At 38.6% G+C, this 142,727-nt stretch overlaps 10 protein-coding genes and 3 long non-coding RNA genes across 26 annotated transcripts in view; 7 read left to right on the forward strand and 6 right to left on the reverse strand.

Moving 5' to 3' along the window:
• Window positions 1-8,715: 8,715 nt before the first annotated feature.
• On the reverse strand, window positions 8,716-13,312 carry asmt2 (acetylserotonin O-methyltransferase 2). Its single transcript, XM_056393592.1, has 9 exons — window positions 13,272-13,312; window positions 13,069-13,159; window positions 11,931-12,105; window positions 11,507-11,636; window positions 11,153-11,221; window positions 10,948-11,066; window positions 10,494-10,631; window positions 10,178-10,300; window positions 8,716-9,496 (listed from the first exon to the last, which is right to left on the reverse strand). The coding sequence occupies exons 2-9, from the start codon at window positions 13,147-13,149 to the stop codon at window positions 9,285-9,287; spliced, it is 1,047 nt and encodes a 348-aa protein (XP_056249567.1). The 5' UTR covers window positions 13,150-13,159; window positions 13,272-13,312; the 3' UTR covers window positions 8,716-9,284.
• On the forward strand, window positions 11,581-14,068 carry LOC130180179 (uncharacterized). The gene is made up of 2 exons (XR_008829368.1): window positions 11,581-11,717; window positions 11,959-14,068. It is a non-coding gene; the product is annotated as an uncharacterized LOC130180179 (long non-coding RNA).
• A 670-nt stretch (window positions 14,069-14,738) lies between these two features.
• On the reverse strand, window positions 14,739-23,581 carry pgrmc2 (progesterone receptor membrane component 2). The gene is made up of 3 exons (XM_056393593.1): window positions 23,189-23,581; window positions 19,703-19,858; window positions 14,739-16,527 (listed from the first exon to the last, which is right to left on the reverse strand). Exons 1-3 carry the CDS (start codon window positions 23,529-23,531, stop codon window positions 16,430-16,432), a joined length of 597 nt encoding a protein of 198 aa, XP_056249568.1. The 5' UTR covers window positions 23,532-23,581; the 3' UTR covers window positions 14,739-16,429.
• Window positions 23,582-24,787: 1,206 nt separating this feature from the next.
• Window positions 24,788-54,932, reverse strand: larp1b (La ribonucleoprotein 1B). Of its 8 annotated transcripts, none has more exons than XM_056392828.1 (20): window positions 54,150-54,932; window positions 51,812-51,873; window positions 49,041-49,097; window positions 47,764-47,995; window positions 45,711-45,884; window positions 44,525-44,650; window positions 43,974-44,142; window positions 40,931-41,075; window positions 40,294-40,471; window positions 39,112-39,287; window positions 38,430-38,504; window positions 36,928-37,287; window positions 33,228-33,342; window positions 32,737-32,906; window positions 31,626-31,732; window positions 30,630-30,790; window positions 30,289-30,433; window positions 28,736-28,845; window positions 27,574-27,701; window positions 24,788-26,307 (listed from the first exon to the last, which is right to left on the reverse strand). In XM_056392828.1, exons 1-20 carry the CDS (start codon window positions 54,508-54,510, stop codon window positions 26,029-26,031), a joined length of 3,330 nt encoding a protein of 1,109 aa, XP_056248803.1. In that variant the 5' UTR covers window positions 54,511-54,932; the 3' UTR covers window positions 24,788-26,028. The 8 variants fall into 8 exon arrangements, with proteins under 8 accessions (XP_056248803.1, XP_056248805.1, XP_056248804.1 ...); XM_056392830.1 differs by having other exon boundaries at window positions 47,770-47,995; window positions 54,150-54,931; XM_056392829.1 differs by having other exon boundaries at window positions 33,228-33,339; window positions 54,150-54,931.
• LOC130179791 (uncharacterized) lies at window positions 54,491-57,038 on the forward strand. The gene is made up of 4 exons (XR_008829326.1): window positions 54,491-54,628; window positions 56,234-56,426; window positions 56,574-56,609; window positions 56,904-57,038. It is a non-coding gene; the product is annotated as an uncharacterized LOC130179791 (long non-coding RNA).
• si:dkey-177p2.18 (phospholipase B1, membrane-associated) lies at window positions 56,278-67,424 on the reverse strand. 2 transcript variants are annotated; one of them, XM_056392837.1, is made up of 16 exons: window positions 66,587-67,424; window positions 64,351-64,388; window positions 62,562-62,652; window positions 61,930-61,988; window positions 61,213-61,280; window positions 60,651-60,694; window positions 60,263-60,383; window positions 59,889-59,940; window positions 59,691-59,771; window positions 59,104-59,169; window positions 57,995-58,086; window positions 57,547-57,628; window positions 57,082-57,183; window positions 56,889-56,984; window positions 56,509-56,580; window positions 56,278-56,416 (listed from the first exon to the last, which is right to left on the reverse strand). In XM_056392837.1, the coding sequence occupies exons 1-16, from the start codon at window positions 66,597-66,599 to the stop codon at window positions 56,300-56,302; spliced, it is 1,194 nt and encodes a 397-aa protein (XP_056248812.1). In that variant the 5' UTR covers window positions 66,600-67,424; the 3' UTR covers window positions 56,278-56,299. The 2 variants fall into 2 exon arrangements, with proteins under 2 accessions (XP_056248812.1, XP_056248813.1); XM_056392838.1 differs by having other exon boundaries at window positions 66,552-67,424.
• Window positions 65,709-70,092, forward strand: LOC130179790 (dr1-associated corepressor). 2 transcript variants are annotated; one of them, XM_056392842.1, is made up of 6 exons: window positions 65,709-65,929; window positions 66,661-66,733; window positions 67,432-67,525; window positions 68,123-68,220; window positions 68,703-68,802; window positions 69,333-70,092. In XM_056392842.1, the coding sequence occupies exons 1-6, from the start codon at window positions 65,888-65,890 to the stop codon at window positions 69,361-69,363; spliced, it is 438 nt and encodes a 145-aa protein (XP_056248817.1). In that variant the 5' UTR covers window positions 65,709-65,887; the 3' UTR covers window positions 69,364-70,092. The 2 variants fall into 2 exon arrangements, with proteins under 2 accessions (XP_056248817.1, XP_056248815.1); XM_056392840.1 differs by having other exon boundaries at window positions 65,717-65,929; window positions 68,123-68,239.
• A 68-nt stretch (window positions 70,093-70,160) lies between these two features.
• Window positions 70,161-76,198, reverse strand: LOC130179789 (activator of 90 kDa heat shock protein ATPase homolog 1-like). Its single transcript, XM_056392839.1, has 9 exons — window positions 75,980-76,198; window positions 74,140-74,330; window positions 73,731-73,813; window positions 73,516-73,633; window positions 72,605-72,696; window positions 72,337-72,465; window positions 72,087-72,188; window positions 71,874-71,925; window positions 70,161-71,228 (listed from the first exon to the last, which is right to left on the reverse strand). The coding sequence occupies exons 1-9, from the start codon at window positions 76,057-76,059 to the stop codon at window positions 71,056-71,058; spliced, it is 1,020 nt and encodes a 339-aa protein (XP_056248814.1). The 5' UTR covers window positions 76,060-76,198; the 3' UTR covers window positions 70,161-71,055.
• Window positions 76,199-80,290: 4,092 nt separating this feature from the next.
• On the forward strand, window positions 80,291-94,033 carry cdca4 (cell division cycle associated 4). 5 transcript variants are annotated; one of them, XM_056393214.1, is made up of 3 exons: window positions 80,291-80,425; window positions 90,906-91,043; window positions 91,397-94,033. In XM_056393214.1, the coding sequence occupies exon 3, from the start codon at window positions 91,406-91,408 to the stop codon at window positions 92,324-92,326; it is 921 nt and encodes a 306-aa protein (XP_056249189.1). In that variant the 5' UTR covers window positions 80,291-80,425; window positions 90,906-91,043; window positions 91,397-91,405; the 3' UTR covers window positions 92,327-94,033. The 5 variants fall into 5 exon arrangements, with proteins under 5 accessions (XP_056249189.1, XP_056249188.1, XP_056249187.1 ...); XM_056393212.1 differs by lacking the exon at window positions 80,291-80,425 and adding an exon at window positions 86,668-87,226; XM_056393215.1 differs by lacking the exon at window positions 80,291-80,425 and adding an exon at window positions 87,455-87,744.
• Window positions 94,034-99,148: 5,115 nt separating this feature from the next.
• si:dkey-177p2.6 (uncharacterized protein LOC568712 homolog) lies at window positions 99,149-104,214 on the forward strand. The gene is made up of 2 exons (XM_056394375.1): window positions 99,149-99,336; window positions 100,560-104,214. Exons 1-2 carry the CDS (start codon window positions 99,317-99,319, stop codon window positions 101,356-101,358), a joined length of 819 nt encoding a protein of 272 aa, XP_056250350.1. The 5' UTR covers window positions 99,149-99,316; the 3' UTR covers window positions 101,359-104,214.
• A 5,617-nt stretch (window positions 104,215-109,831) lies between these two features.
• On the reverse strand, window positions 109,832-139,518 carry LOC130180395 (uncharacterized). Its single transcript, XR_008829398.1, has 4 exons — window positions 139,451-139,518; window positions 123,490-123,580; window positions 115,515-115,637; window positions 109,832-109,908 (listed from the first exon to the last, which is right to left on the reverse strand). It is a non-coding gene; the product is annotated as an uncharacterized LOC130180395 (long non-coding RNA).
• LOC130180394 (neuroblast differentiation-associated protein AHNAK-like) lies at window positions 114,636-140,261 on the forward strand. The gene is made up of 7 exons (XM_056393898.1): window positions 114,636-115,296; window positions 122,588-122,637; window positions 123,505-123,609; window positions 124,754-124,867; window positions 124,991-125,144; window positions 125,559-125,719; window positions 125,809-140,261. The coding sequence occupies exons 1-7, from the start codon at window positions 115,239-115,241 to the stop codon at window positions 139,300-139,302; spliced, it is 14,136 nt and encodes a 4,711-aa protein (XP_056249873.1). The 5' UTR covers window positions 114,636-115,238; the 3' UTR covers window positions 139,303-140,261.
• Window positions 140,262-142,378: 2,117 nt separating this feature from the next.
• LOC130179895 (protein LBH-like) overlaps window positions 142,379-142,727 on the forward strand; it is an 8,033-nt gene continuing 7,684 nt past the window's right edge. The window contains exon 1 of the mRNA XM_056393028.1: window positions 142,379-142,568. The gene's annotated coding sequence lies outside the window, so the exon portion shown is untranslated. The remainder of the gene's footprint in view (window positions 142,569-142,727) is intronic.

Here is a 142,727-nt window from a genome sequence, read left to right on the forward strand (position 1 = left end):
TCCAATAAGAGTTTACTAGACCAAAAAAATCTGCCTGTTTTAAGAAACTCAATTTTATTCATGATATTAATATTTTCGAAATTATTTATTTAGTTCAAAGAGATTGTCATTCACAGATTCTCAAAGAGACAGTCATCTAATTTTCATATTCTTAAACATCTCACAAGAGAAGTTCAAATTACAGCAGTTTTTACCCTGTTTGTCTTAAATTAAATTTTGATTGTATAATTTAAAAAAGTGATTTTCCATTATTTTTTAATGTAATATTTACGTTACTTATATGATTTTAACCTGTGAAAATAAACAAAACAAAGTAGTTGTCCTGTAGTGCCCTGAGATATTTCTTCAATTATTGATTTCAGTATTAATCAGCCATGAGACAAAATGGTGTTATAAAGGGTTTAATCATTTAAAGGAAAGCTTAGAAAGAATCTGTATAGTAAGAAAATTCAACCCAAGAAAATATTGTATTTACTTCATTGAGATTTCACCACAAATTCAGTCTGACAGGCTCTGGAAACGTCATAGTATACTAAGGCATAAAAATGTCAAATAATAATAAGGCACAAAAATGTCAAAGCATGACATAGTATATTGAGACATCAAATGTCATAAAAATGTCATAGTATAGTAAGGCATAAAAACGTCAAAAATGTCTTAGTAGAGGAAGGCATAAAAAGACATAAAAAGGACACAGTGTAGTAAGGCATAAATAGTCATAAAAAACATCACGGTATAATAAAGCATAAAAATGTCAAAATATGTCAAAGAATAGTAAGGCGTAACATGTCATGAAAACAACATAAAAAAGAGTAAGGCATAGAAAGTCATAAATAGTATACTGAATCATGAAAAGTCATAAAAACAACATCGTATAGTAAAGCATAAAAAGTCATAAAAACGTCATAATATAGTAAAGAATGAAAACGACACACTATAGTAAGGAATAAAAAGTCATAAAAACGACATAGTATAGTAAGGCATAAAAACATCATAGTATAGTAAGGCATAAAAACAACACACTATAGTAAGGCATAAAAATGTCAAAAAAAGGTCATAGTATAGTAAAGCATAAAAAGTCATAAAAACGTTATAATATAGTAAGGAATGAAAATGACACACTATAGTAAGGCATAAAAAGTCATAGTATAGTAAGTCATAAAAACAATGTATAGTGAGGCATTAAAATGTCACAGTTGGGCATAAAAAAGTCATAGTCATGGTTTCCCTTTAGGACTCTTTGTGTTTGGACTTTTGTATTATGTTTGGACTTTTTTAATTAGTTTGGTTATTGTCATTTCATGTTTTATTTTGAAGTAGCTTTCTTTGTGTGTCTGTTGTTGTTTTTACTTCCTGTCTTTGTCCAGTTTCCGTCCAAGTTGATTGTCTGCCCCACCCTAATGTGTTTCACCTGAGTTCTATTGCCCTTGCCTCCCTTTTGTATAAAAGTCTATGTCTTCCCCTTTGACCTTGTCAATCCATCTGTTGTCTTCACATGGATTCCTCTGGATGTTCCCCATTTGATCTTAAGCTTTTTCTCTAAGTAATTGGATTTTCTATTTGTTTTTGTACCTGGATGGTTTATTTGGGATTTGTGTTCTTTTTGTAAGTTTCCATTTTTGTTATTTAATAAAATGTCTTTCACTTTGAATTGTTTGCATTTTGGGTCAGTTCTTCATGCAAACGTATAGTAAGACATGAAATTTCATAAAAATGTCAAAGTATAGTGAGGTATAAAAACTTTAAAGAATGTCATAGTGTAGTAAGGCATCAACTGTCATAAAAACATCATATTAAAGTAAGGCATCAAATCTCATCAAGAGACAGTATATTAAGGCATAAAAAGTAATTGAAATGTCACAGTATAGTAAGGCATAAAAACGTAAAAAAAAATGTCAGTATATTAAGGCATAAAATGTCATATAAATGTCATAGTAAAGTAAGGCATAAAAAGGTCATCGTAACTCATAATACATCATAACAACATCATAGTATAACAAGGCATAAAAACTGAAAAAAATGTCAGTATAGTAAGGCATAAAAAGTCATAAAAGCATTCATAGTATAGTAAGACATAAAAAGTCAAAAACGTCATAGTATACTAAGGCATAAAAAGTCAAATAGACGTCACACAAAATAATATAATTAGGCATAAAAATGACGAAAAACTTCAAAGTATACTTTGGTAGATAAATGCCAAAAACGTCATAGTATAGTATTACATAAGTCATAGTATAGTTAGGCATAAAAAAGTCATGAAAAAGTCATAGTATAGTAAGGCATAAAGATACCAAAAAACGTTATAGTATAGTATTGCATAAAAAAGTCATAGTACAGTAAGGCATAAAAAGTCATACTAAAGTAAGGCTTAAAATGTCATAAAAAAATCATAGTTTTGTAAGGCATAAAAAGTATTAAAAAAGTAATAGTATTGTAAGGCATAAAAAGTCATACTAAAGTAAGGCATAAAAAGTCATGAAAAAAGTCATAGTATAGTAAGGCATAAAAAGTCATAGAATGTCATAGTATTGTAAGGCATACAAAGTCATAAAAAAGTCATAGTATAATAAGGCATAAAAAGTCATAAGTAAGTCATAGTATACTAAGGCATAAAAAGTCATATAGATGTCATTGTATGGCAAGGCACAAGACATAATAATATAATTAGGCATAAAAATGCCAAAAAACGTAAAAGTATACTATGGTAGATAAATGCCAAAAAACGTCATAGTATAGTATGGCATAAATGTCAAAAATACGTCATAGTATATTAAGGCATAAAAGGTCATAAAAACGTCATAGTATGGTCCGGCATCATACAAGATAGTATAGTAAGGCATAAAGGTGCCAAAAAACATCTAATTATAGTAAGGCATAAAGATGCCAAAAAATATCATAGAATAGTATTACATAAAAAGTCTTAGAATAGTGAGGTATTAAAAAGTCATGAAAAAGTCATAGTATAGTAAGGCATAAAGATGCCAAAAAATGTCTAAGTATAGTATGGCAAAAAAATGCCAAAAAAAGGTCATAAATTATAAGGCAAAAAAAGTCATGAAAAAGTCATAGTATTGTAAGGCATAAAAAGTCATAAAAAAGTCATAGTATATTAAGGCATAAAAAGTCATGAAAAAATAATAGTATTGTAAGGCATAAAAAGTCATACTAAAGTAAGGCATAAAAAGTAATGAAAAAGTCATAGTATAGTATTACATAAAAAGTCATAGTATAGTGAGGCATAAAAAAGTCATGAAAAAGTCATAGTATAGTAAGGCATTAAGATGCCAAGAAATATCATAGTATAGTATTACATAAAAAGTCATAGTATAGTGAGGCATAAAAAAGTCATGAAAAAGTCATAGTATAGTAAGGCATTAAGATGCCAAGAAATATCATAGTATAGTGTTACATAAAGAGTCATAGTATAGTGAGGCATAAAAAAGTTATGAAAAAGTCATAGTATAGTAAGGCATAAAAATGCCAAAAAATGTCATAGTATAGTATTGCATAAAAAAGTAATAGTACAGTTAGGCATAAAAAATCATAGTATAGTAAGGCATAAAAAGTCATGAAAAAGTAATAGTATAGTAAGGCATAAAAAGTCATAAAAAAGTCATAGTATAGTAAGAAATAAAAAGTCATGAAAAAGTCATACTATAATAAGGCATAAAAAGTCATATTATAGTAAGGCATGAAAAGTCATGAAAAAGTCATAGTATAGTAAGGCATAAAAAGTCATACTAAAGTAAGGCATAAAAAGTCATAAATAAATCATAGTATAGTAAGGCATAAAAAGTCATGAAAAAGTCATAGTATGATAAGGCATAAAAAGTCATAGTATAGTAAGGCATGAAAAGTCATAAAAAAGTCATAGTATGAAAAGTCATGAAAAAGTCATAGTATAGTAAGGCATAAAAAGTAATAGTATTGTAAGTCATAAAAAGTCATACTAAAGTAAGGCATAAAAAGTCATAAATAAATCATAGTATAGTAAGGCATAAAAAATCATGAAAACGTCACAGTATGATAAGGCATAAAAAGTCATAGTATAGTAAGGCATGAAAAGTCATAAAAAAAGTCATAGTATGAAAAGTCATAAAAAAGTCATACTATAATAAGGCATAAAAAGTCATAGTATAGTAAGGCATAAAAAGTCATGAAAAAAAGTCATACTATAATAAGGCATAAAAAGTCATAGTATAATAAGGCATAAAAAGTCATAGTATAATAAGGCATAAAAAGTCATGAAAAAGTCATAGTATAGTAAGGCATAAAAAGTCATGAAAAAGTCATACTAAAGTAAGGCATAAAAGGTCATATTATAGTAAGGCATGAAAAGTCATGAAAAAGTCATAATATAGTAAGGCATAAAAAGTCATACTAAAGTAAGGCATAAAAAGTCATAAATAAATCATAGTATAGTAAGGCATAAAAAGTCATGAAAAAGTAACAGTATAGTAAGGCATAAAAAGTCATGAAAAAGTCACACTAAAGTAAGGCATAAAAAGTCATAGTATAATAAGGCATGAAAAGTCATAAAAAAGTCATAGTATGAAAAGTCATAAAAAAGTCATACTATAATAAGGCATAAAAAGTCATGAAAAAGACATAGTATGATATGGCATAAAAAGTCATAAAAAAGTCATAGAATAGTAAGACATAAAAGGTCATAATATAGCAAGGCATAAAAAGTCATGAAAAAGTCATAGTATGATAAGGCATAAAAAGTCATAGTCTAGTAAGGCATGAAAAGTCATAAAAAAGTCATAGTATGAAAAGTCATAAAAAAGACATACTATAATAAGGCATAAAAAGTCATAAAAAAGTCATAGTATAGTAAGGCATAAAAGTTCATAGTATAGTAAGGCATAAAAAGTCATGAAAAAAAGTCATAGTATTGTAAGGCATAAAAAGTCATAAAAAAGTCATGAAAAAGTCATAACATAGTAAGGCATAAAAGGTCATATTATAGTAAGGCATAAAAAGTCGTACAAAGTCATGAAAAAGTCATAGTATTTTAAGGTATAAAAAGTCATAAAAAATCATAGTATAGTTAGGCGTAAAAAGTCATAGTATAGTAAGGTATAAAAGGTCATACTTTAGTAACGCATAAGAAGTTATGAAAAAGTCATACACTAATAAGGCATGAAAAGTCATGAAAAAGTCATAGTATAATAAGGCATAAAAATGAATAAAAAGGTCATAGTATAGTAAGGCATAAAAAGTCATAGTATTGTAAGGCATAAAAAGTCACGAGAAAGTCATTGTATTGTAAGGCATACAAAGTCATGAAAAAGTCATAGTAAGGCATAAAAAGTCATGCAAAAGTCATAGTATAGTAAGGCATAAAAAGTCATAGTATAGTAAGGCATGAAACCTCATAGTATTGTACATCATAAAAAGTCATAATAATGTAAGGCATAAAAAGTCATAAAAAAAGTCATCGTATAGTAAGGCATAAAATGTCATAAAAAAGGCATAGTATAGTAAGGCATAAAAAGTCATAGTATTGCAAGGCATAATAAGTCATAAAAAAAGTCATAGTATTGTAAGGTATAAAAAGTCATAATATTGTACAGCATAAAAGGTCATAAAAACATCATAGTATGTCAAGGCATCAAATAAGATAGTATAGTAAGGCATAAAAATGCCAAAAAACGTCATCGTATAGTATGGCATAAAGGGTCAAAAAAACATCATAGTATGTTAAGGCATAAAAGGTCATAAAAACGTCATAGTATGGTCAGGCATCAAACAAGATAGTATAGTATGGCATAAAAGGTCAAAAAAACATCATAGTATATTAAGGCATAAAAGGTCATAAAAACGTCATAGTATGTCACGGCATCAAATAAGATAGTATAGTAAGGTATAACAATGCCAAAAAACATCTAAGTATAGTATGGCATAAAAATGCCAAAAAACGTCATAGTATAGTCTGGCATAAAAGGTCAAAAAACATCAGAGTATATTAAGGCATAAAAGGTCATAAAAACGTCATAGTATGGCAAGGCATGAGATGACATAATATAATCAGGTATAAAAATGCCAAAAAACGTCATAGTATGTCAAGGCCTCAGATAAGATAGTATAGTAAGGTATAAAAATGCCAAAAAACATCTTAGTGTAGTATGGCATAAAAATGCCAAAAAACGTCATAGTATAGTAAGGCATAAAAAGTTAACTGTGATTTATGATTTGTCAAATGAAATTTAACTCGTACTTGATATATCCACCTTTTCATGTTTACTTCTGTTAGCAACCTGACTGCTAGCCTACAGAAGACATAAACTACAGTTTGCTTGGTAGTTAACGCTTGCTAACATGGCTAAATAACATCAGTTGACATTCTTCTGGTGATGTTAGGTTAGCACTGTGATATTCTCACATTACGTGAGCCCTCAGATAGTCCCTTTCCCTTTCAGTCAAGCAAATCCTAGCATGCCTTAATCGATTGTCTTTGAGATGTAGCCTCTTGGAGGGCACATGGGAATGATCTGATATGAATTTACTCCAAACATAGTGCAACCATCTCCCTCAAATATTGGTAGGGACAATTCTGTCCTCCCAAAATATTGGTAGGGACATGTCTCTACCGTATATATGCAAACCTAGGCCCTTGATTTCCACTAAAATTAAATTTCCGTGGGTCTGAACAATGTTTAGCTGTACAGCATGAATACAAAATGGTTGCGGCTGGAGTGGTTCAGTGTGAATGGGTTAGAGTAAATGTTTTTTATATATTCACAAATGAAATAAAATGACAACTGGCTGACTGAAAAAAGGCTACTTTAAGTACATGTTTACAAGTACAAGTTTACATGATAATGAAAACATTAACAAGAGACTGCTGCGTTGACAGACTCCACCACACTATGGTTGTTTACACATGCATAGCTTTTAATAGGAACAAAAAACTGAACCATTTACAGTGAATAAACATCATGTGTCTCTGTTATTCCATCTGAAGGATGCATGCTGTCAACATGTTTAGTGGAAACACAAGAAGACAAAAAAACAAGCCATGTGTTTCTATTGCACACTTTGATATTTTGCATTCACACCTCATAACACATGCAAATCACAAAAATGTATAATCTCCTCATTTTAAAAAGAGAAACTCTCACTGTTCCTCTCACACTGTTATTTACTGTGTAATTACTTTAGCAGCTATTTGGTGCTGAGATGATCTAAACTGATTTATGGTGTAAACCCTTCATTTTTTTTTTTACACTGAAACAATTTGTCCAATCACACTTGCTGCTGTTCCGAGTACTGCAACATCACCACGGGGGAAAAAAAAGGAAATACACAAACAGCATAATAAACACGGACAAGATCCAGTTTTAAATAGTAGTAAATAGATTTTTCCTTCAAACAGCCCTCACACTGTGACAGGGAGAGAAAAAAGAAAGAAAATAGAATTTTTTACACAAGCAAAGGATAGACAGAGGTAAACGTGAAGGGTCTGCTGAGAGAGGCACACAACACCACAACACAGAAAACATCTTCACTTTTCTTTCTTTTTTTTTTTTTACCAATCTTTGCCTCCTCTCTTCACTTTCTGACATGACAAAAGAATGAAAAATAAATCAACACATACAAACTGAATTTGCTTCTCTGGCTGTGAAATCCAAAAACAGACACGCAAAGACCATTAATATCCACCTGTAAATCCATGAGATGGACCAACAGACAGAAATGATTTGTACTTTTTTACCCTTCTTGTATTCATTTGTCATTCATGGATAATTATACACACATTATGCAGAACTATGAACCAGTGTTATAATGCTTACGATATGGATGACATGATGCTGGTGTTTCTTTTGATGTTATTAACTTTAAAAAGATTTAAAAGTAATAATAATAATATTCAGTTATCCAAAAAGAAAAATGCACAGACATAATGGTTTGCAAAGGGACAACACTGTTTATCTCAGTATCTCAGGACAGTCACAGTCCTACTGATGATTTGGACAATGTTATTAGATGGAAGATGGATTCATTAGATGGAAATGTTGAAGTTTAATTATGTATTTACGGGCTTCTTGGCATTTATTTTGAATATTATAAAACAAGTGAAAATCAAATGAATTGAGGATTATAAATATAACATTTCTCATAAAAAATATAGAAAATAGTCTTTTTTCCAAGACTATGTTTATATGATATTGATCAAATATGCTTCAAATGCTATCCCAAATCTGTCAATAATTGGTTAATATTTTTTAGAATGCACCTCCATGACACTTGAGAAATATCAGAACTATGATCTCATACGATACCCTGTTTGATTCAGGCATATGTGATATATTTTTGTGACCCTTTTCTATGTGCAAGTCACTTAAAAACAGTACAAATAAAAACATGTATCTTTTGCTTCACAACCGTTGTTAAAAACATCAGGCCAGCCTGAAAACCATCACCTGCATTTGCAACATGGTTCTTTAAAAAAAAAATTAATATCAGCTTCACAAAACCAGATCAGTGCATTTATCAAAAGATATCTGAACCTACAGCATATTGACTGTCTATGGGAAACCTTTAAAGGGATAGTTTGACATTTTGTGAAATAAACATTCCCTTTCTTACTGATTTACATGAGAAGATTTATACCACTCCCATAGTTGTCTGTTCAATATTAGGCCAGCAGCCAGTTAGCTTAGCATAAATACACAAAAGTAGAAAAACAGGCCCCAATAAAACCACAACTTAATGGTTTTACACTTTATTGTAAACAAACCATGTTAATTAGTGAGATTTACAAGTGCTGGTATAAGGATTTTTACAGTTTGATAGAGGCAGTCTAGCTTATGCTAAGCTAAGCTAACCGGCTGCTGGTAATAGTGACATATTAACTGTATAAATATGAGCGTGGTATCAATCTTCTCACACTCAGTAAGACAACGAATAAGCGCAGTTACCAAAATGTCAAACATTTACTTTAGTATCAGTTGATTTTGATTGTATCTAAATCAGCACTTTGCTCTGATTCTTTAATATGTTTGCAGTATTACTTACAGAGGCAGGTATTCAGTACAAATATTATCCATCAGCTACCTCAGTCCAGAAAATGTTTGTATTAGTACAAACCATGAAAACAAGTCACGAGGGTTGACCACAACATATAACAGGGATCCATGTGCACAACAGTTCCGGGGCTTTTAGTTTCGTTTTCTTATCCTCAACTTTTCAAAGCCTTGAAATGTTCAAGGTAAGTGTTCTTTACTTTCCCAGACTTTTAAGGATTGTTTCACTTGACTGACACTCTGAGTCTGAGCTCATCTGATGGCCAGGATGGCATCGTAGGACTTTCCAGTCCGACACACCTGAACGTTTTGGAAGCCGGTCTTCTTCAGCATGTGGGTGTACTCAGATGGCGGACGCTCCCGGCCCTCCGCCTGCACCAGCATGTTGAGGGAGAAGATCTGAGCCATGACGGGCCCTCGTCTGTTCTCAAACAGCATGGCCTCCACCAGCAGGACGCCACCACCTGGAGGCCCAGGAGGACAGTGAGAATTAAAAAGCACAGAACACAATAATTCAAAAGCATCAGCTGTGCATATTTTTATGTTACATTCCCTTCAACCAGTAAAAATTTGAAAAACAAAACCTTAATCCATAATCCTCCATAGTCTCCTCTATTCTGCAGGTACAAAATATATTAACATATACCTGCAGAATATGCTTTTAATGCATGTAACAGCTAACAGATTAAATCCTGCTAACAAGAGATGCAGGTAACGACTGAGTGTAAATGCAATGTGGATAAAAAATATACCAGGATACAATTTTAATGTATGGCAGGTAAGAAAAACGTCATAGTATGTCACGGCATCAAATAAGATAGTATAGTAAGGCATCAATATGCCAAAAAACGTCATAGTATAGTAAGGTATAAAAATGCCAGAAAACATCTTAGTATAGTATGGCATAAAAATGCCAAAAAACGTCACAGTATAGTATGGCATAAAGGGTCAAAAAAACATCATAGTATATTAAGGCATAAAAGGTCATAGAAACGTCCTAGTTTGTCAAGGCGTCAAATAAGATAGTATAGTAAGGCATAAAAATGCCAAAAAACAATGGGACCACAGATTTAACAGTTAAATACAAACACAAAAACACACAAAGCTCCTAAAGATGCCCTGTGGAGTAATTTACATAAACTCACCTGGTCTGCAGGTGTTGTAGATCTTCTTCAGCAGAGTCAGGCACTTCTCTTCAGGCCAGTCATGAATGATTCTGGCCAGAACGTACAAGTCAGCAGCAGGGATGTCACCACTGAAGAAATCTCCTACACACATTGACAGAAAGCATGTGAAAGCGTATAATCAGGTGCCAGTTTATTAGGTACACCTACAGTCCTACACTCATGAAGTTTGTCCTACAGTGAAGCAGAGGTTCAAAGTTCATTATTGATCGGTGGCAACAGTCGACAGTATTGCAGTCAACTCTTGATGTGGTGAGCGAGGACGTATGGAGCTCACCAGTCTGAAACACAATGGCATCGTTCTCCTGAGAGAAATGTTTCTGAGTCGATTCCACGACCTGCGGGAGGTCAAACACTGTGACGGAGGAGGAGGGATACGCCTTCACCATCTCTCGAGCCAGAGCACCAGTGCAACCTGGGAAGTATTCAGACAGAATAATGTCAGAGCATGAACAACAGATATTCACTTTGTTTAGTGTGAAATCAAAATGTTTTTGATTTTCTCAGTTTTTGTGTCTGTGAAAAATGTTAACGTTTGTTATTTCTTTACGATCAATCACACGTCATTATATAGTTTACATCTGTTAATAAATCATATAATATGTTTTCACTTACAGGGAGTTTAATTATCAGTATTTAATGGAGTAAATCTAATTGTTTATCACAAATTTGTATCTTGTATCTATATCTATTATGCTGCTATTATGCACTGAGTGCTACCAGCCTCTTACCTCCAAGATCTACAATCGTCTGGAAGCACGAGAGGTTGAACGCTGTCACGATGTCGTGTCCGTCAAGAACCCACGAGGAGTTCATGAGACCCATGAATTTCAGCATCTCCTCCTCCGATCTGTGTGGTAGATTTTATCTATCAAACGCACAATCTCACAAACTCAACTACTAATGAAATTAGATAATAACAAACTCAGCACCAACCTGTAAATAGCCTGGAAAACATCCTCTGGTGGAAGGCCAAAGGTCTTTTCATTCTGATTCCTCCCCTCCCTGCGAGGCGGAAAATTACTGTTTGAACTCATGAAAATGAGCATTCACATATTCTGTGGAGTTTGCTTTAGTTCTGCAAACATTTCCTTGAGGCAGAGCAGCTCTACAGGCTATTAACTATCTTAGATAACTTTAATGCATTTTCCTCTTTTTCACAGCTTCAGTCTAAAAATCAATTAGCCATAAAAACCTCACTTCTTCTTCTGTTACTGAGGTTTAACTAAGCTTTGTAAAATGCAAAAAATCCGCTCTCTATTCAGCTGTTTTCCATTTGAACCCACAAACCTGACGGCGTCCACCATGTTATTCCACAGAGGGTAGATGGTCTGGGATTGGTAGATGATCATGTCGTGAAGAGACTTGGCGCTGCCTTTGGCCAGGTAAAGGTTCGCCACGTCAGTGCTGCTGTAGAAAGCTGTTTCAACAAAAGACATTCACAGGGAAAGACCTAACATCAAACTGAAAGCTCCAGAACACCTACTAAATGGACACTGAGGTGAGATTATTTTGGTGAATGCTGTTTCCAAAGTCAAGAATGAAATTAAACTGAATTTAAGCTGAAAAAATTGATGTAATATTTGGATGTCCACATAATTTGCGCAGGTGTCCACATACATTTGGCCATGTAGTTTATATTGCTACATTGATACACAGTTAATGTAGAAGTTCAGACCTGTCTGCAAGAAATCATCCACTCCTCATCCCTCACCTGTCCCATCTGTGGTCTCCACCTCCAGGATCTCGATGCCCACCAGGGCGTCCAGCAGCCTCTCCATCCCGTCCACACTGGTGCCCAGCTCCCGGGCCACATGCTGCGCACTCAGAGGCTCCTGGGACTTGAGCAGGAGGTCAAACACTCCCAGCTCACAGGCTGAAAATATCACCTTGAGGGACGGACATACAGTATTGTCACATCAGCACCTCGGCTCTGGTAGATAGGATCTTTAGCCATGCGAGCAGTGTGTAAAAGCAGACCTGGCATGCACAGATTACCTGAAAGTTTAAACACATAAGTCTGTAGCTGCTTTTTAAATGACTCCACAGAAATCACCAAACCATAGAGGTGCAGGTAGAGCTATAACACAGCTTAGGTGCTGCGGCCTCTAAAGCTTCATCACCACAATTCTTTAAATGCAGCGGGACAGATAGTAGATTTGACTTGACCTGAGAGAGCGAGCTGATGAGTGAAGGTGGAGTAGATCAGTTAAATATGCAATGGGGGCTGACGGTGCAGTAATCTGTACGTAAGAGTGAGTATGGATTCTGTACGTAACAGGGAGTCAGTGAAGTGAGTATGGGTGTAATGAGAGACCATCTGTATGACGGATTAAGAAGTCTAGCAACACTGTGCTTAAATGCTGCATCACAAAGCTGCTGGCACGTCTGTACACTCTAATAATGTAGAACTGAAGGATGCTCTATAGATAAAGAGACACTGATTGCTTCAATTAATGATTAATTGAAAGAAAAAAAATCCCATTCCCTCATTGATATCAATGGGGTGGACAAAATAATAGAAACACCTGCAATGCAATTCAACAGCATCAGACATTTCATCCCTCCATAGTGACCACATGAAGCAGGACTGCTGTATTAGACTGCATTAGTTTTAAGTAGGTGTACCTAATAATCTGACAGCTTATTCACCCCAGCTTATTCTGAGCTTTTCACAACACAATTCACAAAAGATTAATACATCTCTTAATTACAGCTTGTAACCTCTGTTTAAATGGTGCTTTATCAAAAATGTGTAAGTAGCAGCCCCAGATGCATTACTGCAGACTGACTGACTCTTAACTATAATGAGTATATTTAGAAGAAAAAAAGAAATAGCTCTTAAATGTTACCTTGGAGACCCTGAAGCCGTTGAAATACTCCAGAAGTTTGAATGGGTAGTCCAGCTCACTCTGGGACAGATGTTCTGCCATTGCTGCACTCCTGATGTGAGACACAAACCAAAACAGAGCCGTCCTTCCTGGAGGAATTCACACAACTTTATTGTTTCTTTGAATTTGGACAAACCTCGTATGTCTTCTGTATCATCACTCACCCGATGCTGTCGCCTGGAAAGCAGCCAAGATGGTGGTCGAAAGCCGGGGAGAGACGGATGATTTTTTTGAGGGGGGGTGGGGGGGGGGGGTGCCGGGAGGTGGTGGGGGGGGGGCGGTGTAAATTCGGTGAGTTTTGGTTTTAGCCGAAAACAGCAGCCAAGATGTCGGGGGTGTGTTGAGGAGCCGCTGTCCGAGTGAAATGGTCGTCGGATCATCAACGGACAACACCACACCCCTGCTCCGGGAGGTGATGCCAGACGAAGCCGCTTTGGCTTTGAAAGGTCGATAAGCAACAAACAGAGACGAGTTTGACTTCGACACACACTCACGCGGACACTGAGAGAGGGAGCCGTCAGCGTGCAGTTCCAGGATCAACCAGAGCGTCAACGGGGGCGCTGTTGAGCTGTCGTCAATGTCAGGAAGGTTTATTTTTAGACCGTGGTGACCACAGCGGTGACCCGCAGAACTTCATCATGTCTGCACCCTGGTCTGCACATGGATGAACGTAAATGTAGCTCTCGTGTCTGTGAATGATGCCGTGGCTAATAAAAAAGATAAATCATTTTACATACATAGATACATCTTCCTCAAAATAACCCATGTGTTAATGTTAATATGCCGTTTTTAAAATGGACAACAAATTAATAATAAAGATACATTTTTATTTGTCAGAAAATAAATAAATGGGTGATGAATGTATAAATAATCTACAATTTTCTGCTTTTATATATTTTCTTATTCACTTGCAGATGTAATTATTTCCTAATTTATTGAATAAATGTTATTTATTATTTTTTTTATTTGTTTTTTTTTTCTTATCCATTTCTGTATCAATTGTATTGTATTTATACGTCCCTGCATATTTCTTGAAAATCTGTGAATTTCCCAAAAAAACGTATTTCTTATTTAATTTTCATATTTATTTTCCTATTGATTTGTTTATTTCAGTGCTGTATGGTAATAAGGCAAAAAGAAGCTCAAGAGAAAAAGGGGGACAATTTCCCTATTTATCTAATTCCCAGATATGTGTGTGTGTATATATATATATATATATATATATATATAATATATATATATATATATATATATATTGTATTTCTTCTTCATCATGGGGGTGGGGGGGTGGCCTTGGCATTCAGGTATCAACTATGCACATTTATTAATTTCCCCATTTATATAGTTCCACATTAAATTACTTTCTGTATTTGTTTTTACATTTATGTATAATGAGGAGGGGTGTGGTCTAAGGCATCTTATGTGCATATTTGTGTTACTTTTGGCCCATAATTGATGGATAAAAGTAATCAATATTTAATTTTTGCCATTAACAGCCTCAATCTGAAAATTTCTTCTCTCCTTTAGTGATCTGATTCAGATCCAGATTCTCAGTTTGAATGAACTATATAACATTTTCCTGGTAGCGATCTAATCATTTTTTCTCTAACAGCAAATAAACTCCAGACATCTTCAATTATTAACCAAATCGATTTATTATGCATGAACAAATCCCTTCCTGCCTCTGTCACGCAGACACGCACACACACACACCCAACATTTAAATACATGACGTGGTGGGAATTCGGCATAGCTCACTTGGTTGTTGCACATGCTTTAATAAAATGATAGATATATTTACAGGATAAGCAACGTCTCCGAAAAAAATTCGCAAGAACAGCTCCCGGTCCCGCCCTGCAGCACTTTGCAACACTCCTTTTTTTTTTTTTTTTTTTGGAAATTCACACATTTAAAAATAAGTTCAGAACTGAAAGGAAAAACAAAAAAACAAAACAAAAAAGAAAAACAAAACAAAACAAAACAAACAAAAAAAAAAAACCACACAAACCATGGGGGTTTTGGCCAATACGACATAGCATTATACGTATATGGAGTTCATCATCTACATAAATATGGCAGTAACACTGAGTAATTCATACGGTCTATTTACAAAGTTTGTGAAGTGGGGAAATATTACAGTCTGTGTGTGGACGACTGCCAGAACATATGCCTTCTTTAAAGTCTGGGGCACTGAGTCTAGGAAAAACCAACACCTCCATCCCTTCGCTCACCTCCTCTGTTAGACCTGTCAGGACTGACACAACAAACAAAATAAGGCACAATTAATACTTGGACCATTTTCAGGGGAATCTACAGACTTGCAGCTGGCTTGTGAGGCATGTAAACAATTGAGTCGATTGATTAGGACTGCCTTATCACCTTCCCTTTGTATTCCCGATCAGTGATTCAGTCCATCTGATGTGATTCAAAACAGGTTTCATATGGCAAGGACCTTTGACCCCCCCCCAAACCCATCCAAAAAAAAAAAAACAAAGAAAAAAAATAATAAAAGAAAAGAAAAAGAAAAAAGAAAAGAAAAAAAGCCTTCGGTCTCAGCCTCTCTCTCTCTCTCTCTCTCTATGCTACTCAACAAATACAATCACATGGTGACAAACAAAGAAAACTAGTAGTGCATACACTACAAACACAACAGGAAAATGCAACGCCCTGCCAATTACCTTTGGTTAGGCCACAGCACTGCCCTCTCAACAAGGGGGGATGATTGAACCAAAAAGAAAAAAAAAAAAAAGAAACAGAAATGATTGATTGATAGATAAGCTGTCCAAAGCTGAAGCAGTTTCAGTTGCAATGTGACTAAACCACAGATAAAAAGAGAGAAATCTGTTTCCCCATCCCGATCCACTGATCATCTTTGACCAGTGCGTTTCTGACTAACTCCGACCAACCTCCACCCAGCGCTCAGCGGCGACCGCAATGACCACACGTATCCCCTTCCCTTCCCCCTACATATTTTGTGATTTTGTTTCAAATACATCTAATGGCACAACCGCTCTCCCCCCAGACGTGTTTGCTGTCATTAAAAAAAGCCCCTCGTCGAAGGTTTCCAATTGCTTTCTGTTGGTGGTCATCATTGTAGGATGAAGAGGGAGGGAGGTCTGGGCGTTGAGACTTGAGTCCCGTCCTTCCAGAACAGCCACGGCACCGTACAGACTCAGGAGGTGAAGAGTTTTTGGGGAGTGGGGCAGGCAAAGAGAGTGGCAGGTAGATCGATGGGGCAGGAGGAGGAGGTGGTCTGGGGGGTCTGGGGCGGTCTGTCGCAGCTGTTTGGGGCTCCTGGCTTTGGTCGGTGTGATGGAACCGCTCAGTCGTGTTTCAGGTGGTCCTTGATGTCCTCCTCGTCCGTGTACTCCGATGGTTCGTCTCCGGGCTTCAGCAACCTCCCGACGTAATCGTATTTTTCTGGAAGACATCAGCAAAATGTTGCATTAAAAAGGTGCGAGCACAAAGAGCGGCTTCAGCAGGAGCAACAACCTCACAGAGCTGCATCGATAATTATTTTAGAGATGAAACAATCAGTTCTTAAATCATTTAGTCAATGACTGAAAAATTTATTTTGGGCAGCTATTAATGTGAAAATATGACATTCATAGTTTCTCAGTGGTCAAAGTCTAAAACTCTAAATCTAAAAACACAGTCTAAAACCTTAAATATTGAAATTATTTGGACAATCGATTCATTCAAGTTATTTTCAAGCCAAAATGTCAGTTGAATTGATTTTAGCTTTATTTGCTGCTTTGCTTTGTCTTCTCCTGCACTGAGGACCGTAACTAACCATTATTTTCATTATCAGTTAATTAGCCAATTATTTTCTTGAACAATAGTTTGGTCAATAAAATATTTACAATTCAACATATAATGAATAAACAAACAAATAAAAGCAGCAAATAATAGTGTTTTTCTGTCATTTTTGATTGGAAAAATGAAAAACAGCGCTGTCGCCTCACAGCAAGAAGGTTCCGGGTTCGAGTCCCGGCTCGGCCGTGGGATCTTTCTGTGTGGAGTTTGCATGTTCTCCCCGTGCCTGTGTGGGTTCTCTCCGGGTACTCCGGCTTCCTCCCACAGACATGCAAATGGAGACTAGGCTAATTGGATACTCTAAATTGACCATAGGTGTGGCTGTGAGTGTGAATGGTTGTCTGTCTCTATGTGCCCTGCGATGGACTGGCGACCTGTCCAGGGCGTACCCGCCTCTCGCCCGAAAAGATGCTGGGATAGGCTCCACCCCCCCCGCGACCCTACTAGAGGATAAGCGGTAGAAAATGGATGGATGGATGGAAAATGAAAAACAGTTACTCGATTAACAAAATTGTTGATTAATCTTCTATCAACCGACTTTTCAATTAATCAACTAATCTGTTTAGCTTAACTAATATGATGGTAAAGGGAATGTCTTTGGGTTTGGGGCTGCAGGTCAGATGTAATACAAGCTATTTGAAACATCAGCTTTGGTTCTGGGGAAACTGATGCACATTTTTCACTATTTTCTGACATTTTATAGCCAAAATAATTTATTGTTTTGTTGCAAAAACAATCCAGGGCTTGCCAGTGCAAGCCTTTTCCTGCGACTAAAAATAGATGTGTGTGAATTGTAAAATGTATTTAGGAGCATGTACGCAATAGAAAGTATTGCAGAACTTGGCCAAACGAAAAGGTAAGTAAAATAAGGTTAATTCATTAATTAACTAATAAAAATCTGCTGATTCATTTTCTGTTGATTGACAAACAGCTGGTCACTAACTGAGATCAATGTGTTTTCCACTGAACATCAGAGAAAACGCTGGACTCTCAGAACAGTGACCAGAGTGAAGAACAAGATGCTGCCAGTAATTTACTGACGTCTTCTTATATAATTTCATCAGTCACCATTTGGAGCTGCCAACTTTCAAAGCTGCCCTGTCCAGCTTTACATTGACATTTGCATCAACTGTACATGTTTTGTCCTGTAGACTCTTATTTAAAAAGCAGAGGCCTGACATTACTTAGATGGTTTCAGTCCAAAATTAGACACTCGAGACTAAAAAAAAAAAAGAAAAGACACTTGACTTTGAAATCAAACACTGCATTTGAGGTAAAGCACATTTTAAAATTACAGACTACATTAGAACTTAAACCCATGTTACGTTTACACTGGGTACAGAAAATCATTGGATTGTGACATGAGTGATGTGGCAAAACAAAATACAAGGGGTGAAGCGAGGGCCTTTGTTTCCGTCCAGTTTCATTGTTTCCTGTTGTAACTGTTTCTCAGCAGATGTGGTGGCAGGAGATATTTTTAGTTTTGGTTTATTGCATGTTTGTGCACTCCATAGTTTCGTTCACCAGCACATTTAAGAAAGAACCTTTTTAATGGAGCAGAAATTATCAGTCGATTAACAGAACTATTTTGATGATGGATGGATATGCACCGTTTTCATGGTTCAAATGTGAATATTTTCTGCTTTTCTTAAGATCTGATAGTAACAACCAATTATTTGCTTATTCTTCTGACGCTTTCCTCAACCAATCCTTTAATCTATAAAATACCAGAAAAAAAAGAAAAGAAACATTTCAGTCACTAATTCTTTAAGCCCAAGGTGACATCTTTGTTTACTATCACACAAAGTAAAAAAAATCCACACAATTAAGAAGCAGGAAATAGAAAACATTTGGTATATTTGTGCCTGACAAATAACTGAAATGAGTCATCAGTTATAAAAACAGGTGGCAATCAATTTTCTGGTGATCAACTAATCGATTAATTGACTAATCATTTCAGCTCTTGTTGGAACAAAACAAGTTATTTGAGGGATGCCACCTTCGGCTTTAGGAAAACTTTTTTATCTTCCTGCTTTGTGCTGTGCAAATAAAGAAACAAACAAGTAAAATGCTTTACAGTAAAAAATATCAAACATTCTCTTGTTGACCTTTTAAAATGTGGAAATTTGTTGCTTTTCTTTTTCTTAACATTATATTACATTGAATATCTTTGGGTTTTGGTCTGTGGCTTGGGCACTATAAAACAATAATCACGTCTTGGACATGACGGACATTTTTAACTGTTTAACTGTTCTGACGTTAAACAGGCCAAACAAAAGTCGATTGATTGAGAAAATAATTGGCAGATTAATTGATATCAATCAATGAAAATAGCTGGTAGTTGCAGCCCTAAAGGTCACCAGAATAGTGTTTTATTTCATCTACAAGAAGTTTTGATTCTGAATATGAAGTAAAACTAAAAATACATTCAGATGCAATGCAAACTGAAGGATAGTTGTGCCAAAGCACAAATGCGACTTTTGTACTCTTTTAAATTAACCTAATTTAATCATAAAAATCATGTTCAAAATGTAATACAACATACTGAAGCAGTGGATGCCCTTGGAGAGGTTTACAAGCAAAAACACTGAAGAAAAACGCAGTCGGTTTGATCTTGTGTTTGTGTTTCTGATTCTCAGTCTGACCTGACTAAATATGCAGAGATGCAGAGAGAGGCTCTGCGGGATGGACCATAAACACGACTGATGCATCTGTGTCATCCGAGACAAATCAATATCTCAGGAACATTTTCTTTACAAGCATCAGAAAACCACCTTACCCATGAACTGCATCTCCCACTCCCTCACGCTCTCCATCTGTACAGCGTTGAGGTCTGACAAGTCGTCGTACTCGTCCCGCAGGGCGTCTTTCTCCAGGCAGAAGGTGGCCAGGCCTCTTGAAGCATCCCGGCCTGCGAAAATGCCGTAAGGACCATCTGAGAAACAAACACAAAGTCAGGATGAATGAATGTTTAGCAGAGAAGTTTCTTACTTTACTAATCACTTCCACAGTTTAACAATCATTCTGACTGAGACTCTTTACTATTCTAAACATGATGTGAGTTTTGGGATAAACCGGTCAGGCGCCAGCGGATACACAGGTCAGCTTCCTGCCCTGGTTTGGGCTCAGTGTCGTTTCTTTTAAGCTTTTAAATTGATCGACCGAGAAAAAAGTGTTAAAACTGTACAAATACATTTTCCAGCCAAGCAACAAGTTAACCCTTAACCTATTAAGTCAAATCTACGACATGTGACTGCTGCTGCTCCTGCTTCACATTAAAAGCCTCCCAGAGCTGCCAATGAGTAAACCACTTGAATACAGTGCAGATGCAGTGAGTTCACAGATGCAGCGACTCCTGGCTCCAGGAAATATCAGACATGCTCTTCTTTCTGAAGAGGGATCGTTGTGTTGACAGTGACTTAGCAGAACCCTGCATCAGTACGCTGTTGTTATTAGAGATGGAAGATATATTAACATGATATAATGTGAAATGTGATGTGGTCTGGGATTCCTGTAATCGTAACACTGCCTCTGACCGGTATTAAAGACTCCATTAGAGTTAAATTAGAGCGGCAATGATTAGTCGATTGATCTATTAGTCTGTCATCAGAGAATTAAACTGCCAACTACTTTGATGATCAAAACACATTACAACTCATTGTTTCTTAATAAAGGTTGAGTGATGCTGAACTTTTGATGCTGATATCCATATTTGAGACTTAGAAATAATCCAACAACGATATATCTGCCATTACAATGTTGTTTTTCTACATAAACTCATAAAACACTGGCTCATAGCTTAGGGGTGAAGACGCAGAGGACCATGAGCCATAACATCCGGCTGGACACCTTTGCTGCTTCCCTCATCGCCTCATTTCCTCTCATCTCTCCACTGTCTGTCCACAGCAAAGGCTTAAAATGCACCATAAATGTGTAAAAATAAATAAATGGATAAAAATGAAATAGATAAATGCATGTATGATCAAGATATGTATCGAGCAGGCTGTTGTACAGTGAGAAACATGCTGATTTTCATTGTCTTACATTATAGTGAACAGATTCTCTCTGGGTTTTGAACTGGTCGAACAAAAACAAGACATGATCTTGAGCTCATGGAAATAATTTTCAGTCATTTTCTGTTTTCAGGCGTTTTACAGACCAAAAATTAATCTATAATGAAAATAATTCTTTATTGGTATTTCTGTCTCCAATGTGGAAAAAATGTATGACAAAATCTATGTCAAAACAGGCAGATTTATCAGTGTCGCTATATGTCTGCATTGTTTTTAGGAGTAAAATGTCTTCTGAAAGTCTAAAGCTTCAGCTAAAGTATCATCACATGATCAACATTAAAGATATTCAGCTACAAATATTGTTTTTGTTCAGTATTGCCCAGCACTTGTTGCTGTTCTGTCCTGTCATGCGACTTTTACCAATAACAATTCAGTAAAAATACTTTAAATATCTTCATGATTTCGCAACTTCAAGTAGAGGATATTGAATATCGTTGATATTCAGGAAATTTCTAGTTATCTGAATGATATCGTTTAATATCCCTTCAAAGGCACTGGTGATATTCAGTCTAACAACGCCCCGGGCATGCCATGAAGTCCTTTAAATCGCTCATCATCTTCCAACAGGAACAACATCTGACCAGCATGTGAACGCTCTGCAGGCCCTCAGGTTTTCTGCTTTTAATTGTGCAACAGAAAGCCAGAGCAAAAAAAAAAAAGAAAACTCAGTCCAGTGTTCAAAGCACTGTTAAAGAGTCCATGAAGCAAAGGCGCCTTATCACCTCCAAGATTAGATGTGCTTTTACCTTGCACAACTAGACGAACGAGCATTTTATAGATAAAACTGCTAATCCTATTTTACGGTAAGCCTGAGAACAAGGCAACAAACTGATATTTTTGTCTTAGGGCCTATTATTAGAATGATATTGTTTTTTTATGTCCCGAATCACTCACAACAAAAGAAGAGCCAGAATTATGCCTGGATAATGTCTGAAAAACTTGAGTGTGTCAGCTGTAAATGGCAACTCCAGCCAGCTGGACTCTCCTCTAACCAGCAGTACAGGGCTGCAGCTAACAAGTACTTTCATTAATGGTTAATAATGGGGTCTATAACTGTCAACAAATGCCGTTTCAGCTGCTTGTCTTGGGAAAAACCCAAAAGTTTTCCATTGATAGACATGAAACAGAGGAAAGCAGCAAATCCTCGCTTGCCAGAAGCTGAACACAGAAAATATTTTAAATTTTTCTTCAAACAAGTCATAGAGGACTCTGTCTTCTGTCCCAGCACTAACTCAGATGTGATGAACACCAGCTAGACAATTTAAGATATGATCCTGCCAACTCCAGCGTGGCTCTGAGTCTATGTGTCATAATTTGGAGAGCTGGACAGATTCAGGCCTACTTGGCTGGGTGCTGGCGGTGTGGGATAGCAGACGTGACACACGAGTCTCCTGGGAGTGTGTTTGAATAATTATAGTTTATTACAGAGGTGATTTGTGAGTCAGCCAGGTCACAGAAAATGTGCAGTAGCAAGCTAGCCTTGCTTTTCAAAGACAAGAGGACATATTAAAAAGACTTATGAGGCTTCAGACTGAGAGAGAATTTGTGAAAGTAAAGCAATATAATATTTGTTTATCATATTTGTTCACAAACGTTATTCTCATCCCAGAGCTGCAGTTGTCTGTTTAACTCTGCACAGCAGAATACACAGTGACCCCAGGTGCTAAAAACACGTCTTTTCTGCAGGAAAATACCCTTTAGCATAACAAATATACACAGGCATATGGCATTTAATGTTAAAATCTCCGTGCACAGTTACCAATACCCATGCATGGTGAGTCCCATCACTGTAAACAAGCGGCGCTTCTAGACCAGACAGCCAGACAGTGCAGTGTGTCTGTGTGCACGTCAACAAGCTAACAGGCTAGTGTTAGCATGCTAGCTGGTTAAAACCTTGCAAACCAGCTTTAACTTGACCAAAAAGTTTCACAGGTTCAGTCCACATAAACATCAAGTCTAGACATGTTCAAACATCATCACAACATTTGCGACCCTCCTTCCCCTCATAACAGCTCTGCTAGTTAGCTGACAGCTAGCATCCCATTCAAAAGCACAGACAAAGCCAAAGATATAGCTAAGCTAACCTCAACGGTTTGCGCCCAAATTTTTGACTCGGGACAACTCACCCCAAGCAGGACATGTCAGCTAAGTCACTCGGTTGTCAGGTCCTGTTCTACAGAGTGCCAGCTCACCTTTCCCGTAAAACTTTTTGCCGCTGGTCACGTCGAAAATTTTCATGTTGACAGCCATCAGGATGCGGGGGTTCTGGAGTCCGTCGTACTCCCGCAGCTGCTCCAGAGTGAAGTCCCGTCTCCTCATCTTGGGAAGAGCCGAGGCCTCGTCGCCCTGGGCCGCGTCGGCGCCGAGCCGCCTGCCCCACCGCCGGTACACCACCAGACAGACCGCCACCACCAGAACCAAAATACTAATATTCAGCAACATCCCGCCAAGGCCGAGCCCGTCCGACTCATCCGCTGCCCCCTGCCCGCCGCTTGTGTCAACTGGTCCGCTCGAACTGTCTCCATCGTCCGCCATACTGCACAGTTAGCGCCTACCCGCCCCTGGACTGATGCTGCGTTCACGACCTGTCGGAAGAACGGAACCACTAGTTGAGCAGCGTTTGGTCTTGTTACATTGCGTTCTGGTACGCATACTTAAGCTAGCCACCGTATGTTAAATATAGGACCGCAAGGAACGATTATTTTAATCATCGATCATTCTACAGATTGTTTTGTCGATTAATCAGTTAATCGTTTTGTCTAAAGAATGTCACCAAGTCACTAGTTCCCAGAGTCCAAATCGACGTTTTAAATGTCTGACCAACGGTCCAAAAAACCCATTTACTATCACAGAACAACAATGACACAAAATTATCAAAAAGTGTCCTAAAGCATCAAAGAGACGAAACCAGAAAATATAAAATAACTATTTCCAAGGTTGATACATATTTCAAAACTTTGCTTCTCTTACATTTTAAACAAAAACTCACCCGGTACAACATCTACTGTTACAGGTTACAGCACATCACAGTTCAAGAAGTCCTCTATTGAGCCACAGCATATTTAAAATTGATAATTACGAGGAACACTCTAAGGCAGCAAGGCACCCGCCTACCACTGTTATGAGTTGGTTGAAAACGAAATCTTGATGAATTTTGTCCCTCCAACAGGACCCGTAGCGTAAAAACAGCCACTAAAATACAATAAAACTAAAATAACCCAACCCTATTAAAATATTTATTGAATGGTTTACCTTGTTTATTCACCTGTTCATGTCATGTTTTAATAGTGTGAAAATATGATCACGTAAGAAGCATTTTCAGGCAAAAATACACATTTCTAATACAACTAAAGCCATTTTCTTCTTTATAAAAACAATATTATGATCACAAATGTTTTTCTTGAATGCTATATTATTGTTTGTCCTTGCTGTTATGCTCACTTTTACCTCTCTTCACCTGTGTTGTCCTTTTCATTCAGCTGTTATCTGCTATTTGCACACTTTATGTAAACACTTCCTCTTAACTGCTTGCTTACACCGTTAAAGATGATAAGTAGTGAAATGCACTTGGTGGAACAAATCTCACTTTAGATTTACAGCTGATCATCAGACAGTTTGAATTGGGGTGATGACAGCTGATGAATTTCACTGTCGCTGGGAACAAAAACCTGCTGATCAGGCTCGATGACTCTGCCTCACCAACACCAGAGAATATCAAAAGGTGGAGGAGGTGGAAATCTGTAGAGGGAGCTAACTAAGAGAGTAGAACAGATCACACAAACACAACTTAATACAATCAACTGTTATTTTATATTTTTTTGCATTTTACAATTCATTAACATGCACTGCTTTAGCCTAAAACACACTCAAAAACCACATTACCGATAAAACAAATCACTTCTTAAAATCAAAACGATAATTGAATAGCAAATGATTTTTTATAGTATTTACATTTTTTTTTCTTTAAATTCAACTCTAAAACCTCTTAAGTCCACTGATGAAGTAAAGGAAAGTTAACAATTAAAGTGCTCTAGAGCACCAAGCCTCAAACATAATATGAAGTAAACTAAAATATACTGTAGTTTTATGATGCTAGCGCACACCCATAATTCCAGCAGAAACATTTTTTTTATAATATTCAATAGCAAAAGCCATTTAAAACTGCACTGATTACCTAAGACTATTCCATCAATCAAGTAAATGGAAAAATAAAAACAAAAATAAAACAATAAATTATACTACCTCTGGGTGTAAAACGGGACTTAATGTAAAGCTTCCCAGATAAATTTTCCTGGTTTTAATTAAAAACCAACATGATAGTTCAGCTGTGATGCCTGTCAGTCAGACTAAGAAACATCAGGGCACATCTGTTACGAAGCAGCAGCCTCAGGGGGTCAGTCCTTCACAAATTTATGACTGCAACTGTCAACTTTGATTGTCATGATGAAAACAGAAGACATATATGTCTCAAGACAAAAAATAAAAAAAGAAAAGAAAAGAAAAAACTGCGAGTGGTGTCAGTTTTAAACACATTCAAGCCCCGAAGAATCAGTTGGGAAGACTTTAAAAAGCGGAATTTGGACTATTTTGTCACTCCTCGCCCTCCAGTCGTCCTGGTGAATCAGATTAAGGCACACAAGACTATCTGCAGTATGTCTTATTCTTGGCAAACTAGAATCACAGTTCAAAAGCTCTTTACAGACCAGAGCGGTTGACATATTGTGGAGATCAACAAACTTGTTGAAAAGAGTTTTGGCATCTGAGAGAAACAAAAGGCAAAATGCAGGGAATGCATTTTTTTTTTTTTTTTGTAAACATTATGGAGCTGTCAGGCGCACAGATTCAAGCTCACTGCCTATGCTTGCTTTAAATGAAATGCACTGATAAAAACAATCAAATTAAGTCAACCACGCTCAGTCTCTCTTCATACCCAAACAGTTTGCCGCTGAAAAGAGCGAACGCTGAGCTCAGAGCTGCCGCCGCCTCGCTCTGCATCTCTTCTATCCAAACCCACACCTCAGTGAGGGAGCTTTCATTTATTTGGTGCAACACTTTCCTTCTTCCCGGCTCCGGCATCCGTCTTCTTGGCCTGTGCGGCTGCTCCTGCTGCTGGTTTCTGGGTGTTTTCTTTGGGTTGTTTCTGCGCAGCAGTGTTGGCAGCGGTGGCAGCAGGTTGAGCGGCGGCGCTGGAGGATTTGGAGGCCTGTGTGGGCTTTGAGGTAGTGTTGGAAGGATGTCGTCGACGCCTCCCTTCATCCCCAGCCGAGGACGAGTGACGTCTTCTCCTGCCTCCCTCCTCTCCCATTGGTGGCTGCGGGACACGGAGGTCAAAGGTCAGAATTATCATCAAACAAGGACACAATAATAACAGTGGGTCTGTCCGCGTCCCCACACATGGTACCTACTTGTGTGACGTACTTCCATTAACTGCCAGTGTCTAAGTGCACATTAAGAAACATGGAGGTTTATCTCTTCTTTAATGTGGACATCCCACACCTCTCGCTCACACATGGCTCTATGCAGCACAACGTTTTGTTTGTTTAATTTCCACATCAGTAAGTAATCAGGATCAATAATCTACTACAATCACAGTCAGACATGATAAAGGTTCCCAGTGGAGTTTTAGACCATAAGCAGCACTAAGGGCGGCGCCTTGTTTTGTTCATCACTGTTATTAAACCTCAAGGATGCACACAATGCCTTTTGTTGAGACACAGTGAATGTAAACAAAGTTTGTTTGTTTACAAGAACACTCCACAGGGCATCTTTAAGGAGTAATACCATTAATACAGTAATTAAATCCAGTGATCCACAAGCATGTGGGCCTACTGTAAGTAAATGAGACAGTGTAATAATATTTAGATTTTGTTTAAAATTACTAATAAAACTAAATGATATGTAATATTTAAGTTGACAGTGTGAGAGGATAGGGTGAAACAAACAAACAAACAAACAAACAAAAAAAACCCTCAGAACCAGCAGGAAGTTCCCTTAACATGAGCAGTGTCATATGAACTAATTTAGCAGCAGCTCAACCTGGTTATTAGACAAAGGAATCTCACCTTTCACTTTCACTTCTCATTATAACCTACTGTCAACATCTCATATGTTGAGAAATGCAGCTCATTCACTTGAGCCCAAACATATTTACTTTACTGTAAACATATACGGTTACAATTATGTCAATTATCAAAAACCTTTCCTCTATGATTCTGTGATTACTGACAAAAAAGATTTAAGATTTATCTTTCACTGACCTGAGCGATTAATACTGTAAATTAGAGCCTCAATATTTTATTTTATTCTCCCTCCGTTACAGGATGGTGTTCACATGTTTAGACCTCGTTTTAGTATTAATATTTTTCTTGAGTCCAAAAAACAAGTAGAATTAACTCAGAAAGAAAACACAAGTACGTTTTTTCATTACATGTTGGAAGATTTTGGAGATACGAGGCTTTAATTTCCACCTAAAATCATATTATTGATAATTGAGACATTGAGTCAACAGACTCAGACATGCTTAACACACGGCAGCCTTTTAAAAACCATCAACTTGTCTAATTCACTGGACACTCACCACCACCCTGAAGTCCTCCAGGTTCTTGAATTGGGAGAGGTGTTCCTGCAGCTTCGGGTCTATGGGCTGGTTCTTCATCTTTGAATACTTCAAGAAGGCCCAGAACTTCTCCAGTCCATACAACTGACCTGGAGGAGGAGGAAACAGGACGGATCAGGACTGATTCACTGTTTCAATGCGAGCGTTGAACAGAAGTACATTATCAACATTGTGTTTTCTCTTTAGTTTATGAAAATTTCAGAGAGGGAAATTCAACACAAAAACACCAAAAAATTTAGGAGTGATTGCATTTCACAATGAATCCATGAACTATTCAAATTAATAAGTCCATTAGCATAGCAGCTTATGACTCATTAGTGCAGTATGTGGTGGTGATAAGTCTTGTTAACGTCTGTACTAAAACCTCTCTGACAGATCTCCAGTCTGTGGGGGTTCGAATGGGAAACGTTTTACTGAACACCAAAATAAATCAGCTGGAAATAAGTGGCTGAGGCCATTTCTGGCAGCGCTCCATTCTGCTCCACTGAGTCACTCACAGCGGTGGAATGGGTTGAGAAATCGACTTTAATCCCTGTTTTTCCTCTTTTCACACAACTACACATTCACAGCTCAGAGGGGTGAGACTCTGCAGAGTGCACTTTAAAGTCGGGTGAAGCAGGTTTACAGGACATTAAACACTTGTTTTTATTTTAACCCTGAGCCTATTTAGCATTTATAAGATACTTTATAACAGACTGTAATGTAGTCTTAAACAGATTATATTAGATATTATTATTATATTTATTTATTTCAATTAATGTCTTTGTTTACTATGACTAATCTTACAAAGCAGTTATAATTACCTGTCTTCAGTAATTTTAATTGTACTACATACACATTTTTTTTTTACTCTTTAAATCCTTAGTATTTTAGGTTTAGGGTTTAAATTTATGTGTGTGTATAGCATATATATATATATATATATATATATAATATTACTACTATATATAAACTATTTGTTACTCTCAACATGGGGAGTTGTGTTTTTTCTTTTTCTGTTGTTGCTGTTGTTTGTATTGTCAACAATAAAGTGTAATGTGATTTTATTCAGAAAATCCTGGTAAACCAGTGAAAGTGGGTGGTGAAGTTTGGGACAGTTTGGTTACTTTATGATGTTAATTACCTTTCTCAAAGTCCTTGAGGGTCTCTTCTTGAAAGTCCTTGAACAGCTCTAACCTGAATCTCTTCTCCAAACCGTAGCTGTAGTATCTGAAGAGACATTCCAGTCCATATCTGCAGGGGAAACACAAATATTTACCTGCACTCTGACCTCAATAACAAGTACACAAATGACACTCTGGCTTCAAATCTGGCTTCTGGACACTTATATATATTTACACGGACAGGATGTCGTGTGATGTAATTGCTGCACTGTAAGCTGATCTTCAGTGAACCAGCCACTTTCCGATAAACGTCTCCCAACATTTTTGCACAGAAGCAGCTTTGTCTCGCTGACGGAGGAACCAGACCGACGAGTTGACCTGTTTTTGATTAAATGAAGTCAATGCGAGCTGCTGCATAAACAGCTGATGGGTTTGATTAAACGTCTGCTCACACACCCTCAAACTACACTCACTCCCAACTTCAACATGCAGGGCTGAGCCGCCCACTTCTTTAGACACACATAAGAAGAATGTGGGTTTGGCCGGTGTGTGAAGGTGCTTCTGGCAAAGAGTGGTGCAAACAGTTAACCCTCTGCTGTCAAATAATGGCCGTCAAACTCTGCTGCTCCGGAGTTTGCACTGCATTCACCAACAGAAATATTAATCAACAAATCCACCGTAATCATTGTCATGTAAGAAAACAGAACTAACACCATCCATTTTAAAATCACTTCCTCCTGACCTACTTGTTGTCAATCCTACACTCAAAAACACAAATGTATCAATGTTTGCTTTTCAAATGTTTGCAGAGAGTAAACCAAACTTGTTTCCATGGCGATACAATCAAAAGAAACTGTCACAGGCTGCATTTGGACTGATCACTTAATATTTTAGGTTATACAATAATTATATCAACTGATCTCAAGAGTTGTTGTGTGTAAAATAACTGTGATAAAAAGGATGATATCGCTCCTTTGAACAACTCACTGATGAGTTAATACACTCAAAATACAAAACACACCCATTAGCATTTAGCTAAAACTCTGTGAGCCACCATTTAATTGTCTTGACTAGTGCAACAAGCTAAAACCTCAGGTCCTGCAGCTACAGATCTACAGATAAAGATCTTGTGAGTACAAATTAGCTTTCGCTTTACTATGACAGATAATGTACTCAACTGAAATAATTACAAGGAAAATATCTCTGTTTTTTGTCTATGGTTGATGGCAATGAGCTTCTGACACTTGAGGTAATTTTTCAATAAACTGAACAGTTAATGGAAAAATAACTGTTGGTTGCAGACGTAGTAAATATCATTATTAAGATCAACTGTCACCAGTAAGTAAGACAGGGAGGAAGACGCTAAAAGAGGCTTCAGGGCCTGAGGGTGTGGCTTTAATAGATAAACGAGATCGACTCATGTTTACTGTTTACTTGTTTGCAGGCCTCCATTTCACCACAGTTTGGTTTGTTTGAATTTCTAAACCAATAATTTGCATTTCCTGTCTCAGGCACTGAAATATGTTTGCATGGAGCTCAGTGTTTAATCAGCAGCATCATTCGGCCGCCTCACCTGTAGTTGTCTTTGGCGTCCTCCACAGCATATTGTTTGAACTCCTCGTACATCTTCCTGTTGAAGTTGTCCCTCAGGAAAAAGGACCAGAACCTGAACAGAGTGTTCATCTCCTGAGACTGACCGATCCCCAACCGTTTCCTCTCTGAAAAAACATCGATTCACGTCTTCAATACACACGGGCTTGAAGGGTTATTCATGATCCTGAGTAATCTACATGAAACTAATACATTTTCGATTTGGACTAATTCGATTTCAGACTCAAACCATGTTGAGTGGTGATGGTGTTATGGAGCAGGTGGGTGTGCATGAGAGTTCATGTCAGCTTTTCGGTTCCGTACCGTTAAGGCACCGTCGGCGGTACTTGTGGTACCCCTGCTGGGTGAAGCCGTTGTCCTTCAGCAGCTCGTGGGATGGATGCCAGAACTTGGGCAGAGACTGGGGGGTACAGCCGTAGCTTCCTGACAGCGGGGCTCCTTCTGATGGAGAGGCGTTGGAGCTGCTGCAGGAGGACGGAGGAAGAGGACGAAGAATCGTTTGAGTGCCGGGGTATAAAATTCACACATCTTTAACATTATATTCTTTAAGGTAACATCTGTCCAGGGACTCCAGATGTACAACAGCCTTGTGGCTAACATACATTTACAGCAGTGTTTATCAGTGTGCACTGATACTAGGGACATCCCGCTCCAATCAAGACATACTTTAATTAACTGAATCTATTAAATATGATGAAATTATCATCAACTTGTGAGCTTGCATTTTCCTCTCTTAACACAAATTCTCACTAAATGTGTAACTGATTAATCAGAAAAATAACCGACAAAATAAGCGATAAAGAAAATAATAATTAGCCATAGTTTTACAACAATGCTAAGAAACCACTTTCACAAAGTGGAGCTGTTTAAAAATTGAGCAAAATGGTGCTTTAACTTAAAATCCATATTTTTAATACATCCGCCAAGGAGACGGCGTTTTCAACAGTGTCTGTTAATTTGTCTGCATGATTATGCAAAAAGTACTGCATCGATTTACACAGAACTTGGTGGAGGGATGGGTCATAGGCCAGAGAAGAACACTTCCATATTAAATGCTCCATAATAACCTGATCAGGGGATCAAGTCACCGTTTGAGGCTATGAAAAGCACTTCAGCATCTTGTTTTGTGTGTAATGACACAGGGAAGTGATTAAAGGTCAACTGTGAATGGAGAATGTTTGGCAGAGTGAAACGGGGAAGTGACCAGATTGACGACTTCTTTTGTATGTGTCACCTGAATGTACAGTTATATACACAGCTGAAACAATAGTGGAGAAGGAGTGAAACGAGCAGTCGGACCTGATGGATGCAGAGCGCGGTCGGTGCTCACGGGAGTCCATCACCCAGCCGATGTGGGCCTCCTGAGGGGGGTTGGAGCTGTGACGGGTCTTCTTCTTCCTCGGAGTCTGAAGCGGAAAATCACAACAAAAGATTCATGATATTCATATTTTACAAAAAGGACAGGACACGGGGATCCCTGATAACTGATTAAACTTTGGTTGAGTTTGTACGGTTTGTTTTGTTTTAGAGAGAGATGAAAGAAGTTGGCCTCAGCATGTGTATAACTCTACACTATCACAAATATTACAAATCGAGACGGTATCTTGAAGGAAATCCTGCTCTAAACTGAGCTTCAGTGGTGGAATATAAAATGAGGCCTTGAAACTACATTTAATTCTCAGCAGGTGAAAACAAACAAAAGTATTTGCAAATGTTACATGACCCTTTTTGGTAAAAGTAACCTTGTAAACATGCAAAAGAGACAATAGGCAGGCACCGTCTGCCTGTAGATAAGGTTCATGTACAGTACATGCAAAACAGTTCTCATACTTCACTTATGCACAACAACAAAAAAGGAATAGGAAGAAATGCAAAGACAGAAACTGCACAAACAAGTCACCAGGCCTTGAACAGGAATCAATGTATGAATTAACTGCAGATCAGCAAACTGAGCAACTATTGTCTGCCCTGACTGTTGCATCACGCAGCAAATTTCACAGTTATGAATCAACCATGGTCTCAAAAATAAAATTACAACACCATGAAAATCATAAAGCCAAAGCAAAATCCTACTCATCATTGACCTGAAAAAATTTTTATACAACCAACAAGGGAGGGAAAAGAGAAAAGGGAAATTTGAACCCTGAGAGAAACACTGAGCTGAGTCACAACAGCTGTTTTGGGATTGTGTCCTGTTCAAACGAAGCAATGTCTGCTTTAACAGTTCAACCAAAAACCATGTTATTGTCAGAGGCCTGAAGGTGTTAAATTATACAGTTATTCAAAACTAAAACAGCAACAATGTGAGGAACGTCTGAAAAGACAAATATAATTTAATAACAGTACAACGACAGCAGCCTCATCCTCTCTCTGTTATTAGTCTCTGTTCATACAGAGAAATAGACCTCACCTGTCCATCGATGGTGCCGCTCTCCTTCATGACGGGGTAGAAGCGGGGCGTCTTGTTGGGGTCCTGGCGTCCGGGGGTGCGAGGCGTTCTGGGGGTTCGGGGTTGGTGAGAGCTGGGCGACTCTGGGACCGTTGTAGGCAGAGAGCGGGCCAGTTCTGCTCCACCGTCCACTGGGAACACATTGTTTACAAAAAAAATGTATATTCACACTAATTGATTATCGTCCGATTACTTTCCTACAGTTGTGATTACATAACATTCATGTGATGCTGAGCTCCAAGACAGATTGACGCCAAAATTACTGAGTTTTTAATTTATTTATATATATACACCAATAGCTCCCTAGTTATGCAAAAATAAACAAAATCCCATCAGAAACTGCTGCAGCAGAAGCAGAGGTTTAAGAAATATAAAGAAGGCGTGTTTCAAACTGCAGAAAGCAGCAGACAGGATGCTCAGCTTGTGTGAAACTATCAGCTCTGTCAACACACCTGGCATCGGAGGAGGTGGGACTTCCTGGTTCGCCTCAACGGGCACTTTGGGGGCGAGTGTCTCAAACTCATCTTTACTGATGACGTTCAGCTTCTTGAAGTTCTCCACTTCCTGCTGAGGAACAGTCAAAAGAAAAGCAGAGGATGAGAGTTAAGCAGCTTCTTATAAACAAGTGAGTGAAGTTATTTTCCTGAAACAGTCAAACCTGAGGCATCAAATAAAGATATTATTATTGAATTATAATTACAAGAGAATTGGCACGTTTTACATTTTTATTTCTATAATGAGCTGAGAATTAAGCACATTTCACTGTGCTTTGTACTTGTAAGAATTTATCACATTTATATCAGTTTAATTTTTTTTTCACTCTTATCATTTAATTGTCCTTTTACTTCTACTACTACCTAAATTATAGTTTTCACCTATACATATTTTTGATTCGAACTGCAACAATTAGTCAATTAATCTATCTAATAAATCAAGAAAAACTAATCTGCAACTATTTAAATAATCAAATGATAATTTTAGTCATTTTTAATTAAAGAGAAGAATATATGACTTTTAAAGATTTAAAAACTTAAATTTTGTCACTATTTTGTTACATTTTATGGACAAAACAATTAATAAGTAATGAAAATAATCTTCAGTTGCATCCCTAGTTTTAATTTTAGGTGTTTTGTGACAACATAATCCTGACAACAATCTTTATTATCTTAAGGTTAAAAAAAAAAAAAAAAAGTTGTAAAAATATTAAAAAATGATGTCATTCGAAACCGTTGTACAGGTCTCTAAGGGTTAACACGGTTATTGTATTATCACATGCAACTTTGTCCAAAAATTAAACTGTATGATGACACAATCAACATTACACATCAAAGTATTCCTGCACCACACTCAGATATGAAAACATAATAATGTGACCTCTCTGGCCACGTTACAGGCTGTAGAAACTGATAACGGTGCAACATGGTGGTAAAAATACGCGATAGGCCAGCGGCTGCAGCCCTGCAGGCCTGTGTGACACACAGCAGCTGTGCAGCGTACTTTGAACTTTAAACAGCAGCGTAAGAGGGAGGAGAGAGAGGGAGAGAGAAAGCCCAGTTAACCTTGGAGTGTGTGTGTTCAGGCGTGACATTTCCCACATGTGGAGACATTGCTGACAACCTTTGAGCCCAGAGTGAGCTGACGGTGCTGAAAGCTCAACGTCAACAACCAAAAAAAAAGGGAAAGTTGTTGGCATTTTTCAGGATTCAAACAGTGTCACGATTGGATGAACAATTTCAGCTTTTACACTGTGTAAATATCATTAGCATGATATTAGCGTGAATGATATTTACTGCTGAGACTTCACATATTGACCCAATTTCATTTGACCTTTCCATTTCATTTCTTTTTTTACTAAATCCCATTTTTCACACAACTGTAGTTAAATTTACTTTTCAGAGGATGCTACAGTATGGCAAACATACAATAAACATACAATAAAATATCATGTATGGTATTTATGTATTTAACTGTGAACCTTTGGTTGACTTTTTGAAGTCCTTCTTTTCAACTTCCACTTCACACTTTCTGAACTAATGTTGAACTTTCAGTTACATTCAAGGAATAAAAAGGATGTTTCGATCCATTTTCACTTCTTAAAAGCTACAGGGATGTGTTCAACTGCTGATGTAAGAGATAAAAGTTTTGCGTTTCAATTTGCCAATTTATTTTATAGTATGAATTTTAAAGCTATAATGGAGGATAAGTGTCTGTGGCTGCACATGAGTCATTGAGAATCACTAAACAACACTGCATATTACTACACTGATCCTGAAGCATAAAGTACTACTACATAATCATGTACCTGTAATAAAATGAGATCAAATAACGCTGTGTAACCTATAGAGAGTGTTTCTGCAGACGTCGCAGCTTTTCCAAAAAGCAGGTCAGCCAGCTCTGGAAGCAGCTGTGTGACACACATGTAGTCTGGAGGCTCGTACAAGTAGTGGTTTATTTTGGTCCCACTATACACGGTGTGAAGTTTAACAGCTCTGTCGTGAAGTCTTTATGTCAAAGTGTCAGCAGTGCAGAGCCTCTGAATCCTAAAAACTGCAGATAAAACCAGCAGAGTGCAACTTTTTTTGAACCTCGATACATTTTTTAATGGCTGACTATTTTAGAAAATTGGTTTAGAAAATAATGAGTTAGGACACAATGTGTTAAATGTCTACTTTTTGGAAATCAAGTTATCATAACACACACAAAAGGCCATTTTGAGTCAAAAGCATGGCTGCCTATCTGTGGAAAACAGTGTTTTTATATCTAAGCAAAGAACTGTCTAATATTACTCAAGCTTCATGAAATCAGTGCGTTTATTCTGCTCTATCTTTGTCAAGTCCACTGAGGTCCAGGAGGAGACTTTGAATAGGTCTCCGAGGAGGTCAATAATAAAATAAACATTTATATTAAACAGCTACAGATTATCTCAAGAAAATCTTTCCCCTGCTGCCACAAATAAAATTTACAGAAAATCTTTTTTTAAGTTCTGGCAAACAGTAAAAGGAAAATGTCAGTGTTCCCATGTCTGTAAAAGTTGCTTCATGTTTTCAGGAGATGTTTTTGTCTCAAACTGTAAAATAAGAATGAAGAACATTTCTTATGGGAAATAAAAGTAATGCATCAGACTGTTGGCCTCAGTGTGCTGTGTATATTGTGTCCAGCAGCTCGGCTGTTAAATCACTGTGTTTTTGTCTTGAACTGTGAACAGTGCGACCCTGTTGACGCACTGGCACCGTGACTGTAGCTGCATAAAGCTGAAACATTCAGTAGCTGCGGATTCAATAACAGGAAGTGAATCAAATGTTGCAAAAGCCAAACAACCTGAACAATCTGGTTTACTGAGTGTTGGTCAGCTGGATACCAACATTAGCTCTGGGTTTTGGTGTTTACTTTGAGCTTCTAATCCAAACTCTGGTATTTAACCGATCGAAAGTTTCAGAACTACTAAACTGATCTTGTTTCGTCAGCCTACGTTATATCGACATATATTATGTTTTCTCCATGTAGTTCGTCTGGCTGAAAGACAAATTTCCCTTTTGGCAGGACAAACTTAAAGCAAAAGGAATATACATTTCTTATTTTGCAGTTTTACCAAGATAAACAAGTTATCTTATCTGCTTTCCTATATGGAGGAAAGAAGAAACACTTATCATGTGTTTCCAACAACTCCACATCTGTGCGTGTTGTATTTGTGTATCGAAATAGAAATTACCAACAATCTTTTCGTGGAAATTGCAATAAAAGAAGAAAATGTTGTGAGGATCTTGTGACATACCAGCTGCTGCCCGTTCTGTGAGGGGTTGCGTCATGTAAAGTCCTGCTTGTTCAGACATGACTTGAAACACGAGTTTTGTATGTAAATTTTAGTACTGGTGGCCTTTTTGCTACTGTCAGTGCTCTTCTTCACCTCTCTGTGACGGTTCCCTAAAATTAAGTATTTTTATTTAACTGTCAATCCAAGGAGGGATATACTTGGGATATATAAATTGGAAGAAATTGCCAGTAAGGATGAAAATACATAAAAAAGCCATAACTAAAAGCTAAAGCCCAAACTTTGGAAGCTTTCTAAAGCATCATTGGTCAGTAAAAATCAAACTGTTAATTTTCTTTTTCTAATTTCCATTCTCGAGACACTGTACTCCATGTTTTTCTTACCTTGCTGCACTCGATCTGCTCCTCTCCCTTCCACAGGTCCTGCTCGTAGTAGTACAGCCCGTCATTGATGGCTTTGGCCAGGTCGGCCGTGATCTTGGCTCGGGACTCGTGGTTGCCCGTTCGGTCGCCGCTGGGGTGTTTGCGGAGGTAAGGAGGAGTCTGGGTGACGATGAGGATCTTGTTGACGTCTTGGTCGTCCAGCTCGTAGTCCGAGTCGTCCTCGTCTGACCAGTCGGTGAACTTGTTTTTCCTTGGCGCCAACTGCTCCATTTCCTCGTCGAATAGGAAGTCCAGCTCCTCCTGATCGGGCTCGGCCTGCGGAGGAGCCTGGTGACTGGGAGGGGGTGTCTTGCTGTCCCCCTGGACGACACAGTGAACACACAGCCATAAGGAAAGGACCAGAGAAGACGTACGTTTAACTTCAGGAGGGGATGATAGAAATGAGAGGATGTTTTTGAACAGCTGAATATTCAATAGATGCTAAATGCTGCTAAAACAAATGTGAAGACTCTCGACATTTCATTACTTGAAACTGCTCGCTGCTGTTTTCTTCACATTGCCTCAAGCTTGTAACAACCTCTAAACAAAACTACTAATCAAGAACCGATCAAACCACTGTTCACTAAATTAAACACTCAAAATTATATATGTTGTTAGTTAGAAATTACCACTTGAAAATATTCAAAAGTTATTTAAAATAAGAGAAAGCCAAAATAACTGGAGAGGAATGTGCATGCTACAAATAGTAGCAATTAGAAGTAATTAGCAACTTTTATTTTGAAAAGTCCCAGAAAAATAAAGCTTACGTAAGAGGGCAAATTTACTCAGAGACTAACTGAACATGTTTGTTGGATGATTTACAGAATGTAATACTTCTCAATTTCTATGTTTAGTTACCTGAAAGAGCAAGAATATGAATGATCAAGATTATGAAACCTACCGCTGACGCTGAAACACATTAATGAGCAAAACTTTACTGGAACTAATGAAACTTTATTTTATTCATAGATGAGATCCTCCCTGATAGGAAGCCACTGGTACATTTCATATTATATGACAGAAAAGTTACAATCAAACTATCAATAATTACTTGCCCTGTTCTATAGGAAAAGCTTTTTGACGTGAGACCGCACAATGGAAAACTGTTCCAAAAATAAAGCTGCCTGTGGCGCTTACACTGACGTAATTTGATATCTTCTTCACAGCTACTAACAATATTATATAAGTTAAGGGTCAGAGTCACACTTTGGATAGTGCTAGTCTCTTAATATAACTCAAAGTGTTAAACTTCACCCTACACCTGAGGGATAATGGAGCATCAGGGGAAACAGACAGATGATTGAAACAGGTGAAGTTACAAGGTTGAAAATGAATATGACATATATATGGAAATCCTGTGAGAAAAGAAAATATGGCAGCTAATATGAGACGTGCAATAAATGAGAAGCACGGGGGAGAAAGTGAGAGAGGAAAAGGTGAGGTGAGAGGAGGAAGTACTCAACTGCAGAGGGGAGGTGGTCAGGTGGGAGCGGTGAGGGAGGAGAAGAGCCGACAACACACACATCATCACTGACATGCTGCCGGTCAAAAGATGGAGGACACAACAACAGAGAGATACAGGTGGAGGGGAGGAAACAGGTAATGAGAAACAGAGTGATGATGGGAGGAGATGAAAGATAGAAATATGATGCTCAGACATGTTTTGTTTTTTGTTTTGTTTTTTTTTTATTAAAATAAAGATTTTTAAGTTGCAAACAGTCTTTGGCTCTGGGCTGGTTTAGTGCTGACTGTTCGTCCTGGAAGTAAAACTTCCTGCTGCACTGCCCACTCACTTCCAGAGACAATACCGAAAATTCCCTAGATACTCTTTGGTCCTTTCCTGTTCTCAAAATTTTTTGTCCCTGAAGGGCCACCGTACAATAAACCTACAGTCAACCTAACAATGAAAGCAAAACAAAGTCCCTGTATCACACAGGTTCCTACTGTCCATCACTTATTATTATATTTGTTTTTATTGTCATTGTCTTTGTGTGGACAAGATGTCATGGCATTTCTTCATTAAATAATAATTAGCCTACTAGCTCCTGTGTTTAATGGTTAATTTCAGACACCGACATTTTGGGAACAGGCCTAAAGATGCCTAAACAGTCCCCGGTGTCTCTTTCCCTCCTTCTCCTTTCGTACCTTTGCCTTTCCAGAGGGCTGTTTGTGGCGTTTCTCCACCTGGATCCAGGCGTCAGGGTCCGGTTTCGGGGCATCTTTACCGGCGTGTGTGGCGGACTCCTGGCCGGTGGAGCCGGGCTCAGCCGAGTCCTGAGGTCCAGCAGACTCGGGGGGAGTCTCCTTTACAGGCGGTGAAGCTAAAAGACCCGACACACATCACACAGACACTCAACACAACCTTCAGCACGGCTATAAAATCACACATCACGCTGTCAGCTCTCATTTAGGAAACAAGGTGCTAAAGTCTGGAGCCTCAACACTGCTTTAGACTCTGCATCGTTCTATTTGATCAACAATAAATGTGATTAGAGAGAGAGAGGGGGGAAGTTTAGGTCAATTACTAGTTCATGCAGCTCATATCTACTACATATACTGAAATGTTTGTTTTTATGAAGCCCAGCAGGAACCAGAGGTAAAATCTTTGAGCTGAAACGACAAGTTGTTTGGCAAAATATTGATGGGAACAATTCATATTAAAACAATTTTGATAATGCATTGATCAAGTGCTAAAAATTAAAAAAAAAATTCACTGGTTACACTTTTTAAAAATGAATATTTGCTGCTATTCTTTGTTTTCTAAGAAAACAAACTGAGTCTCTTTGGGTTTAAGACTGTTGGCTGGACAAAATAAGACGCTTAATTACGTTTTGGAGATTTATGGACCTGCTTTTTTTAATTTACTATCAGTTGAGAAAATAATCTGCAAATTAATCAATAACAAAGATAACTGTACACATTTATTACTTATTCATACCAGGGCTACAACCTCTGATTGCTTCTATTATCAATTAATATATCCACGTTTCAAAAGTGACATAAACATATCCTTCAAGCACTGAGTCATACTCCTGGATTTATCACTTGTGTCCACAAATGTGCAATTATTAACGAACAACACTGAAGTAGGTAAGGGATAAGGCAGGTGATACTCTATATTATATTATTTTTTATTGTCCACAAGTCCCGTGATAAGATCAAAAGAAATGATAGACTATGAATCAGTTTCACTTTACCGACTTCCCTGCTCCAAACCAACTAGTTCCTGCTCAGGACATAAATCATTAAAAATGGGTCATGAATATATAGCTGCTGTTTTTTAAAAGAAAGGCTCAGTTATTTCCTAAAATACTGGTGAACACTGACCAGAGTTTGTGGGGTTGAGGGTCTGTCGAGGAACGAACTCAGGGCAGTTGATGAGCTGGGAGAAGTCGGTTCGAGGGGAACCCACGACTTGAGGGACAGGGATGGGCCAACGCTCCGGGTCGGTTTTACAGCGAACCCTGTCGTCCACCAGCTCCACCTCCGTGCTGCTCTTCAGAGCCTGGACACAAGGATTTATTAACACAAGGACAAATACATTTTCCCATAGCCATGACCTGTGTGCATAGCAGCGATAGCATAGCATACTGTATCTTAAAATCTAATGAATTTATTTTCCTTAGCTTTTATTTAAAATTATTTCGATTGTCAAATTCACTTAAAAAAGAAAAACAACAATTTTTCTCAAGGATCCGTTACAGTGAGTGTCTCAGTCTTGATCTAATCTTTCTCACTATGGGATTAAAAGGTTAAAGTGAACACACAACTGATGGTGCCAGTTATTCTGAGCTGTGTGTACCCAAGAGACCTGAAACACAACCTGGAGCCAAACAGTGAAAACTGTGTAACCAAATTAAAGTGATCACCAGAGGCAACACTGCAGCGTAGGATTACAGGGTGAGGAGTCTAATTTGTGGCATTTGCAGCCGCATCATTGAACCGACTGATGATGTGATATTACCTCCATGATGAGGGTGATGTCGGTGGTGAGGGCCTGGACTCTGTGGAAGCTGGCGATGAGGGAGATGGGGAGGAAGCCCTGCGCGTCCATCTTTCTCCTCAGGAAGAAGTCTCGCTCCAGGTTGTGGAGGCTGAAGTAGTACTCGCTGGAGAGAGAGAGACGGCGTGGTACATTAAGTGCTCATTAAAATCTTTTAATCTTATTTAATTAGAAACCATGTCTGAGAATTACAACACCAACAAGAAGCCAGGAGAGCAGCTTAAAAATTAGCATTAATGAAGCTGCTAGTGCTAAAACAATTAACCTACTGAAAGTTGATCAAAGTTTTTTCATAATTAATTAATAATCTGAAGAAGCACTCCGTCAATTTAAGAGCATTTCAATGTCAAATGTTTAATATAGACTAAGTGACAAACTGGCAGCACGAAGTGTGAAATATAAGGGGGTTTACCAGACAGGCAGGGTTTAATGAAAGGTACTACCAAGCTGCATTATGGGAAGTGTGGTGTTTTTTTTTTGGGCTTGACACATACTAAACTAAAAGCAGGATATCTTAGACTCTGCTGCACAGATATTGATCTTGGAAGTTCAATACTAAACTGCTTAAATTGTAAATTGTATATCTTTGATTTCACATTGTTGGTTGGAAAAAACAGCATCATTTTGGGCTCTGGCGTGTTTCAGACAATAAATGCTAATGGTTGTTGCGATCGCAGCTTATGGTATGCATCTTAACTGACCTGAAAACAACTGTAACAATAACTGTAATAATTGTTATTTAAGTTTCAGTCGAGAAATCGAGAAGTATAAACATGTTTTCCTACAAAACCCCTCATTTCATTTAACATAAGCTAAAAGCAGTCATATACAAATGTTGTCTAAACAAGGAAGCACTGCAAGAACTTAATAGGCCGATTTTTTTTAAATTTAAATCAGGATCTATCTGACCAAAAATTATCTAGACAAGATTATGAATTTGACTTGACATTCAATACTTTTTCAGTCAAGTATTGCGGTTCAGTAGCCAGACCATGTCAGCTACAGACAGTAGAAGAAGATAAGTGTATTTATATTAAAGCATCATAATGTATTATAAATGCTTAAAGTATGAAGCCACAATAAATGTAGAATCTCCTGACTAGTGAACAAAATCTGTAGACTGGAAAATCTCTATGTCTATTACTTGTCACACCACTTAAAGTCACACACACACACACACACACACACACACACACACACACACAACACACACACACACACACACACACACACACACACACACACACACACTGTACGTCAAGCTCAGCCTGCAGGCAGTGTGTAGTGGTTGTTTCATGTGGAGTGACGCTGGCTGAGTGAGCGGCCTGAATAACGCTGAGGAAGACGAGAGAGGAGAAGACAAGAATGCCCCCCCCCTCCATCTTCACTCTCTCTCCCCCCTCCCCGAAAATGTTTTTTTTTTTTTTTTTTTTTTTACATTTCCTTGCTCAGGCCTGCACATAATTCATCCCCTGTCCCCTCCAAGGCACTCGGGCTATATTTAGGAGTCCACCTCACCCCTCCACTAGTCTGAGTCTGCTTCAGTAATGAGGCCAAAGTTGTCAGTCACACGCAGAGCGCACGCTGCCCCCTGCAGGTCACACGGAAACCCAGAGGAGATTTACGACACTACCCTTCACATGCTCTGTTTACAGCTTATCAGTCGGACTCACTCACACCTCTGATCTGCGCTGTGCAGACAGTCTTTACCTGTTCGACTGAGCAGGAGCTGGAGGTTAAAATATAACGTTTCCCACCTTGACCTTTTAAGCTTTAAATTTCCTTCATACTGATGAATGACTGAAGATCAAAATGTCTTTACCTGCTTCACAAAATTGCAAATTAGGTCCTACAGAATCCCATGAATTAAAAGTTTTTGAAAGCGCTTTGAGTAAGTGACTTGTGGAGAGAATGTGTTTGATGCAGTTTTAAGTTATTTTTAATCACAATATTCTTACAGCTCAACTGGTGGGTCTTAAACAGCTCATTTCTGAGGCCTTTGAGGAAATCTATTTGTCACAAATCTTATTAGTGGCAGCCACAATACTGTATGTGGGTTCAAGGATTGTGAAAATTTAGATGAAACAAATGACTCGTGTATTAAAGCTCCAAAAACCCCAAAAGAAGAAATAAAGTCATGTGATGGACCTTTAATCAAACGTGGTTTAGTGATCATTTGTTACTATATGCACAGCTAACCCTTCCCCTGCTCACAATTACAAACACACATCCTTTTTTGGATCTTTAGATATTTTCTATTTCTCTTTTGTTTTGTTTTGTCTAATCGATCAACAGTTTTGCTGAAAAACACTGCAGAAAAATTTTGATCAAAGCTTCCCAGAGGTCAAGATGATATATTCAAGTGTCTTGTTTTGTCTGATCAACAGCTCAAAACCTTAAAATATTCAATTTGCTTTTATATAAAGACAAAAAATCCTCTCATTTCAGAGTTTGGAACCAGTTAACTTTTGACATTTTTGCTATAAAGTGAGTCGAGATATTAAGCAATAACCAAAACAGTTGATTTATTTTCCCTCAACTGACTATTCATGAATTGATGAAAGTGAAAGTGCGCCTGAAAGTGTTTCAGTCGCAAAGTTCTCATTTATATGAAGGCTGCTGGAAGGACGAATTAGTGATGTTTAAATGTAAACGTGTCAGTTACAGGTAAAAATGACAACGTAACAACGTAAAAGCATTCATGGATAAGGTGAAAACTAATAATATGAACATCTCATTCTAATTATAGGTTGTAAAAATTATGAAAAAGACAAGCTGGATGTTTTTGGAAGTGGAGTGTCAATGAAACCTGAGGTGGTTCTTGTCAAAATTACTCAAAATGATAGAAAACAATTGGAAATTAATCAATAAATGGTGATAGTCATGTTTTATGTGTTTTGTTTTAAACCTCTGGACAGGAAGTAGAGCTGATGGAAAACAGTGTAATTTCTTTTCTCTGGTGGTGAAGGAGCCCATCATAAGGTTGCTAATGTCATACACTTACATTTGGCGTTTGATGTATTCCTTAAGAAGCTTCTCATCCACTGTGTACATCTGGACCTTGCTGCCGTCGTCATAATAGTAAACCATGTTGGTGCTGAAATCGGTGGCGCCCTGAGCGGACCCGTCAGACGACTGAGAGTCGCGGAAGCTCTGAGAGTATTCATAACGTCCTGAAAGAGCAGGTCGAACCGGAGAAGAAATATGAGAAACACTTATTGCATGCTGTGCATCCTGTGGGAAATTAAAGCCTGCCATGAGCTGCGAAATATTTGATTATGTTGAGAGGTACTTTGTAGCTGGTTAGCTTGTCTCTCCAGGGAAAGAGGAGCAGCCGTGTATTGAAATATTGTTTACTAGTACAGGAAGTGAAGGAAAACATTTCTAATAAGCTAAACAGGATCCAGGCATTTCTCTCATGTTGTTACAAAAGTTTTATGTCATACAAAGTAAAACACTGAGTCATAGCTTTGTGCTTTTAACATGACTGTAAGTTCTGGTTGGTAATCTTTTGTAGAAACAAAAAAACAAACAAACAAACAAAAACAAACGTGCCTCGTCCGCGACCTCTGCCGCGCCCGCGCCCTTTCCCTCGGCCTCGTATCCCACCGCGCACGCTCCCACTGTCACTCCTGATGCTGGCAGTATCGTCTCCGAAGTCCCGCGGCTCTCTTCTCCAACCTGTGAACAAGAAAACATGAAGTTCAGCGTCAGATCGTACAGATTCTTCATGCAGTGGTCCCCAACCGATAAATCTGATAAATCCTTAAGAGGAATTATACTAACAGCTGGTAAGAACTCAACTACTTTCATAAACTAGTTTAGTCTTGTCCATTATTTCTCTCCGTTTTAACATTTTATTTCTTTTTTGCTGTTTAGATATGGGGATGAAGCAACTGAAGCCATTAAATCTTTGGCCTTTTTGCTCGACTTTAACAGTTCAATCAGATCAAAATAGGTGCAGATTAATTTTCTGCTCGTCACCTAATAAACTAATAGATTTTTCATCTTTAATCTAAAGGGAGCAAACCTGTGTGTGTGCCAAGTTATAGCAGAGCATTGTGGATGAATGATGAACTAAGAATTTGCTGGCGAAAATCTAAAATGGAGTTTGTTTTTTTGACATTTGAGATGACAGTAGACAAATGACAGAAAAGAGATGGGGAGCGAAATGCAAATAAGGTCCACGGCCAAACTCAAACCAAGGATGTTCATTGGGTAATATTTTGGTGTTTACAACTGGTGTGACCATCTGAATCTGAGACTCGATTCTAGTGATGTCCCCAGATCTCAGAAATGAAGTTGGTAACCAACAGAAATGACTAAAATTTATGGATAAAAAAAACAACAAAAAAAAAAACAATAATTTTCCTGTTTACAGCCTCTTCTGTTGGTATAAGAGAAACTCTCATGAGCAACATAGACAGAGAGGCTTAAGAGGCTTTGAATCACCTGTCTGACACAAAATGGTTCAGGTTAAAGGTTATCAGAGGAGTTTAATTTGTCAGTTTGATCACAGCTTAGTATTTATACCGTGCTTTCATTATGTCATGTGTTAGGACGGAGAATAAAAAGCTTCCAGACTCTGGAGAGACAGATGGTAGATGGGGTTAAAGTGGAGAGCAAACATGAGGAGATATTAGAGAGGCGGAGAGCAAACAGCGAAGCCAAACCAGCGAGGGAAGAAGCAAAACAGACACTGAAGGCGTGAACAGAAAACAGTGAGCTGCTGGCCACTTACTCCTGCTGCTATCATGCGCCCTGTTATTATGGAGCGTGTGATTGGGCGACATGGGGTCAGGTGAGTCGCTGGCGAGCTCTGTGTCCAAGCGTGTCGGACCTCCGCTGGGCGCCTTGTCGCCGTCTTCCCGGGACGCTTCCTCCAGCGGCAGAGAAACCCACTTACGTTTGTTACCTAGCGATGATTGCACACCGAAAACACAGCTTGAAGAGTTTTGTTCCAAAATGATCAGAATCCATTTTTGGAACAAATTAAATTCAAATTAAATCAGTGTCATAAAGATCCACTGGTGACGAAACTTCAGGGTGATGCTCTAAGTGTTAAGGGCTCAAATACTCAACTGGACGTTAATGAACATTTGAAGCTTTTTCAAGGAGTTTTTTTGGTGAATTATTATTAAAATTAATTTATTCTGGGACGACCACAATTTTATGTTTTAGATTAACGGCCTTAAAAACATTTCCCTCAAAGAACATTTTGTTTTGTTGAACTATCAAGTCGAGGAAAGTCAAGACAATCAAATTGGTTGAGTTGTGATGTAAAGGATCTTCACACAATATTAAAGTGAAACCTTGGTAATAAATTTAAACCGTTTGATTTTCTTTTACAAGACTTTCATCCTATAATATTCAAAGACCGTGAGTCAAGTCCCAACTCGTAAGAGTTGCTTATTAATTGTCGATCAATTTTGCTTTCAGGGCATGAAGACATACGAGTTATGACATGTTTCCAACATGTAACATAATGCACAACAGAGATCTTATTCATCGTCATCTTTGCCACCAATTATCACTAATTTGCTAATTATACCTGGCGAAATGATTTACTCCACGAATAAAAAGGTCTTCTGTTATTAGCAGGAGACATTTTAGCTTAAGTTCAATACCACTCACAAGTCATATGGAGAGAACAAGAGTACATTTTTTGCTGGTAGGCAGATTTTGTTACCTTTGGACAGAGCCAGGCAGCTGCTCCCCCCGTTTCCAGTCTTTATGCTAAGCTAAGCTAAACTGCTGTTGACTGTGGCCTCACATACAAATATACTGTACAGACATGAGAGTGGTATCGACCTCATTATCTAACTTTTGGCATTTCTCAAAATGTCGATCCATATCTTTAACAGATTTGAATGAAATTTAGTGTAAATTGAGAGTAAAGGGCAAGAAATAAAGGATCAGCTTTTAGCCCTAATCTAAAATTTAAATGGCAACTAGGATAGTTTCTGCTAATCTGCTGAGGGAAATGTGTGATATGATTGAAAGCTCCAGAATAGCTAGTAAATGGACCTTGTTGTGAGATGGTACCGACAACAAGAATTGATTGATTCGTTTTGGGTAGTTTTGGGAAGGTCCTTTTCACATTTCTGTACCACTGTTTTATTTTTACTACCGCGACTTTATTAATGTACGTAACTGAATTAACAAAATCTGACACATGTATCCCAGGATTGTCCAACATTTAAAAAGGCATTTAAAGGATTGTATATTCCTGAGAGGATTTATTTTAAATCTATATTCAGTAATAAAAACAAAGGCCTGTGAGAATCTACAGTGGATTATCTGTAAAGATGATGGTTTATCTTTTATTACCCTCCACAGACGTTGGTGTCTGTTATTGCTCTTGTTTAAATGTCTGTAAAGATGAGAGTGAATCAGTGGAAGTGAGACAAATAGATATTGCACCACATGCACCAATCTGAGTCAACCAGCAATTACCAACTGTGATCAATACAGTTATTGGCATGCCCCCCCCCCCCCGATGCAGCAATCAAAGATACAAATTATCGCTGTCCGGTGAAACACGTTCATCTCCAAAACTGGTTCATTCAAATCATTAAATACTCTATTAGATTATCTGGAAAAGTTTTAAAAAAGTTTAATCACGGTTGTTTTTCTTTGATTAAACATTTTGGAGATGAACAATTTCACAGAACAGCGACGAAGAGTTGAATTAATCAATCTGAATCAGGATCACAGCCACTGTCATCAGCATTATTGTGATCATTTAAAGGATGCTGTAGAACATGCTTCACTCAGTGACAAAAACTCCTCACCCTCACCTCCTCTCTTCTTCAGGCTGGCGCTCTTGGCGTCCTGTCCCACCTTCGACTCTCCGTCTTTGGGCAGCTCTCCCAGCGGGTCCCGCTGAGCCTCCTGGTTCTCTTTGCTCTCACCGCCGTCATGGCTGCTCTCTGATTTCCTATCCGGTCGCTCCCTCCTCTTCTCCTTGTCTCTGCGCGAGGAGGAAGGCTTCTTTCCGTTGTTGTTGAGGACATTTTGTTGTTGCTGGAAAATCAGACAGACAGCAGCTTTAATTCATGCTTTTAGAGGACGGTCAAATGTCATAAGGGCCTTATCATTTCCTTTCTTTAATTTGGTTTCATCTGCTTGTTCCTTTGTATAAATCATATTTTGTGTTTGTGTTTTAGCTTATGAAGTAAAGAATTAAACACTGACATAATTTTATCAATGTCTTTGGTGTTGTTTTTGTTTTGTTTCCAATGCTTTTATCACAAAGTGGAAAGTAAAGAGATGACAGGAGATGAAGGAAGAGAGAGAAGGGGAATGACATACAGCAAAGGTCCCTGACGTGGTTCATGGTCAACACCTCAACCTGAAACCCACCAATGTGCCCTGTTCTTACTGTTTTATGTTGCTCAGAAAACGTAAAAGAAGCCAATTTTTTTTTTGTTTTTGAGAAAAGAAAATGTTTTTCAGGGACTCGTAAATTTTTATTTCTCCTGGCATACAGCTAAAGAACTGCAACTGGTTTAAACCTCAGAGCGTTTTCACAGGGTGGAGGCAGTAAAAAAGAAAACAGATTTTAAATCTAGTAAAACACGTAGACCATACACTGGAACATTGTTTTCACCACTTATGTCCTGATAACAGTCCCAGTGAGGTAAAAAAAAAAACTGGTCACCATTTTAAACATCTATACTCGACTAAATGAAGGTTTTTAAACTCAAGATTTTTCTCCTCGCTCTTTTCTGTGACTCATTTTTATAACGTGAAGAACAGCTGAAGGATTTGTGGCATGTTTTTATTTTTGGTTTAAGAGAAAAATGTTCAAATACTCGAGGCCAACTGCGGAGTTAAAACCTGAACTTTACTGGATGTTTTTAGTGCTCCATCTAGTGAGCAGAAGCCAGAAAAGCTTCTCTCTGTGAGCCGACCACTCTGTTGGTAAAAGCAGCAGAATCAATCACAAAATGCTGACGTCTCACATACATCCAACCACACACACACAGACACGTCACACACACACACACACACACACACACACACACACATACACACACACACACACAAACACACACACACGTCATACCTCTTTGGCCAGTTCACCAGGTGTGGGCCAGTTTGTGATATCACTGAAGTCACTTGACTGTAAAATTGAGAAAGAAACAAGAGAAATTAGCAACAACGAATCATCATTTCAGCTCGATCCCCGTCACCTGGACTCATTTCAGTTATTCTCGTGTGGAGCAGGTAGGATCTGAGTGCCCTTCTGGTGGAGACCAGCGGGGAGAAAAAGGAGGTCAGTGCTCCGTCTGCGGGGACACTGCAAACAGCAATGATAAACAGACCGAGTCACTTTCCACCTCTGTGAATTTTGTAAATTTGGACAATCTGATATGAGATCAAGGTTAGACAGACGAGGGTTACAGTTACACTCAGAGCTGCACAGCACACTGGGCAGGAAACCTAAATACGTTATGATTACGATGGCTCTACTAGAGGGATAATATCCAAAAGGATATTTTTTGAAACAGCGTTTTTTTGATTCAAGAGTAATGGAAAAAATAAAATTCATCCTTGAGGGTATTTTGGCTTTTAACCATCTCAGTCTAATGCACGTCTTTTTTTCTCTTGGTAGAACATATGCTTAAAGGGACGGTTCACCCAAATCCTATTTATTATCAGTGAAAGATGAAACAAAAAAAAAGATTAGTGACTTTGTTTAAACAACACAAAAGACAAACGGCAGCAGCTAAAAGCCCGATTCTTCATTTCTGACCATAAAAAATTTGGGGTGAAATGGACAAACATCACTGATTTTACAGTTGAAAAATCTGTTTGTGCTTGTCAACTGACATTAACAGAATATACAGGCCTGTGTTTACAAACATAACTGCTGTATTCAAAAGAAAAAAGAAAACTTTAATAGCAATTATTTAGTTACTTCGTGTTAAAAAGACCTTGGAGTCAATGTGGGAGTGAGGCTCAGATTTTCTGTTTTAAATTGGGTTTTATTTACACTCGGTTCACAGTGAATTAAAGCCGCCCTGTGGAGTTTCCTCATAAACAAACAAGGCCTCTGTTTACATTCGGTGCTCCTCACCAGACACATTGTGTTCTAACAAACTAATGAATGGATTTTCCTGCTTAATAAAACATTTGCATAGCCGCCTTTTTTAAACACTTTAAATCCAGCAGTGTTTACGACACGTGTGTGTGTGTGAACTACTTATAATGACAACATATCTTAACATTAACTTCCTTTACATTTTTTTCCCATCAAAATGAATGATTGATGATGAGTAGAGCTGCAATGATCAATCAATTGCAACAAAATTAATCTGCAACTATTTTCAGAATCAATTACTGATTAATTTATTTTTCCAGTAAAAATACCAAATATTTTATTCTTAAATGAAATGGCAGTGAATAGTCAATTAATCGATAAGTTGACTCACAGAAAATTCATCAGCGACAGTCTTGATAATCAATCAATTGTTTTAAGGCTCAAACAAAATTCTCTGGTTCCAGCTTATTTTATTTTGATAATAAACTAATTATCTTTGGGTTTAAAATTATTGGTTGAACAGAACAAGACATTTAAAGATGTTACAGTGGACTGTAGTGGTTTTACAGTGGTTTTGCTATTTGCTGAGAGCGAGTAACTAATCGATTAATTGAGGAAATAACTGGTTATTTATTTGCACTGGTAATACAATTCTCCACGTTATTGTTCTGATACTAATATTTCAGGTTTTTGTTTTTTTTGCACTGATGTTGCATTGGTTGTGTTTGTGTCTAGGTGCCTTTTAAATTGCCCCAAGGACAAAAAAAAGCTCCTTGAATCTTGAAATTAATCACCAGATTAATCGAATTGTAATTCAAAACTACTTATTTATACATTTCTTCTTCACACATACAAAAAATAAAAGTGCAAACATTTTCCACACTATGATATATTAAAACATATCCATGTTAACATTATATATACAGTACATTTATTTATATATTGTAAACATGCCACCTAGCCTTGACAGAATGTGAGTACTGTGCAGCTTTAATGTAACCTGTCACCACTGGCATGTGACTGACTTGACTTTGACCATGAAAATGGCAACAAGTTGCATTCTGGGTCATCAGGGTACAATGTAAGGAAAAATGCAATGTATGCGGGAAGGTCAAAACCAGTCAAGTGAACGTGTCCCACTGTAACTACACATATATTTAAGAGCACACATAAAAAAGTGGAGAGAAAAAATGTCCCAATCCTCAGTACGTAAACTGTAGCACTGAAGATAACACTCTGACTGTCAAATTTCTTTCCTTTTCACAGTCACAGATGTGAACACTTCCCCTGTTTCATTACCTATCTGAAGCCGATAGGCAAAATGTTGTTTAACATTTTGACACATTTCATATTATTTGTTCTCTTAACAACCATTAATTTGACACAATTGCGCTGGAAAAACTGGTTGGAAAAGCAAACAAAACAACCAGTAAGCAGCTTAGACCAGCTAACATTTGGCTAGCAACAGATGTTAATTTCCCATCCTGCAAGTCGCAACCTGGCAGAAGTTACAATGGTGAAATATGAACATATGATCACTTCAAAAAGCCAAACATGTTGGTTTATTTACAAGTGAGAGACAGGCAGCACTCCAACACAACCATTACTTATGACTTCTGTTCGGTTTTGACTACAACAGTGTTGTTCTGGGATTAATTATCAGTATAATAATGACATTAAACCTGTCATCTACAGGTTTTGGACACTTCATGTTGGTGATATTTTCAATGTCTAACAGAGAAACTTTGACAGATTATAAAAAGGAAAAAAAAACCACAAGTAAAGACCATTACCTTGCTGGATTTTCTCGTTCTGGGCTTGCTGGCACGGACGACTTTCAGAGCGCTTTGTTGATCTGCAGATACAGAATCAATGAGTGACAGTGACATCATGCTATTTACCAGAACAGGCCTAAATCCAAAGAGTTTTAATCCCTGTACCACAGTCTTAACTCAACAACACCAGCGAGAAGGATGCCAGCCTGGAAGGTTGCTCAACCCTGGAGTTAAAAAGTCATGTACTCTTGCATACTGTGCTGTTTGTGTACAGCACTGGGAATTTGTCAGTTCAGAATGAATAAATACCGCCTCACTCCAGGGACTTGAGCAACTTAACTAGTTGAGGGTGTTTTGTGTACAACCAGTGGCGGTATGTGGCTGCGTCTCCGCAGGCAGCTGCAGGCTGGGAGTGGCCCGCTGCAGCCTGACAGTCCATATCGCTCGGCAGAGGATGGTCGGATTGATAAGAGACGCAGGGCCGAGGCTTCCACATGAATGGGTGTATGCCTGACTGAGCCTGCAGACGTCCACCCACAGAGCTGTCTGTACAGTTACGCTGTAAAATGATGCCTGTGCTCTTGCCAGAGTCGAACACTTCAAATATAGCTCCCCTGCTCGCTCCGGGCTCTGACACACATTCACAACTCAAATTTAGTTGAACAGTCTGAATTCAACAGGACGTCTGCTTCTACTTCAGAGCCAATCATATAAATATGGCCACACAATGAATCAATAGCTTTATCAATAAATTCTTACATGTGAAGTGAACTGTCTTTTTTGTTACAACATTTAAACCAGTAATGAAAAGATTAGATTATTAATCAGTTAGCTGATCAGATGGACAGAAAGTTAATCAATCCAATTCTGATATTTGATTATTAAAAAGGGAACTACAGCAATTAATGATTAATTTAAAGTTAAACTTTCATGAAGTCGAGTCTATCAGAAAGTAAAAAATAAATAAAATTGAAGCAGGAGAAACTGCAATGCCTGATTTTTAGTGTATGAGTAGCACACTAAAAAAAACTGCATCCTACATTTCCCATAATGCAACAGTGCCTTCCATTAGAACCCCCATCTGACAAACATCCACTTCTTCCAAACTCTGCACCCTGAGGTTGTAACGCAGTTGAAAACAAGTAAACCCTGATCTGATCTATGGCATCATGACAGATGAACTGAACTTCCTGTGTTAAACTGGAGTGCCTCGTTAATTCTGTGGATTTGCTTTTTTTTCCTCAGTTTTATAAATTTGGAAACTGAACATCTTTGGGTTTCCGACCGTTGATCGTACATCTGAAGACACTGCACTTGATTTTCATTTTCATTATTGTCATTTTACAAACAATTGAGCAATCAATCAGAAGAGGAGGATCAATAGATTAATTTAAAAAGTCAGCTCTTTACATTTTTTAAAGATAAAACACTTTGAGCTGATTTTCACACATAAAAGGTTTCATAAATACATATTATTGTTAACTGATAATAAAAATAATAATTTTCTCAGTGAAAAAGTGTAGATTTTTTTTGTTTGTCAGTCTGAGCAATTGGGGAGCTTTGTTAAATTTTGAGAGGCATTTTTTCTACTGTGAATGATTAAGTGGTGCACGACAAAAAAACTAACACAGATAATCCAAAGTCAATCCACTATCCATAGTCATTAGATTACAACCCACACCTACTACAACTTCTCCACCTGTCTGGCCACCTTGTTCACATACTTGTGCTTTCACTAGTGACAGTGAAGAGCAGGCTGGTGGGAGGAACTGCAGGCTGCCAGGCCATTGGACATGCAAAACGTGTCTTTTCAGCAGCAGGAGCAGTTAGCCTGGCAGTCTTAGCTTTTATACACCGAGTCAAACCCTGCTGCACAAACTTGAGGCTGATTTTGGCCCAGATTGAGCTTCCCCGTGTGCTGTATTTAACCCACATTAGCCCTGGCACTGTGTCACTGGCATTTCCAAGAAGGGAAAAGCAGTGTGAGAGCCCGTTGGTAGTAGCTAAGTTACAGGCTAAAGAAGTAGCAGTTGTCAGCAATCAACACGTGGTGCTCCGGAGCAATCCGAGCACAGGGGGGGGATGGGGCAAATACTGTATGCCACCATCAACACCTCTTGACTGCGCTGACATTCAAGTTTATGCACTTCATTCAGCTCTAAATAAGCCCAAATGAGGTATGACAGGCCCGTGGTGTTCAGGTTAAAGTGGATTTCCCTGCAGTGAAGCTGTCAAAATGCTGCAACAACGTGCTCAGCTGGGGGAGCTGCGTGCTGAGCAGTAACCATATTGTAAAGTTTAGTCAACACAATCTGTTATTATCATGTGAGGTAATTAAAAAAAAAACCCATCTCACCTTTCTCCTGGGAGCTGATATTGTTGATCGGCACTCTGCCCGTAGTCCTCTTCGTCCACGGGTTGACTTTCGGCGGAGGGGCTTCAACAACTTTCCTCTTCACCGCCTCAACAGCCGAGTCAGCGTTGCTGCTTTGGTCGTTTTCTTTGTCGTTTTCTTTGCATTTCTTGTGCGTGTCCGCGGGGCTCTTGGCTGCCTCGGAGCTGTGACCATCTTGTAGTGGTTTCTCCGAGCCTTTCTGCCCCTGTTCTTGATGCTCTTTCTGTCCCTCGGACTTGTTTTGGTTCTTCTCCTCCGCTCCGCCGCAGCTGGCCGCTGTCAAACCGGAGTCGACCTGACTACACTCAACCTCTGTGGACATCCTGCTAGTTTCCTAACAGCGCACAGTGTTAAATCCAGTGTGAATTGTTGGTCCTTGCTCTCCTATCCCAGAGAAAAGTCGTGAAAAGCTGAGGGGGTGACCGCATCCACAACTTGAGGTAAACAACTTTTGGGCTGGACCTCGCTAGCCAGCTAACCAAGTAGCTCCTGTAGCTAACCGTTAGCTAGCTAGCGACCATGCAGAAGTCCGCGAGCCCGAGCTAAATGTAGTTATTTACCGCCCTTATATACAGTTTCATACCAACAAGTAGTTACCTCTGAGTCCGTAATCTGTCACCATGTAAACGACACAAGCTGAATGGCTTCACCTGCGAGTTTCTATAACTTTTTTTTACAAACTACTACAGCGACCTCCTTTCGGTCTCTGGTTCCAACTCCACGCTACCAGCTAAGAGCTCGTGCAGCTTGCTGCTCTCTGCCTGTAAACAGTGGCTCTGCTGCCCCCCGCGGCCACAGCGCGCTACTGCAACACAAACACTTTTTTCTTATTATATTATTATTAAATTATATATATATATTGACAGTAATTTGAAATTTTGAGGAAGAAAACCCAACATGTTCTACATAATATGGAGGTGAAAAGCTTTGAGTATAGCTAATGATTATTTCTAGAGTCATAATCAGCTTTAGTGGCAAAGTGTTTAGGCAAGGATTAACTTACTTGTGTACAGTGCATGTGCAAACATTGTTTTAGTACAGTATACACAGACGGATTAGATTTACATTTGATAATTATGATTAATATGAACATGTATTGTACAGTTTGTATATTAAACTGAAGTGTATACACTCAGTTTATTAAGTACAAATAGTAAGTAGTAATTATAGTAGTCCTGCAGTAAATCCTGCCTTCATGAAATTCTGATGTAATCATATTAAAATGAGAGAAACAGCATGTACAATATAAAATAATCCTCCTTTTTATAGGGGACTAAATTCAGTGCCTCACATAAAAAAAAGGAAAATAGAATCCAAAATGTATGTAACAAACTGATTAAAATTAATTAATTAAAGTGAAATAAGACAGTAAGACAGAAAATCCAACTTTATACTGACCAACCATTAAAAATCCTGTAGGAAATGTATAAAGTGATAAGTTCTTTGATGTCTTTATTAAGTTCTTTGTTGCTATAACAGTTCTTAATAATTATTATGTTTTTCTTGCAAATGACAGCATCAAATGACAGTAAATTATGTTGCAATAGTGGATTAATGTCAGTAATGAGTGAATAATAGTTAATGGAGATCCTTTCACTGAATGATCTGCCTTATTACCCAGACTTTATCCAGATTATTTGCAAATAAATCAGTCCGCAGAATATTCAAATCACGAGTGTGTCCCAGTGTTGTTATCATGTGGACAGATAAACAGTTCACTATACATATACACAACAACATCTGCAAGACATAAAATCTTAGCTTTAATCTGTCTTTTTGGGAGAGCACTTACAGCAGCTGGGTAACAAGAGGATTCAGTTATTCTGTAAACGCTGAAATTTATAAATAAGTTTCAAGTTTTTAGTTTATTAACAGAAGATATGAAGATGTGTGTGTTGCCATAGTGATCTCACTCTGGAGTCATTGATTGAAACGTCTTTATTTTTATCATGAGCAAATGTGAGAACATGAAGAGTTTTGTAAATTCTGTATGTCAATGATCTGTGACAAGAATTATATATCTATATTTTGTTATATACCTTTAGACTTCCCCTAGTGTTTGTGTTGTGGGATCGGTGGCTCCAGCAGGACTCAGCTTTTGTTGAGTCGAATTACAGTAAATGAAACGGGACAAACACAGAAAGCAGAGACATCAGCATCAGGGAGAAATGCTTCAGTGCCGCTGCAGACGACGCAGCTCGGGGTTTGGTGTAAATGTACGGATGCTCCTGCAGAAAAGTGAGGAAAATGAGCTCAGAACAACTTGGTTTATGAACAGACATCACATTTATAAATCTTCATTGTGTCGGTCGTGTTGTACCTTCGGTGGACAGATGAGATTTATCGGCTCATCAAATGTCTTTATCATCTCTTTCCCTCCTTCAGGCTGGAACTAAGGAAACATGCCGATTAATTTTCAGGGTCAGTATCATAATTATTAAATCATAACTTTAAAAGAACAGCATGTCTGAGCTTTTTCTGTCCCAAAATGACCAGGACTATAACCTGATTAATTCACTTCAAAACATTTGATAGAAATATCAATATATTCGTCTTAGCAACCTGCTGTGATTTCATCTGTATTTGAAGTGACTTCAGGTGGAGTTTAACCTTATCTAAACCAAACTTTTACCTTACTACAAATTTCTGTCACAGTTACCTAAACATAATCATTACAACTTTAAAAACTTAAAACTTTACCATGTTGTTCCACAGTCCCTTTGCCAGTTTCTCGTGTCCCTTAACAGTGAAGTGGAAACAATCTGCCGTGAAGAAGCTCATGTCAAGTTTCCCGTCCTGCAGTAAAGAGAGAAGATGTAAAAAAAGAAAATGATAAAGGCAATAAAAAATGTAAAAGCTTTAAAATAAGATTGTGTGTGTGTGTGTGACTTACAGGAAGTCTCGCTGGTTGTGTGTTCTTTAAATAAGGTTGCAGAACAACAGCAAAGTCCTTTTTGAAGAAGCGATCGCTGTTTAGAAGCTTCTCTAATCTTCTCTATAAACAAGGGAAGTTAAATAAATGTTAAAAAATGTTTTAAAAAGTTGAGCCTTGTTCAAAAACTGTCCACCACAACTTGTTTTGATTTCCATGAACACGTCTCAGCTGTAGACTACACAACCACACTTTCTATTCTAGTTAGAGCTGCAGCCATTTTTTCCTCTTTAAGCTAAAATGCAAGAACAAAAAACAGTTTTCAGCCTCTGCTTTTCTGTTCTATAGTAAACTGAAAATCTGTTGGTTGGACATATGAAGACGTCATCTTGGACTCTAAGAACCTGAGACGGACATTTGTCACCATTTTCTGACATTGTATAATCAATTATGATGACCTGAAACTGCTTCAACGGACACACACACCTGGAACTCAAAGTTAGTCTCAACCAGCTCCTTCAGCTCGGGGGAGTTTTCTTCAGGTTGAATGAGACAAGAGCAGAAACTCCTGTGAGCAGATTATCAGATTATCACACTATTGGATTATCATTTCATCAGGTTAACACATAATCAGATTATCAGATCAATTATGATTTGTAATCTCATCAGATCTGGAAACTGAAGTCGGACAGGTGAGATATGGATCCACTGTTGTAGTCACTACAGCACTGACGATATACTACAATACTAGTGAAATACTACAGTATATATGATGAAATACTACAGTGTATAGGATGAAATACTACAGTGTATATGATGTAATACTACAGTATATAGGATGAAATACTACAGTATATATGATGTAATACTACAGTGTATATGATGATGTTTAATGGGAATAAACAGAGCAAAAGAGGAAAGTGTGTCAGCTGACTTTTGGAGCTGACAGCCCAGAGTTGGCCTCTGAACTTCTCTGAGAGGCTTCATGGAAAGAATCTGCACCACGTTCACGATGGTCCTGGGGATCTGGAACCGGAAGAGGACGTTCATGAACTCAGTTCCTTAAGAGCGGGTGTTCAAATGTCTACATGTCCACCACCGCACACACACACACAAAGCTACGGTCAGGACAAGACTACACAATCACTGTATCAGGAACCTGATGTGTGTGTTTCATCTGCGAAACTGGCTGAATGAATATGAAATGGAAAAATCCAGCATTAACACTAATACAACTGATTCAGCTAATTTAAGATAAAAAATAAAAAACTTTACACAGTTTGTTCGTATCTGGTTTCATTTGTTGACAATTCGATCAAAACACATAACACAGCTGTAGAAGAGGCAGCGGCCGACACCATCTTAGAATGACTGGATGAAGAACAGCTGATGTAACATTAATAATATTTAAACATTTACTAAATGTTTTATAACACATTATAATGTAGTGATAAACACTTATCAAGAACTGTAACTCCTCCTGTGAGGGATGATCACAGGAGGCTGGTGATATAGTTCAATAAAATCCTGTCATAATATGAAATATGTCGTCATATAATTGTTGACAAACACTTCTGCAATAATACTTCACAATTATAGTTTGTTATGAACCATTTAGTAAATGATTATGTACTTGCTTTTAAATGCTCGTAAAGTCCTAAATAGCCACAAAGAAAAAGTTGCTTTGATTTAGGTTGAATTTAGCAGCAGTTGAAAGCAGCGTTTTTAACAGTGCCGTCCTTTCAGAGAGTTCAAAACGCAGGAGATTATCATGTTATCTTATTTTGTATAATGCTGCTCGGCCTGAGTATAAACTGCTCCACAAAACAACTGCAGCACAGTCTGCAGTCATGGGACAGGAGCAGAATACACTCACGTTAATGACTTCTGTCAGAAGTAAAGTAACAACCAGCGTCACCTTCTTCGTGAGGAAATGGATTTCACACAGGTGTGACTGGACGCTAATGAAGCTGGCTGTGAACGTTTCATCTTATTTCTTATTTTATTTTGATGTGAGGTGTTTTATGTTTTGTTTTTTTTTACCTCATTCATCATCAGGTCCAGAGCTTCTGTCATGTAGTGGATGAAGCTGTCGGGGGAAAACAAAGTCTGTGGAGAGTTTGAGCAGAAGAGGATCACAAGCGGTTTTATTCCTGTCATTTTATTATCTTTTCATGTACAGGCCTAATACATATCAGATTCTTTCCCCTGCCACTGACTAGTTGGAGAATAGTCTGTAAATGAACAATCATGTGATTTTTCCATCCTGACAAGAATAAAAGTGTGGTGAGATACAGGTTTCTAACAGGACATTCATCAGATTTAGAGATTAACTTAATTCAGTGTTTGTCTGTTCCGCTCTGGTTGAGAGTTTCACCTCTGACCACACCTGGCACAGCTGCTGGGTGTGGTCAGAAGCCTCCTTTGTTACACCTGTAACCACACCCAGCAGTCACGTCATGTTGCACTGACACACCCTGCAGGACGACGCTACGGGGAGAATTTAAAGACGTGAGATCTCAGGACAAAAATAATGAAATGAAACGAAAACTATTCGCTTGGACTGAGCTGTGTGCAACAAACGCAGATTGAATAAAAAGAAAAAAGCAAATCCGCCCACCCTTCCTCACCTTGTTTTTACAGTAATCACAGATGTCGTTCATGCCGATCAGCATCGTCACCACCTTCCAGTCCTCCTGGAAGTTCAGACCCTGAAGAAAAGAACAAACTCTGGGTCAGTGAGTTGTTACTGCAGCTGGTGCACAAAGAGGAAAAGTAAGATTATTGATCATTTTATAGAAGAATAGAAGTTGAACCCAGAGACTTACTGGATAAGATTTGAACGTATCTATCATGTGTCGTATCTGATCTGAGACGTTCCTGTAGGAGAAGTTAACTTCAATAAAACAATATCATTTTTATATCAAATCATTTACAGATTTAATTATTTTGATCTTTGTACTTTAGGACTACAGTTGTGGTACAAACAATGGATATATATTCTATCTGATTTGAGTTATAGCTCCACAAAATCAAACATTTTCCTCCTTTGACTGTTTTGATATTGAACACAATCACAGCTGAGTTTCTAAAATATCAACAGCGAGTCGATGTAAGATGAACAGACGAAAGGAAAGAGAAAAATCCCCAAGAGAAAACACAAGAATAAAAAGCAGAGAGACAAAGTAAGACACAGTCTCACAGCGTGTTGTGGCCGGTGACGGCGAAGTTGAAGCCGGTCTCGTTGACAGTTGTGGGCCGACCGTTGAACGTCATCACCGGGGACGGACCCAGCAGTTTGGGATTGAAGAGTTTAAAAATATCTAGAGACAGAAACGAGTCAACAGATTAGTTTCAGATCATCTGACAGAAATAAAAAGCTGATTTTCTCCAATATCTACCTACATTTGAACTTAAAGAAAAGCGTTATTAAAAGTTGGTTTTAGTTTCTTTGGAATCAGAAATAATCTCAGCTAAAGAATCATTTTCCCACAAACCTACATAAGAAAGAAGAATGGACCAGGCTAGGTCGCTAACTCATTCCAGCCAGTGTGTTTATATTCTTATGTACTCAGTATAAATTAACTTACTTGCCAGTGTAATGACATTTTGATAAGTCCCATAACCTCCGATGCTGCAGAGAAAGAAAGAGAAATGACACCAATAAAAACATGAATCATAATAATAATTTTATCATATGAAGAATCCATGTAATAGGTCTGTATAATAAGCCATAAAGGGGCTGGCTAGATAAGATAAAGTTAAATAGCTCTGACAGGGAACTGATGTTCTCCAAGAGATGGAGATCTTGATGAGAGGTGTAGGTTAAAAATCAATCAATCGATCAATCAGACTTTATTTGTGAAGCACCTTTCATACAAACAATGTAACACAAAATGCTTTACTGAATAAAAGTAAAGTAAAACAATAACTCCATCCACACACAGAGCAATAAATTACTGTTATAAATAAAAAACAACAAAATAAAAATAAAACAATAATAACAGGCAAAGCTATCGTGGATTTCGTACATTTGCAATGAGAAAACACCAAAGACAAAAGAATAAAGATAAATATAAATATAAAATGATTAAGATAAAGATAAAAAGATGATCTCAAGTGGAGCGTGTGATCAGCTGCGGTGCGACTCACCTCCACGACACTTGACGAAATTCAAAAGGTACTGACAAAATTGTTGATCCATTGGCACCAATAGCTGTCTGCAATAAAAACACATACAGACAATAATCTTAATCAATTCTATTCCAATATCAATAAGTTTTGCAGTAATAAAAACAATAAAGTGTTTTAGCCTGTGTGTTTAAATCACAAAAAAAGATTATTTCCAGATCGATAAAATACTTTGACTTCCTGAAGTACACACAAAGATCCTGACTGATGACTCTAATAAAGGACAGTGTCTCGATTATCGATTATATATCATTTATTATCTATTGGTTTGTATGGTCGAACAAGGCAGAGTTATTATGTGATGAGCTGTTGCTTCTCTCTGAACCAGTCACAACACAACTACAGAGGCTCGGCCCTGTTTGTCTTGACTGATGGATAAAGATTTTATGAAGAAAAGTGGCATCATTAGTTAAAATGTCATTAAACACAAACATATTTTAGCAGAAGGAGATTTTAAAATAAAATCCAACCAATACGCTTGTAAAAAGACGCAGGATCAAACAACATTTCACAATAAAAACTGATGGGATTGTTTTACTTTATTTTGCAGCCATTAAAAAACCCAAACTTGTGGTGATTTCTCTGCCAGTACAAACTAATAGAGTTCCCAATTAAATCATCAAATACCCAAATAAAGTTTTATTACTACGTCTGTTAGTTTAACGCCACTTCACTCACAGTTAAAGAGTCTCCCAGTGCAGCGATGACTTTGACGTCTGCAGCTTTCACATATTCAACTACAACAGAAGAAAAACCAGGAGAAATAGTCAGAAACATGTACATTGCACATTGTCCATATTTGTATTATATTCATATTCTTTATTAAATTTTTTCACAGTTTTATTTTATTATTTTATTTTTGAAAATTCTATTAATGTCTCACTTGCAGTACTTGCTTTTGCTTTTTCTTTCTTTATACTTTTTCCAATAAACATAAATATAAAAATTCAGCTGTGCCGGTTTTTCTCCTGATACTCGTCCCTTTATGCCTTTTTAAATCCTTCAGTGCGATATTAACGGCACAATAAAGAGCATGATACACCTGTTAGGGATAAAAACAATTCTTTAGTTTATATTTTCACCTGAATTTCAGAGACGCCCTGCACCTTGCACATGCACACAGAGGATCTATGTCACATTCAAACATTAAACTTTATGAGGCTCAAAGATTTAAAAAGGCAGATATAAAGCAAAGGAGTCATTTTCCTCAGCAAGTACGAACCACTTCAGTGCAGGTTTTTCTGCTGTTTGGGGCCAAAAACTAATGAACTAACTAACATCACCACAGACGTTGGTGGAGGGACAGTCACCTGAGGTGGGCACGGCTGGAGACGGACTCATATCAGGGCAGTGGAACAGAGGATGCAGATCACGCTGGAGAAAATCTGCTCCAAAAACATCCTGCAGGAAAACCACACACACACATTCACACTGGTTAATGTGGCGTCAGGAGTCAAGTTGAAGAGATGTGACATTTAGGTTGTTTTTATGGATGAAATCTTTGTATTAGAAATGTTATTGATGATTTTATAATCACATTTTTGTGTAAATCTAATTTTGAAGCGTATTGAGTGTGATCTGTTTCATGTTGTTTATCCTGCTAACGCCTGTAGCTCACTGCTAAAACCTGCCAGGATGCTTTTGATCTCAATGAGGCTTTTCCTGCTTAAATACAGGTGAAATGCATGATCGTGTCATGATCTCCACGACAAAAGAACACATATCCTCACAGCACTAGTCGTCTATCATCAAGAATCGTAAACGTAGAAACTTAAATAGTTTTAAAAATCAGTTTTGCCTCATTAATATGCAAATTTATGCAGCAACACACACCAAAATCTAATCAGATCATCTGCACCATATGGAGTCCCTGTGGTGTATGTGTGCAGTTCTTGAGTTATTATGTTCACAAGAATTAATTAAGATAATCAGCTCAATAATTAGTCAAGATTTATTATCCCAACAGGTTTGTCTTTGCCTGCTGCATATCTAGTATCAATTTGAACTTGTTCAGCAGTTATAGCGATTTCTGGGAAGTCAGTGTTTCCTTATTAAAATGCAAATTAGTTCAGAAAAAATGCTCCAAAACCTCATCAGATCATCTTCTCCACATGGAGCACCTGTGGTGTAAGAATGAGGTTTCTGCTGTGTGTTGCTCTTCAGTTATCCTGTTCAAGAATGTAGAAAAACGGCGTCAGCATGAAAATTTGCAGACATTTTGCAGAACTTCCAGTGTTTCCGCTCTAACGTGGTCATTCTGATTCTGGCTCCGGCTCATGTCGTCACCCAGCATCTAAAATGTCTCGACCCAACTAGACTCATGATCAGTATTAAACCTGCTCTACTGATCTAAAGTCTGAGTGCTGCATTCTCAGCTCCTCAAAAACCCCTTCACCTAAATATGGCAGCCATGTATTAGCCAGAGGTGGCCCACATCTGGCCTCTCAGTCACAGAACACAGCCGAGTGTGCCGGCACTCGGCCGCAGTTAAACTTGACTGTGTTTCACACTCTGCAGCCGTCACATGTAAAACTTTCAAAACGGAGGAAGATCACCTGACACAGAGCTGTTCCTCAGTACCATAATCACCTGAAAGTCAAAATGTAAAACCAACTCCAGCTTTTGCTTCTACGCAACGTGAAATGATTGAAATGAACCTATTTTATGGTTAAAAGAAGAACAATCTATCAGTACTCAGTGGTGATTCTCAGAGGTTTCACATCTTGGTATGAAACTTCTTTATTTGACCTTTAAATTTATTTATTTACAAAATGTGTTATTAAACAATAAATTAATAAACACATAGATAATAGTTTAAAACTTTTAATTAGCTGCATCGTCTAGCAACTAAATTGTGGCTGGGGTCAGTGAACTTGTCTGACATTTGATAAAAACGAAACTAACTATTCTTTACATTTCAGACAGACTGATATTGACCACAACAAACAAACAGCAGCTTTGTGACCACTGCTCTCTGCTGACAAATAAACCACATGGATCTATTTTGAGAATGTAAAACAAGCGCTGAGAATTAAAATGGTTTTGTTGTGTGATCTCATCAGGTTGTGCTGTGTTGAATGTCGTAGACAGAGACAATACCTGGTTGAAAGTGTCCTCTTCTCCACTCGATGTGCCGCCTGCAAGAGAGAAGAACAATTAGACAGATTTTGTTTCAGATCCCGTTTAAACTCGAACCGTAGAAGCATCAGATTAAAAGAGTTGCAGTGAAGTTGGTGAGTTTCACAGTAAATACAGACAAAACAAGAGAATACAATCATATGTATTTTATCACCTACCGTCGACATGACACGTGCTAAATACACAGACTACAAACAGCACACAGTGCAGCATGTTTCCGTATTCCAATAAGAAAGAGAAAAATATTAATACTGAGGTTTTTCCTGCTGGTCTGACGCTTTATTAGAGAGGTATAACCTTTGAAATGAATAATGATGAGTCTTATCTTTGACCTTTGCAGCCATTAGCAAAGCCAGAGCACTCCACACACAGTAATATACTGTAGTTAATCAATTTATGATTGTAAACATGTAAAGTCCAAATTAAAGTAAAGTGCGTGTTTGTACATATGATGAATTCACATTGATGTACCAACTGTAAACAACATGGATTACGAAGAGGAGACCAGTTAAACTTTGCTTAAATCAGACTCAAGCCAAACTAAAATAAAAAAGTAACAAGCTAAACAAGCTGAAAGCTAAACTTTCATATTAAAATTATTGCTTGTAATGTATTTAATTGAGACCACGTCTCAAAATAAGAAATCAGATCTTGTAGAATCAGCTGAACTGAACTGACTCAGGGTGAGACGCAGCTTTTTAAATGGTTTCATGCATTGAACATTTTTACTGTTCTGTGCTGCTATTATTTTATTTTTCTGAGTGTGTATGAGTATCTGTCATTCATCCTTTTTGTAGTTAGCCTCCACTGTTGTCATATGTGCTTTTAACAGGTTTAATTTTATGCTGTGTTCTATATATATATATATATATATATATATATATATATATATGACATAATGTTTTTTTGTCTTGAGTTGTAGGACTTTCACAGCACAGTGATGTGCGTGGAGTCCCTGATAAATAAATTCCAACAAAACTATCTGTACTACATCAAACTAACACAGAATGTGCTTGTATTTATCAAAGTAATATATTAGTTGTTTGTGAACTTCTACTGATTTGTTGGGAAAACAAGTTTTTTTTTCTCCTTATTTTATGTGTGTAAATAGTCTTAGTAATTCAATATTTATTATAGACCACACTTGTTTCCACTATTACACTGTTTGTGGCTTAAGACAAATACATGACTCTTTATTCAACATGAATAGCTAATAATTTGAATAGAATTACTTTATATGTAAAAGAATGGCATTTATCAAACATTTAAACCCCCAGGTTTTAATTAAATTCTTTTACTATATGATATATGTTTGTTGATGATCACAGTGCGAGGGTCATGACGTGATTATCGGGGTCACCGACGTTGACCTCAGGTGTTTTTTTCTCCATCAGTTTTTCAGGTGTCTTCCTGCTGAAGGTAAACAAATGGACTCCGCGGCGGTTTGCGGTAAAAACATGAAAAATGTGATCGAGCCGCGCGGATTGAAGCGAGTAAAATGCCCGGACAGAAGAGAAGATATAATGTACGGTTCCCCCCTGTGAGTACAAACTTTATTCTGATGAATTAAAGCTGTTAAAGAAGCCGAATGACGGGCTACATGCTAACTGCTAACTGCTAACTCCGTTCACGCACGCATGGAGTGTAGTAGCACTTGCTGCGTTTAGGGGCTGTCGGAAATCTCTGTTTATCTTCGAGGGTAAACAACAGCAGTCGTGTAAACAGTTATTCGGACATTCAGCGGTTAAACCCCGATCACTTTTGGGTGATTCCATTATTCACAGACTCATCTGTTGTGCAGTTTTACTGAAGCTGCACAGGTGTCTTGTGCGAGTCGCCCGTACACAGGGAAAATGAAAAGCTCCCTCTTCTTCTTTGGTGTTTATTAATAACCGGATAAAGACTAGCTGAAGTTAGGGACCGTCTCTAAAGTGCATGTAAGGTGACCACTGACCAACACGGCTCATTTTATTTTCTTCCCCCCACCCCTTTGTCGTGTCACCTTTCATGCTCATCTTGGGAGTCCTCGTGTGCATGCACTTTACCTATTTTTACAACAAAAATAATCCTATATGGACTAATAAATTGTTAAACCTTTATTATGTTCTAAATAGCTGTTGCATCATTCATCAACTCAACTGAAATCATGTTGAATCCACTACCTGAGATCTAGGGAACAGGAGTTTACAAGGAGCACCTGAATGCAGCATCTTAACTTTGTTGTAATTTTCTGTGGTCTACTGGAGTGAAATCTGTTGCTTTTGCTCGCAGAGTCGTGTCAAAAAGATCATGCAGAAGGACACAGAGGTGGGGAGGATTGCGATGGCGGTTCCTGTGATCATCTGTATCCTTTTTAAACCTGCAGCTGTAGAAGTGAAGCTGATCGGTGCTTCACTCATCTTTCATCCCTCTGTTTTGCAGCAGCCCCCTCCCTCCGTCTTCCTCCAACTCTTCCTTAAGTGTTGCCAGGCATGCTGGGAGTTGTAGTCCCTCCATTATGCCATTGATCAAATGCTAACCTATGTGGTTGAACCCTGCTTAACACATGGCATACAACACCTCTTGAATACAGACCAAATTAAAATCTATTTTTAAAGCTTTTTAAAACTGAAGTTTTTTTTAAAATGCATTTTACTTGAGCTATTTAAGTGTTTTAAATACTTAAACTCCAGTGTGTTACTTTTATTATATAAAAGTATGGTAGTTATGCATTATAGTATGCTGTATGTTATTGTCCTGTTAGAAAAGCCATTGAAACTACATTTTTAGACACTAAAACTGATGTTTTTTCCAGGTGTTGCAGCTCTGTGAGGCAGTGAAAGCCACCACCTACTCAGCTTAATGCACTGCTATTTTTTAAATGAGGGATTAATAAACAAAAAACAATCATGCAACAATAAATAATTCAATAAAATGGAGGAAAAATATCCCTGCAGGTGATACAATCTGTTTCCTGCTGTGATCCTGGAGGAAACTGTCATATAGAGCAGAGATGTGTGTGTGGTGTTGTGGAGCTGTGAAGTCCTGAACCACAGAGATCAGCTCGGGCGTTGGAGATGTTCCTGAAGTCTCTGTTGACCAAAGCCTGTCTGATAACTCAGTCGAAGCTCAGCACGGTCGTGTCTGTAGCTCACATGTAAGTAACTCTGCTGCTCCACCTTCACACAGGAAATAACTGGCTTTGTCTTATTTAACATGATGTTAATCAGCTTCTGTCTGTTTAGTTCATACAGTTTATACAAACACTCACTAACTTTCTTTATTTGTAGCTGTGCTGACTGGATATTTTTACATAAATTTAAATTAAAGAACAAATCAGGACAAATTTAGCTGTGATGCGTTCACTGTCTGTATGCCAAACTAATAATATAGAGTATGCACTATATACCTATCTTCATAGTGACTATTTTGTATGAAATTGCTGCACAATAACTCGTTGTGCGTTATTTTACTAATTGTACTATTGGACTTTAGTCAAACTGTTTTTCTTTCTTAATATTTAATAATTAAATCTTCGTCATTTACAATAAAAATTTTACAGCAGACTCTCAAATTAAGAAAATTAATTTGCAAACAGACTTCTGTCCATTTTCTTAGCGTGACTTCCCTAGAATATTTAGGATGCAGCATAGATGTTTAACAATATTAGTCGTGTTTTTTCTTTTAAATGGAAATGCATTTTAAAAGTATTTAAATGAAGAGTTGGAAATGAATTAATTGTGTTGCTTTCTAGGAAGCAGTGCATAGAGTCAGAGAAGCTCTTCCACTTCCTGAAAGACCTGGTGGAGCGAACGACATCTACGGCAGCCCAGAAGGACAACAGAGGCATGAGTATGTGGCCGTTATACAGGTAGAGATTGGACCGTTCGTTATCAGCTGTTAGTGTTGTTTTTATATTATAAACATCTCACTATTCATTTTTTTAAATATTTCTACACTTATCTCTACTTCTGTCCTTGAGCTGCAACTCCTGCATTTCTCCTCTAGGGATCAATAAAGCCTCATTTTATCTGATATTGAAACTGTTTGTTAAATCTACAGTCTGTATCAAAATTGCAATGTTTATTTGCATTATTAGTTAATCTAATAATATAAAAAAAATGTTTAATATATGTCAGAGCTCAAAGTCACTTATTTTGTTCAACCAAAAGTCCAAGACCAGAAAAGATTAAATTAACTGTCATGAGACAAAGTAAAGCAGAAAACCTTCACATTTCTGTTGAAAAAATGACTGAAATTATTAATCATATCTGAAAATGGTCGATTAATTTTCTGGTTTCTCTAATCTGTGTTTTACATGTTGTGTTTTCCAGGACGAGACGTCATGAAATTTGTGTTAAAAAAACGACTGATGTGGGTGAAACGTTGCCGCGGAGGAGCCTCAACTCACTGGACAACGACTCCAGCTCCAGCGTATGAATCATGACTCTGAAAACACTCTGACATGCAACTAAACCAAAAACTAGGATATATATTTTTTAGTCTTTACAAAGATACAAGAGCACAGATTACAAGGATGTTCTTAAGCTTGTCTTTGTTTTTTTCATAGCCACCATTACACTACATTAGAAATAAAAAGGTTAGACCTTCTTGCTCAGCAGCATAAGGTTGTTTGTGTTGGTGGGTGACGAGTTACAATAGCGACCCCATGAGGCTGAAATGTTCATTACACAAATTTGTCGTGTGGCACCAGAGAAAAGTTGTTTTTTTGTGTGTGATTTAAAAGTTTTGATTCTTTGTTTGAGCTGAGGACAAACAACTAATATAAAAGATGTAAACAGCAACATCCATCCTAGTTAATAACCTCAGTTATTATGAGTTTATTAACCTCACAGGATTTTGAGGGCAGGATAATTTTCTCGCTTGTTTTCCATTTTTATTATTTAGTTTCCCAGTTACTGACTCACTCGCTCTCTCTCTCTCTTTCTCTCTCTCTCTTGCAGGAGTCGGAGCTCTACATCTGCTTATAACTGAATTTACAACCCCAGGAAACCGCTATGACCGCCACATCATTCTTGTTATTAAGTTTATCTTTATTTAAGTTTTATTTCATCGAGTGATATTCACTATTACAAGACGATCGTTTTGGGGGGAAAATATTGAAGTTATGTGCTGTTAGTCAGTTTTTGGATAAATTTGTTTGTTTTTTTTCTTAAGAAAAAAAAGAAAGACATGGCTTTTTGTTATTTGGCCCTTCACCTTCATGTTTGTAGCAGTGTGTTTTAGGAGGACATGAAGGACTTGAATGCTGTGTGTAAGTTTGCACTGAAGAAAATAGTTTAACTTATAAAGTTTAAAACTTTTTTGTTGATCAGGAAATTTTTGTTTAACTTTATTTGTACAGCACATTTAACAGCTTTTGTTTTGATCTAGTAATGTGACCATTAAGTCTGTGGTTTTTGCACCTACTTCATTTAGACATTAGTTTGGTTTTTCATATTGGAGCATTTCATTTGACATCCAAGTGAAAAGTTTTTTCAACTTTGTTTATTAAATTTTGTTTTCTAGTCAGAAAGGTTGTGAAAATGTGACCTGCAGCGATCTGTAAAAACAAAGTGCTTATTTAGCTGAATAGTGGCCTTTCTGGTTTCTATTGAGCGTTTCATTTTTAAAGCACTTGTAAATTATTGTTTTAAAACGCAGAAAACTCTTGCATATGAAATGTGAAAATAAATAATGTGTAAATAAATAAGTTCATTTCAACGTTTCTGTGTGAAAAATTTAATGAGGTTGAAAGATGTGCTCACATAAATAAAAACAAATCGAGAGCATACAGATAGGGATTGGTTTATTCCAAGAAACTAATCTTTTTACATTGTGAGGGGATGAAATGAGGAATAAATAGATGCATTTTGTTCTAAAAGCTTTTTTTTTTTAACTTGAAATTTACAGTTTGAAGCCAAATATAGCAAAACATCTCTCTTTAGTTGCTATGCTAGTTACCTGCATAAGAGATTGAAACTGTTTTCATGTTTCCAACACTGAAACATTTGCCTTAACGCTCCCGCTGAAGGTCCGAGCTGAGCTGATCCCCCAGACGGACGCTGGGCTCATAATGTGCATGAAATCAAGTCTCATTGAAACAACTGAACGTACAGTACTGCTTAGCTTTAACACGTGTAAGGTTCAAGTCCAGTGGTGATTCCTCCCTCTGAAAGTTTGAAATGGAACATGCATCTCGGCTGAAAGCATCGTCACTACAATTACACTTGAAAAGAGTAAATAAAGTAAAAAATAAACATTCAATTTTCAAAGCAACAGAATATTTTTTCAAATAAAAGAAAACAAACATTTATTTTTAACTCTTGCAATAATTACATATTTATAGAAGTAAAGGCCAATTTGCATTAGTGGTTCAATAAATTCTCCTTTGCTTTATTCAATGTATTTTTCATCCAGAGTCCCAGAGGCACAGTCCATTTACGCTGCGTTTAAAAACTGACCCAAATACTGACGGGGAGAAACTAGATTTAAATATGTTGAGAAATTAAAACATTTACACGTACACAGACAGGTGACAGGCTGGCCTCACCTATTTTCTTCTCTTTCGTTAACTCGTGCTATGAGTTTACAAATGGGACTTCTCGTTCCAGAGAGATCGAAGGACAAGAAGTTTTAAAAATCCAAAAAACAGAAAAAGAGAAACAGTACTACAGCACGCCGTCTTCAGAAGAGTCGCGCTCCGTAGCCAAAAGTCTGTTTAATAGCTTCGAAGTAGTATCTCTTCCAGCCCTCTTTCGTCCGCTCCTCCTCGCTCTCCGGGACGCCTCGACACTCCACCTTCAGCTCCGTCTCGCTGCTCCGGTCCAAGAAGGTCATGGTGATGGTTGCGTAATGCTCTGTGGAGCAGAGGAACGTTCACGTTACCGTCAGTGTCTGAGGCTGTGCAGCAAATTTCATGTAAACTTCATTAGAAAAGCTTATAGTGAATGTAAAGTACCCAACAAAAGACTTTATTAAGACCCAGCACTGAGGCAGGAAACGTTTTTCATTTCAGTTTTTAAATCAATTAATTCTACATTTTGTTATTTCTAATTAATTGTAATTATTTTAGAATAGTCTATTTCTTATTTTCTGTCCAGTAATTTGCAGGGTTATGTTGCCTGATGGACAGGATTGAGACAAAGAATATTCTTTCTCATTAATCTTCAATCATATAAAATGTCAGAATAATGATCAATGTTTTTCTTAAATTAGATCAACTGATGTCTTTAAATAATACACTCTGTCTAACCAAACATCTAAAAACTCAAAATATTCAAAACGTATTAGGAATATAAAAGAGGATTAAAGCAAATAACCTGCAAATGTTTAGTATTTTTACTGGTTAATTTAATTGGGCAAATAATCAATATTGTATTAAAAGTTTTAATTTGTTGTTTCAGTGATTGTCACTTAAGATGAGATGAATCCAGTTTGAATAAAAAAAGTCAACATGTCATGAGATAATTAATCTTAAATACAAAAGCAGGAAATGAACATACCGCAGGGCCAGTTGTTATACCTCCACTTCATAACTATTTTCTCATCAGGTATCTGGTGGCGAAAGATGATTTTGTTTACATTCAGAATAGAGAATAACCAATATGAATAAAAACCTTCATAACTAAATAATCTGTCACACTACAGTGTCGACGTTCACATATTATATATTTAATATTATTTTCCGGTTTAAAAAGGGTGAAAGTTCGTCTCACCAGCTCCGTAAATTCACCGAAAACATTTCCTTCTAACAGACGAAACTTTCCGCCCCTCTCTCCGTCCACTGTGGCTGGAGCATGTGTGAACGCCTGGACCATCTGCACACGGACGAGACAAACGCTTCAGTCACACAGCTGACATCGAGTCACATCAAATCTCTGTTAAAGTACTTGAAAACTTAAAAGTTAGTAGATGTTCTCTGAGCTGCATCAGGTCAAACACTGAGGATTAACAGGTGAGGCTGACCTCCTGGTTGAGGAACACCCTGTAGAGATCAGCTGGTGAGGTGAGGAACGTTTCTCTAATGCTGAATTTACAGGTGGGGATCTTGACGCCGGTGTTGACTGGAGCAGTGGTGCTGCCTGAGGAGGAAATCTGTTCGATGCGATATGAACAAAAGTCTGGTGAGCAAAGATCTGCTGCACTGCTGCAAGAAAAATTTTTCTTTTACAGTAAATTATTTAGGGACAAGAGCTTCGTCTGACGGCTGAAGTTCTTGCGTGTCAGCACAAACCTGAGTTTTATCCAGCTTGGCTTTGGACTGTGATGTGGACTGCGGCTTGGCCACACCGTTGGCTGTGGGCAGGATCATTCCCTGCGTGAACTCTGCAGCAAAAAGAAAAGGGGGAAAAAAAAACTTGAGCTTCAGAGCAATTTTATCTTCATTACTCCTCAACTCTCAGAATTTTAACAGTTCAATAATTTAATTACAAAACTATATCAGAAAATAGATTAGGCTTAGAAAACACTGTTATGTGACCTTCAGAGACAAGAGACAACAAAGGAAGACAATACGTGTTACATTTACATGTGCAAATACATCAGATATACACTGAACAAATTAACATACAAAGCTCTCATATGTTGATGATAAGCATTTAACAAAAACTGAGCGATGTAAAAAGTCTCATGTGTAAATATGGACCGTGCTCTACGTTCCTCTGACACATCAGACAGACTGAGCTGCCAAGACGTGCTCAAGAAAAGTTTAACTCAAAGATCATAAAATTAAAAAGGGCAGTAGAAAATAAAATGCGTTTAATTCTCAACAGCATCTAAATCACACAGGTGACACTTTCTGTCCTATTATTCATTTTCATGTTACAGTGTCAGTTCATAATACACTATGTTAACATCTTCAGTTCATAAGAAATTGTTTTAACATCTTCCAAAGAACAGTTGTTTTTGTTTGAAATGAAAATGTTCACATTTGGCCAATTTATATTTGGCATTTCTTTTGTTTTTTTATCCTGAAATGTGTTGAAGCGTCCACACATCCCTCTGTAACTCATGAAAAATGCTGCACAGGCTTGAATTTAGGTGTTTGTTTTGACCCTGGTCGTCTTTGTCTGATTGTACTTTAAATCTAATGTGAGACATGGAGTCTTTAATTAGATTTAAATTTCTGATTCTGGTTTCACTCACCTGTTTTTAAGAACTCGACGTAGCTTCCCAGGGCTTCACGCACCTTCTCGGCTCCTTTCGTTTTCATCAGGTTGGTCAGCGGCGTTTCGGGTTCGTCTTTGTTCAACGAAACAGAAATCTAGACAAACATCACAGGACAGGCATCACCGCTCTGTTCCTACACCACCCACTCGGTTAAAACCACTACACAAGTGCAGGTATGTGGAGAAACTCACATCAAGATCCTCCATGTCGTTTTCATCAGACAGGTTCGGAACTTCAAGTGTTCCTTTATAATTCACTCCTGATTTTGACTTTCCTGGTAAAACAAAGGGAATACGTGTCAGCAAAGATTCAAACATGTTTCTTTATTTTCTCTCCTGTATTAGCCAGTGACGCATTTTTAGCCATGTTCTGTCCTTGTTGTCCTAAGTAAGAATGTAGGCATGTATTATAAAAACATAAACACAGGTAATGAGGTTAGTTTCTGGTTTGTTTCCTCTGTATTCAATCAGCAGCGGCACAACATCTGCGCAACAAGAGTCACTGCCATTGTTAACAGGCAAATCATCATTTTTATTAATATAATTTAAACCAAACTTCCCCCTAAAACAGCACAAACAGTAACCTCAGTTTTCTACTCACCAGTCCAAGCAGCTTTCAGGTTCCATTCATAGAAGAAAATAAGTTTCCCTTTGCGGTTGTTAATCGAGGCCTCTCCCTCCAGCTTGCTGACTTCGGTCACCTCACACGCCCCTTCTTCGTTCTCCACGCTCAACCCGAGGAGCAATGATTTTAATTTGTCTGAGGACCAGTTTGTTGCATCTCGTTCAGTCCTGAAAAGAAAAAGAAAAAAAAAACTCATAAGTTGAGGCTAAGTAGCTTTTAGTTTAACAGCAAGTTGCTTGTAAAAAGGGCTCAATAGTAAAATCAATTCTAAAATCTATTATTCACATTAATGTATTCATTACAATACATATTTACTTAGAAGCATAAGTGTGTGTGATTTAATCAGCAGTGATATTCATTTTTATGCTGCTGGTGGCATTTTCATTATGGTATGGAATCAGTCTTATTTATAACAGTTACATTGATCTTGTTTATAGCTGGTAGTCGTTTCTGAACAGCTATTGATGGCACAGATAAAGTCCTGCAAGGGAAATTCATTTGTTTTAACTCCTTGGTGGCCTAAACTTTTTCTGAACTGCACACAGTAGGACTCACATGATATAAAGGCAAAGGAAGAACAATTTTGCCTGTCAGGAATTTACTGATGACACAATACCATTTAAAGTGCCTTTGAATCTTTCACATGAACTAATATATTTCTTTACAGCAGATTTTCTGCAGACTTGACCACTTTAAACTTAAGACTTTTGAAGAAGTGCAATTTAGTTCCTGTTTCACAGTCATACCAGCTGAAGTATGAAAAGTATCAATAAAAAGGCTAAGAAGTTTTTAACAGATGCACAAATGATGATTCATATTTCTATTATGTTTTTGTCTCTCCTACCCTGCTGTATATAAGAATTCGTAATCATATCATTAATTAATCATTAAACACGACCTGGACCTGGATATACAGCAGGAAATGGATGGAGGGACGAACAAATTGTCTATTTAAGGTCTACAAATGAATTTCTGAAGACTGAAACAATGGTACTGGAGACTTTACAGTAAACTACAACAACATACAGACACATTTAATAACTGACACTATCACCTAACACATTCACAAGTGAAATATAAGACTTTAATACCTTTAAAAGACCTTGAGTAAACTGAAATCAGTGCTTTGGAAGACTTGATTTGCATTGTTGTTGTTATGTACCTACCCCACTGTTCTAGCTGCAACACTGCAATCTACCTCAATCTACAGTTCAGTATGGAGTATGTGCAACCTGAATATTTATGCCAACGTTTATAGCAATTTGTGTGTTTGCTGAAAGATAGAAACAGCTGTAAAAACACCAAAATCTGATCCTTCATTTTCAGGGAGCTGCAAACTATGTGATAAAATCTACAGTCACGTTGTAAATGGGGCTACCTCACGTGTTTTAATCAGGTGTAACAACAGTGGCTGAAAACCTACTAACCACAATATTGGTCTATTTAACTTGTTAAAATGGCAAAATACACGTTTTTTTAAAGACAGAGTTGGCCAGGATGTTGTGCAATCCCTACTAATGGCTAACAACCTCCATACGCGAATTTGAAGCTACAGTAGCTAGCTGCAAGCGAAGCTAACTTAAAACCGATCATAAGGTTAGCTCGGCTAATTACCACAAATGTGACACTTTACTTCAATAATACTCAACATATAACCATCACTGCTGCCTGCGGAGAAGCTGGTAACACTAACCCACTAGCACAGAGGAAAGAAATCCAAAAATAACAGCTGCAGTTTGATAGTAATATGAGCTGAGTGTGTAGTGTTAGCATTAGCAGGCTAACTAGCAGTCGGTGTCCTTTCATCACATCTCACCAGTGCCAATTGTTGACATTAGTCGCATCGGCTCTCTCCTCTACAATCCAGCGAGGGTCCCCTTCTCCCCACTTCGCCATTTAGCCAGCTAAATGATAATAAAAAAAGTTATACTGTGTAACGTTTCGTGCGGAGAGCGAGTGTGTTTGCCGGTGACTGTCCCGGTGCACGTTGTTTCTAGAAGCCTCTGGCTGGTGCTGGCTCTCTGTAGCGGTGCTCCCGCGTTAAGTCGCCGTGCACAGAAAATGCTGGAAACGGAACCTTTGTGGAAGGAGGGTTAAAATGTCTCCCCTCCGTTTCCTATTCGGAAGAATAGTTCCGCGTCGAAGATTTCTGGCAAATCTGCAAACGTTACTAACATATTTTTGTATGAAGTATGAAACTAAAATGGAGAGTTTCGTGTTTTTATTTTTGGATAAAAGTAATGATTTAGAAATCAAGTATTAATTAAACCTTTTTTCGTTTTTCTACTGGCTGTTCATGGTTTCCTGCTCAACCAGAAATAGATTTAAAACAAAAATTCACTCAGTTTGAAGTATTATTCACTATTATTCACACTATTCTCAGCGGTACAGACAGTATGTACACTAACAGGTGTTTCAAGCATTTTGTCCACCCCAGGGTAAATAACAGAAACATGTCTCTGTATAATGCAGTACAGTTCAATGGCAGCATAAACTACATCCTCCAAAATGACCATACAGTTGGATCAACAACTCTCTAAACAGTTTTAATAAAAACTGAACATTATAACCTTGATGAAGGGAGATTTATTGCAGGAATACTGTATTAGACTACATTAGCTTTACCTAGGTGTTCCTAATAAACTGCAAATTGAGTGTATATTTACTGATAGAACAAAAAAAAAAAATCTGATAATAAAACAAATACATTAAATGTTCCAGAGTTGAAAGTTAAGGTAGCAAGGAGAACAACTGACCATATAGAGACTCTTGCTGGTCTCAAACACCTCTTGAAGATGTAAACATGAAACATTACAATCTTTATAGGGAACTATTAGGTCAGAAATTGATGATCCAGCATGAAGTAGGAGTGGGAAGGTCAACTCGGGGAAAAAGGAGAGAAGAGGGTCTGAGCAATAGGATTCAGCTGGGACACACTAAACAAAAGTCATCTGTATTTCTCATTGGAAAGCACCAACCAAACACATGGAAGGACCTAAAAACAATATTCGCAAACAGCTTTTCACGTGACACAACACTGATACCAAGGCTATAAGAATCCTGTAACACTACATTAAGAGAAGACGAATGAAAACTTTGAATACGTACAATTATTTCTTTTAGTTTTCTGATTGACTGATGCTTTGTTTGTTGTTTTCTTACTGATTTGTTTCAAAGTCTCTCACAGCTCATTCAGCTTGTAAAGAGTATCGTGCCTTAAACCAGTTTTTCCAAGTTCAGTTTGAACAGGTCGTACAACTAATGTGAAAACGTCCTGTAACCTGACGCTGTACGTGCTGCGTGTATATGAGAGCAGAGAGCAGAGGTAATGACACATTTATTGTAGTGGGGCCATACAGATAAAAGAAAGTGTTACTGCAGTGACATGAACATAACTGGTAGAAAAATAACTGTTAGTTACCCTTATAATGGCATGTCCTAAACTTTTACAGAGCTCACAGTAAACACATTCCTCCAGTAAGCAGAATTTACATATTACACAGTAGCAGGGAGGGAACTGTGCTGTTTCAAAAATCCTATTCCCCTTGTCACTCAACACTATACTATACTGCTGTGCAGGAGGCTTGTGTATGAGAAAAGACTTGTTTGACATCATTCCTATCACTTAAAATTTCTGAAATGAATTGTTTGACCCTCAACAACACCTCCGCACCCCCCAGGCCTGGTGTCAAGCATAATTATTGCACCTGTGAGATTCCAGATCACTGAAGAAATCTAATCAGCTGTTTTTTTTGTCTGAAACCCAGTCCTCCAACACATTTTTACAAGGTTTCTGAAAGACATCATTAATAGGAAGGCAGATTAAACTAATTACAAAGAGCAAAAAACAAAAAAACAAAAACCTCCATGGCACTGGTAATAAGCATCACCAGCACTGATAATTACTGATAATTACCCCTGTCAGATTCAAAGGGTGGCATGTGTGGTCGACTAGAGAGAGAAAAACAGACAACTGAAAAGACTCTGAAGGTGGTTGATGGCAGTGATTAAGTTTTAAAAAGGGAAAATTCAGTAAGAGATAAACTGTATTTTAGATCGTTATTCAAACTGCAATTTAGAAGCTTACAAACCCAACTATAAAGGAGAACACATCATTTTAAGACCCCATTAACATCTGGCATTAAAAACATAATTTCAATTAAGATGCATAAATAACATCCACTTGCATTTACGATTAGTGGTTTCTGATTTTCTGCAATATGTAATCAGTATATATATTGATTGTATGAACTATAGGGAGGTCCCACAACTCACTGAATAAATCTCCATCTGTACATTTATCTGTTATTGACACCTTAAAATCAGATGATTCACCTTGTTACTGATACAAATTATTACCAAAAACCTTAAAGATAAGGAAGACAAAAGCAAGAAAACAAACAAACTTGTTATAGAGGATTTGATTATTGAAATAATTTCCCTCTATTGGAAAGTTTGTTTTCTCTGTGTTTTATGAGAGTAAGAGCAAAAGCCCTCAGTCAAACATGTGACTTGTTACATTGGGGATTTTGGCTGTTTGTAATTGTGGTTTCATGAATGAAAACAAACTGCGTGAACCACACTCACACCTGCTGACGATGGCTGAGATCTGAACATGATGTGAACTCAGCTCTACCCCAGATGTGATCTTGTAGCTCTGACCTACATTTGGATCGTAAAAACCTGTGTACTTTTCCTGCGTATCCACCTTATCTGGTTAGACTATCTCCAAAATGTATAGTTTATCCACATGTTAATTCAAGATCTAAATAAGGCTGTACACTATGAAGCAGATGCTTTTGTCCAAAGCCACACAAATGTGGTCAAAGTTTCTCTCATCTTGATTTTTTTTGGTGAGACTATTTCAAATGAAACCATCTGAGAAGTTTAGAGGGGAAATCTCTCTTCACTGGAAATGTTATCAAGGCATAGAAATCTGTACTGTGACAAGGGGTCACAAGCCACATACAGTAGATTTGGAAAAAAGATAATATCTTTTTATTTAAAAATCCTAATGTGCAAAGGTACTTGTACCTATATCTGTTACATAAATGTAATGGAGCAAAAAGTATGAAATGTAGTACAATTATCTCAAAATTGTGTATAGTAGTAGTAAAGTATAGTACTTGAGTAATGGTACTTAGTTACTTTCCACCACTAGGTATTTCTACTTTTATTCAATGACAGAAACTACCTAAATACATTTATTCTAGCTTCTTCACACTTCTACTACTTTAAGACCTTTGTGTTTTTTCTACCACCACTTTTAAGGATAAATCATTTCTCCACCACTTATTTTCTTCTTTAATTTCTTATAAGAGTGGTAGTAGATGTAAAGAGTTCTTAGCCAAAATCACTTTTATTTTTTAAATTCTTGTTTTTGATGCCAACCACAGGCTCTAACTTGTTTGCCACATTGGTCCTGTTCAGACCTGGTATTAACATCCGGTGGTGATCCGACCACAGGTGGAGCTATATAAGTTCAGGTGTGAAGGCATCCAAGACGCACTGAGGAGCATTTGAGACCCAATCACTCAGACCACATTCAGAGGTGGTCTGGGCCGCATGTTTCCGCATTCTTTGACGCAAATGCGTCCTGGGCCACACTGAAGGACCGCCTACTCCAGTGACGTCATCTGCCTCAGTCTAATTAGTCCCGCCACAGTTTCATAACGAACTCATAATATTTTATTATTAAACTTTATTTATTTCTCTGTAAGATCTGTATGCGGCGCTTTCATTTAAACCCCTCCTTGCCCCGCTCGTTAAACCACAACGTATACCAGTTTATTTGCATATAAAGCGGGGGGGGGGGGGGGGGGGGGGTGAAATCCGATCACAAGTGGTCAATCGAGATGCACGTGGAGACACATTTTTTTAAAGCCAGGTGTGCACTGACCAACTTAAAACTGACCACTTGTGATCGGGTCATTGAAGACGCATATTAATACCATGTCTGAACATGATCGTTAAAGCATTATTAGGAGAGAAAAGCAGGGCGAAATCATTAGAGAGGAATCCCAGGCATATGGCTGCTTTGTCGGCTCCCCTCCCCCCTCCCCTCCCCTCCCCTCCCCTCCCTTCCTCCCTCCCTCCCTCCCTTCCTTCCTTCCTTCCCGCCGTCCGCTCCGCAGCAGCAGCAGGACAGAGGTAGTTCAGGTTTTTGAAGCCGTGGCATGAATAATCTCATCTGAACTTTATCTCCGCTTTCCCTGCCGTCGATCCTATGACTGAGACTCGAATCAAATAACACAGACACGGGGTGAGTACTGCTACCCAACCGCCCGGTGGTGTCGTTTTAACCGGGCACCCGGGACGGCGGTTTGTTGTTAGTGGGAACTTAACGGCCGAGCCGCGGCGAAAACTCTTGTTTCTGGCTAGAAAAAGGAGGAAGGACCGCGGAGGATTGTGGTGGGTGGGTGGGTAGGCGCTCTCCACAGCCGGCTCCGATTTGCCGATCGTGGTTACAGTATGTTGTTGACGGGGGGAAATGTGAATATTAATACTCTCGTGTCTTTTAAGTTGAATTATTAATTTAGTACGGCCAGCTTTGGAGGTGCTGGGCTTTCAGCGTGCAGTGGCGGTTGGGCCACGATGGGAGCCATTGATGCTAGTTCTGGCTCCTAGCATAGAACAACACAAGTGCTCGGTTTAATAATAATGTTTTATACCAAACTCTGTATTTAGCACCTCTATCTGACATATACGGTTATATATTATTGTGTAATAGTAGTATTTGACTTAAGTGCCGTTCGACCAGATTCATTTTCTGTGCACTTGTTATAGTTTTTGAACACCATATATGTCAGCATTTTCTCATTAAATCTCGTGACATAAGAGCAAAACACGACTGTGTGAAGTTTAAAATGAAAGTTGTGCGTATGGTTTAATTGTACTGGAAATGATCTCGAGCTCAATCACTACAATTAAGCATCTAAAGCAGACAACATGGGTCTTAAAATTAGTCCGTATTTACACTGCTCAAAAAAAAAATCATCACAGTATAACACCAAGTCAGTTAAACTTCAGGGATATCAATCTGTCCATTAAGGAAGCACAAGTGACAACAGGTGCAATGGAGAGGCAGAAGCAAGGCAACCCCCCAAAAAGGGAATGGTTTTGCATGCGGTGGCCACAGGCCCTGTCCAGACCTGGTATTAACATGCGTCTTCAATGACCCGATCACAAGTGGTCAGCTCTAAGTTCGTCAGTTCATACCTGGCTTTAAAATGCGTCTCCACGTGAATCTCGATTGACCACTTGTGATTAGATTTCTCACCCCCCCCCCCCCCCCCGCTTTATATGCAAATAAACAGGTATGAGTTGTTGTTTTTAGCCAATCGACAGACGGGTCCGGTGTGTGTGTGTGTGTGTGTGTGTGTGTGTGTGTGTGAGGTTGAGCAAATAAAAGCGATAAAGTTTGATCCATTTGAAATAATAGAATATTTTCTGTTCATTGTGAAACTGTGGCGGGACTAATTAGACTGAGGCAGAGGACGTCACTGGAGTAGGCGGTCCTTCAGTGTGGCCCAGGACGCATTTGCGTCCACACTGCTAAAAGAATGCGGACACATGCGGCCCAGACCACCTCTGAATGTGGTCTGAGTGATCGGATCTCAAATGCTCCTCAATGCGTCTTGGATGCCTTCACACCTGAACTCATAGCTGTCCACCTGTGATTGTATCACCAGAAACGGATGTTAATACCAGGTCTGAACAGGACCACAGGCAATTGCTCTCTCCTAATCCTTCCTGACTGATTCCTCTCTAGTTTTGTGTTTTGCTAGTGTCCTTGTCACTACTGGTGGCATGAGGCGGTACCTGCAGCCCAATCAGGTTGCACAGATAGTCCAGCTCCTCCAGGATGGCACATCCATACGTGTGGTTGCAGGAAAGTTTGCTATGTCTCCCAGCACAGTCTCAAGAGCATGGAGGCGATACCAGGAGACCGGCTGTTACATGAGGAGAGCTGGACAGGGCCGTACAAGGGCATCAACCCAGCAGCAGGACCGTTACCTGCTCCTTTGTGTGAGGAGGAACGGGAGGAGCACTGCCAAAGCCCAACAACGTGACCTCCAGCAGGCTACTGGTGTGCATGTTTCTGACCAAACTGTCAGAAACAGATTCCATGAGGGGGGCATGAAGGCCCGAAGTCCTCTAGTGGGACCTGTGCTCACAGCCCAGTACTGTGCAGCTCGACTGGCATTCGCCAGAGAATACCAGAATTGGCAGGTCCACCATTGGTGCCCCGTTCTCTTGTTCTCTTCACAGATGAGAGCAGGTTCACACTGAGCACATATAACAGGCGTGAAAGAGTCGGCAGACGGTGCGGTGAACGTTGTGCTGCCTGTAACATCATCCAGCATGACCGGTTTGGTGGTGGGTCAGTGATGGTCTGGGGAGGCATATCCTTAGAGGGTCACACAGACCTCCATGTCATAGCCAACGGTCCCCTGATGGCTGTTAGGTACCGGGATGAAATCCTCAGAGCGATTGTCAGACCTGACGCTGGTGCAGTGGGCCCTGGGTTCCTCCTGGTGCAGGACATTGCCCGGCCTCATGTGGCCAGAGTGTGTAGGCAGTTCCCGGATGATGAAGGCATTAATGCCATTGACTGGCCCTCACGTTCCCCTGACCTTAAATCTAATTGAGCACCTATGGGACGTTATGTATCAGTGCATCCGACGCTGCCAAGTACTGCCACAGACTGTCCAGGAGCTCACTGATGCCCTGATCCAGGTCTGGGAGGAGATCCCCAAGTCAATCAACTAATTGTTTCGGCCCTAGAATAATACATTCAAAAGCATTAATTAAGAAAATAATGTAGCACTTTAAGTGTATGAGATTTTGGTTAGTAATGTCCTTTCACATCCTGTAGGTCTGAGAACTAGAGTGTCTGATAGACCTACAGGATGTGAGAAACACACTAGACACTGTTGTAGGATGTAACATTAGTCTGCCACAGGTGCCTGATCACAGTGATCAAGCTATAAGCCATTTCCAGTCTGAACATGGTCTGCTTTTTTACAATAAATAAAATAAATAAAACATATGTATCATAACTGTAGATTTATGGCATTTACAATTAACTCGATCCAAGTCAAATCCTTGAGATTTAGCGCCAAAATGCTAAACTATAGAGTGTTCAAAAAACATATTTATCAATATACCTGTAAAAAAATTCTCATGTCCCAAACTGTTTTCTCTTCTCTGTGCAGTGTGCTTTCTCTCAGGTTGTAGGTCTTCCTGGTTGTATCTCATTTTCTATTTGAATTTTGACACGTTGTTTTTCCTTTAGGGAGATAGTGCTCTCTAGTGTCTCTTATTTAACAGGGGACAACATATGTCAGAAGACGACATATGTCCATAACTGTTTTCTCACTCTTTGTATTTTAGATCTCCGGGCACCTTCATAAATGACTTTTTTCCTATTCTGTCCACTGTCAGGAAATGTTACTCAATGCAAGCGAGGATTCAAAGACCTCCAGACTCCCAAGCCGTTCAGTGTCCATTAGATAAACTTCTTTGTTTTGGTATGGATTGTAACCTCTTAAAATGTGGTGCTGGTTTAGTTCACTCATCTGATCAGTCAGGTGAAGACAGCAGGTGTAATTGAGTCTTTCTTTCTCATTTTATGTTTGGTTTTAAGTGTGAAAAGAAGCACAGTAAGTCCCTCTATTGAAGTGTGAAAAATAGTGTATAATCAGTCCTACTTAGTTAGAGGTCACTAATTTTTTGATTTAGCATTTGATTACATGTTGATTAAATGTTAAAGTATGTGGTGTTTTGTCATCACAGTTTCTGGCTTTAAAATCTTGCATTACATCCCTGAGTGAACAATGTGTTTATTGTAAAATGCTATATAATTTAAACAGATTATAGGGCCTTAGTTTTGCCTGATAAACAATTTGTGCCTTGTTGTTTTGCAGATGATATTTGACAATAACTGCAGTGTCTAGTGCATTTAGTTTCATTTTAGTTTCCTCAAAATAGGGGGCAGTTTGTGTAAAATTGTTAACAACTCTTTGCTGTTGTTTTTATTTTGTAAACCCTATTGCTGTGCTTTGGAGTCCAACCTGTATGAATATTATTTTCATTGTACCCTTGGTTTAACTTTTTGTGATTGTTTTTTTAGAAACTGTATCACAAATAGAAATTTGAAGCAAGTGAAATCTTTCACCCAAATGCCCTGCCCACAGGTTTTACACAGAGGAGACACAGCCGGACACTGCGCACTATTTTTCTGTCTGATGGAAAATTAAATGCCACAGGCTGCTGTTCAGAGCTCAGTCTCCTCTTTACTTGCATCTCATTCATTTTGGACAGTCAGAGGGCCTTTAATGTTAGCAGGAGTGTTGTTTTGTTCCTGTAAGTCATCTGTGTATTTGAAGTGGTGTGTAATAAGGAAGTGACTCTCTAAAGGGAAAATTCAGTAAGAGATAAACAGTGTATTTTGAATTGTTATTCAAACTGCAGTTTTGAAGATTTTAAACCCAACTATAAAGGAGAACACATCATTTTAAGACCCCATTAACATCTGGCATTAAAAACATAATTTCATCAAGATGCATTAATAACATCCACTTGCAGTTACACTTGGTGTTTTCTCATTTTTCTTTTGCAATTTGTAATCGGTATATATCAATTGCATCAAGGATTAGGGAAAGTCCATAACTCACTGCATAAATCTCAATCTGTACAACATCTGTTATTGACACCTTCAAATCAGATGATTGAGTTTGTTGTTGATACAAATTATTACCAAAAACATTTAAGGTAAGAAAGACATAAGCAACTAAACAAACAAACTTGTTATAGAGGATTTGATTATTGAAATAATTTCCCTCTATTGGAAAGTTTGTTTTCTCTGTGTTTTATGAGAGTAAGAGCAAAAGCCCTCAGTCAAACATGTGACTTGTTACATTGGGGATTTTGGCTGTTTGTAATTGTGGTTTCATGAATGAAAACAAACTGCGTGAACCACACTCACACCTGCTGACGATGGCTGAGATCTGAACATGATGTGAACTCAGCTCTACCCCAGATGTGATCTTGTAGCTCTGACCCACATTCGGATCGTAAAAACCTGTGTACTTTTCCTGCGTATCCACCTTATCTGGATAGACTATCTCCAAAATGTATAGTTTATCCACATGTTAATTCAAGATCTAAATAAGGCTGTACACTATGAAGCAGATGCTTTTGTCCAAAGCCACATAAAAATGTCCTCTCCCTCTTTCCCCTGGTCAAAGTTTCTCTTATGTTTGATTTTTATTGGTGAAAGTGGGAAATTTCATCTCTTTGGGTCTCAGACAGTTTTTTAAATGAAACCATCTGAGAAGTTTAGAGGGGAAATCTCTCCTCAGTGCAACTGTTAACAAGGCATAGAAATCTGAAATGTGACATGGGGCCACAAACAACATAGGTTTGGAGAAAAAAAAGGGTTTGGTTTAATATTTCATAACACATATCTTATAAGCTTATCATAATGGTCTTTTAATGAAAGGTCCTAATGTGTGAAAATACAATTATCTTAAAATTGTGCTTAAGTACAGTACCTGAGTCACTGTAGTTACTTCCCTCTTCTGGGTATTGTTACTCAGTGGCAGCAACTAACATATTAGAAGTACTTTTATAATGTATTATGATGTTCCATTATAGGTTAAACTACCCAGCAGTACATGAAGTAGCTAAAACTGGCCCCGCCTTTACCTGATGCAATTTCCTGATGTCTGCTAGAGAGTCATTTTTGAACACTTCATACAGGATGTCAGAATTTTCTTCTTAAATCTTGTTAAAACAGTGTCAACTAAATTTACTGTGAAGGCTCTTAAATGAGAACATAACAGGAATATGTTGGTTTAAATATATCTGTTAAAAAGCTATATTAGCAGCAGTATCAATAATGGCTGCATAGTACAGCACAATAACCATTCACAATAAAGTTTGTAATGTTTAAAACTGTCAGAGGTTTTTGTTCACTTTAAGGATGTAGATTTTTGGTGTAGATGTATTGAGTTTCATAGGGCTTTTGTTATTTACCTGCTGCAACATGAGATGATACCTACATCTAAATATAACAGGCTGAATATGAATTATTCTGAAATGGGCCATTATGAGTATTCTTACTTTTAGTACTTTAAGTATATTTTGATGCTAATACATTTGTACTTTTACTGAAGTAAAATTTTGAATGCAGGACTTTTACTTGTAACTGAGTATTTCTACACAGTAGTATTACTACTTTACCAAACGGGTTTGAAACCAGTGGTTTAATCTTCAATAATGCATCATAACATATGAGCTTAACATAATATATATATATTTTTTTAAAATCCTGATGTGGAAAGGTACGTGTACCTTTAACTGTTATATAAATGTAATGGAGTAAAGGTCAAATACTTCGGTGTGAAATGTAGTACAAATATCTCAAAATTGTGCTTAAGTCAGTACTTGAGTAATTGTACTTAGTTACTTTCCACAACTAGGTATATCTACTTAAACTCATTGACAGAAACTACCTAAATACATTTATTCTAATACTACACTTGTGCAATTTTGAGGTATTTGTACTTTACTTGAGTATTTCCACGCCTCTACTACTACTTTTTATTTACATTTAGGACCTTTGTATTTTTTCTACCACCGCTTTTAAAGATAAATAATTCCTCCACCGCTTATTTTTTTGTTTATTTTCTGATAATAGTGGAAGTAGATGTAAATGTGATGTGCAGATCGGTTAACCAAATCACTTTTGTTTTTTTTTAATTCTTGTTCTTGACGCAAACCAAAGGCTTTCACTTGTTTGCCACATTAAAGCATTAGTAGGAGAGAAAAGCAGGGAGAAATCATTAGAGAGGAATCCCAGGCATATGGCTGGCTTTTGTCGGCTCCCCTCCCCCCTCCCTTCCTTCCCTCCTGCCGTCCGCTCCGCAGCAGCAGCAGGACAGAGGTAGTTCAGTTTTTGAAGCCGTGGCATGAATGATCTCATCTGAACCTGATCTCCGCTTTCCCTGCCGTCGATCCTATGAGCGAGACGGGAATAAAATAACACAAACACGAGGTGAGTACGGCTACCCAACCGCCCGGTGATAGTCGTTTTAACCAGGCACCCGGGCGGCGGTTTGTTGTTTTTGGGAACTTAACAGCCGAGCCGCGGCGAAAAACTCTTGTTTTTGGCTAGAAAAGGAGGAAGGACCGCGGAGGATGGGTGGTGGTGGGTGGGCGCTTTTTGGCTAATTAGCTTGCTAGCATTCTTTTTTTTTTTGGTGATGGTGGGGGGGGGGGGGGGAGTAAGAGGAAATTGCCAAAGAAGGCCAAAGTGAAACGAATGCCAAGCGTTTTGTTGCCCCACGGAGGCATCGTTTTTCCGTTTCACTGAACATCTTTAGCCCAGTTAGCCAGCGGCAGCTCGTAAGTCAGCTCCGTAGCATAGCTAGCCGGCTAGCTGTTAGCTACTAGCGCAAAATGGCCTCATTGTCGCTCGGTAGCTCTGATGCTGAAAAGACAAAGCATGCGGCAGTCACGGCCAGCAGCTCGGAGCCGTGCTCCACAGCCGGCTCCTCCGGCTTTAATTTGCCGGTCGGTAGTGCTTACAGTATGTTGTTGATGGGAAAATGTGAATATTAATGCTGCCGTGTTTGTAAGTTTAATTATTAATTTAGTACGGCGAGCTTTGGAAGTGCTGGGCTTTCAGTGTGCAGTGGGGGATGGGCCATGCTAGGAGCCATTGACGTAAAGCGAGGCTGCATTTTGTTTGGCTTCTGGCTCCTAGCATTGAACAAGACAAGTACTCGGTTTAGTAATGATATTTTTTAAAACCAAACTCTGTATTTAGCACCTCTATCTGACATATACACTTATATATCATTGTGTAAGAGTAGTATCTGACTGAAGTGCTGTTCAACCAGATTCATTTTATGTGCGCTTGATTACTCATTTCCTGATATCTGCTAGACAAGTTTTTGAACACCATATATGTCAGCATTTTCTCGTTAAATCTCGTGACTAAATTTACTGTTAAGAGCATAACGAGACTTTATAGGGTTTAAATGAACGTTGTTCTATGGTTTAATTGTGCTGGAAATGATATAGAGCTCAATCACTACAATTAACTATCTAAAGCAGACAAGATAGGCATTAAAAATTGGATGTATTTATATTTAGCTGGGTGCATAGATTAGCACCATAACCACACACATTGAAGTTTCTAATGTATAAAACATTTTAAAGATGTTTTAGTTCTCCTTTGAATTGTAGGTTTTTAATGTATATTTGTTCGTGTTATTGTGATGTGTTTTTTGATATTTTCTCTTAAAAGGTGTTCATATTATTGTGTACATCAGTCATGGTTTTGGGAACCTGCTGGAAATGGTTGTCAATTCACTGGAAAATATAGGACTGAAACAACAATTTTCATTATTGATTGACCTGGTGATTATTATTTTGAATATTTTTAAGTTTATTAAATGTCAACAAATCAGTCAGAGGTCTTACTTTGTCTGACCAACTACCAATACTCAAAGATAGGAAGTTTTCAATGATATCACTCAGAGATAAAAATACAAGACAAGACAAATACGTTCATTTGAGAGGCCGGAACTGGATCATGTTTGACATTTCTTTCACTATTTTTGCTTGAAAAAACGGTGAAACTATTAATCAGTAATCAAAGCTGAAAAAAATTTTTTTTTGGGTCAATCGACTAATTGTTTCAGCCCTAGATAAATACACTCAAGAGCATTAATTAAGAAAATAATGTAGCACTGTCAGTATCTGAGATTTTGGTTAGTAATAGAAAGTAGATATAGAGTGTCTGATAGACCTACAGGATGTGAGAAACACACTAGACACTGTTGTAGGATGTAACATTAGTCTGCCACAGGTGCCTGATCACAGTGATCAAGCTATAAGCCATTTCCAGTCTGAACATGGTCTGCTGTTTTACAATAAGGAAAATAAAACAAATATTGATCATAACTCTGTAGATTTATGGAATTTACAATCACTTAATTCAGCTAAAATCCTTGAGATTTAGCGCCAAAATGCTAAACTATAGAGTGTTCAAAAAACATATTTATCAATATACCTGTAAAAAAATTCTCATGTCCCAAACTGTTTTCTCTTCTCTGTGCAGTGTGCTTTCTCTCAGGTTGTAGGTCTTCCTGGTTGTATCTCATTTTCTATTTGAATTTTGACACGTTGTTTTTCCTTTAGGGAGATAGTGCTCTCTAGTGTCTCTTATTTAACAGGGGACAACATATGTCAGAAGACGACATATGTCCATAACTGTTTTCTCACTCTTTGTATTTTAGATCTCCGGGCACCTTCATAAATGACTTTTTTCCTATTCTGTCCACTGTCAGGAAATGTTACTCAATGCAAGCGAGGATTCAAAGACCTCCAGACTCCCAAGCCGTTCAGTGTCCATTAGATAAACTTCTTTGTTTTGGTATGGATTGTAACCTCTTAAAATGTGGTGCTGGTTTAGTTCACTCATCTGATCAGTCAGGTGAAGACAGCAGGTGTAATTGAGTCTTTCTTTCTCATTTTATGTTTGGTTTTAAGTGTGAAAAGAAGCACAGTAAGTCCCTCTATTGAAGTGTGAAAAATAGTGTATAATCAGTCCTACTTAGTTAGAAGTCACTAATTTTTTGATTTAGCATTTGATTACATGTTGATTAAATGTTAAAGTATGTGGTGTTTTGTCATCACAGTTTCTGGCTTTAAAATCTTGCATTACATCCCTGAGTGAACAATGTGTTTATTGTAAAATGCTATATAATTTAAACAGATTATAGGGCCTTAGTTTTGCCTGATAAACAATTTGTGCCTTGTTGTTTTGCAGATGATATTTGACAATAACTGCAGTGTCTAGTGCATTTAGTTTCATTTTAGTTTCCTCAAAATAGGGGGCAGTTTGTGTAAAATTGTTAACAACTCTTTGCTGTTGTTTTTATTTTGTAAACCCTATTGCTGTGCTTTGGAGTCCAACCTGTATGAATATTATTTTCATTGTACCCTTGGTTTAACTTTTTGTGATTGTTTTTTTAGAAACTGTATCACAAATAGAAATTTGAAGCAAGTGAAATCTTTCACCCAAATGCCCTGCCCACAGGTTTTACACAGAGGAGACACAGCCGGACACTGCGCACTATTTTTCTGTCTGATGGAAAATTAAATGCCACAGGCTGCTGTTCAGAGCTCAGTCTCCTCTTTACTTGCATCTCATTCATTTTGGACAGTCAGAGGGCCTTTAATGTTAGCAGGAGTGTTGTTTTGTTCCTGTAAGTCATCTGTGTATTCGAAGTGGTGTGTGATAAGGAAGTGACTCTACTTTTCTTCCCCTCCTCAGTGAAGAGAAAGTGAAAATCTTGTTCAACTAGTTTTTTAAGCGTGGCGTGTGTAGACCCGGAAACCTGATATCCCTTGTAAATATTAGTGGTTCATGGTGGTATACTGTGTTGTGAATATTGTGAATGCTCTTATTTTCATATTCTTATCACTTTTACCCCTTAAAAGCACCTTATTGATTAGGATATCTTTTTGATTTTCTTGATCACAGGTGGCAGTGGGAAAGAATATAAGTGCACTGATCATGTAACTTGAGTGCTGTTTTTGTTTTCTGACAAAGGTCTCTCTAGTCTGTGCTTACTTTGATGCAGCGTCCGCATTTAGTTGGTAACCATGCTATTTTCGGTGGCTCAGTGGTCTGTTAAAAGTGTGGTTGTTCCGCCCAGCAGGAGTCTTGCCTCAGACTGGCCTAAAATGGGCAGAAATGGTGCTGAACAAAAGCTGCTTGTCGCTCGTACAAAAGTACTTGAAGCGTTGCAGCCGGGACCAAGCTGCATTGCTATTGCCTGTGCCTCTCAACAGGAAAGGTATAGCAAACTTTAAGAAAAAAACAACTACAACAAACAATTTACTGTTTACTGTAATTCACAAAGAGTTTAAGCCTGTAGAGTTTATTTATAAAATCACAGCTGCTGTGCAGCAGATTGTAGCGCTAGCTCCCTCATGTCCACACACACATATTACACCACATAGCCTCATTACGTCACACATATACATTATTAATTACATGGCACTTATTGTTTTCACTACGACCCTAGCTAGTGAAATTCAGAACAGTAGGCATTTTGTGTGTTTGTCAGTGTGATACATTTGTTGATGCCCACAAGTGTTTTGCCGTCGGGTGTCTGACTGTGTTTTTGTCTCCTCACCATCATCACAGAGAGACAACATGTTCCCGAAGGGCACCAAACGCAAGTTCTCAGACTCCGGGGAGGAGCCGGTCTCCAGCGGCGACCAGGGCCAGGCGGGATCATCTGTGGCGGCTCGGACGCTGTCGTCCTCTTACAGCCTGCAGCGGCAGTCACTGCTTGACATGTCGCTGATCAAGCTGCAGCTCTGCCACATGCTGGTGGAGCCCAACCTGTGCCGCTCGGTGCTAATCGCTAACACGGTGCGGCAGATCCAGGAGGAGATGACCCAGGACGGCACCTGGCAGATAATGACCCAGGCCCTGGCAGCTGCCCAGTGTCCCGCCGACCGCCTGGTGGCCACCGAGGTGCTGTGCCGGCAGACGGACGCAGCGGCTCAGGCCGGGCAGAGCCCCAAACCATTCTCAGTGGTTGGGCTGGAAGAAGGTTACCACTCGGAGGAGGTGGTGATGGAGGGAGACGTTGAGACAGAGGTTACCATGTCCACCTTGTCGCCCGTCTCCCCCCAGCTGTCCTCTGCCTCTTACCTGGCTGGACCCTTTGGCATGGGGCCCTGCTGGGAGGAGGAAGAGGAAGACGGTGAGTGCGAGGAGGATGATGAGGAGGACAGTGAAGAGTGTGTGTCGGAGGGAGAGGAGGGAGACCGGGACCACCTGAGCGCAGACTCCAGAACAGGGGAGCAGGTTTTTGGGACTTTTGAGATCAAGCACCCAGCGCCGCCCCCTGACCCTGCGCTCGAGGAACTGTTTTCAGACGTGGACCCGTCCTACTATGACCTCGATACAGTGCTGACAGGCATGCAGAGCGCCCCCAAGATGGGGCCTTATGATCTGCTGGAGAGCCTTTCTTCTCACGGGCCGACGGCCCTGAGCTCCAGCTCGAGCTGCAGGTCAGACCTGAACGAACTGGACCACATCATGGAGATCATAGTGGGATCCTGAAACTCAGAACATTCCTCTGGCCTGTACTGATCCCACAGACTCTTTCCAGACTATGCACAGTACACGTGCATGTTCTGTATGTGGTATTGTTACACATGGAAATTGTTGAAGGTTTTGGGACAATTTGGGAAATTAACAGCAAAGCCAAGTAGATTTTGGGATTGGCTGTTAGAGATGTAGTTAGTCTCCTCTAACAACCACTTAGGCAAGTCGGCAGCTGTAGTTGGGACCTTCATCTTTTATTCAGAAAATGTAATTGGCAGTTGAAGTATTGAGGGTAAAATCAATAAATTTGGGGATTCACAAGCCTTCCAGGCCTGTGGGCAAAGCAGTTAGTTTCCTACTTTGTTGATGAAATCCCAAAACTCGACAATATCTGTGAGAAGGCAAAGATAATTACCTATACCATGATGCATTCTTATTTACGTACTTTCCATGTTTACGTCTGTCATTCATTCTGTCATACTAGCTCCTCCTGGTCGTACTCTCTGCCATTTTGTCCATTTCTATTTATTGTTACATGGACTGAGGAACAATTCTTCACACTACATGCATCAGAAACCAGAACAAATTGTAAATCCAAATCTATGAATCAATGCATATTTTCCTAAAGATTTGAGCAATTATGAATGGAATATATGTATATGTACGTATGTGTATATAGAAATATATTTTTTGCATTATACAGCTGGGGGATTTTTGCAAGTATCATTTGATATTATTATTATTTTTTTCTCTCCCAAGCGATTTTTAAAATTTTAATGTAGCCAGACTCGAGACAGTGTCTTCCCATGGTTTGGTATAACAAGTCGACTGTAACAGGTGTCAAGTCTGGCATCGTCACACTTTATAGGCGCTGTTCTTTCATTTTCTCTAAAGCTTTACACAGGGCAGGGAAATTACTGCCAGCCACCAACCAAACGCTGGTTAAGATTTGTCTGTTTCTGGTAAGTTTACAGGAGCCAGTGGACAAATTTTCTAAGTAAGTTTCCTGCCCTTCTTCTTTACAGATCTAATAACAATAATAATAGCAGCTTTTTTCCTGAAGCATTTGGAGAAACCCCGGGGTGATAACTGCATCAAGAAGCCATATTTCTTTCTCTCATTTGTTATAACTACAAATGAAGAATTCTTTGTGTTAACCCATCTAATTTATTGTTGTTTTTATTTATTGTATTTATTATATCTAGGTACAGACATGCCATATTGACTTCATTGGCCTGATGAAATTATATTTATCCAAATTTTGCCCTCCGTTTTGAATGCAGTACCTATTTATTCCTCACATTTTTTATTATTATTAGTAATAATAATGATAACAACCGGGTTACTATTCAAATCACTATGCAGCTCTGTCATACGTGTTTCAAAATGATTGTATATGACTCAAATGTCCTTTAATTCCTTTATGCAAACAGTTGCCTTTCTCCTAAAGATGTGGAAAATCAAATGCATTTTTCAAAATTGTTCCTTATCATCATGATGAAGAAATTAACTCAGGCAAACAAAATGTATTGACTAAAATACAGTATTACGACACGCTTGATACCTTACCGCAACACTCCTGAAGGATGTCACTCTGGTCTGAATGGGAGCTAGAACTTCAAAGACTAATTACCGTTGTAAAATGTATGCATTTTTTTATATTAAGGAAAAAACATTGTAGCATCTTTGTAAATATTTTTTATAATAAAAGGTGCAACTATTGATTGTGTGGTTTGAATTACTTATTTGAGTTTATAGGCATAAACAGTCTCCTTTTCTGTAATGGATCTTGTGGTTTCTATGTCTCCGTGTGGGCGACAGCTGTGGACGGAGCCTCGAGGAAATCTATTCAAATTTGGTAAAAGCATTAACTTTGACTCGAGGATGAGTTGATTAGCTTTTGGTGGTCAAAGGTCAAGGCCACTGTGAGCTTACAAAACACATTTTTGGCCATAACTCATTAACTCATACACTAATCATGACACAATTCAAGACAAATGTCTAATAGGATTAAAATGATGAAGTGATATGACCTTTTATATCTAAAAGGTCAAAGGTCAGCTTCATTGTGACATCATAACGTTCTGCAAAAACACCGCTTGCCATTATTCAATGCTATAACTCAAGAACAGAAAGATAGATTTTGACCATATTTCCTAAAACTTGACTGGTTTGCGGAGCCTTAAAACAGCAAGGTGGTAAATCTTGCTTTTTATATTTTATTGCTGTTTACTGCAAATCTTAAGGTAGTGACCTTTAGAGTTGCATGAGCTGAAAGAAGTATATATTTCTTTTGGTTCAGCAATAACCTATGAAAAGACCAAAACCAACAATATGTGAATTCTCCTCAATCCTCTCTGTAGCACCCCGGCCCATTCATTTCTATAGAAGACAAATCTTTAAAGAAGGCGCCACAAAAATATTCTTTACTCAGCTTTTTTTAAATGGTTAAAAAACAAATTGGAAACTGTAGTTTTTAGTAAATGTTACTCGAACAGGAATATAGCGTGCACTGCTGTGCAATATACTCACAAGTATTTCCATCTGCAGGACGTTGTATTGCAAATAAACTACAGTGCCCATGTTTATCATAACGAAGGACCACATCACCCAGAGCAACAGTGTGACTCATTGATGGGTTTGTAATAGTTTTTGGAAATAGTGGAGCTCTGTAGCACAGAGGATCAAGATATCTGAAGCTCTGGATACACAGTACGTGTAGGATCAATTCATTATTGGTGTTTGGTCTTTTCTAGATATATGTTGACGTTAGAAAAATTACAGAATTTTACTTCCCTTATCCTTTAACATGATGATAAGGGTAATTGGGCAGTTGTATGTCTAGACATTGTTGAAGGCCATTTTTAGTTTATCTGCGAATACAACAGTTGTGTGTCTGTTCAATATGTAAATGATTATTTGATAACTCACTTAAACTGGATACCCTTTGAATTAACAAAAACATGCCTACATAGTCTCCTTTAACAGTGTTTATACTTGTTTTACATCAAATATTTTAAACAAAACTATTGCATTGATCAGGAAACATCTGATCTAACAATAAATACAGCTTAGCGTTCAATCTCAGCTTTCACGACTTGACAATTTCCAAACTAAGTGTTGGACAGGTAGAGATGTGACAGACAGTTGTGAAGCACGCAGGACCTGCTGTAGTACATGCAAAAACTTGTCCTCAGAACAATCGGGTAAATCCTGGAGGTGTTTAGTGTCTCTCATCGCTGCAGTAACGGAGAGTGTTTGTGTTTCCCGAGTAGAGTTACCTTTGTTGTTATGTAAAAATGCTGAACATGAATTAGATGTGGCCCAGCTGCAGTGGGAGCTTTGTCCTCACGTGCTGTCTCACATGTTGACACTGGAGCATGAGATCCTGCATTAGATTTGCAGAGATACAAACTTGCAATGGATTCAACTGAACAGGACTATTGTTTGTTTGCAGCTACATGCAGACAGCTAACCTGTTCACACTGGAGCCTCACTAAACTGATTTTAAATGTTCCATTAATAATGAATGCCGCTATTCAGTCAAATGAAGAGAGACCTTTCATATTCTTAAATATGTAGCAATTAAATAAAACTCTCATAAAGTCTTGTCTGAAGCTGTCAGAAGGTATTTGTGCGTAAAATTGTAGCTTGCTCTGCATGTTGGCCTGCCGCCTAGTCTTGGTTAGCCTATAGTTAAAGATTAATGGCCTCTTGGTGAGTCAGCAAAAAAAGGCAGCCCGAGGAAAAAACAAGTCATCAGAGAAAGAGACTATAGTGTCTTAAAAAGCAGAGACGGAGAAAACACGATGAATGTGATGCAGAGAATCCATGCAGTGTTTCAGAGATGCAGAAGAAATACAAAGTTTACACCATGTGATGTTGAGGGGGCATGTTTCTTTAACTTCTGACCTGTCTAGAAGGAATTACTCTTACTACTTCTATATAATATATAGCATACTCTACTTATAATACACGTGTTAATCATGACTAATCATGTGTTGTCTGCTGTCAGGAAGCTACACCACCTTTAAAAACGTGTGTGAGTTCAGGGTTAATAAGTACTAACAGGCCACTGGTCTCATGCTGCCTTCAGGGGCTGCTCTTAAACTTGAGATCTCAAGTCAAGAAAACCCTTTGCCACACTCAAATTGAACACTTTGGTTGGAAATAATACAAGAACAGACCCTGTGGTTAAATTCTGTGTTTGTCTAACAAAGGTAAACTGTTTTCAAATCTTGTTGTTTCTCTGTATTTTTGATCTTTTAGCACTGATGTGAAAGTTAAAGAGCGCTCAGGCGCATTAGCTGTTTTGGTTTTAAGGTGGTTTTCAGTCGCCATGCAGTTCTGACATCAAAACACGACTAAATGTAGGTCATCAGACAATCCAATGCAATATTTTTACGTAATGTTGAATGTTTACTTTATGTTCATAAAAAGTGGAAAGAAGAAGTACAAGTTTCGCTGTGACAGCTTCAGGAGGAAGAGGCGGAAAAACGTGCATGAAGAGTTTCCTTATTTGGTGTTTGCCTTCTCCTCTTTCTGATCACATCCTCCCCCTTCCCTTCTGAGTCATCTGTCCCTTTAAAATGCTGCGTTCAGGGTCTCACTGCAACTGTGGGCCTTCTAGATATTTCTAACATAGATACACTGATATTTGTTTGATATTGTTTTAATGTCTAAACACTTGAAAAACATGAGAATTTCTACATATTCTACATATTCCACTTTGGCCTCCTCTTTCCTTCAAACTCACATAACAACTTCACAACTTTTTCAGTTACTTGGCACCAAAAAAACAAGTTGTAAGCCACAAAATCAAGAAATCCTGTTTTATGGAAATACTTAAAGAGGAACATGATAATTAAGAGTTAAAGAATGACAGTATAGATAAAAACTGATCTGATATTATCGGGTATCATATCCACAATAGTGGTTCTAGTCAGTGGTAGAAAAAAAACTGTACTTAAATAATATGTAGGGAAAATTAACTCAGTTTGGGGAAATATGTCGTTAAATCATTTGACCAGCGATTTAACTTCAGAATCAGCACGATAAAACTAACAGCCATTTCTCTTGGTGTCTATATGCACAAACTAACTTTTAACTTTTTTAAATCTTGTCTTGATATTCTTCTGTTTCCATGTAGGTTGAAAGAGTTCTAGAGGTTAACCAACGGTCAAACAGAGCAACAGTCCTCTGCTACTCAAGGGGTCTGTGGGGTCTGCGATGTGGCTCTTCAGTGCCATTAGCAGTCGCTAGCTGATCCAGTCTTATCTCTGCTTCCTCCAAAAAGGTCTTTGATTGACTTTAAATGTAAACACCAGGCCCAGTTTGGTACCTGGTCCAAGCTGCAATTGACCTCACAGATAATTTATAATTGTGGGAAAGGCCCTCAGCCTTGGCGTTTATATGGGGGGGGGGGGGGGGGGGATCTTTAGTGTAGCATGAAAGGTGTCTCACATAAAGCTATCTCTGCTTTCTGCTTAGAAATATCCTACAAAACTGTATATAATATCCTCCAATACATATAAATACATAAAGTATTATCAGTTCAATTTATTTTTATCAGTATAAAAGTATTTGTTTTTCAGAAAATCTGATTGATATTTAACGGGAGGTAGAACAAGTTAGATACTTTTTATACTGTTAAATAGTTTAATGGTGGTTTCCAACCAAGGGGTCGTGGCCCTCATAAAGCATCACAAGATAAATTTGAGGTGTCATCTGAAGATTAATGAGGCTGGAAAGAAGAAAAAACTAAGTTATGTTATCATTTTCCAGATGTTTTTATGACATACTGGAGACCTTTACTGCTTTATTAGAAATGTTTATTGGGAATATCTGTTTTTGGTGGAACTGCTAACAACTCATGATCATCTGAAACAAGGGGTCACAAGTCCAAAAGGCTGGGAGCCACTGGTTTAATCTTTAATCCGTGTGTCATATTTTATAAACTGATCATATGTTTTTTAAGGAATGTTTCAATCTGAAAACTAGTAAGTAACGTAAGTCATATGTCATGTATGTCAAATAAATGTAATGGAGTAATTATTTCCCCTGGTACCCAGAGACCAACCAATACTCTAGAGCGGAAATTATTAGTTGATTAATTGATTGGTCAATTGACCAAACATTAATTGGAAATCATTTCGATAATTTATTAAGTGTTTAAGTCACTTTTTTAAAGTAAAAATGCTAAAAATGTACTGGTATTAATTGTTTGCCAGTTTTTAAATTTTCTATGATGGTAACTTGGACTTCAGGGAATGATGAATGTCATTTTCCTCTATATTCTGACAATGTATATGCTCAACAATCGATAAATGTGAAAATTATTGTCAGATAATTGATGGTTGCAGCTTTACAGGACTCTTATGATGGCTGAATTCTGAGGATCGTTAATGTTCATGATGTTACTAACTGATTAATGAAAAATGAAGCAATTCGATAAAAAAAAAAACTAATTTGCAACAAATTAGCTCATTATAGATTTAACAATGTGGTTATCAAAACCCGTTTGATACAATGACCCTTTACAAGACTAGGACCATGATATGGAGGTGCCATCATAGTGGATATTGTACATCAGTGCTAATTTCTAACAATTTTGCGATTAATCCAATAATGTGGACCCACGTGATGCGGAGTAAACTTGTTGTTTTAGCCTTGGCTACAATAAAAACCCACATTTTCCGCATCACGCTCACCACTTTCGCCGCTCACGTGTGCTTCGAAATTGTTCATGATTTTTACGAGCCTCACCTGAACGCAGCGGCAGCTCGCCGCCGGAACAGACGGCCGCACATTCGCTGCCCCGTGAGTGGCGGAGGCGGAGGCTTGATCACCGGGTGAGTCTACCAATCATAGCCGGCCCTGAGCTCCGGTGCTCCCCCCGCTGCTGTGGATGGACTGGCAGTACATTCCTCATATTCCTGGGCTCGATAGCAGAAGAACGCGGCGTCGAAGCGACAACAGCCGAAAACACGAGGATTTCTACACCTCATGACACTTTCCAAGGGCACGTAAGGTTGTTTTCTAACCTTATTTTATTATTCTCTTAAAATTTCCTCAAGTTTCCCCCTTAAACTTGGTTTAAAAGGGGTCTTTTCCTGCTGAAGTCCGGGGACCGCTAAGGGGTTAGGGTTGTTCTTGGGGGTCTTGGGCAATATAAGTAAGACAGAGTGAAATTATTCTCATTTTCACGAGTTTCAGGAGAGAAAATGTACGAATAAGCTCTTTACTCATAGATTTTACTGAAGTACTATATTAAATAATACCAAGCAGCTTTAATCTCCTCAGATGGGGGTCAAACTCTCATCAAATGGGGTTTCATGTGCACCCATTTCTTATAAGAAGAACATCTGTGAGACAGTGATGTGTAGGTAACAAATGTCTGCATGGATGAGTAAAGTCTTTCAGTCTGCAGGGGTGTCGAACAGTGAGTCATGACAGTTAAAATGTTCACTTGTCTAAAATGTAAAAAAAACTCTCACATCCACTCTGTAAACTTGCGCAGTTTAGTCAATATTTGTGTGCAATTGTATTTTTGATGTCAGTGCCACTTTTGTTTTTGGAGCTATTGAAGTGAAAGTGAATGGAAAAGTAGTCATGTTTGCAGGGTTGGTGCTCTTATATAAACTGGATGCAGGGTTTACTACATTGGCAGTGCAGGCTGATGAGATCCCACATCTGTCTCTGCTACTGTTGTCAAAGTTGGCTTCTCATTTAGTTTCCAATTTAGCAGATAAAAAGTCTCTACCAGTGACTTGTCTAATTACAGGTGCTAATCTCTGAAACGATTAGTCAATTAATCAACCTATACATAATTTATCGGCGACGTTTTGATTATCAATTGTTTAAATAATTTTAAAAGTAAAGCACCAAGATTGTCTTGTTTTCTTAGTTTTCTATTTGTTAATGTGTTTATTTATATCTCTTTTAGCTCAAGGGCACTCTCCAACGATCAATATTAAAATCCCGATAATCACGTATACACATCATAAACAGTATAGACATACTTGTAAATATCTTTGCACACCCATAGTTAGTCACAACAAAGTCATACATAGTTAATATTAGGGCTGCAACAAAAAATTATTCTCATTATCGATTAATCTACTGATTATTTTCTACACCAATTAAGTGATTAGTCAGCTCGTCTATAAAATGTCAGATAATAGTGAAAGGAGCCACGTTTTGTACTTTATCACATTATAACTGGTGAACTCTTCTTCCATTGATCAAGGTCGATGTTGGGTCGTGGCGTTAAGCGAAAGTGGAGCTGCTTGGAGGAGCTGGAGGCCGAGGTTCTCCCCGCTGCTGCGCCGGAGGAAAAGGAGCAGAATGGGGAGGAGGGCACGGAGGACGAGGGTGGGTTCCTTGTGGGTCCATCCAAATCCGAGATGAGCCACCTGCAGCAGCGTCAGTTGGTGCTCGGCCTCTGCTTGGAGAAGCTCCAGAGCTACCAGGCAGGGATGGAGCTCAGCCTTCGTCGCTCCGTGCTGCTCATCAACACGCTCAGGCAGATCCAGGAGGACATGCGGAGCGACGGAGCGGGAACCTGCAGCCCGGACGTACTCCTCAACGGCGTCCACCATGACTCCTGTCTTCTCAGGGACGACTTCAGGGAGGACATGCCGGTCACATGCCCCGGGTGTGCAGAGGGTGATGAGGACAACCTGTCTCTGTCGCCACCACCGTCCCCTGAATTCCCTTCTCAGGAGGCTAACGGCTCCACCGACCAGCAGAAATCACTGCCCGCTGCGACGGTCAGTGCTTTTAGTGATGCAGTAAACGCCATGGGCTACCTCAGCGACCTCGCCCTGGACGACATCTTTGAGGACATTGACACATCAATGTATGAGACTTCCGATCTACCCTCTGCGTGGACGTCAGGCTCTTTGTGGCCCGTCAGTGTGTCGCTCTGGGCGGATGAGGACGTGAAAATGCGCTCTCCCAGCCACGGCTCACCTGGGAGTCTTCAGTCGTGTCTAATGGACCTGAATGAGCTGGACCACATCATGGAGATTCTGGTAAAGTCCTGATCGCCAAGACGAACTCATGAACATTTACTTCACTTGGTTAATCGAAGGATTTGGAATCTGATCGCAGCTACTCTGAACAAAGACTGATTTTAGGGTCGAAGAACTTTAACGTGACCTTGGATATTTTAAGGCTCAATCTGACATTTTGGTTGAAAATCTATTGAACTTCAGCTGGTTTTAGGTAGAATAAAACACTAATTCATTCATAAGGAACCATCCAGCATTAAGTTATGTACACAAGCTGATGCCTCAAATCAGAAACAAAATATTTATTGTACTGGATGAAGAATCCAGTTTAAAATCTCTCACGGTATTAGGAAAATCCACTTTGTAACAGTTTTGCACTGTTTTGTGGTTGTCACTGACCAAACATCCTGTAGGTGACATAAACACACAAAATAGTTCCCCAAATCACTGAGAAGTTAAATAGTAGAAAATATAACCTCAAGCAGAAACAATTAGCCGATTAATTGTTTAGCTGATTGACAGAAAATTAATCACCAGCAATTTTGATAATGGATTAATTAGTTGCATCATCTTTCAAGCAAAAATAAACTTCAGAGCTTTTCATCTAAAAAAAACAGGTTTTCTCTTGAGTCACCTGTGAAAAATCTGTAGTAACAGTGGATGAGACATGTCTGCACAAAGTCACTACACGAACAGTATTGCAACACTTGTGGGGGAAGTGTCACAACCTGATGGCATGTAACAGTGTAAGAGTGTCAAAGGTGGATTTTCCTTCATTCAGTAAGACCGTAAATGCAGGTGGAGCCTTAAATATCTCGAGTGTTAATGCCACTTTTCTGTCTTGTTTTGTCAAGTTTTAGTAAAAGCAGCAGGTCTCTGAGTGAATCCACAGCTCAGGAAGAAGGAACCTGAGCTGCTGTGGGCTGTGCGTCACTCGGGCTGTTAGATCAGACCTGGGTTGATTATTAATTGAAATCCCTTCAATTACTTAAGAGGGTGTGCTTCAGCCAGCCAGGAGGGCAAAGGCCTGGGTTTCCTTCAGCACTGGGACTGAATGGTGTTTTTATTGCACCATGTAGGATCTTTAAATTAGAAACGGACATCAGCCTCTTGAACTCTTGGTTCAGCAGTCGGGGGGGGGGGCATTTGGCTGGTGAAACTGAGAATGTGGCCACTGAATTTGGGGGATTTATTAGCCAAAGAAGTAAGCTTCCAATCCCCGGGATTTGAATGCCACGCTCACGTTGTGTCACAAGAAGCGGGTGAAAATGGGATGACATCTCGGTCGGGTAGAGAAAAGGTAAAATGTTTAACTTGTTGGAAACGCCTTTATCTATTATTATTCTTATTTATGAATGAAAAATCAACCACAAACTGCAGCAGATATTACTTGTGCTTTGTATGTAGAGTCTATTGTTTGGGTGTGAGTGTAACTTATCATTTTGATTCTTTATGGACTGTCAGTGGCTGCCATATCCGTTGCTTTCGTTGACCCCCGTGCGCCATTTGTGACACCAAATGGGACAAAGTATCAGAGCTTGTACAAGAAACACACTCAAGTTATTCCTCCTTGGCAGCTTGTATTTTACAGTAAATCTAACGTGACATGAACGCAGCATAAAACATGTATTTTAAATAGTAATGTAATCCCAGTCTGGTTCTGACTGAGGAGCTGATTGCCTCAAGTCAACAATCAGGACAACTTTGCCATGTCTCAGAATTGTAAATGACAATGGAAGCCTATGTATTTTTATGGCCTTGATGGTGTGAAGTTTTATTGCAATGTTTTTTTGTTATTTTTTTAAAGTTTTATATGTGTTTCTACCTGAAACTCCAATGTCCTGTCCAATAGAAGAGATGCAGTGAGAGGAAGGTCGCGATGAATCGAATGCTTGACCTTCACTATCTGTGGTTTACTCCTGTTCTACCTCCTGATGTCTGTTTGTTGTCAGTTAACCTGGACACTCCTGTTTCACACCGTGAGCCATAGACTATCTGTTACTGATAGAAACAATCTAGTGGAGTTTATTTCATTGTTTGATCTCGGCTGAAAATCCAACGCTACCCTGTCAGACCAAAGTAATCCGTCCTCATCTCCATCTCTGGTCTCATGTCGACAACGTGCCTTACTACTGAACCTAATTTTCCCCCGTGTTGAGGTGTTTGTGGCCGTCTGAGCTCGTGCTTCATTGATAGAAACCTTAAGATTGGGGCTTTATGTAAAGCACAGAACCGTCAACGTTTCTTCCCTCTTTTCTTGGCCTTTTTTCCGCGCTCACTGAACACCACTGGCATATGAGCTTAATGTATCCTGACAGGCTGACAGTGAACTAGCTGAGGGAGGAGGTGGCAGCCAGGGCCAGGAGGGAAAAATAAGAGGAGGAGGACGTGGAGGAGGAGGAGGAGGAGGAGGAGGAGGAGGGGTGGGATGAAGCAGCTTGCGTCACTCGTTCAGTAGGAGGGGTTTACAGCTTGTTTTGCCCAGACTCAGACCATGGACCAATCACATGAGATGTACGAGGAGCGCACTGCTGCTTCAACAACAACTTGTTTTTGCTCCTAATGGCTCTGCACAGACATCCAGTGTGAATCAGTTGGATTTCAGCCTGTGAAATAAACCACTTCTCTGTTGTTGTTTTTTTCACTTATATAATCTATCAGACAGGACTGACTACAATAAACAGAAAGCTGCAGTGTTATTTATAATTGTACAAAAGAGTGTCAGCAGGGTCTATAAAGCACAAGCTGTATGTTGTTGATGCTGATTATATATAAATGTAACTGAAGGATGAGTTTGCTGGATAATAAGATGATAATTGATAATGTAATGTATTTTTTGTGGAATATTTTATAGATTTTATTCAATAATAAAGTAAAAAAAATACCCTATCTTCATTGTGTGAGTCTTTACTCTTTGACAAACTGCCTCATTATGCAACATCACCCAGGACTGTTGGTTGATGTTGACAAAGATTCATACACTACATCCAGATTACAAACACTGATAACGAAGCTGATAATTACACATTCACTGCTGCCTACCTCTCAGAAGAACGTGCCTTACTACATGTCAGCCATGCATACACAATGAGGTATTGGTCAATACAGGACTGACTGCATGTGGTTTATGGTAGGGCTCTGTTTTTCTGCTACTGGCTGGACTTTTTCGCCCTGAGCCTTGCTTCCTAGGCGAAACATTCCTCTTAGTTTTAGCAAAATCCTGCCCTCCTTTTAAAATCTTAACTCCGATATGAATCTTAAACACGTGTAACCTACAGCATTTGAACCTTAGAGTTCGTTACAGAGCGCCCACAGCCTGGGAGTCTCAGCTCAGGGCATCAAAGTGGAGTAACTCTTTTTTTTCCTTGCAAGCCTGAGTCAAATGAAAGCCAAGACTGCCCCCCGGTGGCCATTTGATGGAAAAGCAGTTGTGTGCTGATGGTGAGCATGACGGTGCAAATTCAGAGAGTATGTTTAGTGGCGTTTGTTGATGCTGCTGTCTGGTGTTTCTACAGCTTCGTCACTAACAGTTGGTGTCAAATGCAGGTGCATAAAACCAGCCTCTGTGCTTTATGGTAAAATAAGTGACCGAGGTTCTTACAGTGGGGTAAAGGGTTCCATGGAAACGATCCCAGTCATGTATTGAGTACTGAGCAAGAGGCCTAATCTCATGTTTCACCATCACCTCTGCTGCAGACACATCTGCACTTCTACAGGGCAAAAAAACCTTGACACAAAACTTGCAAATACCACAACAAAAAACAAAACTATTGATGTATCAACATGCAAGTAGTATTTAGAGGGTGCATTGTGTACTGTTTGGTAGTTTAAAATATTTAGCAATTTCGCATTAACATTAAAAAAATCCTAATCTTGAGAGTGAGCAGTAACTTGTGCGGTCAGATCAATGCAGTCAGAGAAACGCTGCAATAGAAATAATCAAATAAAATACCACTTACTCAAACTTGGACTTGTATACTTGTCTGTATTAAGTGTTTTTACCGTTTTACTGTCAATTCTACTTTAACAACAAGAACAAAAAGCTTCCCATATGACTGCTTTGGATGAAATCTAATTAAATGTGGCTCCATGAAGCCTTTGTGGTGCCTTTTACTATTTATTTATTTGTTTACAATAAATTGTGTACAGATAAACATTGATAGGAAAAGAAATGCAAATGATGTAATATACATAGAAATCTCCTTGTTTTTCCTACATTTCATCCCTCTCAGTGCATCTCTGTGGGTCTGACTTCCCTCTGGAGAGTGAGACAGAAGCAGAGCTACAGTAGCTGTTGTTGGTTAGAGGGATCTGGGGCTGGAATTCAGGGAGTGGCCTCGCATGAGGAGGAGCAACACGTGAACTACTGCACACTACCACTGCTACTGCTGCCATTTAAACATGTGAAGAGAGCATGTCTGACTGTATAACCACACCTATCTACCTACCTATCTATCTATCTATACTGAAGGTGTGGCGACAGTATTAATGTGTACCTGTGGAGTGCTGCGCTGTGTCGTTCTGAGTTTAATGTTTCTCTGCAGGCAGAAATCAGGCTGCTGCGGTGCAGTGATGCCGGGCTTTGGCTCAGAAAGCCTCTGTCTACCAGGCTGACTCAGCATGCGCACACACAGACACACACACACACAGACACACACACACACACACACACACACACACACACACACACACACACACACACACACACACACACACACACACACACACACACTGACAGTACAAACATCCTCTGCAGTTGCAAAACAATGGGATGGACCGACTGGATGGACGGGTAGATAGATCCTGTAAAACCAACATTAAGAAACATGTTTAATCAGTGTAAATGTTGTGTAAGGTGAAGAGTGGGGCTGTGTTTGAGACTTTTAACAGCTCAAACCAGCTCTGATGTTGGGCATGGTCTCCTCTCTGCTCAAGAGACTCAAAGCTTAAAGGATAGGTCCACGTTTTTTCAAGTCTGTCTTAAACCAACAGTCAGGTGACCATGTGAATATGGAAACAGGTTGTTCACACTGTGGGGGACAAAATCCACAAGCTTGTGTGAGGCCTCAGCGGTCTGAGTTAGACGGATCAAGTGGATATCTTCCAAAGTTGCAGCAACTCAAAAAGACTGACACCTCATAATAACTTCAGATAAGCTTCTGAATACACTGAGGCCTGATTTTGTCCCCAATCACTTTCACTAAAATATCCAGTATGAACAGGAGGAATGATTACAGCAGCAACAGTTTCAGTGTACACATGGACACCTGACTACCTATCCTTCAACCTGTCCTTTACAAGTGGACTCCAAAAACAGCCGTGCCATAAACAGCAGTGTGTAAAAAGAAAGGTAAAGTAAGCTCAGTGTACAGTTATACACTAATTGGGTTAGGTTAGGATCACAGTGTCCTTGACCTTTGACCTTTGAGCATCAAATTCTAGTCAGTTCATCCTCGAGTTGAGTTGCAGTGAATGTTTGTGCCAGATGTAATGAAATTCCCTCAAGGTGTTACTGAGATAAGGCGTTCACGAGAATGGAACAGACGGACGGACAAACCGAAAAGATCATGTATCCGGCCGCGGCTGTCGTCGGCGTGGAGGCGTAAAAATGACTGAAATCTTGTGACTCTGAGCAATGCCTCAGCTGTGACTTCTCTCCTGATGAAGACAGATGTTGAAATGTGTCTGGCAAGATACACGACCCCGAGAAACGAATTCCTTTCTGTCTGATTATCTGTAAGTGATTCACAAGGTCCTCCAGACACCGTGGAGATTCAAGTGCAGGTCTGAGATGTGACCTGAACACCCGCGTTCATGTAGGAATGGATTTGAACTGGCATCATTCATTCTTCACAGGGACACAAATTAACTGCTGGTATGTTGTTTTTCGCGAGCAGACAGTAGGACAGACAGAGCACAAGCGGTAGTGATGTGTAGCAAGGCGTTCTTGGAGAGGCTGTGACCCCAGACCATGTGGACTCACTAATTGAAAGGAGGAAGTAGGGGAAGTTTGAGAACAGGTCATTTCCAAACAACTTCATCTCCCACTGACTCTGACTCTGGGCATTTTTAAAACTAAGTATGAAAAATTGTGGAAGTAATCACATTTTGTTTTAGAAATTACTGTTTTGGCAACACAAACATTTTTTGACAACATGATGAAAAATATGGAACGACCATAGTAATTCTATTTTCAATAACACCCTGAAAAATGTGCCAAAGAAGTATTTGTGCCGGTGATGGAAAATAACTAAGTACATTAATTTGAGGTACTTGTGTCTCTATTTAGTGCGACTTTATACATCACTACATTTCAGAGGGAATTTACATTTGACTTCACTTTGTTTCAGTTACTGTTACTTTGCAGATGAAGATTTTCATAACAAACTACATGATGGGTTTAAAAAAAAAAAATATATATATATTGTTGCATATATAGATGATAAACAACCCAACAGTATAAAAAGTCTTTACTTTCACCTGCTACAACATGAAACGCTGATAGTAGAGCCACAATAATGCATCTGTAATAATAATAATCCGATCATTTAATATCAAACTGAAACAGGTAATTTTGCATCATAAGTATTTTTACTTATGATATTTTAAGTCCATTTTGCTGCTAATACTTATGTGCTTATACAATAAAAATGAAAATGCAGGACTTTTACTTGAATTCCCTTTCTATTGTTGTGAGGACAAATTGTGGTTTGAAACCCCCAAATTTGGGGGTTAAGACTTGGTTTTAGGGCTAGAATTAGGTTTAGGTCAAGGTAAAAGTAAAGGGTGGGGTTGGGCATTTATTTGTGATAGTTCAGGTAAAGGTAAAGAGCTAGGGAATGCATTATGTCAACCAGTGTCCTCACAGCAAACGTAAGATAAGAAGGTTTTCTGACACAACTTCAAATGGCTGTTTGAGGGTTTGAGGGTCAGGGTTAGAATTAACTTCAGCGTATTGTTAGTGTAAAGGTTGTATTGTGTCAAAGAGTGGGGATAGTCCAATTCATGAGTGTTGACTACTCATGAAATAATACGGTAATAACTACTGGATTGGAACATCAACATGACGACAGGCATCACAGCTGGTGTGATCAAATCGCAAGATGATCTCTAGTGGATTAATCTATCAAATATGTGATTAATCAATTAATCAATTCGGATTTGTGTTGAGGTGTTCTTGGAAAGTCTGTGATTCCAGATCACGATGACTGAAGTTTGTCTCACTGAATCTGACTCTGTGCATTTTAAAGCTATGCAGTGAAATTGTGTAAGTTTGTGTGTCTCTAGTTTTCATGAATTAATCAAATCAAATATGTGATTAATCACTGAATCATTTAGTTTATAAAAGAAGAAAAAGGAAAATGAAAAAAAAGACTCGAACAAGAGTGACACTGTACCACGTGGCCGTGCTGCCTTCACGGTTCAATCTAATTTTCTCCCAAATGAATTATAAATGTGGGTAATTAAAGGCAGAGTAGAAACTATTAGTCATGTCTACCACTGGTCGCATGTAGATGAGACACATGCATATGGCAGACCTGATTTCACTAACACGCATGGAGGTCCATCATGTGGTCATCACATGACAGAGGGTCAGATTTTTGACTTGTATGCTGTGATTGAATTGATTATAGATATTAGTTATAGGCTTTTCAGTCAAGCCTTTTAATTTCAATTCAATCAAATTTAATTGTACTTTATTTACCCCTGTGAGGGCATTTGAATATAGCAGCTTAAAACAGTGGTCAACAGATACACACACACACACACACACACACACACACACACACACACGGAAAAGTAGGAGAGAAAGTAAGACTGCGATGCATAGTGATATTATACTACAAAACTATTAAAAATTCTGGGAACTTTGCGTCTTTATATTAATTTTGATCTTTGATACCTTGTTTGTTTTCATAAGTTTCATTCCTACAATCTATACTCTTCCTTACTGTCATACTTTTTTTATCTTTTATTGATCTGTGACATTTAATTATTTTGAATTTTGTTGGTCAGAATCAGAAAAGTGCCTTTAAATAAAGATGATTATATGGGTGGTACTGGTAACTGTTAACAGGTAATAATGGTAAAAGGCCTCAGTCACTGTTCGGTTTGTTCACTTGCTCCGAGCTCAGTTTTAAAAAACAGCACTTGTAGATAAAAATGGTAACTGACGGTCAGTTGAAGTTCAGGGAGTGATTCAGTGTGGAACAAGCACATAACATGTTTAGGTGCAGTTAAATATCCCACTCATCACTCATCCCCAGGTTTTGAACTAAATGAAGCTTGCAGGTCTTATCCTCTAAATACCAAACAGCCTGTTGAAACCCGTGTAATGACTGTTTTTCACTGTTAAAACAACAAATCCAATTTGGTAAGATGGTGCACCAACCTCAGCCATAAAAACATTTCTAGGTGTTTTATCTACCCGTCTTCATGCTGCTTTGATCAACAACACTTGATGCACAGCTGCTGACAGAGCTTAGAAACTGAAGATGTAACTTCACCTGTATGTGAAGGGATTTGAAGCAGCAACTTTCAAGCCTCCGGTCCACCTCTGTAACTTGGAAAAAGTTGCTTAAGCTGAAAGAAACATAAGGGAAAACAGAGTCAGAACACTATAGTAAACTCAGTTTAACAACATAAAGCCTCTAACGATAAATTATTTCCCTATTATATCCATATCTCCACATGCATATATTATGGTTGTCCTTATATTACCCACAAACTGATCACATTTAACTTTCTGTGAGCAACAACATAAACAGAACCACGAGATGAACATTTACAGAGTGAGAGATAAATCTATTTTATTAATAACTGCAGCTCAGATTATGTAAAGTCAGAGCATGTCTCTGCACCATTTTAAACATGTCTCCTCTGTCCACCTTTGGAAACTGTTCATGTCCATGGAGAATGAAATCATGCTGCATGCATAAAGACATAATCCATTTCCAACACTGCTGAGTGGAGAGCGAGACGATCAAAATCCCCAGAGCTGAGATATTCATCCCTCTTACACAACTCACCACCACGGGCATTTCAACACAGCTGAGACGAATGTGCGTTGGTAAAAAACGAAACCAGGAAAATGAAACCAGAGAACATAACATGACCACAATCAACATATCTCAAATTAATGATACGTGGGCATAACTACCATAAGAAAATGAGAACATTGGTATTTCATGCTGGTAGAACTGATTGTGCTTTTCAAACACATTCCAATAAACCCAGTTGCTAAGATTAACCGTCCTTTGATATCACTTCATGCCGCATACTAAAGTCCATTTATTTAAAGCGTGTTAACATGTTAACGACTAAATAAAGACACTTCAAAATCTTGTTTTGAGGGTGGAATTGATTGGATGTGACTATTTTCCCACTACTAGTTCTGGTAGCATCGGGGTCTAAGATATGGACGATGTAATTCAAATCAAATCAAAGCCTTATTAATCAGTGAACGCAGAGCTGTGACTGAAAACTGCACTAATAGCTCCAGTTCTTGCTTTGCAGATGAAGAATTGGTGAGTGCACAGTGTCCACCAGCACTCACCCTCTGAAATTCACACTTTTCAGATCAGATGCAACGTTGTAAGTAACAGTGTCATCATCAGCAAAAAATCCAAACAATTGAGAAGTTTTGGGTTTTTTTTTGGGCTACGCTTAGTTGTGTCATTTAAAGTTAAAACCAGTCTATATCTGCATTAGCAGATGCTTTAAGCTAAATGCTAATGCTAGTTTTAGGGCAAGAGTCAATGCTGACTATCACTGTATTAACATGTTTATTTGTTTAGCAGGTGTAATTTTCACCATCTTAGTTGCTTATTAGCAGTAAACACAAAGTAGAGCTGGGGCTGATTGGAATATAATTTTTTTTTGGTCATAAAACAAAGTATTAGACTAATTAAAAGGTTTGACTTGATGATGGGGATCAGTCAGGGGACCACTAAAGTTATCACATCTATCTGCACCACATGGGGCAGGGTGTGCTAGAGGAAAAGTCAGGCAATCCACGCACTAGTTGTAGAGATATTTGAGTTTGGATCAAACTGGTGGACCGACCGTCTAACCGTCTAATGAACAGACCTAAATAGTCATCTCTAGACTCACAGCGCCAGCATGGTTAAAAATGAAAGATCAGAGAACTTTATCGGGTTAATTAGCTTCTGTATTTGCACTTGTGATTGTTTGTTTGTGAGTGCGCTGAAGTCAACCTTAGTGAACCTGTATGTCTTCCCCCCTCTGCTGAATTAAAACCAGTGTGACTCTGGCGGGGCGTTTAGATCACTTACAGTCTTATCCACGCACATTCCTACAGAAACCTCAAGCATAAAGATCGGCCTGAGAATACACAGCACGAAGCCTGTGGTATGTGTCTGAATGCATGTTTTGTGTGTGTCCTTGTATGTGTATGTATTATGAGGTGACATGTGATGCTGTCTCATCTTTGGAATCACCAGGTTTGCTTTTCACACTGCGTTGTGTGGAACGCTCTTCAGGTCTGATTTCTCTGGGAACTCAAGTGCACTCATCCTTCTCACCAAGTCGCTCACCTTTCCAGATATTTTTTTACAGCAAGTTAACTCGAATCGAATCCATCAGCGCCGCATCAAAACTAAAAAACACCTAAACTGTTGCAACCAAAAATAAGAAAAGCTGATGTTTTCATGTTAGCTGCACATCTAATAGAGAAAGTGAATTTTGCATGCTAAATGCAAATATTAATTTAGTTTATTTACTTTTTTTTTTTTTACTTTATTTTATTAAAAACATCATGCACTTTTTTTTGACAGGCGGTGTGTAAATGAACAACAACAGCGTGTTCCACTGGACCAAAGCGGCCAAAAATCGGTTAGTGCAGTTTTCAAAAACCTGTTATAGCTGCATGATTCCTGCTGCAAAGGTTATCATCCAAGTTTATCATGTTTCATAATGAGATGCAAAACAGGTTCTTCTTTTTTATGCATATCAAGGACATTGGATTATGTGATTATTTATCTTTTTATATTTTATATATAGCAATAATTATATTTGTTATTGATTTTTGAAATGAAACAAACCCTGCAGCAGACAGGCATTAAACATTCTTTCAAACGCCCTCTTACTTTTTGTGAAGGTCACTGACTGAGACGGAAAACATCGAACCACAAAACAGCAAAATCAGTCTGTCCTGACTCTTTGGTGCTGATGTCCACGTTGTTCTGCCTCATATCATTTTGCTGTCTCACATTCTCATGTAACATGCTTACTGATAAATGCTTCAAAAATCTAATTTCATACACATATGATCAGAAAATGAACAGCAAACATGAATATGGTGTTTGGCACAAGTGGCAAAGAGGAACACAGCTGTTCAGCCTGTGGTGAGTGTTTTTTCTCCCTCTCTGCGGACAGAAATTGATTTAGGTTTGGAAATGTTTTTTTGAACTTGAGCCAAGGCTAAATGCTGTGTCACTTTGGTTGCTCATAGCCAAGAAGAAGATGAAAAAAAGAGAAAAGATGTAAAGAGATTATCTCATCTGTCTGGATTCGCCCTGACTCGAATGCAGATTCAGAGAAAAAACATTTAGAAAATCACAAAAGCAGAAAAAGGGAAGAACAGAAACTTTATCATTAAATTAGTTTAACTGAGGTTTGATTGTGATGTATAATGGGGTAAAATAAATAATTATTTCCTCAAAATTAAATTATTCTTAATTTTTTTTATCAGATTGATTTGCCGCACAACTGGGCAGGAACCAGACGCCAGCTGAGCAGAGTTTGAGAATGTGCCTAAAAATATTTGTCCTGATACCTGATAATATTATTTTTGCCCTGCTGCGGAAGACACACCCATCCTGGATATTAAACAATGCAAGTATGATTTAGTAAAACTACTGCACTTGTGTTTTTAGATTTACTTTGTTGTTGTCTTTTAGTTATTTTGTACACACATGTAAAATATAAACATTGTGCAAAGTGCAGGAAAAAACACACACACATCTGAGACAGGTCTGGACAATACAGGCCACCTGATACCTGTGCTTCCTGTTACCATAGTGCTGCCTTGCAGTTCTGTGGTATTGATCTGTGTGCCCGGTCCAACATGGCTAATGCACTGCTAGCTTCACTCTCGGGTCCAAATATCACTTAGCACTGACCATCAAACACAAGAGGGGGGGGGGCAAGCAATGATTTGCTCAGATCTGTGGGATATTGGCCGACAGGCAGGTAAAACGCCCACATAGATTTTCTCCTAAAACCTGATGCTGACAGTGGAGATGTGTGCAAACAGCCACAAGAATCCACCTTAAATAAATGTAACTTATAAAAAACTACTGCTGCCATTACACCGTGTTTCTCGCTTCTTTTTGGTGTTTCGTATATATTTCTTCCACCTATAGATAGGGCTGAAACTAATGATTATTTTCATCATGAATTCATCTGAAGATTGTTTTCCAGGATGGAATAACAGATGAAAACATCTCAGCGATATAAACAAATCAGCAGGTTTGCAACTAATTATTATTTTCATTATCGATTAATCTGCAGATTATTTTCTCAGTTAGTTGTTTTGTTAATAAAATGAATGAAAAATGCCCATCACCTTTTCCAAGAGCCCAAGGTGGTGTTTTTTAAAAGTCTTGTTCTGTCCAAAACCAGAAAATATTCTATTTACAATAATATAAAACAGAGAAAAACTGGAAACCCTCACACTGGAGAGGCTGAAACGAGCAAATGTTTTTTGTGGCCCAGGTCTGTTCTTTCTGAGTTCCCACATTAGCATCAATAATTCATAACGCACAGTTTTTCAACCACTACCTTGATTCTTTGCTGTGCGAACACAGACAAACTCACTGTTTCTATTGGTGCTTTTACATGTGGTCACAGTGCAAACAGGACGCCTCATACTGTAAGTTAATGAGCTACATGCTGACTGTATCCGTGACACTAAGTGTGACTAAAGTGAGTATTCCCACATAATGAAACATGACTTGCTGTACTTGGGGTTATCATTAGAAAAATCAGTCTTGTAGCTTCAATGGAACTAATGATTATTTTCATTATCAATCAATCAATCTGTCTGTTCTCAATCTATTGGTTTCTAAAGGAGTACACATAATGCCGATCAGTTTCCCAGTCAACGAAAATGGCTTCAAATGTCCAATCAACAGTTTAAAACCCCAAAATATTCAGTTTACTTTAATATAGAAAAAGAAAAAAGCAGCTAGTCGTCATATTCCCTGACTGTCAGCCTCACAGGACACGAGGACAGGCTGTGGCCGTTGTATTTTGAATTCCCTCTCAACTGAAATCAGCTGAAATCTTCATCATCTTGCCTCCTTGTCCACGATAAGGGGTTCTAAACTAAGTGTACACAGTGTCAAATTAAGTTATGGCTCCATGTCAATACACTGTTTCACCCCCCTCCCCCGCTCCAGTCACCGCTGGAGCCAGAAGCTGACATCGTGATTGTCCTTTGTCCTATTAGGCTGATCAATGAGACTGAACAGAGGAGGGAGGAAGAAGAGGAAGAGGAGGAATAGAAGGAGAACTGAGGGATATGACTGTGTGTGCTGAAGAGGAGGGGGGGGCAGCTCCTCCCATAATTAAGTTAGTGTGCTGCACTGGAGGTCCATGTTTACGGGGCAGGCGAGGGAGTTTCCTTCACTCGGTGGACAGCTCTGAGTGCGGAGAAGGCAGCAGCGAGCTCTCACTCTCTTCTCTGGTTATTTCTGCAACTCATCCCCGGCTGCACTGTGACTGGCTGACTTGCACACACCGGCTAATCCAGGACAAGGCAGGGGGAAGCAGCAGCAGCAGCACCTGCCGAACCCTACGCTGCCACCACCACCTCCACTTTCCCTCCCTCCGTCTCCCCTGCCTGCTTGGCCCAGGACCTCGTCTCTGTTGCCGCCGCCGCCGCCATCATGTGCGACTGTTTTCACCTGGCCTTCCCCAACTGGCACGCCGCCTCCTCAGGGACGGGTGGGCATCGCTTTCTTTCCTCTCTCTGCTCTGTTTTTCCTCTCTCTATGACTCTGTATTTCTGTGCTGCTTTCCCCAGAGCAATTCACTGATTCAGCAGCAGGGTTCAGTAGAGCAGTGGGAGAGGACCCATTTGTGAGTGTATGTGCGTTTGTGAGGAACAGAGACTGTGAGCGAGTTTAAGGCGGATGGTGCTGATGCTGAGCTGTGTTGCTGACCTGCAGTGAGTGCTGGGTGTGTCTGCAGAGTGCAGGGGAGTGTTTGAGGATGTCATCATCGGGGGTTGTCAGGCAGCTGTGCACTTCTCCTCTGTTCCTCCTGCTGTGCGTTTGAAGCAGATGCTGGAAGGCAAACAGACTCAGTTACTGTGGCAGCTCAGTGAAGCAGAAATCGGGATTGCAAAAAATAGTAGCAGAGGGTAACTTCCTCGGGGTAAAGATGAAACAGGCTGGTGAAATGTGGGGGAAAAAAACTATTCCCAAATTTAACCAAAAACCCACAGGTCTGCTTTACAGCTGCAGGCTTTATGTGAAAGAGGAAGAGCTCGCATCGGTGTCAGCTTTACTGCAGTAACTGACAGTTTCTTAAAGTTTAGGATGTTGAAAGCTCTAAAACATCTCTTACTGGTTTGATACATCCCATTAGGAATCTTTAATGATTACAAAAGCAGGGAGTCAGATGGAAATTAGTTGGCACAAATCTTTAGTGTCACATCAAATGGATGTTGAGGATATGTTTGCATAATTTAAACATGTTTACATATACATCTGATCATGTATGTGGGCACAGAACATAGTTACACAGTTTGTGTGAAATTGATTATTAATGTTGAAGCAAATTTCTGGTTATCTTCAAATTATGCTGGAAAAAAATAGATGTGTTACTATTCGTTATGATGAAAGTTTTTGAAATTTGTAAAAATGTATGATTATATTATCATGCAACTTGCCTTTACTGACAACACTGGTTTTAAAAAATTCTGTTGGAAATAGCTTCACGTACACATTTATATGTAATTTATCTGCGTGTTTGCTTTTAGATTTCAGAGCCTAGGTAGATAAAAATCATTGATGCTTTAAGATTTCTTTGGGTTTTAATAGGGCAGGTTTTGTTGTATGTTAATATCAGCAACATGACATGCAGACAATATAAAGTTTAGGCTCAGAAGAAAGTGATATAAACTTATAAACTGTGACTCACTTAACTGCTGAGTTCAAGTACCTAAAATATAATATTGTGTTTCCTCTTAGTTGATGTCATAATGTTATTGTCATTATTGTTATTATATATGATATTAATGACATATTATTGTGTTGGCTGATGTTGATGTACTGTGCTATAAAAGGAGGCAGATATCTGCTGTGTGGTAAATAATTCATTTAAAGATAATGCTGGCTGTGTTTCTCTGTTGCCCCTTCTCATTTATCTCTGGTGCTACTTCTAATTAAACCTGAAGATGTGGAGAGGTTTTTGTTTCTCTGAGAGGCTTCAGGTGACGCTCAAGGTCAGAGAAAGAGAGAACGATAAGAAATGAGAGAGAAAGAGATGGAAAGTTTAGTTTACTGCGAGGAAGTGAGACAGACAGAGGAGCTGAGCTGCTCGGCAGCAACACAGACAGTCCTGATCCATTACAAACCATCAGCCTCAGTCGGACAAATCCTGATCTTAAATCAATATTAAACCACTTGAATAGTTTATATGTGTGGCTGCTATCACTCACTGCAGACCACTTTTAGTGAAGGGAGTCAATCTGAGCATTTGTTCTAACCCTCTTTGAGCATCATGGACATTCCTTTATACCTTTTTTTTTTATTGAAAAGTTTGACATCGGTTTGAGCCGTAGGAGATCTAGGAACTCAATACTATCGCCACCATTTTAAACTAAGTTGCTGCAATTTTGTGTCCTCATATTAGTGAGAGACCTCCCTGAATATCTTTTAGACCATTAGACAACTTAAACCCAGACTAAATGCAGACTAGGAGAATTTTGAATTACTTGCCATCAATTCTTACAAATCAGAATTAAATGAGAAGAAAAACTATTTACACGACTGTAAATACATTAATATTAGTCAACAACTTTGGCAGTAATCACTTAAATAACTTCCTTTTAGCTGAAGACCAAAATCTATCAGATCCTTCTATCAACTAAATGACCACATTTAAATCTGAGAACCTCTGTGCTGCAGGCATACGACACAAAACAAACAAGTGCTTGAAAGCACAGTTCAACTCAGGTGTTGGCCTCTGACCTGATATAATATTGTGTCTCTGTGTTTTTGGTGTAATTGCATGTCGTGGGAATAGAGGCAGATTAAGCTACGAATTCCAGAGCTGTGATGAAACTCGCTGTAAATTCACAGCAGATTAATAGATTGAAAGCATGCGCTTTTACGGTCTCATGTTCATATAATCCATGCAGAAAATCTAATTATTTTCCTTCTCTCAAATCTTATTATAATTTGGATGCAAACAAACAAACTGTCCTCCAGTGAAAGGAGCTTGTGTCTCTCTGTGGCACAAAAAAATGAGCAGAATCCAAATCCAAGAGCACAAATAATGAGCTGTGTTACTTTATATTAGTTTAGTGAAGAAGGGGGGTGGGGGCTCGTAGGTGCTTTTCAACAGGAAATACAAACTGGAGCAGAAGGCGGTTACGTAAGAGATGAGCTGAGGACAGGCAACTAACACAATACAGTTAGGATTTCCAATCAAAAGTAAATCTACACACTGAATTATACTTCTAGGACTGCATCTTTTTGATTTGAGTCAGTGGTGACACAAACGGGAATGCCTGAGCTTCACTGTCATGGCATTGTGTTAACACAGAAAAGTTTATGGTGTCCACAGCAGTGCTGTTTAAAGCAGACAGTCACCGTAGGTTATAAGCCCCATTCCTTGTCATATTAGCAGAACCACTGAGGGATGAGCCACACCCAGATCCAGAGCTGCTGCTGCACCCAAATATGAATCATGCAGGATCTGCACCACCAAAGACTTCAGCATCTACAGCTCCTACTTATATATCTGCAGAATATTGCTGTCAAAGTCAAATTAGAGCATTAGGCAGCAGCTTTTCAAAATATACGATATCTAATCTATGATAAGTCAAATGAGTAAATAGATCTATAAGTGATTTTATTTTTGACAGTTTTAGTCAGCAGTGAGAGTTGTTATCAAGGCCTCTGCAACGCCCTCATGACAAATATTTGAGAAAGGAGGTACTGTATGTTGGGGCAGGAATACTGGACATCCGCCTGAACGAGGTGGCAAATAACATAAGAAATGCATCATCCAATCATGTCTACCAGGGCCTGAACCCTCCATAAAGCTCACTGCACACACTGACTTTATGACGGACTACTACAGCTGCTGCGGCTGTGTACTTGAGACACGGCACATGACAGTTTTTAGCCTTGAGGAACCCTTCGCTCTAATTTAATGAATCCACCTAATTCTGTTCAGCTTAACTTCCTGTTGATACACTGGGCCATTAGTAGCTCCACTTCACTCCACAACTAAAACACAATACTGAATGTACCACTAGCCTAAAGCCTCAAAAGTGTATAATTACTGAAAATAATAATTTTTAAGAATGACAGTATCCTATTTTAAACAAGTAATTTACCATTGAATAGATAGATGCAGATATAATCCCACTTTCAAAACAGGCTGTGTAAAACAAGAGAGAATTCTTTTGAAACTTGTTGGAAAACTTAGAATGAGTTGGACCACAGTTGTCAGATTGAATGTCAATATCTCTGGAGGACCTCATCATGTTTCCTTTCCACTGCACTGTGTCAGTGTCAGACTCTGTCCTGTTCTTCTCCATCTTTGACTGAAACATACAGCACCCATCCTTCTCTTTCTGCACAGGAGACTTTGATCTGTTTGCATTTCAAGAAGCACATTTAAAATAGTTGCTAGTCTGCTCTGCAGCCTGACTGAGTTTTGAGAAAATTCAGTCATAAACCAAAGTCCTGATTGTGAGATGATGTCGGCACTAAATGAAAAGTTCAGGGATCACCAAAGTTAGTACTGTTATTCACCCACATGAATGCGTGAACTGAATTTAATGGAAAACATCTAATATTTTTTGGGATATTTGGCTCAAAATTAAAAGTGTCGGTGGTTTTAGAGCTGAAGTCAGGGTATCACCAAAGTCAGTAGGATTCATCCTCCAGGGAACACTAATATCTGTACAAATGTTCATGCAATCCATCCAACAGTTGTTCAGCTTATTTCAGTTTCAGAGTGTTTGTGCTTTGGTTTATTTATGAGTTGTTAATATGCAAAGACTGATTACTTACAATTGTGCTCAATTAGACAATTAAAAGAACAAAATTTCTCTCTTTAAATTGAAGTCACTTAATCACAGATACTTTTTTAGATGATGTCACAGCCTGGTATTATGACCTTAAACTGTGCATGAGGGCATTTTCAGATTAAAGCAGTTCAAATTTTCATTACATTAGAAACTAGGAAGGGCACTCAGAGAGCACAGACCTCTGCTAAGGCCAGTGTCAAACAACATTCACCCGACTTCAGGGAGAAAAAATCTAATTCAGTAAGCAATCTGCCCCAAAACCTAATGGGTTCTTGCCGGGCCCATGAAACATCCCTCCACCTAGTTTGGTGAAAATTAGCCCAGTACTTTTTGCATAATTCTGCTGACAAATAAACAGACACAGGTGAAAACATAACCTCCTTGGCAGAGTGTAATAAGCAGTTAAAATTAAGAAGGTGTTTAATGTATGAAAAGTAAGAAATATATAATATAATGAATTAATTTATAGTGGCATTAATTCATGAGGAAATTGTAATGAAATGCAAGGTTATCTTAAGTAACATGCCATGGAAAGAGTTAAGTCACTACGAGGACCTTTTAGAAAACACCTAATTCAGTTTGGGAGTGACACAACTTCAGGCAAGGTATGACTGCAACTGAAAAGTGTCCCGCCTCCTTTGTCCATCTGAGGCTGAACAAATCACTTTAGCCACTTTGGAAGTCACACTCACACCAGGAATGTTTAAGGGCAGTTTGGATAACGTGTTGTTGACACCTCGGTTTATTTTCAAGAGTTTATTTCCAAACAACAGCAGCAGCAGGTAGGTGAGATGTTTGATTCCACGGACTGGGCTCTAAACTTCAAACTTTTTTGTTAGTCAAACCTGGTCTGAAAGTCAAGGATGGTGATGACTGTATAAGGATAAACACTTGAGTTAATGTTGAAGGCAGCTTTAAAGACTTCATTATTATGTTTCACAACATGTCTAGACTGCGGTGTGTTCACCCACTGGGAGTACATGGTGTAAATCCTCTTTGTCAGATAAATGTTCCCTGATATTATTATTATTATTATTATCTATAATCACAGCGTCAGAGGAATGTGAGTCTATGATGACAGTGCAGGTTGTGTTTGTTGTATTTTTTTTATAGAGCTATAATGTCATCTGATCTTGAATGATCAATCCTGCGGCAGTGACACACCCTGATACAGTAGGAGGTTTTATAGCATCAGTCTCTTGCCTTAACTGTCTTCTAATGCACTTACACATACTCTTCACATGACACACATTACTGTAAGGCAGTAGGTGGAGTATCAGTGTGGTGGTGAGTTGAGAAACTATATGGTGCTACAGTATATACGCAAGTGTATAGTATTGCAGGATTGTTACATAATTTAAATTTTATAGGAGGAAGTCTTAACCCTGAACTTTAATTGATTTAAATAATTAAAGAAGTTTTGCATCATTTCACTTAGTTTTCTACTTGCTGTAGCTATTTTGATAGAGTCATTGATTTTAACAGCAGCAAAAGAACATTACAACATCTTTAAACAGCTATCAGATTACTTGAGCAGTAAAATGCTTATTACATCCAAACATGTTTTCTGACATATTTTCTAAGTAAAGCCCTTCCACCAATCACATATTGACTGGCTACCCATTATGGACACAAGGATTCACCTGGATACCCATGGTTTTAATTCCACTGCAAAAGTATTTTTAGTTTTATTTATTGTTTTTATTTTTATTTTTTGTCACTGTGAAAGAATTCAACAAATCTTCTCATCCAGCTTCCTTGGGGGATGATGTGATGACGAGTTTCGTGCTTCGTTTACAAAGACCACCATAGTCCTACAACTTATCAGCTACAGTATCTCACGATAGAAAAAGATTAATCAGCAGCTCAGAACATTTTATGTGCAGTGGAAATAATTTGAATCTCAATGTTGAGTGCGACCACCTTTTCTTCAGTAATAGCCTAATTTGCAGTGACAACATAGCATCTGTTGATCAGTGGCTTCTTGATGACATTCATTTATTTGCCAATTAGAGTTAACCCACAGAAAATGTGCAGATGTTGAGAGTTCAAGATCGTGCAACATTATTTCTCCACAACTTTCAAGTTTTATTTTACACCAATCTATCAACTTTAGAATTTCTTATTTTTTAACCCAAATTTTTTGACTACTAACATCTCTAAATGGGCATCCTGAGATAGTTGATCTCACATTGAAAGGGCCTGAATAAAGGGGTAGTTTGAAATGGAATCAAATCAAATAGAGGTCAGGCATAAGAGTGGGTAATAATACTAATCTGACTAACCAGATTCACTTGGAGTCAGACTTTCCCTTTTCGGCAGCCTTAAGGGTCTGAGCCGAGCGGCTGCAGAGTCTAATCTGTGGGTCGATACAGTGGAGCACTTAAAAGACGAAGGAGGCGGCGGGTCCCTGAGGGAATTATTGCCAGGAAGAACTCTAAATAGTCTCATCGCCGGCTCCAGTGTCTCTCTCTCAAAACAACTGTCAGGAGTCAGGCAGGGTGGAAGTCTCAGTTTACTGCTCAGACGATATAGATGCAGATAAACACCAGTGCTTAACATCAGTCTGTTTGAGATAACCCCACAGAGTATAATTTTCATTCTAATAAAATATAATAAAGTGATTACATATTTAATCTTGCTGAATGCATTTTAAGAAGTGTTTGTAAACACATAAGTGTGATTATTTGCCTGAGGTCTTTTTGAAAACCTACACCATGTAGCTGTGGTTGCAGTGAGCAGGCTTTGCTCAGCAGTTCTGTGACTGCCGCTGCTAAAATTACCTAATGCAATTTTTCCATTTAGTCAAGTATTACCATGCAACATAGTTTTGAGATTAAGTTATTCACTTGTGTGAGCAAAGTGTGGAGGAATGAGGCTCTATCATTTACTAAAATAAGCAGCTATCAAATCAGATGTTATTTTGGTATTTAGGTTTTGTCTGTTTTCCGTTTTTGTGAACAGGAGCTGGTCGAAGGCTGAGGGGACCAGAGCCCGGTACTGAGGACGATTCAGTGAGTGAATTCACTGTTGAATTAATGTTTTATTTCGTATGTTTCAGTTTAAAGTCTTCATCAGTCACTATGAGTAGGGAAAATGTTTCTGCATTGGCTTCATTTAACAGAAAAACAATGTGTTAAAAATGCCAGCAATAATTACTTCAATCAAAAATAATTAGTCTTAACTGTCTGCATGTGTTGACTTTTATAGCATCTTAAAGTTCACATTTATTTATTTTATATCAAGCACTGTTTTTATAATCTGTTTGTATGCTTGTTGTTTTTAACAACCTTTGCTGCTACATGAACGGGATACCCCCAGAGATCAATTAATATCAAATTATCATTTGCTAGACTTATTGATGTCATACTATTATTTGCTAATGTACTGTGAAGAGATTTCCAAATTCTAACGTTTAATACACTGAAATGAAAGTTCAGGCTATCAGCAAAGTCATTAGGATTCATCCTCTGGGGACTATTAATGTCTGTAACAAACTTTATGACAATACATATAATTATTTTTTAGTTATTTCACTGTGGTGTTGGACTGACACACCGGCCAGGATCGCCATCCCTGGTAACGCACCACTAATGTGACATTTATTAAATGCCACACAGTGCTGTATTTGGCATAGCAAGGTGTGATCACACTACTTGTGATCCAGTTTTCTCCAAACCTTTGTTTTTCATGCTCAAGTCTTAATATTGTTTTTTGTATTTCAAGTGGCTGAAAGAAGATGAGATGGTGTTTAGGCAAATGAAAAAATGTCTGACTGAAGGTCACTCAAACGTCATTGTATCTCTGAAGTGATAACAACAACTCTTTTGGGAACAGACCATGTAACTGTTTTTGTCTCGACTGACCTCATGTCCTTGTAGATATGTGACGAGCCATCTCAGTTCACAGAGGGAGAGAGACCACGCCCTCAAGGATCATCCCCCGTCGAGGAGTATCCTGAAAAATACACCGACAGTGACAAAGAGGTACAGAGCACTGAACGTACCACTGTGTTAAACAAACACAACAAACCAGGTTACTGGGAGAAACCAGGCTAGGACCATAAATCGGAGAACCTTTTTAAATGCACTTGTATGACCTGGATATAGAGTTAAAATATAAACAGGAGGAATCAGGTTTGTCTCTGTTGATTTCTCACCTCAGCTGGAGAAGCTCGATTTCTTTTTGACATGACATTTAAGAAATCCTGTTACTTCAGAAAGCAGACTATAGCCTGGTTACTTAAACACTTGTAAACAAAACATTGTTTTGCTCCGTGGATAGATAAAATTAGAGATATAAGCTTGTGACCAAGAGAAGCAAGCTTGTGTATTTTGTATTTATGGTCACACAGAGCTGCACATGTCCTAAACTCCCAGTACGAAGAGGACTTTAATGACTGGTGTTGACTGGTGTCTCTGTCAACACATCTTTGATAAAGGAAAAGGTTTTGTTGGCTCCACTCATAGCTTTTTGTTGTGCAAAGCCTGGTAAGTCAAAAGGGAATTATTTTTTGATAAATTGTTCCATTGATTTAGTAATTAATTCCCCTAAAATTAAGAGTTACTAAATTATAACCATACGTCCATTTTTTCTTTTCCCCTCAACACTTGCATTATGGACAGCTTGGATTTAATACAAATTTATTTTGATCTTGGACTGTGATATGTGGATATAGTTTGACAAATGTATGTTGCTGGCCTCGAAGACAGAGAACAGAAGGGGAAATTAAGTACATTAAAAGCACGACATTGCATGAGCTAAGAAGAAGAACTAAATGGGAATTTAAATAAACACAGTGTGTGCACAAATTGGTTTTTTGAGGGTATAATTTATCAACAATTTGTCCATGTAAACTTTTCTGGCTTTCTGTTGCTGTGTCCAATCAGCAGAGTGTGGTGTAAGATTGGACCTCTGATTTGTTTACTGTTACTTTTTGCGATAAGGACCCAGACTCGGCTACTCCCATGTATGAATATGTATAGTATATACAGCGTGTTATCCTTCCCTCTCAGTGTAAATACTTCCAAAGCCTGTTGGAAGTGATGAAATACCTCTGTTGCCTTTTCGGTTTAAATACAGCTGAAGCTCTGATTGCAACATTAATCTTTGTTTCTGTTTTCCTTTTAGTGTGAAGCAGAGCATGACCCACAACACAAAAGTAGGAGTGGAAAGAAAACTAAAAAGTCTGGGCTTGGGTCCATGTTTGAAAAGCGTTCAACTCCAAAGATGAGTAAACTGAAGGTGAGACGTTCCCACCTTCTCCTCTCTGTACTTTATCTGTGAATCCCTCTAGGCTGTGCTGCAGCAGAGAGTGGCACAGCTCAAGGTAAACTGATTATCCTTTCTATTTTGATGTGTTGACAGGAGGTTCACAGCCCTGAGTCTGGGGTGATAGTGAAAACAGCCAAAGATGGATGTGCAGAGGGTCTCATTTATGGCGGAGGGGGGAAAGAGGGGATCTTCATTAAGGAAGTGGTACCAGAATCACCTGCCTCAAAAAGTCTGAAACTGAAAGAGGGTAAGCTAGCAGTTGGAAATGAGAAACTGACATTTTTATCAAATAAAATTAGAATTAAAAATGACTGATCAGAGTGAGAAATGTGGGATTAATAAATGTTGCAACTGGATCCATTGGAAAATCTAAGGTTCTTGTAAGTCATGTATTGTATTATGTTGTATATTTTCCAATTTGAGATTTAAAAAAAATCTCCAGTTTAAAAGTACAACTAAACTAAGTACTAACACTTTTGTCTTTCCGTACAAGTGTCATTATCATAATTTAAGAAAGTTAAAGTCTAATGACTAATCATACTGTAGTTGTTATTTTCATTTTTACCAAATAATGCCACTTCATCACTCATAAAAACAGTTTGGTAGACGGAAAGCCTCGTCATCTAAGTGCTTCTGAAATCTTATTTTCTTATTTACGCAGGTGATCAAGTTCTGAGCGCCACTGTGTATTTTGACAACGTGTCATATGAAGATGCCATTCAGATTATGGAGCACGCTCAGGCTTACAAAGTGAAGCTCTGCCTGAAACGCAAACCAGACATCACAGAGACTGAACCAGCCATGGACTCTGACGTTATCCCTGTAACTATTTTTAAGTTGTCTGCTCAGACTCTTTGTGATGGGGAATGTTTTGGCTAAAACTGACATTTCACATTTCTGTTGCTCAACAGGAGGAAGACCTTTACGCTCCAGAAATGAGGGAGCAAGGAAAAACCAAAAGGCGTGGAGATGCTCGCATTTCATGGCCAAAGTTTCCTTCCTTTGGAAAAGGACGGAAGTCCCGCTTTACAAGGTCTCACAGTTCCTCAGAGGCTGATGAGCAGAGAAAGCTGGAGCTTAGCCCCACCACAAGTGACACAGAGTCACCAATAAAAACTCAGGATGCTCTCAAAGGCAAGAAGAGGCACAAAATGAAGCTTTCTGTTCTGACCAAGAGAGGCCGCATAAGTTCATCTGAAGAGCCGGACACCGACGCACCAACAACTGCGCAGACAAGCGGCGACAATTACCAGACAGCATCAGACATGCTTTCACCTGAATGCCTTGAAAGCCTCTCAGGAGAAACACCCGAAGCCCATCTGACGGAGGATCTGACAGAAGTGGAAGACTTAAGACTTGAGCAAAATGATCAAAAACTGACTGAACCTCAAACTGGCCAACACAAGGTGGAACTCATCAGTATAGACAGCACTTTGAAAACAGCAGATCTAACTGTGGCTATGGCAGATCAAGAAAGCCCCTCTGGTATCAAGTCCCCCAATGAGAAGAAGAAGAAGAAAGAAAGGTCTGAATTAAAAATGAAAATTTTGGGGAAGGATAAATCACACAAGAAAGATGCAAAAGCAAAAGCCTCACCAAAAAGGCTAAAAACGCTGGGGGCAAGTATTGAAATAGCAGATCAACCTGTAAATGAAAATTCTGATGTCATCCCAGGTTTTGAGTTGCGCACAGAACTACAGGGAGATCAGCTACCACTTGATGCCAACACCCAAATAATCAGTAGTGAGAGTTCAAGGGCAAAGTCAGTGACAACACAGATGGAAATGACTGTGCCAAAGGTGGAACTTGATATTACTGATGTCACACTTGTACAAAAATCTCCAAAGAAAAGTGATGAAAAAATAAAGAAAGGCAAGGACATTAAACAAAAACAAGAAAAAAAGACAGGTCCAACATTCAAACTGCCTAAAATAGGCTTGGGTAGCATTGCAACTGAGGAAACTACACAAAAAATGATTGGTAATGTTGAAGAATGTCCAACTAAAACAGAGCAGCTTCAAAGTGAAGGTCCAGAAGTGAAAGAAGATCCTTATGACAAACTGTCTAAAAGCAATCTTTCCAGAACACAACTTCCCAAACGTGAAGACATTGAGATTCCAGGTATGGAGGACAAGTCTGTGAAGACCTCAGTCAAACGAATTAAAGAGCCTAAAGCTATTTTGACAGGACATTATGAGGAAATTCAGTCTGAAACTGTACAAATGTCAATTGATGTGGACAGCGTGAAAGAGGCAGTTTCTAAATTGCCTGGTTTTAAGCTGCCAAAGGTTGACACATCTGGAGTGCCTATTCCTGAAGAAATTACTGTGATAGATGCGAATGCACAAAGAATATCAGTAAAAACACCAACTAAAGTTGTAGATACCAAAACAAAACATGAGGCACACTTCAGTAAGTTTGACATAAATGCCTCTCCAGAAATCTCCAAGACTACAGTCAAACTACCACAGATCACAACTCCTGATTTAACCTCAGATGAACTTTTAACTGAAACCAAGGTGGATTTTAAAAAAAGTGACAAAGAGATGAAAACTGGGGTCTATAACCGAGAAGATATCATAATACCTGGCAAAGAAAGTGCACAAGAAGTAGCCATTCTTCAAGCACAGAAGAAGAAGACAAAGATAACAACACCTAGCCTTGGGATTTCAAAACCAGACATAAGAATCCCGGACATTGGAATTGACTTGCCAAAACAAAATATCTCTGCACAGAAAGGTTATGCAATTAAAGGAGAAAAGACCATATTGCTCCAAGAAGTGACAACATCAAAAACTGAAACAAGGAAAGGCAAGGGGCAGATTGAAGGAGTCATAACTGATGTCAAAATACCTGAAACTGATAGCATTGAATACATTGATTCAGTAGGTGGTTCACCAGCCAAAAAGGATGGTGGTATTAGGCTCACAGGTTTTGGTGTTGATCTTGATGCTACAAAGCCAAAGGCTGACATCTCCTTTTCGGAGATCAGGGGTGAAGTAACAGATGTTGAAGCTGACAAGCATACAATCAAACTGGCTGAATTTGGAGTTTCTCCGGATATCAGCGTAAATGTGCCTGACACAGACATGGATATAAACATTGATGGGGCATATATAAAAATACTTGAAAAAGAGGAAAAAGGTAGCAAGTTTAAAATGCCAAATCTTGGCATATCCATGCCGAAGGTGAAGGGGCCTAAAGTTGATTTCAGCCTTTCAAAAAAAGATGTGACACTACCAGAGGCTAAAGCTGAGGTCAAACTCCTAGAGGCCCCTGAGACTGACATTACTCTTGGAAATGTAGATGTTTCTATTCAAGAGCATAAGATGGAAGTTGAAAAACCTGAGCTGGAAATTAAACCTTTGCAGACTGAAGCTGAACTTGATGGACAAGGAAGCAGGTTCAAGATGCCAAAGCTTGGTATTAAAATGCCCAAAATAAAAGGGCCTGAATTTGATTTACGCTTGTCAAAGAAAAGTATAGATGTTACACTACCAGAATCTAAAGCTGATGGGAAACTCCCAGAAGTCCCAGAGATTGATCCCAGTCTTGGAAATGTAGATGTTTCTATTCCAGCGCAAAAGATGAAGGTCAAAAAGCCTGAACTGGAAATCAAACCTCTGCAAACTGAAGTTGAACTTGATGGACAAGGAAGCAGGTTTAAAATGCCAAAGTTGGGCATCACAATGCCAAAAGTAAAAGGGCCTGAAATCGACTTCAGTTTATCAAAGAAAGACATAGATGTGACACTCCCAGAAGCTAAAGCTGGGGTCAAACTCCCTGATGCCCCTGAGGTTGACATTACTCTCGGGAACACAGATGTTTTTATTCCAGAGAAAAATATAGAGGTTGAAAAACCAAAACTGGAAATCAAACATCTGCAGACGGAAGTTGAACTTGATGGACAAGGAAGCAAATTCAAGATGCCAAAGTTTGGAATTAAAATGCCAAAGTTAAAAGGGCCTGAATTTGATTTAAGCTTACCAAGGAAAGATGTAGATGTCACACTACCAGAGGCTAAAGCTGAAGTCAAACTTCCAGATACCCCTGGGGTTGATGTTACTCTTGGAAGTGTAGATGTTTCAATTCCAGAGCAAAAGCTGGAAGTTGAAAAACCTGAGCTGGAAATGAAACCTTTGCAGATTGAAGCTGAACTTGATGGACAAGGAAGCAAGTTTAAAATGCCAAAGCTTGGTATTAAAATGCCAAAAATAAAAGGGCCTGAATTTGATTTAAGTTTGTCAAAGAAAGATGTAGATGTTATACTACCAGAATTCAAAGCTGAGGGGAAACTTCCAGAAGCCCCTGAGATTGATGCCAGTCTTGGAAATGTAGATGTTTCTATTCCAGCACAAAAGATGAAGGTCAAAAAGCCTGAAATGGATATCAAACCTCCACCGACTAAGGTTGAACTTGATGGACAAGGAAGCAAGTTTAAAATGCCAAAATTTGGAATCACAATGCCAAAAGTAAAAGGGCCTGAAATTGACTTCAGTTTATCAAAGAAAGACATAGATGTGACACTACCAGAAGCTAAAGCTGGGGTCAAACTCCCAGATGCCCATGAGGCTGACATTACTCTTGGGAAAACAGATGTTTCTATTCCAGAGAAAAAGATCGAGGTTGAAAAGCCGGAGCTGGAAATCAAAACTCTTCAGACTGAAGTTGAATTTGATGGACAAGGAAGCAAATTCAAGATGCCAAAGTTTGGAATTAAAATGCCGAAGTTAAAAGGGCCTGAATTTGATTTAAGCTTACCAAGGAAAGATGTAGATGTCACACTACCAGAGGCTAAAGCTGAAGTCAAACTTCCAGATACCCCTGGGGTTGATGTTACTCTTGGAAGTGTAGATGTTTCAATTCCAGAGCAAAAGCTGGAAGTTGAAAAACCTGAGCTGGAAATGAAACCTTTGCAGATTGAAGCTGAACTTGATGGACAAGGAAGCAAGTTTAAAATGCCAAAGTTTGGAATCACAATGCCAAAAGTAAAAGGGCCTGAAATTGACTTCAGCTTGTCAAAGAAAGAAGTAGATTTGACGCTACCAGAGGCCACAGCAGATGTCAAACTCCCTGATGTTGAACTAAAAGATCCCTCTGCTAAAGTGGAAATTAAAACTCCTGAGATTAAAGGTGCAGAGAGGGATATAGAAGGATCACCATCAAAATTTAAAATGCCAACTTTCAAACTACCCAAATTTGGAGCTGCTACTCGAAATGTCAACGTTGAAGTATCTAGCAAAACCAAAGATATTCAAATTCCTGAAACACAGCTGAAATCACCTGAAGGTGTTGCTGTTGACATTACAGCACCCAACATTGATATTGAGGGTCCATCTCTTGATGTGAAAACAACAGCAGCTGAACTTGATGGGAAAGGGAGCAAGTTCAAAATGCCAAAATTTGGGATATCATTGCCAAAAGTAAAAGGTCCCGAAATTGATTTGAGCTTATCAAAGAAAGATGTAGACATGACATTACCTGAAGCAGATGTAAAACTTCCAGATGTTGAACACAAAGAACTTGATGTTAAAGTAGAGGTCAAAGCTCCAGAGATGGCAGTTCACCAACTGCATGTTGAAGGATCACCATCAAAATTTAAGATGCCGACATTCAAACTACCAAAATTTGGAGTTGGTACTCCAAAAGCCTCAGCAGAAGTACCTGATATGGACAAACATGTAAAAATCGATGGAGCTGACATTAACATCCCTGATGAGGGGTCTGCTATTAAAATTGCAGCACCCAGCATTGACATTGAGGGTCCTTCAATAGATCTGAAAACCACAGTAACTGAACAGGACGGAAAAGGAAGCAAATTTAAAATGCCACATTTTGGGTTCTCTATGCCAAAGGTAAAAGGACCTAAAATTGATTTAAGCCTGCCAAAGAAAGATGTAGATGTAACATTACCAGAGGCTAAAGCTGATGTCAAACTTCCAGAGGTTGATCTTGGTAAAGTAGAGGTTTCCATTCCACAGGTTAAGATGGAAGTTCCAGAGGCTAAAGCTGAAGTCAAACTTCCAGAAGCGCCTAAAATAGCTGTGGAGATGAAACCACCTGAGTGTGAGGCAGAAATGGATGGACATGGTGGAAAGTTTAAAATACCAAAGTTTGGTATCAAAATGCCAAAGGTAAAAGGGCCTGAATTTGATTTAAGCTTACCAAAGAAAGATGTAGATTTCAAATTACCAGAGACTAAAGCTGATGTCAAACTCCCAGAGGCTGATCTAGGAAAAGTAGATGTTTCAATCTCAGAAGCAAAGATTGAGGTTAAAAAACCTAAAGTGGAAATTCAGTCTCTGCAGACTGAAGGTGAACTTGATGGCCAAGGAGAAAAGTTCAAAATGCCAAAGTTTGGAATTAAAATGCCAAAGTTAAAAGGACCTGAATTTGATTTAAGCTTATCAAAGAAAGATGTTGATACCAGACTACCGCAGGTCAGAGCTGATGTAAAACTCCCAGATGCCCCTAAGGCTGATGTCACTTTTGAAAGTGTAGATGTTTCTATTCCAGAACAGAGGATGGAAATTGAAAAACCTGAGCTGGAAATTAAACCTTTGCAGACTGAAGTTGAACTTGAAGGTCAGGGTAGCAAGTTCAAAATGCCAAAGTTTGGAATGTCGATGGAAAAGGTAAAGGGACCTGAATTTCATCTAGGCTTCTCAAAGAAAGATGTGGATATCATGCTACCAGAAACCAAAGCAGATGTCAACTTCCCTGATGTTGATCTAAAAAAACCTTCTGCTGAAGTGGAAATTAAAGCTCCTGAAATTGATGGTACAGAGGGATCACCTTCAAAATTTAAAATGCCAAATTTCAGTTTCTCTATGCCAAAAGTCAAAGGGCCTGATATAGATTTAAGCTTATCAAAGAAACATGCAGATATCACATTACCAGACACTAAAGCTGAGGTCAAACTCCCAGAAGCCCCTAAAATTGATGTCAGTGTTGGAAAGGCAGAAGTTTTGATACCCGAGGCAAATGTGGAAGTTAAAAAACCTGAGGTGCAAATCAGACATTTGCAAACTGATGTGGAACTTGAAGGACAAGGAGGCAAGTTCAAAATGCCAAAATTTGGAATCTCAATGCCAAAAGTAAAAGGACCTGAATTTGATTTAAGCTTCTCAAAGAAAGATATAGATGTGACACTTCCGGAAGCCAAAGCAGAAGTCAAACTCCCTGACGTTGAACTCCAAAGCCCTTCTGCTAAAGTGGAAATGAAACCTTCTGGGACTGAAGCTAAGTTAGGTCATGTGGAAGGATTGCCATCAAAATTCAAGATGCCAACATTCAAATTACCTAAATTTGGAGCTGCCACTCCAAATGTAAGTGTGGAGGTACCTGATATGGACAAAGACATAAAAGTTGATACAGCTGGGTTGAAAATACCTAAAGACAGTGCTGCAGTTGATATTGCAGCACAGAATGTTGATATTAAGGGTCCATCTCTTGATGTGAAAATGTCAGGAACTGAAGGTGAGGGAAAAGGAAGTAAGTTTAAAATGCCAAAGTTTGGAGTGTCATTGCCAAAAGTACACGGGCCTGAAATTGATTTAAGCTTATCCAAGAAAGATGTAGGTGTCAAATTACCAGAGGCTAAGGCTGAGGTTAAACTCCCAGAAGGTCCTGAAATTGATGTTAATCTTGAAAATGTAGATGTTTCAATTCCAGAAGCAAAAATGGAGGTTCAAAAACCTGAACTGGAGTTACAATCTGAAGTTGAACTTGACAGACAAGGAAGCAAGTTCAAAATGCCTAAGTTTGGAATCTCAATGCCAAAAGTAAAAGGACCTGAAATTGATTTCAGCTTATCAAAGAAAGATGTTGACATCACACTACCAGAAGGCAAAGCAGAAGTCAATCTCCCTGACGTTGAACTCCAAGACCCTTCTGCTAAAGTGGAAATTAAACCTTCTGGGACTGAAGCTAAGTTAGGTCATGTGGAAGGATCGCCATCAAAATTCAAGCTGCCAACATTCAAATTACCTAAATTTGGAGCTGCCACTCCAAATGTCAGTGTGGAGGTACCTGATATGGACAAAGACATAAAAGTTGATAGAGCTGGGATGAAAATACCTAAAGACAGTGCTGCAGTTGATATTGCAGCACAGAATGTTGATATTAAGGGTCCATCTCTTGATGCGAAAATGTCAGGAACTGAAGGTGAGGGAAAAGGAAGTAAGTTTAAAATGCCAAAGTTTGGAGTGTCATTGCCAAAAGTACACGGGCCTGAAATTGATTTAAGCTTATCCAAGAAAGATGTAGGTGTCAAATTACCAGAGGCTAAGGCTGAGGTTAAACTCCCAGAAGGTCCTGAAATTGATGTTAATCTTGAAAATGTAGATGTTTCAATTCCAGAAGCAAAAATGGAGGTTCAAAAACCTGAACTGCAGTTACAATCTGAAGTTGAACTTGACAGACAAGGAAGCAAGTTCAAAATGCCTAAGTTTGGAATCTCAATGCCAAAAGTAAAAGGACCTGAAATTGATTTCAGCTTATCAAAGAAAGATGTTGACATCACACTACCAGAAGGCAAAGCAGAAGTCAATCTCCCTGACGTTGAACTTCAAGACCCTTCTGCTAAAGTGGAAATTAAACCTTCTGGGACTGAAGCTAAGTTAGGTCATATGGAAGGATCGCCATCAAAATTCAAGCTGCCAACATTCAAATTACCTAAATTTGGAGCTGCCACTCCAAATGTCAGTGTGGAGGTACCTGATATGGACAAAGACATAAAAGTTGATACAGCTGGGATGAAAATACCTAAAGACAGTGCTGCAGTTGATATTGCAGCACAGAATGTTGATATTAAGGGTCCATCTCTTGATGTGAAAATGTCAGGAACTGAAGGTGAGGGAAAAGGAAGTAAGTTTAAAATGCCAAAGTTTGGAGTGTCATTGCCAAAAGTACACGGGCCTGAAATTGATTTAAGCTTATCCAAGAAAGATGTAGGTGTCAAATTACCAGAGGCTAAGGCTGAGGTTAAACTCCCAGAAGGTCCTGAAATTGATGTTAATCTTGAAAATGTAGATGTTTCAATTCCAGAAGCAAAAATGGAGGTTCAAAAACCTGAACTGGAGTTACAATCTGAAGTTGAACTTGACAGACAAGGAAGCAAGTTCAAAATGCCTAAGTTTGGAATCTCAATGCCAAAAGTAAAAGGACCTGAAATTGATTTCAGCTTATCAAAGAAAGATGTTGACATCACACTACCAGAAGGCAAAGCAGAAGTCAATCTCCCTGATGTTGAACAAAAAGAACCTTCTGCTAAAGTGGAGGTTAAATCTCCTGAGATCGAAGCTCAGTTAAGCAGTGCAAAAGGTTCACCATCAAAATTTAAACTGCCCACATTCAAATTCCCCAAATTTGGAGTTGCCACTCCAAATGTCAGTGCTGAAGTACCTGATACAGACAAAGAAATCCAAATTGATGGAGCTCACATGCACATATCTGCACCACACACAGATGTTCACGTACCAGAAGTTAAAGCAGAGGTCTATCTGCCAGATGTTGAAGTCAAAGAGCCTTCGGGGGCTTTTGTGATAGAGCAACAGCCAGGTGTTGAGGTGGATGCAAAACTGAAAAAGCCAAGGTTTTCACTGCCCAGGTTTTCTTTTTCAAAACCAAATGTTAAGGCCCCAGAAGTTGATGTCAGTCCTCAGGATATAAATGTTGCAATTCCAGAGGGAAAAGTGGAAGTGAAAGGAGGGGAAGTGGAAATAAAAGCACTGGAAGGTGAAGCAGAAGTTGACGGGCAAGGAAACAAGTTTAAAATGCCAAAGTTTGGAATCACAATGCCAAAGGCAACAGGGCCTGAAATTAATTTAAGTTTATCAAAGAAAGATGTTGACATCACACTACCAGAAGGCAAAGCAGAAGTCAATCTCCCTGATGTTGAACAAAAAGAACCTTCTGCTAAAGTGGAGGTTAAATCTCCTGAGATCGAAGCTCAGTTAAGCAGTGCAAAAGGTTCACCATCAAAATTTAAACTGCCCACATTCAAATTCCCCAAATTTGGAGTTGCCACTCCAAATGTCAGTGCTGAAGTACCTGATACAGACAAAGAAATCCAAATTGATGGAGCTCACATGCACATATCTGCACCACACACAGATGTTCACGTACCAGAAGTTAAAGCAGAGGTCTATCTGCCAGATGTTGAAGTCAAAGAGCCTTCGGGGGCTTTTGTGATAGAGCAACAGCCAGGTGTTGAGGTGGATGCAAAACTGAAAAAGCCAAGGTTTTCACTGCCCAGGTTTTCTTTTTCAAAACCAAATGTTAAGGCCCCAGAAGTTGATGTCAGTCCTCAGGATATAAATGTTGCAATTCCAGAGGGAAAAGTGGAAGTGAAAGGAGGGGAAGTGGAAATAAAAGCACTGGAAGGTGAAGCAGAAGTTGACGGGCAAGGAAACAAGTTTAAAATGCCAAAGTTTGGAATCACAATGCCAAAGGCAACAGGGCCTGAAATTAATTTAAGTTTATCAAAGAAAGATGTAGATGTGACATTACCAGAAGCCGAAGCCAAAGTCAAACTACCTGATGTTGAACTGAAAGAACCCTCTGCTGAAGTGGAAATCAACCCGCCTGATATCAAAGTTGTGACAAAGGATGCAGAAGGATCACCATCAAAATTTAAGATGCCAACATTCAAATTACCAAAATTTGGAGTTGGCACTCCAAGTTCCACTGTAGAAGTACCTGTTATGGACAAAGACATCAACATTGATGGAGATGAAGAGGTTCTTGCAGTTACCATTGCAGCACCCAGCACTGATACTCAAGCCCCATCAATAGATATAAAAACTACAGGAACTGAACGTGAAGGAAAAGGGAGCAGGTTTAAACTGCCAAGTCTCGGCTTTTCTGGGCCTCATGTGAAAGGGCCTGATGTTGATTTAAGCCTATCAAAGAAAGATGCAGATGTGACACTGCCAGAAGTCAAAGCTGATGTTCAACTTCCTGATGTTGACCTAAAAGAACCTTCAGCCAACATGGAAATTAAAGCTCCTGGAATTGAAGTTCAGACAAGTAATGTTGAAGGATCACCATCTAAGTTTAAAATGCCAACATTCAAATTACCAAAATTTGGGGCTCCCACTCCACAGATCAGTGTGGAAGGACCTGATGTGGACAGAGACATTAAATTGACTGGAGCAGACTTAAACTTACCGGAAGCAAAAGCTGGAGTCAAACTTCCTGATGTTGAAATCAAAGAGCCTGTGATTTCAGTTTCAGTATCAGAGGCACCAATGGCAGAGGGTGATGCAACTGCAAGAAAGACAAGCTGGACATTGCCAAAATTTTCATTTTCAAAGACAAGCATTAAGAGCCCTGAGGTTGATGTCAACTTTGATACCCCAAAGGTTGATGTTACACTACCAGAGGCCAAAACAGAAATACAACCTCCAGATATTGACATCAAAGAATCCTCAAGTATTTCAGTAGAGGGGAAACCTACTACAGACCTTGATGCCAAATTGAAAAAGCCAAGGTTTTCATTGCCCAAATTTTCATTCTCAAAGCAAAGTACAAAAGAGCTTGAAGTTGATGCCAGTCTCCCAGAAGTTGATGTTTCTCTTCCAGAAGTAAATGTGGAAGTCAAACCACCCGAAGTAGAGCTTAAGCCACCAGAGGGTGGTGTAGAATTAGATGGGCATGAAAGCAAGTTTAAAATGCCAAGGTTTGGCATCTCAATGCCAAAAGTAAAAGGACCTGAATTTGATTTAAGCATCTCAAAGAAAGATGCAGATGTGACAGAACACAAGGCTAAAGCTGAGGTTGAAATCCCAGAAGCTCCTAAAATTGCTGTGGATGTGAAACCATTGGAGTGTGAAACAGAAGTAGATGGGCAAGGGAGCAAGTTCAAAATTCCTAAGTTTGGAATCACAATGCCAAAAGTTAAAGGACCTGAAATAGATTTGAGCTTGTCAAAGAAAGATATAGATGTCAAACTCCAAGAAGCCAAAGCAGAAGTTCAGCTTCCAGATGTTAAAACAAAACAACTGTCTGGCAAAGTGGAAATGAAGGCTCCTGAGATCGAAGCTCAAGCAGGTAATGTGGAAGCATCAGCATCAAAACTTAAAATGCCAACATTCACATTACCCAAATTTGGAGCTGCTACTCCAAAGGTCAGTGTGCAAGTACCTGATGTGGACAAAGAGGACAAAGACATTGAAATTGATGGTGCAAAGCTGCAAACACCTAAAGAGGGCGCTACGTTGGATGTCACAGCACCCAGCATTGACACTGAAGGCCTGTCTGTAGATGTAAAAGCTAAAGGAAGTGAACTTGAGGTATCAGGAAGCAAGTTTAAAATGCCACATTTTGGCATCTCAAAGCCCAAAGTTAAAGGACCCGAAATCGATTTAACTTTATCAAAGAAAAGTGTAGATGTCACACAGCCAGAAGTTAAAGCTGAAGTCATACTGCCTAGTGTTGAAGTCAAAGAACCTGAAGGTGACATTTCAGTGCCTGATACACCTACAGTTGAGTTTGAAGCCAAGATGAAACGACCAAACTGGACATTTCCAAAATTTTCATTTTCGAGAACAGGTGGTAAATCCCCTGATGTTGATGTCAACTTTGAAACACCCAAAGCTGATGTTACATCACCAAAGGCAAAAGCAGAGGTCTCTGTACCAGATGTTGAAGTCAAAGGACCTTCAGGGGTTATTTCAATGGAAGAGCCATCTGCTGCAGAACTTGATGCAAGCTTGAAAAAAACTAAATTTTCATTACCTAAATTTTCTTTTTCAAAGACAAGTGTTACAGTACCTGAAGTCAGTGCTGAGCCTCCACATGTTGATGTTTCTCTTCCAGAGGGAGAAGTAAAAGTCAAGCAACCTGCAATGGAAATGAAAGCTCCTGAGCTTGAAGCTGAACATGATGTACAAGGAACCAAATTTAAATTGCCAAAGTTTGGCATTGCACTACCAAAAGTAAAAGGACCTGAAGTCGATTTAAATGCATCACCGAAAGACATAAATGTCACACTGCCAGAAGTTAAAGCAGAGATCAAACTCCCAGAAGTTCAAGTCAAGGAATCTTTGGTTAGTGTGGAGACTGAAGGAAAATCAAAAGATGGTGGAGGATCACCATTAAAATTTAAAATGCCAACACTGCAAATGCCGAAATTAGGAGGTGCTACCTATGATGTCACTGTAGAATCTGAAACTGATGGAGCTAAACTTAAGGAGGATGTTGCTGTCAACATCAAAGGTCCAAGTGTTGATATTAAAACTGATATGTCCAAAACAGCAATATCAGATTCTGAAACCCCAAAGACTGAGACTGATGGTGTGGGTCAGGTATCTCCAAGTAAATTCAAACTGCCATCTTTTAAAATGCCAAAGCTGAGTTTCTCAAGACCCAAACCTGAAGATGAACATGTCCCTGGTGATGATGAGCGCAAAGATGATCAGCTGAAAATGGAAATTGAGCCACAAGAAGAGATTAAATCACCAAAGTTAACTTTGACATCATTTGGTGAGCTCCTCAAAAACATCGATGTTGAATTTGATGTTTCAAAAACAGACAAAGGGGAAGAAAATCTTGAAACCTTAAAAGGAGTTCATGAAACAAGTGAATCCAGTGGAAAGCAGATAACAGATAAGAAGCAAGATACTACTAAAAGTCCTGAGAGGACAGGTTGGTTTAAATTCCCCAAGTTTGGACTTTCCTCCCCATCAGAACTTGCCAAGATTTCTGAAAAAGATGAGCGCAAGGATGAAAAAAGCCCAGTAGGAGAAACAGGGGATGAGGAAATAAGCCCCACCTGCTCTGTCCAGTCATCTGATGCCTTTGCTGATATTAGCTCTGCAATGACAAGTGAGCATGTTGGTCTGTCCTTATCTTCTCCAACCAAGGTTACTGTCAAGTACTCTGGTCCTGATGTTACTTCAGGGTTTGGAGAGATACACAGTAACATCATTACCTCCACCACAAGTACTGGACTGATCTCGGTTGAGCCCAACTTGCCTGAGAAAATCACCATTCTGTCATCTGGCGTTTCTTCTTCATCAGAAGACACACTCAGACTCGAATCTGGAAAAATACATGTCATTACATCAAATATACAAGCAACCCCTGAAGCACAGCATGCCAAGCTAGTGACTGCTGTTCAAGTCCAATCAGCTGGAGGCCTTCCCCTAGAATCAGAGGCTAACAAAGCTGCGTCATGGACTGTTGAAGAGTCACAAAGCAGCAAGAGCTCGATCTTTGGGAGGTACTTCACAAGGGAAACATCAAGTGAAAGAAGTGAAAGCAAAGAAACAATTGTTATAACTAAACAAATTACACACTCTTCGGAGCCCATCTCAGGTGAGACTGCCTCATCCATACAACGACTGAGAGACTCTGTGCACTCTGAGAAAATGAGGTTCTTTGATGGAGCTGAGAAGTGAAATAACTTGATGCAAATTATGTCTAAAGATACAGTACAATCCATGGCTGGTGGGTTATGAATTTCACTGGTCATAGTCATGTGAGAGGAAAGCGAGAGAGGCAGAGAGAAAAAACATGCTTTCAACTGGAAAAGGTAGCTTCACTTACCAATCATAGTAAAGAATTTGTCAATCTTCAGGTGTTAACCTCGATCTCTGGTTGCATGTTGTTGACCTACAAAGAGATGGATTCATGTAATTCACACTGACAATGTGATCAAGTTGTTAATAAGCTGTGTAACTGAGTGCCCTTACTGCAAATTATGACAGGGCTTCAACAAATATCTTTGCTTATGGTACAGAACTAAAGTAAGCCATGTGTTTTGCCTATCAAAACTTATCATTATCTTTGTCGTTTCATAGTTTTTAAATGTACAATATCTCTTATTAATCAGATGATAACCACCAGTGCATTTGATTCAAGAACGATTGGTGTAGAAATCTGAACAAGACTGCTGCAAAAATCAATCAATGTTACTGACATTCCAAAATATTTTTACTGTAATTTCACTGTAAAGTTTACAGTAGAGAACACCTTCAATACAACCGTGCAGTATATGTCACAAAAATGAATATATATCACCAAGATGTTCTTGTTGCTGTAGCTAAAATGTAAAGAAACAATAGCAATGCAAAGCTGAAATGAAACGCTTATGATCAAACAGCAAATGTACTGCTGCAACTATATTTTTAGTAATACTTTGCTACTTAGAACCTAATTTGCTACAATAAAATTATTATATCATGTTTTTTTTCAATATCACTGTACAAAGTGGGAATATTGAACGGGCTGTGTAAATAGCTTTTAATGACCTTTGGAGTTTTATTTGATTACTGCTCCTGTTTGTATTCTAATAGGCTTTAACTCAACATGTTTGCAAAGATATACACAATAAATAAATATTATAATATGCAAAAAATGTGTCTGAACCTGATGACGACAGATCTGTATTTTAGGGCAGTGGTCTGATAGCTTTGTTGCCTTGGACCGCAGTTTAACTGGAGTGGGATTTTTTTTTTTTTCTCTGTTTAGTCCATTTTGTTTCATTTATGGAAATAGATCAAATTCTGTGAAATTTGAGTTCACCAATTATAGAATAACACATACCTATTAGTGCTACCAATACCAAATAAGGTCAAAGTGGGCTAACATTATTGAGAAAAATATTCAACATAAGCTTATGATCTACTGACAACACAACATTGACATGGGGAGCATAACACGTGTATTTGCACACTAGAGGGAGACACAGTTCACAAGTATATCTGTACTAACACTGTGTTCTTGGGATGAAATAAACGGTCAGAAAATGTGAATTATCTGTATAACACGGTGAAACTTCCTTGTGCTAGCTTAATGACAAAATCAGTGTGTTTCCTCATCCACAAAGGTATAAAGTAACTAAATACATTTACTCCAATTCTGGACTAAGGTACAATTTTACTTGAGTATTTCATTCTAATGCCACGTTGTACTGTTTGTATTTTCTACTCCACCACATTTCAGAGGGAAATATTGTATTTTTTACTGTACCAAACATTTATTTGACAGCTATAGCTACTTTACAGAGGCCATTTTTCTACAGGACTTTTACTTTGATACTCTAAGTACATTTACTTGTCAATACTATTGCACATCTAGCGTTAAGTACAATTTTGAATGCAGGACTTTTACCTTTAATGGAGTAATTTAACAGTGCTGCATTGATTCTTTTACATATTTATACTTTACAATGCTTAATGTAACGCTAGTTTACAGGCTTTGTTGTTGTTTGATAGTTGAGTTAATAATGCAAAAACGCCCCTTAACTTAAATTAAACGTTATAACATAAAATATTAAAAGAGAGGACAATCTTCGTGTGTCTGCAAGTTCAGGTTTTAAGGTATAAAATGTGTCAAATTACCTGACAAACTCGGCTGCTAACGTTTGCTAACGTTACACAAATTTAAAATCATTAACGGCTGCTCCATTCAGTCCTGATTAGGTGCTGCCTTCATGCCCTCCTCGTAAATTCTACCTTCAAAATAAACCGCGTCATGAGGCACGTTTTTGGACCAGAAATGAAAGTAAAATTGATGCACTTTTCAGGCTGGTTGTCTTTCACCAAGGAACAAGATGGAGAAGGGAATATGTTCACAGCTCACCAGGTACTCCACATTGTATTTAAATGCATTTAGCCTATATGATAACTGAAGTTACTGTGCAGCTATAGATTGCTAATACAAAAGGGTAATGTGTGTAAAGGGGGGATTCACAAGCAGCTGTGTATAAAGTTATTCAAATGAGCTCCAACTTCATCATCAGCATCAGTAATATAATAAACATTATTCTCAAATATTATTTATCATGCATAATGCATAGTTTTACTTTAGATACTTCAAGAATTTTTTGATGCTAATACTTTTGTACTTTTACTTACATTTTACATACCTCCATTGTGGTATTGCTGCTTTTACTTAAGTAAAACATTTGACAACTTCTTCCATCACTAAAGGAGACACAAAATGATAATAAAAAGATGTAAAATGACCGAAAAGAGAAGTGAAACAAAAAAAAATCCTTGTAGGTGGGTCGCCGGGCTTTTTTCCTGTCTGTCCAGGGACACATTGTCTCATAATCCATCAATGAAAACGTATAACCGCTATGGGCCAATTAAAATATTATATGGTATTGCTGATGGATAAGAATCTTAACATTTAAAAATGCCTGAAATTTTTGCAGATTACTGTATATCCACTTACAGGAGAGAACGTGGATAATGTACTACTAAAGTTTAATAAATCAATAGAAAATAATAAACAAAACAAAAAAACATAAAACAATTTTGGGATATTTTCATTTCCCTTGTAAAACGTTGGCACTTGCCCCTCCAGTCAACAACACTGAAGAAAAAAAACTGCCCAATAGTTGAATCTAATCGCTGACCCGTGTCCCAAACTCCCCCCCTTCATAACCCGAAAGTTTCCGACAGTCGTTGAAGGCAGCACCAGTCCTGCTCCACTGCGCAGGCTCTGAACACTTTGATGCGAGCGGCAACTTCAGCGGTAGCCCAACGCGCCCCGCCGCCTGTCGCCCACAACAGCCCGCATCATCATCATCATCATCATCATCACCACCATCATCATCATCATCATCATCATCATCATCAGCAGCAGCATCAGTGTGATGAAGCAGCGGAGGACGGAGACCTTCCTGCTCTGAGACACTGGATCAGCCCGCAGACAGGTACGGAGCTTTTATTCGCCTTTTTACCACTCTGGAAACACTCAGACACCTTCATTCTTTATGTCTAACTCTGACCTAGAAGCTTCTTTTATTCATTTTAATAAAAGTAACTGAAGACTGATGAGTTTAACATTTAAAACTGCACCTTAAAGGTTCAGG

This window comes from Seriola aureovittata, chromosome 13 (genome assembly GCF_021018895.1).
Source record: "Seriola aureovittata isolate HTS-2021-v1 ecotype China chromosome 13, ASM2101889v1, whole genome shotgun sequence".
NCBI lineage: Eukaryota > Metazoa > Chordata > Actinopteri > Carangiformes > Carangidae > Seriola > Seriola aureovittata.

Coding starts and splice junctions, on each gene's coding strand:
- asmt2 (XM_056393592.1), bottom strand. CDS start 13,149: ATGGCAGAACATCTGTCCCAGAGTGAGCTGGACTACCCATTCAAACTT. Junction 11,637..11,930: donor GGAGACCACAGATGGGACAG/GTGAGGGATGAG, acceptor TTGTTGAAACAG/CTTTCTACAGCAGCACTGAC. Junction 9,497..10,177: donor CTACAACACCTGCAGACCAG/GTGAGTTTATGT, acceptor CTGGGCCTCCAG/GTGGTGGCGTCCTGCTGGTG.
- pgrmc2 (XM_056393593.1), bottom strand. CDS start 23,531: ATGGCGGACGATGGAGACAGTTCGAGCGGACCAGTTGACACAAGCGGC. Junction 19,859..23,188: donor CAAAAAGTTTTACGGGAAAG/GTGAGCTGGCAC, acceptor TTTGTTTCTCAG/ATGGTCCTTACGGCATTTTC. Junction 16,528..19,702: donor GTGGGAGATGCAGTTCATGG/GTAAGGTGGTTT, acceptor GATGTCTTCCAG/AAAAATACGATTACGTCGGG.
- larp1b (XM_056392828.1), bottom strand. CDS start 54,510: ATGTCCACAGAGGTTGAGTGTAGTCAGGTCGACTCCGGTTTGACAGCG. Junction 45,885..47,763: donor GAAGAAGAGAGGAGGTGAGG/GTGAGGAGTTTT, acceptor AATCATCGCTAG/GTAACAAACGTAAGTGGGTT. Junction 30,791..31,625: donor CCGCGCTCTGCATCCATCAG/GTCCGACTGCTC, acceptor GTCCTCCTGCAG/CAGCTCCAACGCCTCTCCAT.
- LOC130179790 (XM_056392840.1), top strand. CDS start 65,888: ATGCCCGGACAGAAGAGAAGATATAATGTACGGTTCCCCCCT. Junction 66,734..67,431: donor GGCGGTTCCTGTGATCATCT/GTATCCTTTTTA, acceptor CACAGAGATCAG/CTCGGGCGTTGGAGATGTTC. Junction 68,803..69,332: donor ACAACGACTCCAGCTCCAGC/GTATGAATCATG, acceptor TCTCTCTTGCAG/GAGTCGGAGCTCTACATCTG.
- si:dkey-177p2.18 (XM_056392837.1), bottom strand. Junction 59,170..59,690: donor GTGATTACTGTAAAAACAAG/GTGAGGAAGGGT, acceptor AACTCTCCACAG/ACTTTGTTTTCCCCCGACAG. Junction 57,629..57,994: donor CTGGGCTGTCAGCTCCAAAA/GTCAGCTGACAC, acceptor ATCTGCTCACAG/GAGTTTCTGCTCTTGTCTCA.
- LOC130179789 (XM_056392839.1), bottom strand. CDS start 76,059: ATGGCGAAGTGGGGAGAAGGGGACCCTCGCTGGATTGTAGAGGAGAGA. Junction 74,331..75,979: donor AATGTCAACAATTGGCACTG/GTGAGATGTGAT, acceptor TTTTCTTTTCAG/GACTGAACGAGATGCAACAA. Junction 73,634..73,730: donor ACGACATGGAGGATCTTGAT/GTGAGTTTCTCC, acceptor ATGTTTGTCTAG/ATTTCTGTTTCGTTGAACAA.
- cdca4 (XM_056393214.1), top strand. CDS start 91,406: ATGTTCCCGAAGGGCACCAAACGCAAGTTCTCAGACTCCGGGGAGGAG.
- si:dkey-177p2.6 (XM_056394375.1), top strand. CDS start 99,317: ATGACACTTTCCAAGGGCAC. Junction 99,337..100,559: donor ATGACACTTTCCAAGGGCAC/GTAAGGTTGTTT, acceptor CCATTGATCAAG/GTCGATGTTGGGTCGTGGCG.
- LOC130180394 (XM_056393898.1), top strand. CDS start 115,239: ATGTGCGACTGTTTTCACCTGGCCTTCCCCAACTGGCACGCCGCCTCC. Junction 125,145..125,558: donor AAGTCTGAAACTGAAAGAGG/GTAAGCTAGCAG, acceptor TTATTTACGCAG/GTGATCAAGTTCTGAGCGCC. Junction 125,720..125,808: donor TGGACTCTGACGTTATCCCT/GTAACTATTTTT, acceptor GTTGCTCAACAG/GAGGAAGACCTTTACGCTCC.